Below are 144179 nucleotides of genomic sequence, written 5' to 3' on the forward strand. Positions count from 1 at the left end.
TCACCTAAAGAGCTAAATGCACTAGGGCATGTATCTTTGCATGCGATAGAAGATGTGAGGGCCTCATGCTAAGGACTTACCTACTAAATAGCTCCATGATCATAACTAAACTCCAGCTGCATGTCTACATATGATGTGAGAGTAAATGGAGTCGGATCCATGCATGCATGTGATGGCTGGACATCATTAGAATTAGTCTATGCTGATTTAAACAAGACTGCCTTGTGCTAAGGGCTTAGCATCAAATGTGCCTCATGCTGAGGGATTATCGAGAAATTGGCCTCATGGTGAGGGCTTATGGTCAAATGTGCATGATCAAAAACTATGGATTGATCCATGTCTGAAGCATCTATGTCCAATCACTCAAGACCAATGAGGCACGAGTCAATGTCTTAAATCGGTACATACCCTGTGGCAATGAATGATCAAAGTAGGTCCTCTTTCCACTTACAAATCTTGTTCATAGTCATGACTAGTGTATCATCAACTGCATGATGTGAGAAACTCCATGCTGGAGGCGGTTTGGTGCTCTGTGGAAGAGGCTTACCTATGTACCAATGAGAGTGTCTACCCATGAGAACACTATAAAAGGCTGCCACTAAGGGGCTTATACTTGAACTCCCGTTGGGGGCTTATGCTAAACAATTAAACCAAGTCATGTGAGAACTACAATGTGCCAAGGATCAAGCCTATAAAATGAAGATGACAACTGAGTGTCACGCATAGCCAAGAGTCTATACAAGGCTTATGTATGTGCATGCAAGAACCAATGCCAAAAATGGTCAACAACCATGACTATACATGGGTTGCATGTGTGTGCAATATGTGTGCAACATCTTGAATCCAAGAAAGATCTCTACCAAGTGTCACACTGATGTACAGAACTACCAAATGCCAAGAGAATTGAACTAGTGTCAGATGTGTGAATGTATACATTGATGATAGAACCAAATGGGACTAACGATAGTGGGAACTAATCGAGTAATGTGGAATGGCTTGCTTGGCTAGGTGGAGTTGGATCTCCTCTATGGTGGTGGTAGTCTGTAGCTAGACTACATGTTGAAGCATCAAATTAGCAAAAGGAGTTTTAGTTCGTTCATTTTATGTGTTGGATGCATTGCAATGGATGGGAAGGTTGCTCTAATGATCAATATTCAATGATACTAGCCTATGGAAAATTTAAAATGTAGATTTGTGGTGCTTAGTGCCGTGGAGCATGATTTGGCAATTATTTTTGCTTTTTGGATCACCGTGAAATTCCCCCTAGATCAAAATTTATGGCTCTCGAACAGATGGCCAATTTTTGATCCCAAGAGGGTGATCAAAATGATGATATGGATGCAGTGATGTGGTAGGTTGACATGGCAATGGTGGTCACATGCTGCATATAAGGTTGTGCCTATGTGGCACTTAGTGCTTAGGAGGCACTGTTGACTAAACTATAGTGACATGGCACTGGTGATTGCATTGATGATTAGGCTACTGATGACCTAGAATGACATGTGGCATAATGCTGACATGGCAACTGGTGGATGAGGTGATGTCGTGGATAGGAGGGACTACCACGTGTTGATTTTTGGACCAAGTCGTGACCCTTGAGGATAACGTGGTGAGCTGCAATGGTCACCAAAATCTATATGCTTATCTTCCCATTTGCTTGCCTTCTATTTCCAATATTGCACATTCTTATTTTCTCCCTATGCTCCACCTTGGCTGCTCTATGCCCAATCACATCCTTCCTTCTCTCTTCTTGAGTTGCATCCTTCTTGGTTTTAAATCTCTCTTGCAGCTCTTGCATCATCAGCATAGTGCATGCATTGCCCCTTCTTAGCTAAGCTATAGTATAGGAACTTAATAGAGCACATGCCTTGTGGTTTGAATGGATTTCTAGAAATAATGTTCACCTCAATGAGGTTCATACTAATCTAGAATTGTCCTTTGTATCTTGGTGGGAAGAAAGACTCAATGAAGCTGTCATGATCTCCAACATTTCTCTTGATCAACTTTAGTATGAATCTGAAGCTTTTACAATATTCAATGCATTTGCATCTTTTAGAACTTTTTGTAAAAACTTCCTTTTTTCCTATCTGAGCATCAAGTTGTTCTTTCATTTTTGCTAGATTGGCATCTGCTTGTTCTCATGTGTCCTAGTGTTTTCAAGTTATTGCTAGAGTTAATTGACTTGCCTCTCTGCATCTTGTCTTCTCCGCCTTTCCTTCTTGGCCATTTTCTAGCTCACTTGCTTGGACTTTAGGGGGTCTTGTTGTGCTTGCACTGCCTTCAATTCTACCTTGATCACCTGCAATCGTGTCATTGCTCATTTTAGCATAGATGATCACAAGTGTAGCATAGGTCCTCGAGCCATATACTAGTGAGACGTGTAGGCTAAAGTGTGGAAAGCAGTTCTAGTGTGCGCTCAAGTGAGAAAGAATGATTGGTCACAAGGATTGATGGAGGTTCTCATCTCCATGGGACTTCAAGGTTTTCAAAGGAGGATAGGGTTCAGAAAGCTAACTAGGGCTCTAAGGTTTAGAAGGAGTTTCAAGGTTTAGGAGCTCCAAGGTTTAGGAGTTGTAGGTTTGAGGAGTGGAGACCTAGTTTCCTTCACACATTCATGAGGTTTTGGTTTGAGGAGTGAACAAGGGGGAGAAAGAAGAAGGAGAAAGAGGAGGAGGAGGAGGGAGGGAGGAGGGGGAGGAAAAGGGAGGAGGAGGAGGAGGAGGAGGAGAAGAGAGGAGAAGGGAGGAGGAGGAGGAGAAGAGGGTGGAGGAGGAGGAGTAGGAGAAGGAGGATGAGGATGGGAGATTGCAAGGTTAGAGAATGCTATCACAATGAGGGAGCATGGACCCAAGGAGAACAAGCACATGAACACCAAAGTGAAATTGAACACTGAAACCGAAAGAGTCGGAGCTTCATTCCATTGGGAGACATTTATACATATGAGTCCCTTCACTTGTGAAGGTACCTTTTGGGGTCCCTTCACATTTGAAGGTACCTTTCTGGAGTCCCTTCACTTGTGAAGGTAGCTTTTAGGCCCCTTCACTTTTGAAGGTACTTTTTTGGAGTCCCTTCACTTGTGAAGGTACCTTTTGGGTCCCTTCACTTTTGAAGGTACCTTTTTGGAGTTCCTTCACTTGTGAAGGTGCCTTTTGGAATCCATTCACATGTGAAGGTACCTTTTAGAGTCCCTTCACTTGTGAAGGTACCTTTTGTGTCCCTTCATGAAGGTACCTCAAAAAGTGAAGGCCTTTACTCCTCTCTCTCTAGTTTTAGTATTTCTCTCTCTAGATCCTGATTTTGCAAGTATGACCGGATCTTTTCTAGAGAGGATTTTGGCTATTCTTATCCTACTAGATTCCTCAAACCATCTTTGAAGCTCGTGATATTACAAGCGGAGCTTTGTTGCTACTCCACACACACACTGACCTCATCTTTGTTGCTCTAGACTATATTTCTAGCCCTTGTTATTGCCACAGAGTGAACATTCCCCAGACTAATTTGATTACCTGTCGTCAAGTATCCGATGCTTTGAGTGGGGAGTTTTTGGATTGTGTTCATTGCATGGAGTTGTTTGGTTGTCAGGGTTGGTTTGATGTACATTACTTGATGTGATTTTGTCATTCAAGTAATCCTTGACTTGTTGTTGAGTGTGTGCAAAGTTCCCCTTCTCTTGTAGATTGCACAAAAAGAATTTGTAGGCTAGTGATGTGGTACAATGTTGGTACTTATGCTAAGGGCATTGAACACCATGTGTACCTAATTTTTCTTCTGAAAATGCTTGGAATTTCTCTTTTTTTGTCTTGTATGTGGTATGTAGATGCACATGTTGAGATTATTTGGCATCAAATTTGGCTCACAAAAACATACTCTTTTACAGAATGTAGTCTATTTGTATAGAGTTTGTATAGAATGTATGTCTCCTTGGATCTTCACATTTGAGTCATTGTTTTGCAAAGAGGAGTGCTCGTATGATAGAAAAGGATGAGGTTGTCAATGATGAGGATTTGGACTTGCATGTATGGTTCGAAGCCCATGGGCAAAACTTTTCTTGTTGACCATGTCAATAACTTTGAGTTGATGTACCTGTTTTTGTACTAATTTGCAGTAATTTGACATGTGGGGCTCATATCAACTTGATATTATCACCTAAGGATTGTGAAAGTGCAGTCTTGGAGTTTGTTGGGTATCTAATGCTGCCCAAAGCAGATATCCAATATGAACACCTGTTCACTTAAGGACATCTGAGGACTGTGCCTTAATTTTGAGTTTGAGTGCTTGACACGTTGGTTCCCTTCCTCTTCAATGGGGTTTTATTTATGCATCTATCGTGTCTAAAATCGTGTCTAAAGTGGAAAAACTTGTGCATGTGTATATGGACCTAACCTATGTGTCTAAGTGCAAATTTTGAAGAATCATATCTGCAAATTTTATTTGTTGGTGCCAGGGTTGAGAAATCATTTGTGGTTTGGTCCCCAACTAGATGTTTACCAAATGTCACTTCTTTATTTGTTTTTATCCTTATTTCTTTGAAAGACCAAGTGCATAATTGGGAACTTCTTGTCATGTTGGCCTCTAGATTTCGTTGAAGCTTTTCTAGTCTTGTACTTGAGTTGATTGACATGTTGGCAAGCTAGAGTACTATAGTCAGGTGACACTTGCGTTCATATCTAGGCATGCTTTTGGCAAAAGTGCAGCCTCTTTATTTTGTAAGATGGATGTTTGGAATGTGTTCCATCCTATGATGATGCATGACTCTACTAATTTGTATGTATTTGGTGATGCATGTAGATCTATATCTGCTCTACTCTATAGATCTATATTTGCCCTGCTTTTGATCCCTTGGGTTTCCTATATGTAGATCCATATCTACTTTGCTTTTGATACCTTGGGTTTTATTCTTTTCATGTGTTGAAAGCATTTTAGTTGTGGCTAGGATGGCTAAGAAACTTTTGTAACCAATGACTTCATGCTTAGTGTGTGACCTATTTTTGTTGTAATAGAGTCACTCGTTGCAAGCTCTACACATTACTATCGAGGTACCCATACTTCTTTTAGCACATTGCATGGTCTAGCGATGTTACAACATCATGGGCATCATCAATATTTTCTTGAGGGCATGCTAGTTGGTGTAAGAACAAAGCTCACTTAATCATAGTGCCACATCCTTCATGTTCCCCCTTGCCATGTCTAGATCCAAAGAAGTTCCACGTCATGTTTAGACTTGGTCAGGGATTTAAACCTTAAGTCAAAGTAGAGCCATAGGCTAGTTTAAACTAAGAGGAAGCACCATCTAGCCACACCCAATGTTGTTTTATATTTTCATGTACATGGGGATCATCATTTTTTAGCCATGTTCTCAATACAATAGAAAAGCATGTTGCACAAATAAGGTGTCGTGTTCCCTATCATCCAAAATGTAAAATGGTATATACGTTGCACTAACCTTAACTCTGATTAACACCAAGAAGATTGGCATTAGTTGTACAAGAAACAAGCAAATGAATACACATGATATGCACTAGATTTGATATCTACTTGTTGTAATACTGAACATTTGTCTCTGATCTTGTTCTCAAAATGAGTAATACTATCACTATTCATCTATGTAAGCCATGGTGTAGACTACATGGGGCTACATGTAGTTTTTTGTTGATTGAATAGCTTCCAATCCAGAATTCATAGAATCTCCTCATGCACAAATTGGGAAAAAGGCCCATGAGCCACTTCCAAAAAATCTCATTTTTTCTAAAAGTAAAGTTTTCCTTTCCCACTATAGTTAATACACTTAGGCTAAGCCTCTAATGTTCAAAATTTTAAATATGTATATGAGCATTTGAAATGTCAAAAAAGGTTCACTTAAGCGGAGCAAGGTTGAAGGCACACCTGCTAGCTTCTCCTTGCTTTCTCTTTTCCCACATTTATTTTTTTCCTCCATGCACTGTTTAGTTCTCTTTTCTTTACAGCTTCTCAATCCATTGTGCTCCAAACTACTTCTCAATCCTTCATGCTCTGACCTTTCTTCTTTTTTTATTTTGCTTGCAAGATCGTGAGTTGCTTGTACTAGATCCTCTATGTTCCAAAATGCTTCTCAATCCTTTATACTTCAATCTTCCTCCTGTTTGTTATTTGCATACATAGAATTTCTTTTTGGCTTGTAAGACCTTGACCTTCCCATGCTAGATTTGTTGTGCTCCAAACTACTTCTCAATCCTTTATGCTCCTACCTTCCTCTTATCCGTTGTTTAGACACAAAGAAGTGCTTTCTTGCTTGCAAGAGAGTGAGCTTCCCATGCTATGGACTGATGAATCCTTGTTCTTATACCGATACGATAGGAAACACTCACGACACCTACAAATCATTCAAACTGTAGCGACCTATGAAAAAATGCACATGAGCTTTGAAAACTCACAAAATGTAAATATGTACATGAGCATTTGAAACATCAAAGTTAGAGTCACTACTAGCTTCTCCTTGCTTTCTCTTTTTCCAAATTTCTTTATTCTTCCTCCATGCACCGCACACTTTTCTTTGCTTCATAGCTTCTCCATCCTTGGTGCTTTGAATTGCTTGTCAATCCTTTATACTCTGACCTTTCTCCTATCTATCATTTGCATATAGACAATCGCATTTTTGCTTGTAAGACCATGAGCTTCCCATGCTAGATCTTTTGTGCTCCAAGTTGCTTTTCAATCCTTTATGCTATGATCTTCCTCTTGTGTTTTGTTTTTTGTTTATGCACAAAGATTTGCTTTTTTGTTTCCAAGACCATGAGCTTCCCATGCTAGACCCTTTGTGCTCCAAATTTCTTCTCAATCCTTTATACTTTGGCTTTCCTCTTGTTTGTTATTTGTGCTTAGAGAATCAATTTTTTGATCATTGCAAGAGCATGAGCTTCCCATGCTATGGGACTAAAGAATCCTTGCTTTGATACTATTGCAATGGGAAACACCCGCAGAACCTGCAAAAGGTTGAACCCTAGCAAACACTATACAAAAATACTTTCGAAACTCACAAATAGAAGAGACTTGACAAGTGTACTAGGTACACTCTTTCCCCATAAGAGTGGTGCTCTCCTTCCACTTCTTCTAACTTTTTCATTGATTGAATAGCTTGTGTTCAAAATTCATACAAGATCTATGTGTTGGCATAGAAGTCACCACGTGTGCACCGGTTACGAGGGGTCCCAAACCCGACCCCTTAGCCATGCAATAAAGCCTCTCTCTCCTCCCAAAAAGTCTCGGGAGGGATTAGAGAGAGAGGAAAAACAAGTCTTTTTACATTCAAGCCCCTTGGGGGCACCAATGCATATGGGATTAGTCTCCCATCAAATTGCCATGTGTCGACAGGGCACTAGCTCCACACACAAAACATGCTCCATTTTAGCCAACCAAGGAATGAAGGCCACCACCTCCAACACCCCCTTGTGGACAAACCTCGAGGTAAACAAACCATGGAGCTTATCAAACCTGGTCATGGACAAACATAAGAGCAGACCACCAAAACAAAGGCCAGCTACCACCAAACTCCATGAGTAGCGTAGGTGCCAAAGTCTATAAGGAGGTACATGCATCAAGAGTCATGAAGAGCTATCACTACCACAGTGATCATGAAGTCACACTTCAAGCAGCCGCATGGATTGCAACAATCTGCCATTAAAGAGCCCATGACTACCACGTGTCACCCACACAGGGGCCGTCTCAAAATTTTGCACAGTCCACAGTTTGATTGACTGCTCTGATACCATGTTAACACAAAAGTCATCACATGTGCACCAAGTACGGGGGGTCCCAAACCCCACTGCCTAGCCATGCAATAGAGCTTCTGTCTCCTCCCAAAAAGTCCCGGGAGGGATTAGAGAGAGAGGAAAAACAAGTCTTTTTATATTCAAACCCCTTTGGGGGGCACCAATGCATATGGGATTAGTCTCCCATCAAATTGCCATGTGTCAACAGTGTGCTAGCTCCACACACAAACCATGCTCCACTTTAGCCAACCGAGGGGTGAAGGCCACCACCTCCAACACTATGCACATCTCCTATATGCAAGAATTGGTAAAAAGCACCACCAGCCTTCCAAAATAGCTTGGGTTTTCTAAAAATGAAGCTTGCTTTTCCCACAACAATTAATACACTTAGGCTAAGCCTCTAATATTCAAAAATTCAAATATGTACATGAGCGTTTGTAATGTAAATATTTATCGCTCAAGCGGATGTAGGTTGGATTCACAGTTGTTAGCTTCTCCTTGCTTTCTCTTTTCTCAAATTTCTTCTTTCCTCTGTGCTCCATGCAGTTCCCTTTGCTTCACAACGTCCCAATCCTAGGTGGTCTAAACTGCTTCTCAATCCTTTGTGCTTTGGCCTTCCTCTTGTCTAATATTTGCCCATAATGAATCGCTTTTTCACTTGCAAAACGTGAGCTTCCCATGCTAGACCCTTTGTGCTCCAAACTACTTCTCAATCCTTTTTGCTCTGACCTTCCTCATGTCTATTGCTTACGCACATAGAATTACTTTTTCACTTGTAAGACCATGAGATTTTTATGCTAGATCTTTTGTGCTCCAAATTGCTTCTCAATCCTTTAAGCTCTGACCTTCCTTCTATTTGTTATTTGCACACAAATAATCATTTTTTTGCATGCAAAACTATGAGCTTCCCATGCTAGATCCTTTGTGCTCTAAATTGCTTCTCAGTCCTTTATGCTCTGACCTTCCTCTTGTCTATTGTTTGCACATAGAGAATCATGTTTTTGCTTTAACATTGTGAGCTTTATTGACGCACAGAGAATCACTTTTTTGCTTGCAAGATTATGAGCTTCCCTTACTAGATCATTTGTGCTCCAAACTACTTCTCAATTTCTTATGCTCCAACCCTGCTCTCCTATTTGTTTTTTACAAATAGAGAAACACTTTTTTGCTTGCAAGGCCATGAGCTTCCCGTGCTAGATCATTTATGCTCCAAATTGCTTCTCAATCCTTTATGCTCCAACCTTCCACCTGTCTCTTGTGTGTGCACAAAGAATCGCTTTTTTACTTCCAAGACCATGAGGTTCTTGTGTTAGATCCTTTGTCCTCTGACTTGCTTCTCAATCCTTTATGCTATGATCTTTTTCTTGTCTATTGTTTGCACACAAAGATTTTCTTTTCACTTCCAAGATCGTGAGCTTCTTGTACTATGGACCGATGAATCCTTTCCCTAACACTGCTATGATGGGAAACGATCACAAAACTAGCAAATCATTGAAACCATAGCAAACATTATGCAAAAGTATGCAAGAGCTTTCAAAACACACAAATAGAAGAGACAAGCATACTGGGTGCAATCTCCCCCCATGAGAGTGGTTCTCTCCTTCCACCTCCTATATATTTGAATTTTTCATTAATTGAATTGAAAATTCATACAAGCTTCATGCACATCTTCTCTATGCACGAATTGGGAAATTTTTCCACAAGCCACTTCCAAAATAGCTTGCTTTTCCCACTATAGCTAATAAAGTTAGGATAAGCCTCTAATGTTCAAAAATTTAGATATGTATATGAGCATTAGTAATGTTAAGAATTACTACTTACGTGGAGCTAGGTTAGAGTCACAGCTTCTAGCTTCTCCTTGCTTTCTCTTTTCTCAAATTTCTTTTTTTTCCTCCATGTACCTTGTAGTTCCCTTTGCTTCACATCTTTTGAATCCTTTGTGCTCCAAACTACAATAGGAAACACTTACAAAACCTGTAAATCATTGAAACCATAGCAATCACTATACAAAAATATGCAAGAGCTTTCAAAACTTGCAAATAGTACTGGGTGCAATCTCCCCCCATAAGAGTGGTGCTCTTCTTCCACATCCTATGGATTTGAAATTCCATTAATTGGATAGGCTCCAATCAAAAATTCACAAAAGCCCATGTACATCTTCTCTATGCACAAATTGGGGAAAAGCCCCACACGCCACTTCCAAAATAGCTTGCACTTTCTAAAAATGAGGCTTGATTTTCCCACTACAGCTAATATGCCTCTAATGTTCAAAAATTTGAAGTATGTACATGAATGTCAAAAATTATTGCTCAGGTAGAACAAGGTCATAGTCATAGTTGTTAGTGTCTCCTTCTTTCTCTTGTCTCAAAAAAAAAAAATCCTCTGTGTGCTATATAGTTCCCTTTGCTTTGTAGCTTCTCAATCCTTCGTGCTTTGAACTACTTCTTAATCCTTTATTCTCCGACCCTCCTTCTATTTTTTGTATGCATAAAGAGAATTGATTTTTTGCTTGCAAGTCCCTGAGTTTTTTGTGCTAGATCCTTTGTGCTCTAAACTGCATCTCAAACCTTTATGCTCTGACATTCCTCTTGTCTATTGTTTGTGCATAGAAATTGCTTTTTGACTTGCAAGATCATGAGCTTCCCGACTTAGATAGACTTAGATCCTTTGTGCTCTAAAGTGCTTCTCAATCCTTTATGCTCCCACCTTCATCCTATTTGTTGTTTGCACATAGAGAATCATTTTTTTGCTCGCAAGACCATGACCTTCCCATGTAGATCAATCAATCCTTACTCTCATACCACAACAATGGGAAATGTTGTGGAACCTACAAATCATTAAAACCACAGCAAACACTATATGAAAATATGCTCGAGCTTTCCAAACTCACAAACAAAAGAGACTAGACAAGTGTATTGGGTGCAATCTCCTTCCACCTCCTATGTATTTGAATTTTTCATTGATTAAACAGCTTCCAATCAAAAATTCATTTGTGTACATCTCCTCAATTCCCAAATTGGGCAAAACCCCACAAGCCACCTCCAAAATAGCTTGCTTTTTCTAAAAATAAAGATTTATTTTCCCACTATAGTTAATACACTTAGGCTAAGCCTGTAATGTTCAAAAATTTAAATACATACATGGGCATTTGTAATATCATAAATTATCGCTTTGGAGAAGCTAGGTCAAAGTCGCAATGTTTAGCCTCTCCTTGCTTTCTCTTTTCCTAATATTTTCCCCTCTGTGCACCATGTGATTGCCTTTGCTTCACAGCTTCTCAATCCTTTGTACTCCACACTATTTGTCAATACTTTATACTCTAACATCATTGTAGTGGCAAGAACCATTCACGAAACCTACAAATCATTAAAACCACAACAAGCACTATACAAAACTATGCACGAGCTTTCAAAACTCACAAACATTGTAGACAAGTGTATTGGTGGGAATCTCTCCCCATAAGAGTGGTGGCGTGCTTCCACCTCCTATGTATTTGAATTTTTCATTGATTGAATAGCTTATGATAAAAAATTAATACAAGCTCCATGTACATCTCATCAATGCCCAAATCAGGAAGAAGCCCCATGAGCTTGTCCTAAAACTATAGAATGTTTTTCCCCCTATAGCTAATATGCTTAGGCTAAGCCTCTAATGTTCAAAAATTTAAATATTTACATGAGCATTTGTAAAGTGAAAAATTATCGCTTAGGTGTAGCTAGGTCAGAGTCACATCTTCTAACTTCTCCTTGCTTTCTCTTTTCCAGAATGTTTTTTCCTCCCCATGTTGTGTAATTCCCTTCGCTTCATAGCCTCTCAATCCTTTGTACTCTAAACTTCTACTAAATCCTTTATGCTCTAACACCACTACAACGAGAACCATGAGAAACCTACAATTCATTGAAACCATAGTAAGCACTATACAAAAATACAATGAGGTTTCAAAACTCACAAATAGAAAAGACTCGACAAGCATATTTTGGGGAATCTCCCCCCATAAGAGCGGTGCTCTCCTTCCACGTCCTATGTATTTGAACTTTTCATTTATTGAATAGCTTCTGATAAAAAATTCATACAAGCTCCATGTACATCTCCTCTATGCACGAATTGGGAAAGCCCCACGAGCCTCTTCCAAAATAATTGTTTTTTAAAATTAAAGCTTGCTTTTTCCGCTTGTAATGTTAAAAAATTATCGCTTAAGCAAAGCTAGATCAAAGTCATAGCTGCTAGCTTCCTCTTGCTTTCTCTTTCCTAAATTTTTTTTCTCTGTGCATCGTGCAGTTCCCTTTGCTTTGCAGCTTCTCAATCCTTTATACTCCGAAGTGCTTCCTGATCCTTTATGCTTTGACCTTCACCTGTTAGTTGTTTGTGTACAAAGAATCATTTTTTTGCTTCCAAGATCATGAGCTTCCCCTACTAGATCCTTTGTGCTCCAACCTGCTTCTCAATCCTTTATGCTTCAAACTTTTTTGTGTCTGTTCTTTGCGCATAGAGAAGCACTTTTTGCATGCAAGACCATGACCTTCCTGTGGTAGATCCTTTGTGATCCGAACTGGTTGTCAATCCTTTATGCTCTGACCTTCCGCATGTCTCTTCAAAGTATTGCTTTATCGCTTACAAGATCATGATCTTCCCTGATCTTCCCATGCTATGGATCAATCAATACTGCCCCTATAGCTAATATGCTTAGGCTAAGCCTCTAATGTTCAAAAATTTAAATATTTACATGAGCATTTGTAAAGTGAAAAATTATCGCTTAGGTGTAGCTAGGTCAGAGTCACATCTTCTAACTTCTTCTTGCTTTCTCTTTTCCAGAATGTTTTTTCCTCCCCATGTTGTGTAATTCCCTTCGCATCATAGCCTCTCAATCCTTTGTACTCTAAACTTCTACTAAATCCTTTATGCTCTAACACCACTACAACGGGAACCATGCGAAACCTACAATTCATTGAAACCATAGTAAGCACTATACAAAAATACAATGAGGTTTCAAAACTCACAAATAGAAAAGACTCGACAAGCATATTTTGGGGAATCTCCCCCCATAAGAGCGGTGCTCTCCTTCCACGTCCTATGTATTTGAACTTTTCATTTATTGAATAGCTTCTGATAAAAAATTCATACAAGCTCCATGTACATCTCCTCTATGCACAAATTGGGAAAGCCCCACGAGCCTCTTCCAAAATAATTGTTTTTTAAAATTAAAGCTTGCTTTTTCCACTTGTAATGTTAAAAAATTATCGCTTAGGCAAAGCTAGATCAAAGTCATAGTTGCTAGCTTCCTCTTGCTTTCTCTTTCCTAAATTTTTTTTCTCTATGCATCGTGCAGTTCCCTTTGCTTTGCAGCTTCTCAATCCTTTATACTCCGAAGTGCTATGCTTTGACCTTCACTTGTTAGTTGTTTGTGTACAAAGAATCATTTTTTTGCTTCCAAGATCATGAGCTTCCCCTACTAGATCCTTTGTGCTCCAACCTGCTTCTCAATCCTTTATGCTTCAAACTTTTTTGTGTCTGTTCTTTGCGCATAGAGAAGCACTTTTTGCATGCAAGACCATGACCTTCCCGTGGTAGATCCTTTGTGATCCGAACTGGTTGTCAATCCTTTATGCTCTGACCTTCCGCATGTCTCTTCAAAGTATTGCTTTATCGCTTACAAGATCATGATCTTCCCATGCTATGGATCAATGAATACTTGCTTTTATACCACTACAATGGAAAACACGTGTGGAACCTATAAATCATTGAAACCACAGGAAACACTATACCAAAATATGCATGATTTTTCAAAACCCACAAACAAAGAGACTTGACAAGCATACTGGGTGCAATCTCCCCCCATAAGATAAAGGCTCCATGTACATCTCCTCCTTGGATGAATTGGAAAAAAGCCCCACCATTCTCTTCCAAAATTGCTTGCTTTTTTTGAAAATAAAGCTTTTGTTTTCCCCTATATTTAATAAACTTAGGCTATGCCTCTGATGTTCAAAAATTCAAATATGAACATGAGCATTTGTAATGTCAAAACTATCCTTAAGCAGAGCTAGGTCGGAGTCATGGTTGCTAGATTCTCCTTTGATCTTGTATGTATTTGAATTTTTCATTGATTGAACCGCTTTCGATAAAAAATTCATACAAGTCTCCTCTATGCATGAATTGGGAGAAACCCCATGACCCACTTCCAAAATAGCTTACTTTTTCTAAAAGTAAAGCTTGCTTTTCCCACTATAGTGAATATGCTTAGGCTAAGCCTGTAATTTCAAAATTTTAGATGAATGGTGCAAACATGCGACACGGCCCATCAAATGGTGCACCTCATGCCACACATACATAAAGTTGCATGGATGATGCACACATGCCACACATACAATCATTGTGTAAGTGGTGCACACAATGCCATACACTAATAGGAGGTAGGAAGGCTCTTAAGTAGGATTATTATCATTAAAATAAAATAGTTTGCAAAGCAAGAGTGGAAGACTTACCTAGTTTGATGTAGATCAATCAATCTTATGTGTCCCTTGCTATAGGATAGATAAGATTGTGTCCCTTGCTACAAGATAGTGAATTGGTTTAGTACCATTGTCCTACCTGCTAGGCTAGATGAAGTGGTTTAGTACCATTCTCCTATCAGCTAGGTTCTTGGTATCCTCTCCATTTTGTCAAGTGTCTTTTTAATTCTTTCAAGGAACCATTCCCATCTATCCTTCATGGAGATATTGAACCCCATTGGGACACCAAGAAGCCTAAAAATGGTGTGGGTAGTGTTCTAAAGGGTTAAATTAGTGTCATCAACAAACTATTGGTTCACTAAATGTAGTCCTATAGGTAATATAATACCATTGATGCTACTAGTCTATAATTGCTTGTGCAAGAGCAATCTCAAGGAATCAATAGCTATGGAAAAAAGTAAGCAAACAAGAGGACACCCTTTTTAGATAGAACTTTTGTGGGTAAGGGGCTAGGACATCTCCCCACTCATATACACCTTTGTAAAGGCATTTGTGAGAATGATTTTGACATATGAATAGATACCAAGCCTAGTCCCATATCTTGTAAATATTGAACCAAGAAATCCCATTCAAGTTTGACATATGCCTTGTAAAAATTGACTTTAAGGAAATATATGTCCTTAACTGTGTCCTCTGCATACTTACACCCCTTCCATAAGTTGATAATGGTCTGAATAAAATGACTGCCTTTTATGACCCGTTTTTGCTCTTAAAGGATCCATGTGTTTATTATTCACTTCATCCTTAAAGCCGTGCCCTTAGCAACGATCTTGTAGCTTCAATTGAGCACAATGAGAGGTCTCTAGTACTTGTGGTCATCTCCGTACTTGAGGTTCATGCACAGTACTTGTGGAATAATGACCTCTCTTGCACTCTGCTAACTATTCATTTTGTGCAAGTTGCAAAATAAGATGTTGAGTAAACACAACATAGAGGTTTGTGCAATGTGGGCAAAACCATATGGAGATGGGTGATTGGGCATGTGTCATGGTACAAGTGTGCAAGAATCTAAAGGTAATAATTGAGAACAATTAAATATAGAACCACTCGGTTACAATAGTTGTAGCTACAAACTCAAAACACAGACAATCTCTCTCACACACCTCAGCTGAGGCTCCATACTCACTAGGAGGAGCTAGACTCAACTCATGCTAGCCTACCAAGTCAAAAAATATAAAACTAGAGAATCAAGCACACAAGTGAGTGAGTGAGTCCCTAAGTCGGCCTCAAGCTCTAAGTACCTATAGACTCAAGTGGTTGAGGTATGCAACCTTCCTATTGTAGACCTCAAAACTCATTGGACCGTTGCTACTACTGATTGGCTTCCCTATGTTGGCCTAAGTTGGCCTTCCCTAATACTCAAAGTTGCATCACTTCAACATTCAATGTTGGGTGCAATTCTACTTAGATGGTATCAATCCACGATTACCATACTAAGCCTACATGCGATCAAGCTAACTTAACCTGCATGCATGGTCTTGACCTAAGGTAGTCAAGATAACCCCAAGTCAACAATCATATTTACACCATTCTTAACATGCTGCTCCATTGGCCTTCAAGAAAAGCAAATAAGAAACATGGGTGAAGGTTTGGCTATTAATAAGTTTTGTACCCTCAATGGCAATGACATGCAAATGTGGATTCAAAGATATAAGGATTAGGCACGAATCTAAATTATGACACAGGACACAATCATACCCATAGGACCTTTCTCTTCTTCTAAAACATGTCATGTTGTTGGCCACAAGAGACTCTACATCAATCAAAAAGGCAATAGGGAGAAATAATGTGAGCAATATTAGGTGTTTGCAAGAGGACATGGTCCACATGTAAGCTTCTTACTTCTTAAGTTAACCCTTGCTTAAGGACCATGGCCACAAATCACTATAATGTATAGCCTCATTGCCTCAACGTTTTTCATTGTATAAGTATAGTGTTCATTATGGTGATATGAGTGACTTCCATGTGCATTGCAATGACTTGAAATGGTCAACCACATTAATTATAGGGTCATGGTGGCTAGCTTTGTATGAGATAGTCAAGTAAGCATATTATTTAGGAAAAGATATGGGAGACAAGTAGGGCTAATAGGAATGGAAAAAAATGGGAAAATATTAAAAAGTGGTAGAGGGTAGAGGAAAGGACTAAATAAATCCCAAAAGCAAGGGGTTTTCTTGATGTTTAGTAAAGGAGATTCGTACCTCATTTTCAAGTCCTATCTAAAATCCTTATTTCTTCACACTTTGAAATGTTGAATGTGTTATTATACAATGAGTTTATGTTCATTCTATGGAGAAATTTAGATCTTGGATCACAACCATCAAGAATGGTTTGGTCTTGGGTTGGTCAAGAAAATCTAGAACTCATAGGGTGAGAGCGTGAGTATGTGTCACAAAAAGCATTGTCGAGGACAAGTTGATTGAAGCACTTTGTATATCACTCTTTTAGAAATTTTAGGTTAAAATATGTAAACGTTTTTTTAATTAAATGGTTTCAAAATAGAACACTATGGGAATATGGGTGGATGAATTGGGCAATCATGAAAGTTGGACAAAGAGTGATGTGTTTCAATGTTATGCATGTATTAAGAACAATGTGGTTATTATGTACCCCATATGCACCAAATGTTCTATTTAGCTTTCCTATACTACAAGCATTAGAAGAAAACAAGTGGCGAGGGGCTTCCCATTGACTCTAATGATGATGACAATATACAGGTAAGTTTATCTATTGATGTTGATCAGGGAGATGTCAAGCATGTAAGTATCACATCACAATGAACTCTAAGGGATGTGTGAGAACACCTATTGGTCATGTAGGATAGCATGTCAGAGTCCTTCAACTTTACCTAAAATGGTGAAAAGATTGGTACATTTGTAGAGAAGTGCATGTATAGTGCCAATTTCATCCCTCCTAAAGCATTAAAGATTGTAAACAATGTGTTTGACTAGTGCTAGCATCAAATTATTTGACATTTGCAAGCTCTTGCTTCAAGAAATGGAGAACATTGAAAATGTGGTGTAATCTATTTTGATTTTTTTATTGTGTTGATTTAATAAGAGCTCTTATTTATGGTAGATGTATTCCCTTTAGGATTTGAGGAGTGGGAACCAATTGAGTCCCTCATAGGTAAGTTCACTACGATTCATGAGGATTTAGCTAAGCAAATGCATGCTATTGAGAAGTCTTCCTCTTTGCAAAATAGGAATGCATATTGTTATAATGCAACATACATCATTCCAAGAATAGGATCAAACTATGCCATCTACAAAGAATTGCACCACCACAACTCCAAGACATGGATTGCAACATGACTCAAGGACATTGCAACCATACAAGGACAAGTCCACACAAGATATGGACATGGCCATGAAGTTCACATTTGGAACCAAATGGGCGAGGCTATCTTGTTTTATGCCTCTACACACTTTTGTTTCTTATTTTCAAGATATACATAGGCATAGATAAAAAAGTATGTGATCCTACAAGCATGTAGATGAAAAATTCTTTTGAAGATTTACTTGGGATGAATTGGGGAATCATGAAAGTTGGACAAAGAGTGATGTGTTTTAATGTTATGTTGAGAGTTCACGCTCAACATCATGTGATCATGTGTGCATAGCACCATCATGTGATCATATGTGCATAGCACTAACCCAATAGAGTGCTATAAAGGAAAGGCTTAGATGCCCTAGCCCTAATCCTAAATGGGTTTGTATATATTCTACATTTTCAACTAAATCTAGTGTACAATTAGTCATTTGTGGTGTGCTCTCTAGCTGTGCCCTGTCTCCTCATCTCCACTCTTCTCCTCTCCCCTCTTCATATTTTTTCATGGTATCAGAGCATGGTTTTGCCTTCTGCTGAGGCGCGCCATCCTCCTTATGAGTGAGATAGTGATTGAGAGATTGAGATTGAGTTTTCTCTTCCGTGAGAAAAAATTTCCATTCATTTTGGACAAAATTCCATACACTTCCATTCATTGAGAGCCCATTCCTTTGAAAGATTTTCATTGCGAGAGTTTACGTGTGAGAAAGAGCAAGAGAGACTTCTTGAGGTGTGAGAGAGAGAGATTAGGTCCATTGAGAGATCTATTGTGAAAGCCCACGACCTGCTCCTCGGTTTTCCATAGCTCCTACTTCAAGCAAAGCCCACAATTTGATTCAACTTCACTCGCCAATTGTTGATCATATGTGAGCAGCTTCCCAATTTTAGGCGAGCTGCCTAAGCACCTTGGAGTCAAGAAGCCCAGACAACTAACGGCTACAACATTGACCAACCATAGCATCAATAGTTGCCTCCAGTGCCAAACTTCTACAAGCCATAGCGCCTCCAACTGAACAAGATTGCTCGGGCTGCTCCATACATAACTCCTTCACAGAGCTAGGCCATCTATGGCTCCATGCACGCAACTCCTAAGGGCCTTACAGCCTCTCAATGGACTCTCGGCCTCCTTAGACCCGCAACAACACAGCCTTGCAAACCAACCTATGGCAATAGGCTCCAACACTCTAAGCTCCATCAAGCTCTAGCAGCAATAGCTATGTCTCGCCAACAGCACACCTACAACAACGCACCTACAATAGCTCACAATGCGAAACAACCCACCTCCTCTACAAATGCAACTCAAAGCTCCAACTGGTGCCTATGATCTTCAATGCCAGCATCCAAGGCTCTTGCACCTCTAATCGCTACCATAGCGCCCTTGTTCGATGACCTCTACAATGAGCCCATGACCACTCCAATGGACCGCAAGCTTGCACCACATCGCCTACAGCTGCTTCTACAACACTTCCTGTCGACAGAGCTTGGAGTCCTTCATATAGCCTCCACATACTCTTAAGCTCCATGGCCACACAGCACCATAGCCCATAGCCTCCAACGTCTAGCAATCTACTCTCCCATAGCACAGCTAGCGACTCAACTCTCCTAGACAGGTCTTCTAGTGCAGCGCTCTAGCGCACACAACTCCTCCTTCTCTTGCTAACACAATAGCGATTTCTTGGAACACGACTTCCCAATGCCTCCACTACTGCCAGAAATGCTCATCCATCGAATAACTCTAAACATGGATTACTCCAACCATGTTGAAAGAGGCACAAACCAGTGCTCAGTCTATGCCTTCTGTAACACCAAAACTAGCTCCTTGCATGCAACAACTTGACCGATGGAATGGTTAAGGAGACAAAATCTTTAGATTCCTGACGGACTCTTTTAAGATTTTGGTGGCTATTGGCAAGCCCGTGTGCCATGTCATCTTATCTACCACATGGCAGATAAGGCTCTCAATCTTTTGACATGTGGCACGATTACCACATCAGCTTATCCGCATCCCACATCACCATTGACTACCACGTTAGTAGTCCAGTCAGTAAATGTCACATCACCACGATAGTGCCACATTACCACCAACAATGCCACATCACCTAATCTACCACGTCAACATCCACGGTGGTATGCCATGTCATCAGGCTGACCTCAACTACCACATCATTCATTGACCAAGTCAAAGTGCCATATCACCAAGGTTGACCAATCAATTGCCACATCACCTTATCCAATCAACAGTGCCACATCATCACTACCATGTGGCAATGACCCCTGCAAGCACCCCCACACTGTGCACACACTGCATGTGACCACACAGTTGCTACCTCAGCACATTGCTTCACAAGCACACCTCTTGCTCATCATCACACTGCAAGTGACCCACTGTAACACATCATCATTGAGCACATTTGCACTCCTTTTGCAACAATTGAGGGAATTTCCATGGTAGAGGAAATTATCGTGGTGGACATTCTAGTGACAATCATTTTGCAAATGAACATGGGAATATGTTTCTTGCAAACAAGGAAATGCAGCAAATTGATACACTATACCTAGACTCTGATTTCAATCCAAAAGAGGATTTCAACTATCAAGTCGACCAAGCAGAACATGATCCTTAGTATATCGATAGCGATGCATCATCTCACATGATAAATCATTAGGAATGGTTCACAGAGATGAAACCATTAGAAGGTCAAAAAAATGTCATCTACACAACAGATAATACACCGAATCCAATTCAAGGGATAGGTGTTATCCCTATGAACAATTTCACTGGTATGAAAGGATTGGTGAAAGATGTACTCTACATTTCGAAGCTCAGCAAAAGAACCTCTTGTCAATAGGTCAAATGACAAAACACAATTATCGAATCATCTTCGACAGAGATGAATGCACTATCAGAGATAAATCCATAAGATGTCAGCTAGGAGCAAAAGGTGTCAAGGAAGGACGCTTGTACAAAATGCTAGCTACAGTACCAGAGAAGCATGCCATGTTAGCTCAATCACAACAGATGCCACTATCTACAAAATGGCACAAGAGATATGGTCATGTCAATTTCAAGTACTTGTTAGATCTCAGGAATCAAAATATGGCAATCGAGGTTCCAAAGCTACAGCTTCTTGGAAAAGTTTATGAAGCATGCTACTTCGGCAAACAAGTGAACCAACTTTGGTAGAAGTACCTCTCGTGCATGAGGTATTCTTGATTTGATACATATAGATGTATGGGGTTATGCCCAGACCCGCAGCATCAATGGTTCACTTTACTACTTGACTTTCATCGATGACTACAGCAGATATTGTTGGGTCTACTTTCTAAAAGAGAAATTTGAAGTGTTTTCTAGATTTCAAGAATTCAAAGCCATGGTAGAAAACCAAACAGGCAAAAAGATCAAGGTCATGAGTTCAGATCGAGGAGGTGAACACATGTCTTCAGCATGCATGAGGACAACTTGATTTCAAGGACAAAATCTAACGCTTCAAACAAATACCAAGAAAGTGGGCATCACATTTTTCTCTCTGACATAAAGCGCTTTGTTTTTTTTTGTTTCTGGAAAATATATGTCTTTAAAATGACAACTCTAGAAAGGGATGGTAGGATTAGGGAGGCCGAGGAAAGGGCTAGAAAGGGAAAAGCAATAGTTGGAAAGGAAATACATGAGGAAGTACAAACTGAAATGCAAGAGAATAATGTGGAAATGGAGGATATTGATTACGGTGATTATGGAATTCCGTATGCGGAATTCACTAAACTTGAAACTCGAATGCAAAATATAGAAACACAGTTAGGGGTTATCAGTGAAACATTAAAAACCATAGCTGAAGCTATAACTAGGATAGCCAATTCTCAATCGGTATCTATTACTGAAAAATCACCGATTCCTCCTAATCAAGTTGAGAGGTCTACATCTCGACTTGGAGAAACCTTGAACATCCTTAAGGACTTAAAACTGCCAATTTTCAATGGGGAAGAAAAGGAGCATAATAAAGATGTGATTAACACGTTCTTACAAAAATGGCAAGACTTTCATCGACTCAGGAATACACCTCGTGAAAATCAAGTCGTGGAAGCAAGTCTTTCCCTTGGAAATAAAGCCTATAAATGGTGGATAAGCCTCAGGGAGAGTGATAAAATCCTAGATATTGGACTGAGTTTGAACAAGCCTTCCTAAAAGAGTTTTTACCGGAAAATGGATTAGAAAGAGCGTGGGAGGCTTGGGACAATTGCACTATGGGTAAAAACACTCTAGTTCAGTACATAGCGAATTATAGGGAGGCAGTCCTTAAGCTGAAGGGAATTGCTGAATTCCAAAAGATAAAGGGTTTCGTGAGAGGTCTCAAAGACAATTATAAGGTTGAGGTGAAAAGAAATTCACCAAAAACCTTTGAGGAAGCCATTAAGTATGCCCAAATATACGATGATACGATGGGAAAATTTAGAGTTGGAACTTCAGAGCAAACGAGTTTTGTTCCAAAGTTCAATAAATTCTCCAATTTGAAAAGGAAGGGGTGCTTTAAGAAGGAGGTTCCTCACGCACCACCTAAGAAACCTCAAACACTAAATTATCCTCTCTTGAAGAAAGAGGATTATGAAAGGGCCAGGCAAGAAAATCTTTGCTTCAAATGTCTGGGCAAAGACCATGCTGCTTGGAACTACCCAAAAAATAAACCAATGGGAGCTAAAGCCCCAAAAAGATCTCCATAAAAACAAGTGCATGCTCTGCAAGTGTTACCGCTCAATAATACTGAAAAGTACACTGAGATAGAGGTCTATCATGAGGATAACACCCATATGTGCTGTCTATCATTGGCAATGTGGCAACCCACCTTTGGTCCTCATGATTTGATGAGGATGCATGGAAAAATAGAGGGGCAAAGAGTAAGAGTGATGGTCGATGATAGTGCAACACATAATTTCTTAAACTACTCATTAGTTAAGAAATTAAAATTGCCTGAGAGTCCCAGTGCCCATAAATATGTGGTCTCTTTGGTGAAGGGCAGTGATAAAAAAGTTTGGGACACCATGATATATGGTGTAGAGATGGATATTCAAGGCTATCAGGATGCCTTGGATTTCCAAATCATGCATCTCGACCGAACAGATGTAGTGCTTGGTCGAGAATGGCTGTATAGTCTTGGGCATAGCTTATAGAGGAGTTATCTTAATAACTCCATCATGTTTGAAAAAGAGGGTAAAGTCTTCCAGATTCAAGGAGAACATGATGTGCCTAACTTTCCTCTTATTTGTTTGATGGAATTGGAATGACTACTACACGAAGAAGAATGCGAGGTATATCTTTCTGAACTTACTTTTATTGGTGATTTTATGTCTTCTACATCAAAGGAAGTAATGTTATTTTTGACAATGTTAAAAAGTATAAATATTTTTTCAATGATTTAATGTTTGAATTTAAAGATGTTTTTCCGCTTGATTTACCTGATGGTTTACCTCCTTAGAGAGAAGTAGATCATAAAATAGATTTAATTCCTGGATCTACCCCTGTTTGTAAACCCCCATATAGGCTTAGTCAAACGAAGGAACATAAGGTCGAAAGACAGTTAATAGAATATCTTAGGAAGGGACAAATCCAACCAAGTAGCTCACCTTGGTCTGCACCAATTTTACTGGTAAAGAAAAAAGATGGTACTATGCATTTATGCATAGATTATCGAGCACTAAATAAAATCACCATAAAAAATAAGTATCCCATGCCTCGCATTGATGAGCTCTTTGATCAATTGCAAGGGGCAAAATACTTTACTAAAATTGATTTAAGATCAGGATATCATCAAGTATGAATTAGGGAAGAAGATGTCCCTAAGACATCATTTCGTACTAGGTATGGGCATTATCAATTTAAAGTAATGCCATTTGGATTAACAAATGCTCCAGCAACTTTCATGACACTTATGAATAGTGTCTTAAGGCCATATCTAGGGAAATTTGATGTAGTATTTCTAGACGATATCCTTATTTATAGTAAAACCAGAAAAAAACATTTGGAACATTTGCAAAAAGTGTTCCAACTGCTTAGAGATAATTCACTCTTTGCAAAAGAATCCAAGTGTGAATTCTTTGCAAAAGAAGTGAAATACTTGGGACATATAATATCCCAAGAAGGGGTTCATATGAACCCTGACAAAGTAAGGGCCATATTGGAATGGCCACATCCTACAAATCTAGAAGAATTACAGATATTCTTAGGTTTATCAGGATTCTATAGGAGATTCATCCAAGATTATGCTAAGATTGTTGTTCCGAGCTTAAGGGGAAGGGAAGCACATTTATATGGGATGAACCTCAAAAGAGAAGTTTTGAAAAATTAAAGGTAGCTATAGCGACAGCTCCTGTCTTAAAAGTAGTGGATCCCAATGAACCATTCATGGTTGAGACAAATGCCAATGATTTTGTTGTTGGGGCAATACTTATACAAAAAGGCCGACCAGTAGCTTTTGAAAGCAAAAAGCTAGATCGTGCCCAATGGAATTACTCGGCATATGAGAAGGAACTATATGCTATAGTCTATGCTTTAAAGAAGTGGAGGCACTATTTATATTGTGCAAAATTTGAGATCATCTTTGATCAAGAAAGCATTAAATGGATTTGTAATCGACCAGAGCTTAAAGGTAGAAAAGCTAGATGGGCTGAGTTAATGCAAGAGTTTGATATACAATTGACATATAGGAAAGGAAAGTTTAATGTGGTAGTAGACTCTCTTAGCCGAATGCCAATTGTTAATGAATTGAGTTTTACTCAATTTCAAAATAATTTCCTAGAGTCCTTAAAAGGGAAATGTGAGTTTGATCCTCACTTCTTTGAAATATGGAAAGCAATTAAAAACAGGGATCCAACTAATCGAGAGGCTTCACTGAGGAGTCGCATGGAAATGGCGACACACCACAGGTTGGTGATAAAGGACTCAAGTGGAGAAAATATACTATTGAAGATGGCTACCTACTCTACAAGGGTAGAGTATGTGTCCTAGATGATAATGACATTAGGTGCCAAATCCTTTTTGAATGTCATAGTCCGAGTGTTGGACACCCGAGAATTCGAAAGACATATGTGCTTTTGAAAAGAGAATTCTTTTGGCCTGGAATAGGTAAGGACGTCCAAGATTATGTATTGAAGTGCCAAAAATGCCAGGTCAATAAGGCTAAACACCTTAAGGTAGGAGGTCTCCTACACCCATTGGAGATTCCTTTTGGCATATGGGAAAGTATCTCCATGGATTTCATTGTTGGACTACCTAGGACACAGAGGGGGCACAACTCTGTGTGGGTAATTGTGGATCAGTTGACCAAGATGGCTCATTTTATTCCTGTCAGTGACGATGTTAAAACTCCAGAATTAGCTAAGCTATTTGTGGAGCATATCTATAGACTGTATGTGCTACCCGCCGATATTGTTAGTGACCGGGATAGCAAATTTAATAGCCATTTTTGGAGGGTTGTGTTTAAGAGGTTGGAAACTTCATTGAATATGAGCACCGCGGATCATCCACAAAGTGATGGTCAAACTGAAAGGGTCAATCAAATCATTGAGGATATGCTTCGAGCATATGTAAGTAAACGGCAAACTAATTGGGAATAGTATTTGCCCATATTAGAATTTGCATATAATAGTGCCAAACATTCAACTATAGGTTTCAGTCCATTCATGATGATGTATGGATTTCAACCTAGAGCCCCAATGACAATGGGACTTGAAAAAGAGAAGGTTCAAGATGCCAAAGACTTTCGTGAGGATATGAATCAAATGCTTAAGCTAGCTAAAGATAGCATAAGAAGAGCTCAAGATAGAGCACGAAGTTATGCAAACCCCCACCATAGAAAGTTGGAGTTTGAAGTAAATGAGAAAGTCTACCTTAAGGTACCTAAATCTTTAGAATCTCTCTAAAAACAGGTAAATGTCCGAAGTTGTCTCCTAGGTATTGTGAACCATTCACAATGCTTAAGAGGATTGGAGAACTTGCTTACAAATTAGCCTTACCTAAAGGATGTGGAGTACATCCAGTTTTTCATGTTGGTAGGCTAAAAATAAAATTAGGAGATGATGATAATCTCATTGGAAATAAAGTCTTAGTTGTGAACTTATTGAACCCACATCTTTACCACATGAACCATAAAAAATTTTAGATACACAAGAAAAAAGAACGCGACATACTATATGGAAAGAATATCTGGTTAAGTGGAAAGATAGATCTGAAGAGAGTTCAACATGGGAAAAGGTAAGCAGTCTCCAGAGGAGGTTTCCCAATTTTGTTTTCGAGGACGTAAACAATTCTTAAGGGGGAGGGAATGTTACGTCAATTGTAATACTGTGACATCGATATAATGGGGAAACCATGAGGGCTTGACAATCCTTACCCATGTGGCTAATGAGGGCTAGAGTCTAGGGGGAAATCCTAGGCCTAGGCAATTAATGGAAGGGTGCATTAGTTGAACCTAAAGAGGGGTTTAATGGTAAGGTCCACTTGGACTCATGGCATCATGAGAGTTGGCCACTTGGGAGGTATTGGGCTATGTGGGAGGATCTAGATGACAAGTTGGCTAGAAGGGGGTGGAGAGGAAAAAAACCCACGTACTAATTTTGGGTGAGCTAGCAGCTGAAGGTCTGGACCGTGGCTGGGAGGAAAAGACCGAAAAAAGCCCTTGAGCACAAAAGGTCGTATCATTTTGGTCGTAGCACTACCGAATCGATACAGGGTATGACTCCTTATGAAGCATTCACTAGACATAAGCCACACATTGGGCATCTTCGCATATTTGGTTGCATAGCATATGCTGCACCAATGTCCAAGGATTCATTTTCACCTCACAAATAGCCTTGGAGGGGATGGACGGAATGCAGCTTAGCAATGGGAAGTTCTTCTTTTTTCATACTGCATCGTGTGAGTTCTTGTTTGTCGTATAAAATTTGAGGTTGATAGCTCATCATCAACACATAGATAATAAGGTCCTTTTACCATATAAATTTTAGAAGGAAACTTATATACGTATGCTTTGTGTGATTTTGTTTCTCTAATTATCTCATGTTGCTTGGCTATCTTCATTTGTTTTCACATAGCCTTCCACACTCCATGTCCATCTATAGCTCCTTTCATCGACCTTTTGTCTGGTGCTCCACGAGCTACCACTAGTGCTAGAGCTCTCTTCAATGCAGCCTTGGAGCTACTATACGAGTGTCAACTCCTCCTCTATAGCTCTCAAAGTTCTATATATTCTTGGCCTATTCATGGTCTTGCTCGCCTTCATGGATGGTTGGGGGCTCTTTGTTTGAGCCTCACAAGCTTGTTGTTGCTATTCGTGGTGCATTTGTCAAGTTTCTTAGCACATCCTTCTTCACACTCTATTGCTTGTCAGCAAAAGTCCAGCTTGCTCCTTTAGCTAGATGCCTCCTTGTAGTCATTTAGCTATCGGCAGCTTCTCCACAAAGCTCACAGCACCTTGGCAAGCTCTTCTTGGGGGTTGGCCCTTTTGCTCTCTCTTAGAGCTCTTGACTATGCTACAATCATCACTCCAAGCACTTAGGCATGGTATAGCTGCCTTTTTTAGGGTTTAGCAATTGCTTCCTTTTCTTTGAGCTCTCTTTGAAGCTTTTGTGCTGGGTTCTTTTCGAGCTTTCTTCCTTGTGTAGTTTTTCTACAATGCAATTCCTTTCCATGCATTCTCTCAAAAGCTCAAAACTCCACAATGCACCTTTCAAAGCAACCCTCTGCAAAAACCACATAGCAAAACTCTCAAACCTCTTAGCAATCCTATTGCAAAACGCTCCTTCAACACTTTCTCATTTATAAAGAAACCTTGCATATTGGATACTCAATTTTTGGATCAATGCGATAATTTTGAATTGTGTATGGGCTTCCATATAATCATGAAATATGGAAGGCAAGTAGTGAGATTTGATGGTGGCAATAAGCTGGGTCACATGAACCACTCAAGCTAGTTCACTTTAGTATCTATGGGAGATGATGCCCATAAGATCTCATTGGAGGGAGGTAGTTCCTCATTCTCATTGATGAATTTAATTGGTTGACATGAAAGAATTCTCAAGTCCTTGACAAATTCAAGAAATGTAGAACATAAGACTAGAATTGAGACTAGCAAGATGCTAAAGATATGGACATATGGGGCAAAATCACATTGATCAAATTGACAAGTACTATAACTAGATTAGGATTAAGGAGAAACTAGCAATGATGAATGGGATGGCAAAATAAAAGAATTAGGTTAGCTCCTTTGAAAAGATAAAGGACAATCCATATTGGCAATCCATATTGGAAACTGAGATGGAATCCATTGAGAGGAATTGGATTGGTATCTAGTTTTAAGACTATCCAAGTGCAAGTTCATGAGGAGCAAGTCGAAATACAAGTTACTTGACAAGTAGAAGGTGCAGTTAGTGGATAAGGGGTTTGCATAGATGGACGTTCTTGGCTATGATGAGACATTTAACTTTAGTCGAAGGAGAAATGGAGGAGAGGAAGGCTTTGTGGTTGTAATTAATAATGAAGAAGAATGTTGAATTACCTTTATACAACCACCTTAACTATTTTGGCAATTATGGCCACCCTTGTAAATACAACCTCCTATTTGAGACAATGATTCATGATGTTGGAAGGGAAAATGGTATTTGAATGTCAAGTTGTCAAGACCATTAAGATATTTTCTAGCATTTGACACAATTCTAAGGGAAATGATTTTTCCCCCAAATGTGCAAACATCAGTATTAATGTCAATATTTCCACATCAGTATAGGACCATTGGTATAGACGTCAATTATTGATGCTATATTTGTAACATAAAAAAGAAGGAAAATATTAGATTAACATACAAAAGACATTTATCCATTAAAAAGATGAATGACAAGATTTTTTAAAAATAGACATTTGTATTGCAAAGTGTATTACAAAGAGGCCTCATAGCATGTCTCTCTTCTTAGCTAATTCTAGTACATCCAAAACAGGGACCTTTGAATCCCTTAGTAGATTCCTACATGTAAACCTCATAGTAGCAACACTAGGATTATTCTATCCTATCGCCAAGGACATAACAGTGGACAAAATGTCCTTGTCAACATTTTGAGTGATGTTGGAATACCTAATAGTGCATGACAACGCTTGGTAATTTAGTAGCTTTGTAGGTCCTTGAGGTAAAGATTTATGGAAGACCATGATGTGTCATCCAACTTAACTGAGGTAATGGGCCAAAGGGTGATCTTGTCCAATTGCATTGCAAACATTGCCCCGTCAAGATAAGAACTCATCAACCTCAGATGCCTCCTACAACTCAATAGACCTTAGATTAGACGACCTAAGAAAACACGCTATAGTAAAACCAATCAAAGCATTGTTCAAACTAGCCATTATAGCATTGTTCCTTCCTATGTTCTAATGTTGATAGATCTCTAAGCTGTATCCTATTCCATCTGAGAGGTGGAAGCTTGGCCTTGTTCAGTCTGAGAAGTGGAAGCTTCTACATTGGGGCTGCACATCATACATTGACTTGTATGTGTCTTCAACGTAGTTAGCATCATCAACAGAGTTTCTTCATTCGTATGGTCATCTGATCCCAAAGTTCTAAGATCTTGGACACTTGTGTGAAGATCAAACCCACATAGCACCACTAGTGCCTCATCCTTTTGCAATCCAAAAAGCACCTCTTTGTCAGAGAGGAAAATGCATTCTTTTTCATCAATAAGAACTGGGGTCAATGACCATATGTCTGATGTTGGGTCATCGGTCTCTGATACAGATGCATGCAGGAGGTTGTTGGAGTATGCCCAATGCTTCAGCTACTTCCACCCCCTCCCTTTCTTAGTCAATAGTCTCTTCCATGTACAAGTCAAAGTTTGATATGGGATAAGGATACCAATAGATCTGATAGAAGGCATGCTTCAAGGGAAGGCTTCTTCCTTTGAATTTCCTTCCTAGAGATGGAAAACAAAGGTCACCTTCTAGGAAAGGAACCCACTGCTTGTGTGCCGCATGATCACCAATTTAGGAGATCATCGGTCTCTGCATCCCTAAATCCATCCTTCGTAAGATTATTAAAAAAATGGGCCAAACGCTTTGCAAACTTGGCTTCCTCCATAAAAAGATATTGAATGTAATCTATTAGAACCCATGTTTTGCAGACTCATCAAGTTAATATGCAAAAGCACTGAAGTTGTCATGCATGTAGTCAATGAGATCTTTGAAGACATCCTTGGCCCTCCTATATTTGCCTAGGACATCTAAGGTCTTGCCAAACACCTTAAAAAGCTATTTCTCCTTATCTATAAATGGAGTTTATAAGATGAAATTTTGGAACGCAACTCTTGCTAAATCCATGGCACATGCAATTAAATAGCGATTGATGGAGTGATATAATTTTAAGAGTGGGAGTTTATATGGCTCTTTAAAAATGAAGGTGATAAGTGAATGTGAATTGTCTATTACCTCTATATATAATCAAACCCTAAATCTTAAAATCCCAAATATTGTTTGAAAATTTTTGCATGAAACCACAATAAAAATATCAAATAGATTACACCACATTTTCAATGTTCTCCATTTCTTAAAGCAAGAGCTTGCAAATGTCAAATAATTTGATGCTTGCACTAGTCAAACACATTGTTTACCATCTTTAATGTTTCAGGAGGGATGAAATTGGCACTATACATGCACTTTTGTACAAATGTACCAATCTTTTCACCATTTTAGGTAAAATTGAAGGACTCTGACATGCTATCCTACATGACCAATAGGTATTCTCACACATCCCTTAGAGTTCATTGTGATGTGATAGTTTCATGCTTGACATCTCCCTGATCAACATCAATAGGTAAACTTACCTGTATATTGTCATCATCATTAGAGTCAATGGGAAGCCCCTGTCCACTTGTTTTCTTGTTTTCTTTCAATGCTTGTAGTATAGGAAAGCTAAATAGAACATTTGGTGCATATGGGGTACATAATAACCACATTGTCCTTAATACATGCATAACATGACAAAATATGAAGAGGGGAGAGGAGAAGAGTGGAGATGAGGAGAGAGGACATAGCTAGAGAGCACACCACAAATGACTAATTGTACACTAGATTTAGTTGAAAATGTAGAATATATATAAACCCATTTAGGGTTAGGGTCAGGGCATCTAACCCTTTCCTTTATAGCACTCTATTGGGTTAGTGCTATGCACATATGATCACATGATGGTGCTATGCACACATGATCACATGATGTTGAGTGTGAACTTTCAACACCTTCCCTCAAGATCAACATCATGAAGTAGGCCTTCCCTCAAGATGATGATTCTGGGGAATCGAAGAAGGACTGAGCATTACATTCCATTACACCCCTTTAATGGGAATGTCCTTCCTCTACGTCAAACCAAGCGCTAGTTGGTGTTTCTCGAAAAGCTCTTTATCGAGTGGTTTGGTAAAGATATCTGTAACATTCTCTTTGCTATCATAATGCTGCAGTGTGATGTCACCAAGTAACACTCTTTCTCTGATGAAGTGCTCTATGACATCAATGTGCTTTGTCCTGGAGTGATATACTAGATTCTTGGCCAATGCTTGAGCCGATTGATTATCACATTATATTGTTGTTGGTTTTGACTCATCAAAGTAATCTGTTTCTGACAATAGTCTTCTGAGCCATATAGCCTCACATGCACCTATAGTGAGTGCCCTATATTCTGCTTCAATCGAAGACAAATAAACAATTGGTTGTTTGTTTGACAACCATGATATAGCACCTTGACCAAGGAAAAATGCATATCCCTCTGTCGATCTCCTGGTCTCATGATCTTCGGCATAGTCACTATCCCAGTATCCATGTAACTGTGGATGACTTCCTCTGTATTCTATCCCAAATTGTCTTGTACCTCTGATGTATCTTGACTCTTTTGGCTGCATTCCAGTTAGATTGTTTTGGATTTGCCATAAACTGTGCTAGTGAGCTTACTGCATAACAAAAATCTAGCCGAGTGATAGTTAGATATATAAGAGATCCGATGAGCTGCATGTAGTACTTGTCATTGACTGTAGGCTTTTTTGAATCTTTAGTAAGTTTCAAACTTTGTTCCATGGGAGTGGTTGCAATCTTACAATTTGCCATATGAAACTTCTTCAGAAGACTATCAACATACTTAAGTTGACTCATGAATGTGCTATCTGAATCTCTCCAGAACTCAATTCCAAGACAATAGTGCATAAGTCCAAGATCTTTCATGTTGAACTCTGCAAATAAGTCTTGTTTTAGTTTTCTGATGAAGCTATCCTTGTTTTCGGTCACAAGCAGATCATCTACGTACAAAAGTGCAATAGTAATGTCTTCCCCTTGAACTTTGTAGTAGAGTGTATCATCTGCATCGGACTTAATGTATCCTAGATCAGCAAAATACTTGTCGATTTTGTTGTACCAACTTATGGGTGCTTGCTTTAATCCGTAGAGTCTTTTCTTGAGATGGCAAACCTTATTCTCCTTTCCTGGTTCAACATAACCTGCTGGTTGTTGCATGTAGACTTCCTTGTCTAGGTAACCATTGAGAAATGCATTCTTGACATCGAGATGGTACACATTCCATCTGCTGAGCGTCGCTAGTGATATCAAGAATCGTATGGAATCCATCTTTACTATTTGAGCATAAGTCTCATCATAATCCAGACCATATTGCTGTGCAAATTCTTTTGCAACTAGTCTGGCTTTGTATCTTTGAATATTCCATTTGGATTGTACTTCACTTTGTATATCCATTTGTTTGCTATGGCCTTCTTTCCTGGTGGAAGGTCACATAATTCTCAAGTATTATTCTTATATAAAGCATCCATTTCTTCATTCATAGCAGTTTGCCATTTTGGCTTATCTACTGCATCTTTGAGTTACACTGGCTCTTCTGTAGCCATGATGGTAGTCATAAGAGCATAGCTGGCCGTTTCAACCTAAATTGCTTTGCCTTTCTGAGCATATGTCAATCTGGCTGGTGGTCTGCTGTCCTTAGTAGATCGTCTGAGCTGCTGTGGCTCTACTTGGGGTGTTACTATGGCAATTCTTGCTCTTCTTTCATCAACCCGTTCTGGAGATGACTGTGAAGTCGATGCTTCTATCTCCTGTGTGTTTGAGGTTTTCCATTCTGATTCCTCATCAAAGATTACTTCTCTAGAGATAATGACCTTGCAGTTGATGGGATCATACAACTTGTATGGAGTTCAAGGAAATGGGTTTGCTAGCCCAAGTATAGAATTCTTCATACTACCCAATGGAAAGCTAAGAGACTCATTTGCAACCTTGCTACAGGTTGCCCCAAGGTGGTGGTTACCCACACACGACAACATACAATTCTTATGCGAGCAACGCCTTCCCTTGGCACTCCATCGTTAAACTTTTAGCCCTGATAGCAATGCGGGGACCTCTGGTGAAGAATCTTGGCAAGGTGATGATGACCACAAAAAGCATGAGAACCTCTTTTTCATCACCCCACACACATACGATCAATTATGAGGGGCATCACCCGTGGTCTTATGCCGAGAGGCACTCTGGAGGGAATGGAACGTGGGCAAGTAGTAGTTGTCCCTGCATAAGTTGGGATAGTTCCCATGCGATCGCTGTGGAGCCAACCACTTGAAATTCTCAACCAGTTTAGGGGGTGTGGCTAAGGGCACCCCCTGGCAACCCGCATTTCCCACTCTGAAGTTCTTGTGCCCAAAATGGCATTTCATTCAATGCCTCAGTGATGACCTCCTAGTTGCCTTCTCATCGGTCTTAGATTGGCTACTTACTACTGCCCGTGCATGTCCAAGAAGGGGCGTGGGATTGCATGGTCTCCACTTGCGATAAAACAATTGGTAGCGCATTTTGAGGACTGCCCATGAGCATGGGTAGCCAACCCCCCTTGCCTAATCCCCGCGCAGCCTAGACACCTTCGTTCCCTACCAATGAAATTCATTGTTCATGCTGAGAATTTATCAGTTTGCAGCTTTTTGAGAGTCCCTGTGTGCCTGTGCATCTTTCTTCTCACATGGGCGAATGAATTGGCAGTGTCTTCTTCTCGCGTGGGTAGGCGATCGGTGCGACGGTGCGTAACCGCCTGCAAGTGTCTTCACCTCTAGTTGGAGCCGGTCCTACATGAATTTCGGGTCGCCATGGGGCGCGCACCACTATTGTATGGACGTGGCGGAAGTCTGGCGACACGTAAATGGGAGCCCCTTGGAGGGCTTTTTGATCGTTTCTTCCCTCCGGCCTTCTCACTTGTCATGGTAGCTCCCATGGCAGGATGAAGCTCGCCTTCGTACGTTGAAGCAAAACTTCAATCGGATGACGAGCACTTTCAAGAGATTTTCGTGCGGAGCCACAGAAGGTGGAAGGTGCCCACATCAGTGGTCGCAGAAATCGGAATCGGACTCTGAGTCCCAAGGCAAGACAGCCCATATATGTTCTGAATGGGAGTCACAATTCGAAAGTCACGCGAGCTCCCTTCAGCAATACAGCTTCAGTTTCGTTTGAAATCTATTTCCAGTTCGTGAGGCGGGTCGTGAATCTTTTGGTGCAACCAAGATCACTGAAGCGTCACTGTGTGCAGGTTCAAGTCGAAACAATGTCAGACTTGAACGCTGTATTTTACTCCAATATTTACCATCCCATCCAGGCGGGCAGTATCGATGGAACCGACACAGCTCCGCATGACAATGGGGTGTATCGAGCTCTGCTTGCGACTTCTACGGGACTTTGTACGTCTCTCTCTCTCTCTCTCTCTCTCTCTATCTATGGCTGAGCAACTTATATCCCCCACCAAGGGCCTCTGTGAGTACGGGTGCAAATGTTGGCCTTTTCATGCATGGTAGGGTTGATTTGCTTCCAGTACTTAAGTTAGGTGAGTCATGCTTCCTTCCTTGATTCTTTTAAAGGTTTGGAAAACTTCTTAATGCGCCACATCCATTCCGATAATCAACCGGCCATCCCAATGAAATCAAAGCTGAGCCAGCCTAGAATGGCCTTCATTTTGATATTGTGCTGCTATTCCCGACGAAATTGGGAAATACTCTTCAATGTAATGGACTGTTCCTTTGTTACACTTTGTAAGCAGCTACCTTGCGATGATTGCCAGAACTTTTTAGGTGGGTGGAGGTATTCCCACTAGACAATCCTTGACTACCTTTGTGCTGTCTTTCGGAAAATATTCAGGCATGAATTTAAGATTCAATCCATCTGGACAACTGAGGCGTCTCAAAGCTGTTGAAATTGGTTGTCTTGCTGCAAACATTATTGACCGAAGACTTCAGCCATTACAGTTCAATCACAGCCATTGTATTGATTTGTTAAAAAAATACCTTCCATGCGGCAGTTCTAGTACCATGCAACATGAATGGAGTCATGCATGTTGTAATGTGTAGCACACAAGTATTTTATGGGTTGGAAAGATAAAAATCGTGCCATTCATTCAAAAGGAAAGAATGGAAGGGGAAGGGACATATGAACTTATTCCTTTTCCTCCATTACCCCAAGGAGAGAGAGAAAGAACACCTTCACGCCCTCTTGAAGAGGAGGGATTAGGTGAGAGTTATACACATCTTGAGTATTATAACCCACAAATAGATTTACAGCAGTCTCTCCTTCAAGAACCTCTTGATAGGGAGTTCTCCTTTCGTAATGAAAGAAGAAATGAGACCAGCCAAGAACAAGGTGATGAGTTCACGCCTTCAACTCAAAGTACACATGGATTATAATCCAAGTGCAAGAGGAAGAGAGGAGACTCCTGTTGATAAGATGATTTTCCAGCTTAGCAATATGATTGAGCAGTCCATTATGACAAGATTAGGAACTAAGAGGACTTTAAACTTCGGGGATGAAGAGTTGAGTACTCTTTCTAAGAGGTCCAAATTCCAATTGCGAGAGAGAATTGAGTCCCCCAAATATGATGGGGCAAGGGAGGCTGACAAAATCCTCAATTGGATTCGTCATTTTGAGCTATACTTTGCCCATCAAGACAAGACTGAGCAAGAGAAGCTTGATCTTGCCACATTGCATTTGCAGAAGGATGCTCTAATGTGGTGGTCCTTGTCACAAATAGGAAAAGAGCCTATTCATGAATTGGCTAAGTTCGTGGAGCAACTGAAAGCCACTTTCATGCCACCGAGGCATGAAGAGAACCTAACCTTTTGTTGGGAGAGGTTTAGGCAGTTCGATAATGAGAGTAATGCAGATTTTACAGCCAGATTTTGGAAACTCTCTCTAGAGTTACCTGAAAAGAGTGAGGAAGATAGGAGAAAGAGGTATTTAGCAGCGTTAAGCCCAAAAGTAAGGTATGAGGTTGAAATGTTTAACCCGATCATGCTTAAGGACCTCACTAAGCTGGCTGAAATAGCCGAGAGGAAATTGAATCCGCGTAAACCCTTCAACAAAGGAAATGAGAAAGCTATTATACAAAATGTTAACAGCCAATCACGTCTTGGATGGATACCATTTCCTTCCATGACTGACGATGCGAAGAAAAAGCTAATTAAGGAGGGAAAATGTTTCGGATGTAAGAAAAATAAGCGAGGGCATCCATGGCAAAAATGTCCTACTCTATTAGCCAAAATTGTCAAAACCAATTCTGTAAAAGGGAAAGGCAAAGCATCCAAGCAGGAGGGTGAGGCTTCTACCTCCTTATCCCAAGACTCTACGATGAACATAGAACCAATAGTAAATGCTATCCATTCAGCCAACACTAGTGTATGGATGTGTGAACTGAATAGAGAGTAGGCATATTCATTGTAGAGTATGGACAGAGAATAAATATTTTTCTTCTCCGTGTAGAGCGTCTGATAAGATAAATAGGGCTGAAATAGAAGAGTTGGAAAAAGAGATTGAAGGTCTATAGTTTCTATGGACTAAGTAACTCTCCATCGCAAAATCATCCATAGCCAAGGTCTACCTAGTTCAATGAAAACATTGGGGTGAGAGAATCGTTTTAATACTGACCAATTTGTTGAGAATGTGTGTTTAAGCTTATTGAGCAGGAGATTTCAGCAGCTAAGTATTCATAAGAGGATTCTGAGCATGAAGAGATACTGAAGAGGCACTGCAGTGGTACTTCTGCATTTTGAATATTCAGCATCAAGAGGAACCAGAACTTGAAGATGAGATTTAAGTTCGGATTCAGAAGAGATTGTGTACTACCAGGAGAAGATTATTTCCAGATTATGAAGAGGAGATGCAAATGCAGAAGTAAAAGAGAAGCGTACGTAAGAGAAAGAGACAAGAGAGGTTCCAGAAGAGGACTTCTGCCCATTCAAGTAGGAGGGAGTGTCATGACAAGAGAAATCACTAATCTGTGATTAGTAGACATTAAAACGTTATACGCCAATGGTGTAACATGTATTTGTATTTATGATGGACACCGATCGATTTGTTATGGCGGTGGATCATTTGAGTAGATAGGACTAGTCGAGCTGGAGCCATTGCTTCAGACGGCATCGAATTTGGACATGTGATACTTATTTTATTAATAAAAATGTGCACACACGTGTCTAGGTCCTAGGGGCAATAGGAAGGGAAGGGTGCATTAAGGTGCATTGAATGGTAGATGCATGGGTCATAGGCTAAGGGTAGGTGTAAATGGGAAGATGGAACTTGAGTGATCTCAAGGGACATTAATGAAAGGGTATCACCCTTTCATTGTAAATCTCACATGGCATTCTCCCTACCACATTGCATTCATCCGTCATCTCTCTCCCACCTTGCATGTAGGTTGAAATAGAAACAAGTACTCTCACGAGGGCGCCCTTTCCCATTGGAGGGCCAATTGGCATTCAAATTCTGCATGCATTGCACACATTTGCATTCTCGTAAAGTGTGGATTTTCACAGCCGACCAATTGCCAATGCCTGCTTTAAAGTGGCACCAAAAGTCGTGTACAGCAGCATCAAAGGTGCGTCAAAGAACACAGCCTGATTGGCGATGGAACAAAAAATTCATACCCCAAACCAATTGGTAGTAAAGAAGCTATTTTATGGCCTCAGTTCTCTCACCAGCCACCTCTTTTAAAGTGGTGTAATGCATTTCGAGCCTCTGTTTATGAGTGGTGTAACATGCTGGCCTGTGGTATACACCAGTCTAAATTCCCCTATGACTGGAACATCAAAGAATCAGCAATCGGTCTTAAGGAACTTATAATATTTTTTTGAAAAACTGTACAATTCCTCATCAACTGGATATTCCAGATAGTGGTAGCACAATGAAGATGCCAAAAGGGATGACCACAACTGTCACCCAAGCAGTATATGTTTCCAATCGAGCGTGCCGATGATTTAAAACAATACAAAATTAAAATAAACAGGGAACTGTATTAGCTATGGAAACTGTGGAATTTACAAGAGAAGTTACTACTGTTCACCTACATACGCTATGTAATGAAGGGGGAAAAAGGGCTTATTTAGAGGCCTTTTAGGTGGGAATCCCCATCCACCCCTCGTTGTACACTTTGTTGGAACTATCGGAGTCCTAGTGTGTGTGGTCCTAGAGTCGTAGGAGTGTCCTATAGTTGTGTGTGTGAAGAGTCTTGAGGCCACTTGTGCCACCTCATGTGGTAGGTGTGATTCCTCCCCTAGATTATAGGATCTAGATTCTCTTGTGTGTGACCTCATCTATGAGGTGTTAGTGTGGGAAGATAAGGCTTGCCCAGCCTATAAATGAGGCCATGTACTTGCTATGATAACACAATCTATCAACATCAGCTCGTGCCTCAGCTCTTGTCTCTAACCTGTGATTGAGTGTCTCTCACCCTCTCCCCATTTTCAACAGTTGGTATCAGAGCCACCTTGAAGCTCCTGCTTGATGGCATTCCTCTTCGATTGAGCAGCTCTATGTTGTTCATTGAGTTGATGTTGTTTGTTGTGCCATCAGCCTCAAGAATGCCGAAGTCGCGGCAGTAATCCTACCCGCTACCTCTCTCCTCCGCTGGGCCACTCTTCCGCCATCTCCACGTTGCTGTCCAGATGGCCGATTCAGTTCTGCCCATTGCTGCTGCCGCCTCTCAGCTCTCCTCCTTCCGCTCCTGATTTGCGCAATCTCTAGCAGCAACATTCTGCCCCAATGACCTGCGACAGCTCCTGCGAAGGTGTCATTGCGATGATTTGGCGGCGTCTCGCATGTACCGGCGACTGACGACCTTGTGAGGGCCGTGGCCATCGACTCGCACGTCAATGCAGCTCTTCTGCAAACAGTTCCGCCTTTGCTCAGCTTGACTGCCCGGTCCATTTCCCTGCTGTGAACTCGGAGGTATGCTGCACTATCTTGCTGCCTCGGAGTCGTCTTTCAACTGCCCGTGTCAAAATCGTCGCCACATTTAGAGGGGATTCAGACCGACCTTGAAGCCCAGCATTTCTGCTCCATGACGACATGAAGAGCGGCTTGTTCCAGCCCATTTCTGAGCCCAAAATCCTAAATTGCGATTTTCAAGAATTTTGCCTCATTTTGGGTGAATTTGTTGGGGCTTTTATGATCTGAAGCTTCCCTAGTATTGCTAGAACACTATGCTCTAGGAAATTTTGAAAAGCCCCAATTTTCTGCAAACCCTAATTTTGCAGCAACCCTAACCCTAAAATTTAGGGTTTTTCTGTCCTGTGTCTTCCTTTGGCATAATTGAAGCTTCTACTATGTAAATCTTTTGGGGATTTTGCCAAATTCGTGTAATTTCATCACCATTTGGTACATTCATTTGGGAATTTTGCCCCCCCCCTTGGGCCTAATTGCTCAAACTTGAGATTCTTCTCCGACATTTGGTGACTCTCACTTTGTCACTTTGAGAGTCATGGGCTGATTGTCCCATGTAGCTGCTCCCATGGCTGACATTGACATATCTTCCGGGCATTCCTGTCATGCGCTTCATCGACACTTCATCGATACGAGGGAATGTGCACACTCTTGAGCAAGCAGCTACTTCGGGCTTATACGGGTTCTCTGCCCTTCCTATGCATAAAATGAATATATATTTTCTATATTCCTCATGTGTGTAAGGTACTCTGCCTTGGGTAGTCCCCCTAAAATGATGTAATAATTTGTCATTTTTTGTGCCTTGTCCTATAAAAGGCTCCACTTATTTCCATGTACCCAGTTAGGAGACAGGGGGGTTGTTATGTCTTTCCTTTATCAGGCTTGGCCGAGTTCCAGGATGTTGGTGTACTCCCTAGACCTCACCTACCACATGAGGTGGCACAAGTGGCCTCAAGACTCTTCACACTCAACACAGCTGTAGGACACTCCTAGAACTCTAGGACCACACACACTAGGACCACACACACTAGGACTCCGATTCCAACAAACCCCCCTTCGGAGCTAGGGTGAGAAACTATGACATCTTCCAGACTGTGCATCCCAGGCAATTTCAGAGGCTAACAGCTAAGCATAATTCAGAGGTTGAACCAAGCACTCTCATGGCTTAGGTGTCAACGTGATCAGAGAATCAAATTTGAGCATGGATGCATGACCAACTCATAGGTCTAGGGAGAACACCAACATCCTGGAACTCGGCCAGGCCTGATAAAGGAAAGACATAACAACCCCCCTGTCTCCTAACTGGGTACATGGAAATAAGTGGAGCCTTTTATAGGACAAGGCACACAAAATGACAAATTATTACATCATTTTAGGGGGACTACCTAAGGTAGAGTACCTAACACACATGACTCTAGAAAGCCCACTCTTCATTTATCACCTCATGGAGGGATAGACCAGATACAGCAGCAGTGCAGGCTTGTTTCTCAGGTCCAGAAGGTGTAGCTTCATCATCTTCGTCCTCGCTCTGCTCCGCAACCAGAGTGGCATGTTCTTTGGCTTGTATCTTTGCCATCTTCTTGAAGCAACGATCCTCTGGATGGCCAAGTTTCTGATAGTAATTACATTTAAGAGGTTTTCCTTTCTTCTTGGGCTTATTCTTGAGAAAGAATGCTTTGCCAGATTCGAAGGAAGATTTTGCTTTCTCTGTAAGCCTACGGTCCTCATCAATGAGATGAGCTACCATATCCTTAAAGCTCATATTGCGGCTGACTCTTAGGACAGCAAGGATCTCATTGCACTAAATGTCTTCAATACTTGAGAGAAGTACAACAACTTGATCATCATCTTCAACAATGGCTCGGATGGCAGATAATTGTTGGAGAATTGACCCAAGATTGCTGAAGTGTTCATTGAGGGTTTCAGTTTCCTTCATCTTGAGCTTGAAGAGTTTTTGTTTGAGAAATACTTTGGAATTATTGATCTTATTTCCAAACAAATTCTCTAATTTTTCCCAAACGTCATTTGCAGTCTTATCAAAATCCACATGGTGAATAAGGTTGTTAGCTAAAGCTAGGCCAATGATAGCAATTGCTTTATCATTTTGGTTCTCCCACCAACTGATTCTAGCATCATCACTTACTTTGGGGTTTTGGCTCCTTGCCATTGGTGATATTCCATATCCCTTCTCGCATAAGAAGAAGCCGGAGTTTCGTCTGCCAAGTTGGGAAATTGCTCCCTGAGAATTTCTCGATGATCGAGGAGTTTTTTATGCTATCCTTTGGTGGGAAGGTCTTAGCTGTTATCACAGCCAGTGTCTAAATCCCTTACAATGTTTACTCAAATTTCAAAAAAGTCTCAAATTTTACATGGTAGAAGCTTCAATTATGCCAAAGGAAGACACAGGACAGAAAAGCCCTAAATTTTGGGGTTAGGGTTGCTGCAAAATTAGGGTTTGCAGAAAATTGGGGCTTTTCAAAATTTCCTAGAGCATAGTGTTCTAGCAATACTAGGGAAGCTTTAGACCATAAAAGCCCCAACAAATTCACCGAAAATGAGGCAAAATTCTTGAAAAGCGCAATTTAGGGTTTTGGGCTCAGATATGCAGCAGGAAAAGTGTGAGCATGAGAGTAGGCAGAATATCTCAGACGGACTGTTTGCAGAAGATAGTGCACATTTCAAGGCCGGCTGTACGGACAGTACTGCAAAAGCGTATGGACAGCAGGCCTGTTTGTATGGCGCAACAGTCCGTACAGTCCGTACGGTTGTACGGCCTGTTTGCTGGTCAATGGAGAGGCATAGGTCCGGGCTGATACGGGCTCTTGTACACTGTTGCTGAGGCTAAAGAGCAGTCGATGATGAGGCTTGGGTAGGAGCTCATGTGGAGAGGCAAACGAAGAAGAGGGAGTGCTTCGAGGAAGGAGAGGAGAACTAGAGTGGCCCAGCGGAGGAGAGAGGTAGCGAGTAGGATTACGAGGGATGCGTGAGCAGATTGCAAGGGAGGTGTCCAAGAAAATCAACAGCGTAGCTCCAAATAGAGAAAGAGGAACGTCATTAGATTAGAATCTAGACTCCAGCTTGCAAATTAGGTAATCACGAACTGGCTAGTTTGCAGAGGAAAGCGTGGGAAGAATGCAAACGCAAAGCAGCCATGTAGAAAACCTTTGCCTACCTCGCTACCTGTACTCAGGAGATCAGGCCAAGAGATACGCCATGAATAGTTGTAGATAAGCGATGCAACTTCAAAGGATATGTCGGGCAGTAACTAGAGATAATGGTGCGCAACATCTTCAGCAAGATAATGGGCAGCACATCCAGCGTGAGTATCAGTAGCACATGTCGATGTAGATCAGCTCCTTCATGGAGCAGTTGTGACAGTATGGCCCATCAGTACGAACGGCAGGCAAGCAGGACAAAACGTACGGTAGACAAGCCGTATTGGCTATACGGCTGATTTGCAATGGGTTGTACGATCTTCTTGTAGGTCGATGAAGAGGCTTCGGAGCTGACTAAAGGATTGGCTGTTGGTGAGGCAAGGCTCAGTCAGGGAAAACCTGGCTCTGATACCAACTGTTGAAAATGGGGAGAGGGTGAGAGACACATGATTGGAGACAAGAGCTGAGGCACGAGCTGATGTTGATAGATTGTGTTACCATAGCGAGTACATGGCCTCATTTATAGGCTGGGCAAGCCTTATCTTCCCACACTGACACCTCATAGATGAGCTCACACACAAGAGAATCTAGATCCTATAATCTAGGGGAGGAATCACACCTACCACATGAGGTGGCACAAGTGGCCTCAAGACTCTTCACACACACAACTGTAGGACACTCCTAGGACTCTAGGACCACACACACTAGGACCACACACACTAGGACTCCGATAGTTGGAACTATCGGAGTCCTAGTGTGTGTGGTCCTAGAGTCCTAGGAGTGTCCTACAGTTGTGTGTGTGAAGAGTCTTGAGGCCACTTGTGCCACCTCATGTGGTAGGTGTGATTCCTCCCCTAGATTATAGGATCTAGATTCTCTTGTGTGTGAGCTCATCTATGAGGTGTCAGTGTGGGAAGATAAGGCTTGCCCAGCCTATAAATGAGGCCATGTACTCGCTATGGTAACACAATCTATCAACATCAGTTCGTGCCTCAGCTCTTGTCTCTAACCTGTGATTGAGTGTCTCTCACCCTCTCCCCATTTTCAACACACTTTTGATGTGACATCTAATCCTATCTGCTCCCACCTCCTTCTCTCTCCCAATCCCTCTCTATCTTTCTCTTCCCCTCACCCTTTCTCTCTCTTCCTCACCCTCTACCCCTTCCCCTCCTATCTCTCTCTCTCTCCTCCTTCCTCTCCCCTACCCTCTTCCCCCCTTTTTCTGCCATCTTTGGCCCTTCACCAAATCTGCCGCTTCCCCTTCCTTACATTGGTATCGGAGCACGTTCCTTGGGCCTTGTACCCTTTGCCCCTTCATTGCAGTGAACGAAGGAAGCCTATGAGTCGTGTTGTACCATCATGTCAATGTGCAAGCAAGTAGGCTACGACCAAGACCGTGACCAGACGGTGCTGACAGGGAATCAATCATCTCATCTTCCTGAAATCTGGTTGTCCAAAAGCCACGAGCGTTGAAGACTAGCTGTGGGCATTTGCATATGCTTGGAGGAGTGCTTGGGGATAGGACACCTCACCGGCCGAAGGACTAGGATGGCACATCCCTCTGCGAACCTTTACTAGCAGCTAACGTGGACGAACAAAACCTATAGTGGACTGCAAGATTAAGCGGACGACGTTCAGCTCAGCCGGGCCTACAATGAACCGATCAGATCATCAATGACAAGTTCCTTGATTTCCATTTGCCCCAAATAGATAACGATCGGCTGAACCTCACAGTCTCATTAGATTTCCATCGGGCCCTGCTATTGTTTCCCCACCGTGGTTTTGCTCCTCTCCCATTGTCGTAATACTCCACCATCTCCCGCGACGCCGTGAAGCCTTGAGCCACCCATCTACCGCTTGTCGCTGTCACCATGCCCTTGTGTCAAGGTCCCCATAGCCACGCCCTTGCGCCACCGTATCACCGCGCTGCGCCACGTCGGCCGTCATGGGCTGCCAGCAAGGTCTTAGGAGTCTTTAACTAGGTTAGGTTAGCTAGTGGTTGGTTAGGTTAGTAGTTAGGGTGTGGTTTAGGTTTGGTTAGGTCCAGTTAGGGGTTAGGTTAACCTAACTAGGGTTCAGCTAGTAGGTTAGGTTGGGTTAGACTTAGTCAGTGTCCTAACTGTCCTAGAGGTCTTAGGTTAGTGCTGTCCTAATAGTCCTAGATGACATAGGGAACCCCCTTCCCAAACAAAAAAAAAGGGGGGTAAAAAGTCAAAATTTCAGCCTCTTTTTAGGGGCCTTTCACAACCCCGTTTGGAGTCATTTCGGCTCCATTTTGAAGCCTCTTCATCGATCTTTCTCCCGAGCTTCGCCATCAGCCCTTTTCATGGTTCTACACACTATATCAAATGCTCATTACAGCAGGGTTAGACTAAGTAACTGTCCTAGAGGTCTTAGGTTAGTGCTCTCCTAACAGTCCTAGGTGACATAGGGACCCCCCCCCCTCCCAAACGAAAAAAAAGGGGATAAAAAGTCAAAATTTCAGTCTCTTTTTAGGGGCCTTTCACAGCCCTGTTTGGAGTCATTTCGGCTCCATTTTGAAGCCTCTTCATCGATCTTTATCCATCGGCCTTTTTCATGGTTTCTACACACTATATTAGGTTCTCATTACAGCAGGGTTTTGCTGTCTACTTCTCTGAGTCACTTCATTTCCTTGCCTGCATTCGAGCTGCTCTCTCCCGTGACAATCACCATGGCACCGAAGCGTGCCCCTCGTGATAGATTTGCATGACAGTGATGAGACTGCTCAGCATGAGCAATTGCCTTCCACAGTGAGTGCAGCCACTGGTGGTACAAAGATCCCTTCAACTCAAGCCTCTCTCTCCTACACTTTGAGAAGCACAGGCACAGTTTTTGGATGCCCTTGCTTCTGTGCTCCAGGGTGCTTTCTGCCAGATTGGATAGGGGTTCAGTCAACAACTTACCATGGCCATGGCTATGCAGGATACGGCTCTGGCCCAGATGGGATAACAAATTGGTTAGCAACTCAGATTTGCCATTGCTATGCAGATTAAAGGGTAAGCAACGGTCAACCCGACCCCCAGCATGGGGATCAGTCAGATAGCCATGATGAGTTTTGGGCCCATGCAGAGGGTTTATGGATGATGCAGGCCATGCCTATCAGCACCCGTTGTCTTGATCCTTGCATGCACCCCAGCATGGGGATTATATTGATTTGGGTGATTCCTTTTTTGTGCCGCAGAGCACTTCCTTGATGGATTGCCAGGCTACCTTTTGACTCACAGTTTTCTGCTTCTACGCATGCTAAGCCATCTATACTAGGCTGACCTACGGGTATGCATCCGTTTAGTACTGTACCAATGAGTATGCCTGGATTTGGTTTTGGGTTGCAGGCAGCTGGGAGCGAGGTGGATTCTCTTCTCAGGCTTTTACTGCGCCCTCTTTTCAGAGGGATGCCTTTTGGGAGGCAGACTCAGCCAGGCCTGCATGCCTCTATGGCTTCGACAGTGAACACTTTTAGCTAGACGCAGCCTGTTCATCAGGCAATTGGGGTTACTACGCAACAGAATGCTGGAAATGGGCAGCAATCGATCACGGATGATATGCATTCAGATGCCTTATGCTCTTACAGGGATTTGCCTGAGGATGTGCGTGATGAGATGCCTGTTAGAAATGACCCAACAGAGGGTACACACAATGGAAGACTGATAGAATAGCCTAGGAGCTCACACAATGTGGTGTGGGGAGTGGAATCAAAGCTATGAACACAATACAAAAGAGATAGATCAAGAGTCCCACCAATGGTGTGGTCCTTTGATCTTACCACAAGGTACTTCTCCTATCTGTCGGCTATCTCTAGACTCGAGCCCGTGTGCTCCACCTTGAGCGTAAGTAGACTTTCCATCCAGAACGATCCTCTCCACCTTGCTGTCTCGAAACCAGCCTATGTGGGCTGCCACTCAAGCTCAGTCTGCAGCTCCTTCAGGGTCACTTTCACCCCGTGGATAGGCCCAAGGCTTGCCTTCTTGCTGCTCCTATCTGCTGTTAGAGGGCTGCTCCAGATGATATGAAATGAGGCCTGAGGCCTCTCCTTTTATAGGGGCTGAGCCCCTTGTCAATTTGACCGACCAGCCAGCCCTAAATGGGCCGATTGGCTGGTTGGTTTGCAGCCCTAACCAACCGACTGGTTGGCTGCTTTCCAAGCCCTATATAAGGGCCTCTGTCAGGCCCTTTTGGGCTGCTGTCAGGCCCCAAGTGCAGCCCCCCATTGGGCACATCTATAGCCAGGTGGCTGGTACCATAGCCTCCACCTCTACCCCTTCTGTCCTGCTGGTCCTGCCCTTGCTCAGGCCTGTTCCAGGCCTTAGAACCTGCTCCAACAGCTCCGTTATGCTGTCGTACTGCAGCCGTACCTTTGCTGATGTCACCCGCCATGTGTAGCCATGTTCAGCGCCTGTTTGCAGGCTATGACCCTGCCACTATCCTCTCCACTTGGCCCACCATGCAGGTGCCTCCAGTTGCGCCATCTGTCGCTTCTACCAGGTCCTTCTTCAGTGCCTGGATCCCATGCTTGTATGCTGCCCACATGGCAACTCATGTGCTGCCCCTGTGGCAGCCCCATTCTCTGTCCATGTGGCAGACTGTCCATGCCTAGGTCTACCTCCCCCATGCTCTCCTCATATGGGGGCTTACAGATGGGGAGGTGACCTTTCCAACAATTCCTTTTACTCAGTATGTGAGCCTTAAGTGTGAGGATGCCCGATATTTTGGTGGGCACAACAAGAACTATGCAACCAAGGGTGTCATCCTGCTTCAACATGTATCCACTTGCTTGGTACTATTTCTTTTTGTTTTTCAATAGTATGCTTATTAAGAAATGAAATGTTTTCCTACTGTTCAGTTACGGACAATGGGGACTAGGTCTAGCATTTGAGGGTGGACCCCCTTGCTTGGGGTTATGGGCATTAGTGACCCACAAGAGTGATGGCCTCTCTTTGAGAGGGACATCTAGAAACCACACCCCACCTGAGTACCCAAACATGCGACCAATCAAATGCACAGATTGCATACCGACCTAGGAACCATTCAAGAGAATGTTCCCTGAGCTTTGGGTGTGGGCCTGGCAGCATGCCAAGAGTAATGGAGATACAAGATAAGACGACAAACAAATGAGCTCAGTATGGCTCAATTATGACCTTAGAGTACGTCAATAGATAGTCTAAGCTGCTAGGAACCCGTGGGTGCGATCAGAATTAAATTCTGACAACTTTGAAATTTTAGGGTTTTTGGGAGTGACGTGGCAGCTGACACGTGGCAGACTGCCACATGGAATCTGAGCTGGCAGGTCAGTCCACCTGTCCCACACATGTGGCAGCATGCATGGCAAATGGCAGGGCATGCAGGCCAAGTGTTTGGCCCCAAATTTGGTAGATTTGGGGCAGGTTGTGGGCTGTCCTCTTTGGGACTGCAGCCCACCAAAAAAATCTGGGACAAGTGTCCACCTTCCACTCTAGGCCAAGGGGGGGGGCTGAGCCTATAAAAGAAGGCCTCTCCCCTTCATTCCACACATGATAATTTCGTCACTTTTCTTCTCCCTCCTTTTGGGTGATGCAGCAGAACCTCTCCAGCTCCTTGGGTGCAGCCAGCTTCTCCCCAGGCCATTCTCTCACCTCAGCAGCACTTTCTCTCTCTACAACAGCACATTCTCTCTCTACAGTTCCAGCCCCTCCTCTCCAGAAATCTGCCCCCTCTCAGCTCTTCTGGAATAGCAGCAGCATCCTCTCTCCTTCACCTAGCCTGGAGCAGCCACAGCCCCTTTCTCTCTCTTGCTGCAGTCTTTCTCTCTCTACTGCAGAATTTCTCTCTCTACTGTTCCAGCCCATTTCCCTTGCAGAAATCTGCCTTTCTGTGCACCTCTGGAACAGCAGTAGCTCCTCTCTTACATCCCCTCCCTTGCGATCAGCATTGGCACTCTCTCTCTACAGCTATCACTCCATAAAATCTTTCTCTCTCTAGCCTACAGGCTGTTTTTCTAAGCTGTTCTCATTCCAGTCCCATTTCCACACTCTCCTCACCCAAGGTAGCTTCAGAGGCATCAAGGACTTCATTTACAAAAGGGTCAAGTCACGAAGGGAGCTTGTATTGTTAAGTTTATCTCATTTACAGCACTATTTCATGTTGTTTCTACTATCTTTCTAGAAACTAGTGCTTGTCTCTAATGTTGGATGTAAGTGGTGATTGTTGCAGGCTTCTTCCTTGTGGATTGGGCAAGCCAAGAGTTGAAACCTGAGCTTGGAGTCCTCCTTTTTGTTGTCTACCTTGTACATATGCTCTTGAGTCTTGTATCTAGGTCCTAGGTTTTCACTGAGTTCATCAAATTGGAAGGTGCATTGCACCTTGGTCTTGTATCTCCATTTTCAAGAATAAAGTGAGCCTGGATAAGGGGGGGGGGGCCGTCTTGGCCCCTCAATCATATTGCATTTTCCAATGATGTCACTTTGTGTTTAAGCTGTATAAGTCTTATTTCCAGCTTAATTGCAAACTCTTAAGTTCAAGTATATGTGTTTGGCAACTCGCAATCATCTCATTCAAATGCCTCTGCAAAATCCGTTGTCTAAATTGATAGAAAGCACCGAGTAGTTTAGAAAGGGTGTGAAGAATAAGCTCTTAGTCCATAAGTTTAAAGGGGACACTCGCACTCCTAATGAGTTGAACGAGTGGGTTATGAAGTTGGAAGACTATTTTCGCTTCTACCCCAAGATTGATGAGGAGCGCATCATCTTTGTGTTGGGATAAAGGCACATTGCCACCCCTTTATTAAAGATATGACACCTATGACTGTCTTAAGACAGTCATAGGGTGAAAAACCTAATCCTAATAAAACCTATGAGTTTGTGGTGTGGCTCATCACTTCACACCTGCATCTTTAGTGTTACTTCTCTCTCTCACTCTCTCTCGGTTGTTCTTCTCCCTCTTCCCTTTCCCCCTTCAACTGGTATCAGAGCCAGCCTCACTCCCTCCCCTCGGGCTTCGTGCCCTCAGCATTGCGCAGGCAGCGCGGGCCAGCGGGACAGCAAGGGCAGCAGCCAGGGCGTAGCGTGGGCAGCTGCAGCGGCAGTGCAGCGCGGGCCAGCAAGACAGCGCAGGCAGGAGCGCAGGGCGCATCGCGGGCTGCAGCAGGGCGGCGCCGAGCAGCGCCAGCAGCTGCACAACAGCAGCTAGTTGCTACTAGCTGCTACAGCCTTCGGGCTTCGTACAGGGCGGCGCGCAAGCGCGCGCGTGTACAGCCGTACGGCCGTACGTACCGTCGTACGAACTCCGTACAGGCGTCCGTATTGTACGGACGCCGCCGTACGTACATGGAGCAACGTCAGGAACTTCTTCGACAGGGAGCTGCATTAGGGAAGAGCATTTCGGAAAATTTTTTTTCTTCCTTTCTCTCTCTGTTCTGGGATTTCGTACCCTGTACAAGTACACAGGTACAGCAGGTACCGTGCTGCCAGTACACAGGTACAGCAAGTACATCATTTTTCTTTGGGGAAAGAAGGCAAAGAGAGAGCATTCCCGGCTGTTCAGTCCTTCAAACTGTGTTTTTTTTTTAGGTACAGCAAGTACACTCTTGTCCCTCGTGCTTGAGGTGACTAGTACCACAGTGTGTGGTGGTTGCACAGTTATCTTGTTTCGGGAAGGTAATGCCTTGATTTTGCAGAGGATTTTTATGCTTTTGCTGAGTGCAAATCTCAGCTTTTGGGTGACATTTTCAAAGGGCTTTTGCCTGGAAGCTTATGCAGTGTATGCCTTGAGGCAGTGTGGAGCCAGGGAGCCCACATTGGTCTTGTTTCCTCAGTGTATTCAGTGACATTTCTACAGGTCACATTTTGCGTACGACACCTTGGAAAATCTCAGTTGAGCCACGTTTGGCCAGGGCTCATCGAGTTTACTCGGTCCCTAACTGTCCATCGTTGACAGTGCTCAAAAGATTTTCTCTTCAGTGTTTGTACGTTGGGATCTGTGTTGTTATTGTGTACACAGGGCTGTTTATGCATTGCATTGTCAGGTGAAAGTGCCAGGAGAGCGCTGTATTTTCTTTGCTACCTCAGTGTTGAGGTGTTTTTCACTTGGTACAGGTGTTAAATCAAGGGGCTTTTGCCCAGATTTTGCTTGAGAGCACTTGGGTTACTGTCAGAGATCTTCAGATGCCTTTTATCCCCTTGGCAGAAGGGTGATTGCTTGGGATTTATCCCATTTTCTGTTGCAGGTTTGTGACAGGCTGAAGTGTCTGGAGCCTCTTTTTCAGTGAACAAAACAGTGTATGCCAAGTGGTTTATGCATATTAAATCAGTGCAATACCTCATCTGAGGTGGGAGAAGTGATCAGGACAGCAGTGTTTTGTGCTTTGTCAGCTGATGATGCACTGTTAAAGCACTTGTGGAGCAGCTGCAGCATTCTGAAATTACTGTTTTTATGCCTATTTGAGCACGGTATAGTGTGTCAGAGGTATAGTAACTGGAGGGAATTTTCTGTTTTGCTGCAGATTTTCTGACAGTAAAAAACAGCACTATTGTGAGTGCTCCTGGCTCTTGATAGAGCAGGTTTTTTCTGAGAAATCAGAATTTTATTCAGTCCTTTTTTTTTAAAACTTACAAGGAGTCAGGTACTTTCCTTATTTGATATGGCATCAGGGGGAAGTGAATCATCAATTCTGAACATAAAGAAATTGGAAGGGGCACACAATTATGCATTATGGGCAGAACAGTGTTTGAATGTACTTCTGCTTAAGAAGATTTCTAAGCCCATAAGGGTGAAGGGTGTCAAGCCATCTGGGATGTCAGATGATGAATGGGAGGAGCTAGATTTGTCCGCGAGGGCTGCTATCATGCTTACTCTCAGTGATTCTCTTGTGTACAATGTTCATGCTGAAAAGACCTCTTATGGTGTATGGCAGAGGCTAGCAGAGTTGTATGCCCAAAAGAGTTCAGCCAGTAAGGTGTATTGGTTGAAGAAGCTGGTTGATCTTCGCATGAAGGAAGGTACAGCTATGACCTCACACTTGAGTGAGTTCAATGCCATCTTTACACAGCTGATTGCACAGGGGTTGAACCTTGATGAGGAGTTCAAGGCTACTTTCTTGTTGTGTACCCATCTTGAGAGTTGGGACACTTTCAAGACCACCTTGTCTAATTCAAATGTCACTCTTATATATGCTGATGTAGAGAGCTCTCTCCTCATGGAGGAGATGAGCAGGAAAAATAATGCGGGCAGCAAGTCTTCAAATGCTTTGCAGGTACAGGAAAGAGGCAGAACTCAGCAGAAGGGGAGATCTGCTAGTAAGTCCAAATCCCGCAGTCAGCCCCGTGGTAAAAAGGATATTGAATGCTTTTATTGTGGCAAGAAGGGACATGTGAAGTCTAAGTGCTTCAAGTTTATACGGGATCAGAAAGCCAAGAAGGCTGAAGCAAAGGATGCAGGCAGTGGAAGCAAAGGCAAAGGCAAGGCCAAGGTAGATGACTTGGATGCAGTGAATGTTGCAGCAGAGGACAGTGACAGTGACAGACATGATGTTTTATGCTCTTCTACTGTAATTGCACATACTTTGGTTATTGATGGCCATGACATGCACACCTGGCTCTTGGATTCAGGTGCTTCTTTTCATGTTACTCCTCATAGGGAGTGGTTTACTTCCTACACAGGTACTCATGGAGTTGTTCACCTTGGGAACAACTATGCATGTCAGATTGCAGGGATTGGTAGTATACAGATAGTATTCCTTGATGGACGCACATTTATGCTTGATGGTGTTCGCCATGTGCCGCAAATCAAGAAAAATCTGATTAGCACTGGCTTATTGGATGACAGTGGTTACCACACCACATTTGGGGATTCCAAATGGGTGATTACTGATGGCCAGGTTGTAGTGGCTGAGGGTTTTAAGAGTGATACCTTGTACCCTCTTTATGTTTCCAGTGTAGGTAATCATGTTGTTGCCATAACCGAGCTGCCAAAGATTTCATTGTGGCATAGCCGGTTGGGACATATGTCCGTTAAAGGAATGCAAGAACTGTCACGTTTGGGTTATCTTCCGTCTCTTTCATTTTCAGATTTGCCTACTTGTGATCATTGCATATTTGGCAAGCATTCTATGACTCCTCATAAGAGGAGAACTCCCCAAAATAGAGCACCGCTTGATCTAGTGCACACTGATTTGTGTGAAATGCCAGAGTTATCACTAGGGGGTGCAAAGTATTTCATTACTTTTATTGATGATGCCACACGCAAAGTGTGGGTCTATTTCTTGAAGCATAAAAGCGATGCCTTAGATGCTTTCAAGAAGTTTTGCGCTCAGGTTGAAAATCGGACAGGTCGTAGGCTGAAATGCCTCAGATCCGATAATGGGGGTGAGTATGTGTCACATGCTTTTGTGCAGTTTTGCGAAGCTAAGGGCATTAAACAGGAACTCACAGCCCCTCATAATGCATCTCAAAATGGTGTAAGTGAGCGGATGAATCGAACTATTCAGGAGAAAGTTCGATGTATGTTGTCTTATGCTGCATTGCCCCATGGCTTTTGGGCAGAAGCCGTGCAAACAGCAGTTCACATTATTAACAGGTCGCCAAACAAGGCTTTGGAGTTGAAAGTGCCAGAGGAGGTGTGGTTTGGCAAGCCACCCTCATATAAGCACTTACGTGTGTTTGGCTGCGAGTGCTTTGCTCATGTACGCAAAGAACTGCGCACCAAACTGGAGCCAAAGTCTTTCAGATGCATCTTAATGGGTTATGGTGACGAAGGTGAAATGGGGTACAGGTTATGGGATCCCGTCAAACGGAAGATTATACGCAGCAATGATGTCATCTTTAAAGAGGATAGTGTACACAAAGAACCCGTGCAACCTATGGAATACAGGAGGGTTATTTATGATGATGTCGGACAGCAAAGAATGCCCATTAATATGCAGCAGCAGGCTGCTGCAGATAACCCTGTTCAAGAGGGTATACAGGCTGAAAATCAGCCAGATAATTTTGCCAATGATGCACCACAGCATATGCCAGCAAATGGGGTTGTAGAACAGCCAAATATGGTGGTACAGCCACCCGTCATGCATGACGAACAGGCTGGACAGCAGCCTAATACGGAACATTTTGTTAGGAGGAGCACCCGTGTACAACGGCCTCCTGACAGGTTTGTCCCAGGAGCCAATAATGTGGCTGATTTTATTATGCTGACAGATTGTGGTGAGCCTTCCAGCTTCAAGGAAGCTATGGGAAGAACAGAGAAAAGGAAGTGGGAGAAAGCCATGCAGTCATAAATGGACTCCCTACTTCAAAATGATACATGGGACTTGGTGCAGCTACCTGCAGGCAGAAAGGTTTTGCCATGCAAGTGGGTTTACAAAGTCAAAGTGGATTCAAATGCTTTACCGAGGTATAAGGCCAGATTGGTTGCCAAGGGATTTAAGCAGGAGAAGGGCATTGACTTTGATGAGATCTTTTCCCCTGTAGTCAAGATGACTACTTTGAGAGCAGTGTTAGCTCTTGTTGCTCATGAGGACATGGATTTATGTCAGATGGATGTGAAGACTGCTTTTCTTCATGGAGATCTCCATGATGAGATCTATATGAGTCAGCCAGAGGGATATGCTGTTAAAGGGAAAGAGCAGCTTGTGTGTAAGCTCAAAAGGAGCTTGTATGGACTCAAGCAGGCACCAAGAGAATGGTACAAGAAGTTTGATGCCTTCATGCAGTCCCAAGGGTATCATAGGTGTGAGACCGATCACTGCTTGTACACCAAACGGGCAAAGGATGGCAGTTTGATGCTACTCATGCTCTATGTGGATGACATGTTAATTGCCAGTAAATCTCAGCATGAGATTAGTGCTTTGAAGAAACAACTGCATAAGTCTTTTGACATGAAAGACTTGGGTGATGCAAACCATATTCTTGGCATGCGGATTACTCGTGACAGGTCCAAGGGACTTTTGTTTATGTCACAGAAGGAGTACATTGACAAAGTACTGCAGAGGTTTAAAATGGAGGGGGGGAAGTCTATTAGTACCCCGTTGTCTCCACATTTAAAACTCAGCAGTAAGGACAGCCCCAGATCAGATGATGATAAGGCTGAAATGGCCAAGGTTCCGTATGCATCTGCAGTTGGTTCTTTGATGTATGCCATGGTTGCCACTCGTCCGGATATTGCTTTTGCGGTGGGAGTCATCAACAGGTATATGGCAAATCCAGGCAAGCGGCACTGGGAAGCAGTGAAAGGTGTCTTGAGGTATCTCAAGGGTACCAAAGATTTGTGCATATGCTATGGTAGGCAGGATGCATTGGTGCATGGTTTTACAGATTCAGACTATGCAGGGAATGCAGATAACCGGAAGTCTACTACCGGTTATATTTTTACATTTGCAGGAGGTGCTATCTCATGGGTGTCTCGGTTGCAGAAATGCGTTGCACTATCAACTACTGAAGCTGAATATGTTGCAGCCACTGAGGCTTGCAAGGAAGCAATATGGCTTACTCGGCTGGTGGGAGATTTGGGCATTACAGGAGATATGCCAGTTTTGCATTGTGATAGTCAGAGTGCTATCATGTTGGCAAAGAATCCGGTCTTTCATCAAAAGACAAAGCACATTGATGTGAAATACCATTTCATCAGGGAGGTACTGGAAGACAAGCGACTTGAGCTTGTGAAGGTACATACTGATGATAATCCTGCAGATTTGCTCACTAAGAGCTTGCTTACAGAGCGGTTTGCACATTGCCGCCACATCATGGGATTAGGATGAGACCATTCTTATTTTATGGTCTTGTATACAGTAACTGTATATTGCTGTAATTTTTATTCTTTTCTCCCTTTAGGCACATTGGCCTTTAGGTGGGAGGTTGTTGGGGTAAAGGCACATTGCCACCCCTTTATTAAAGATATGACACCTATGACTGTCTTAAGACAGTCATAGGGTGAAAAACCTAATCCTAATAAAACCTATGAGTTTGTGGTGTGGCTCATCACTTCACACCCGCATCTTTAGTGTTACTTCTCTCTCTCACTCTCTCTCGGTTGTTCTTCTCCCTCTTCCCTTTCCCCCTTCACTTTGTAGGTATGCATATGCAGGACTATGCTCACACGTGGTGCGGAATATGAGGGATTCACCTCAAAGGCCAACCACATGGAGGGATTTTAAAGAATTGATGGTTACTACCTTCGTATCTCCACTCATTTGGGATCAGTACTTGGCTGAATTCTATGCATTGTCACAGACTGATACAGTCTAGACTCTAAGAGTACTTGCAATGCACTTTCCTTGTTTGTACAGGACGTATATGAGATGCTATCTTGGTTATATTGTGAGCAGGGATGGAATTCGGGTGGATCCAGCCAAGTTCAAATGCATAAGGGAGTGGCCACAGCCTTAGAATCCCACTCAACTCATAGGCTTTTGGGGTCTTGCTTATTTTTACAAGAGATTTATTGAACATTTTGCCAAGAGGGCAGCCCCTCTCACTGACTTGTTGAAAAATGATGCTTTCAAATGGTCAGAAGAAGCACAACTCAGTTTTGAGGACCTCAAAGATGCCTAGAGTAATGCACCTGTACTTGTATGCCCGAATTTCTTACGGCCCTTCATTGTAGAGATAGATGCAAGTGGCAAAGGCCTGGGGACTGTTTTGAGACAAGAGCATGGAGTTATAGCTTTCGAGAGCAGAAAATTTGAGGCCAAGGAATTGAATTATCATGTTTATTATCAGGAAATGTTGGCTATCCTACATGCTTTCGAGAAATGGCACCATTACCTGTACGGTGGCAAGATGAAGGTTAAGACGCATCATAGGACACTCAAGTACTTTCTTACGCAGGGCAATTTATCCATGAAGTAGAAGAGGTGGTTGGCTGCAGTTCAGTCCTACGATTTTGACATTGAGTACAGGAAGTGGAAATAAAATGTGGTTGCCGATGCCAAAATGTGGGCTTGTAGTTTATTTGCGATTTCCACCATCTATTAGGAGTGGATTCATGAGATTCAGGAAATATATGCAGAATTCAAAGACAGTTCCCATATTCTTGGAGTTACAGGAGCCTTCAAGCCAACACTATGCTAAATTTAAGTTGCATAATGGGCTGCTGTACTGCAAGGACATAATTTATCTTGTGCCAGGCTCCAAGTATAGACTGCTGGTTTTGCACGAAATGTACTTATCTCCTATGGCAAGACATGCGGGTATCATCAAGACATATGAAAAGATAAAAAAGAGCTTCACTTGGGATGGCATGTGGCGGGTATGTGGTTAAATATGTCATTGAAAGCTTGCCTTGCGAACAGAATAAGGTGGACAGCCAGCTACCCACAGGTCTTTTAGACACATTACTTATTCCAGAAGGCAAATGGACTCACATAGCTATGGATTTCATCACAGTGTTGCCTTCTACAGAGAGGGGATGGGATAGCATTTATGTGGTGGTGGATAGAATGACAAAAATGACAAAACAAGCTAACTTCATACCCAATAAGACCTGGTATGCAACATCACAAGTTGCTTGGCAATTTTATTGAGCATGTCTTTAAGCATCATGGCTTCCCTCAAGGAAATTGTCAGTGTGACGGAGATGCAAAAATTTATGGGTACTCTTCTCACACCTAGCACTGCGTACCACCCTGAGACGGATGGATGGTCAGAAAGGGTGAACAAATGAGTGGAGGAATACTTGAGACATGATACACAAAGGCCCTAGAATAAGTGGTTGGCTCTTGCTGAATTTTGTTACAATAGTACCAAGCACCTTTCTATTGGCATGAGCCCTTTTGAAGCAATGTATGGATGCAAGGTTGGGATGCCACCTATTATTCCAGACACGGCTGTGAAAAATCAGCATGCAAGAAGTGACTTGGAAAGAATGGATGCCCTTCTACAATTGGCTAAGAAGAATATGCAGGATGCCCAAGCCAAGTAGAAGAAGTATGCGGATGAACGCAGGGGGTATCTGTCTTATGAAGAAGGAGATTATGTACATTTATGCCTCCATAAGAACCGTTATGCCTGGCTGAAAGGTACTACTAACACGAAGCTTGCTCATAGGTCTTACGGTCCCTACAAGATCATCCGCAAAGTTGGAGAGGTGGCATATGAGTTGGAGCTACGCAGTACCTCCAAGATTCATAATGTTTTCCGTGTGTCCTTGCTGAAGCGGCATGTAGGACAGCATGTCCAAGCTCTTCTTCAACTACCACCTATGGATGAGGAGGGTCACATCCTCTATGTCCCGGAGCGAATCATGCGTTTCAAAGACCATGTACTTAGAGTATCTTATCAAGTGGCGGGGACTCTCTGAGGATGAGAATTTATGACAGCCAGAAAGCATTGTCTAGGACCACCCCTATCTCCTAGTTGCTGTTTGCTGCACTTTTTTTTCTTTGGACAGCCAGGATGTAAAATTTTGAGGGCAAAATTCTATGGGAAGGGATGGCTGTAATGAAGGGGGAAAAGGGGCTAATTTAGAGGCCTCTTCGTGGGGAATGTGGAGGGACTATATAAGTCCCCATCCACCCCTCATTGTACACTTTTGATGTGACATCTAATTGTATCTACTCCCACCTCATTCCTCCTATGTGCTGTCTTCACTCTCTCTTCCAATCTCTCTATCTTTCTCTTCCCCACCCTTTTCTCTCTCCTCCTCACCCTCTACCCCTTTTCCTCCTATCTCTCTCTCTCCTCCCTCTTCCTCTCCCCTACCCTCTTCCATCTTTTTTAGCCATCTTTGGCCCTTCACCAAATTTGCCCCTTTCCGTGCCTTACACACTAGACCATCTGGGCAGAAATCATGTTCACCATCATACAAACAAAATGCTGCTTTTGAGTCCAGACTTCATATCATTCTGTCACAAGGGTGTGGTTTTTGTCGCATGCATGTTGGCCTGCATGCTGACAGGACCGTGGGAAAACTAAGAGCGTGCTCAAGGGTTGCTTAGTGTTCTAGAACCCCTAGAAATTGTGCCTTGGGAGTGACTTCTGTGGTTTGGACCAGAAAGGGGGCAAAATACCCTTAGGTTTTGAAGTTGGTCCTTGGTGGGCTTTTAAAAAGGCCCCACCAGAGGGGGCCTAGGGGCAAATGAGACCCTTGGGGGCAACCCAAGGCATGGGTTGCCATGTGGCAAGTCCATGCAGGCCTTCTTTGGAAAGGAAGGCCTTAGAAGGCCTTGGGAAGAAAAATGGCGACGGGCGCACGTAATGGGGGGAGCAGAGGAAAGAGGGAGAGACGGTGCACACGGGAGCACATGGCGGGCTGGCTGGTCATTACGTGGGCTGACGGGCCTGAAGGTTGGGTGGGCTGATGAGCAGTAATGGGCTGGATCACACACGGGAGCGAAGGGCAAGTTGGTTGTGTGTATGGACGGGGGTGAAGTTGGTGTACTAGAGTGTGTATGACAGAATGGCCGCACGGGACTCAGCATGTGGGCTTACGGTTGTGTGTACGGATTGTGTTGGAAGCTGGTACAGCTACCAGACGTACGTATTGGTACAAGCACTTTATCTATTGTACGGATTGCTTACAAGCTGAGTACGGCCTGAGTATGGATTGTGGATGCATGTATGAACAGTTGTATGCCTATGCACGGGCTGTTGCGTTACATGTATGGTCAGCTTTGGGGAAACGTCTTACGGACAGCAGCTTGTATGCTAACATTCAAGTGACAGCTCGTTTCACGAAGGCTTGGGCTCATGGAAGGGCTCACTCTTTCTTCTCTTGGGCTGGATAAGATTGCCCGGTTCCTTCTCTAGGAGTTGCTCCTAGTTGTGAGCCAAAATGGGGAGCCATTGCAGGCAGGAAGATACATGGTGGATACCTTCTGTGAGAGATGCTGACTCTCAAGTTTGCAGGCTGGTCATGTAAGCTGTTTTTCATTTCTTTGAGGCACATTAGTGGTCCAGAGGAGGTTGGCAGGAGAGTTGTGTGATCCCGCTTGGGATTGCTAGTAACAATTTCTAGACTTCTTGCTAGCTCTCGGGACAGATTTGGATGCATATTAGAAGGATGATGAGAACAAAGCCCAGCAGGGGAGTTGCTTGAGGCATTGATGCCTACTGAGAGTGTAAAGAGCATTGAATGCTAGTGAGAATGAATTCATTGTGTATCATATTTGTTGGCTTTGGCAAGTAACATGTTCCGTGTGGGAACATGTTTTTGGTTTCTCTAGGAAATGGGTCACATGTAGGCAACGGTTGCTAGGCAGACGGCACATTTTTGGTACAGCCTCGCTCTTTGCTGAGCAAGGGTCGGGAATCCATGCTTGGAATGGGAAGTATCCGTGGAATCCCGAGAGGGATGGTACAGGTGTGACTGCCATAGTGTGTGCTGTGTTGTGATGCCATTTCTCTTATGGGAAACAATTTGTTATATCAGGATATGTGCGACCCAATAGGGTAAGAGACTATTGGTCATGGCAGTCCTGGTCAGAGGAGAAAGCTTGTGTATGCTTTCCCTTTCTAGCAGATGGATGACTAGTTGGGCACTAGTGGCAGCTGTGGGGAACTGAGTGGCTGAGTGGGCTGCTAGTAACAGTTCTGGGCTGTGTGCAAGCTTCCTAGAGTAGGGATGGAGACCTACTGCCAGGAGTGGGGTATGTGGATGCCCATTGGGATGTGGAATGCCCCCAGGTGTAAGGAGTGTATCCTTTATGTAGCCTGGATTTCAGGGCCTCTCACTTAATTAAAGAAATACTGAAAGGGGCGCCAAGGTTTGGGGCCAATCTGTGCCTTTGTCTTTTGGTGCAGGGGCACTTAGCTCCCAATCTGCTGGTAATACTTTTGCTGAATTGTTAATGTAACAGTGTTGACTGGTTATGTGTTAGTTTTACTGCCCTTTGATGTATTGAAGGCCGGTTTCATATTCTGTAGGGCTTCAGATAGCTGGGATTACAGAAATCTGCAAGTGCTTTTGGCCATCCACTTGACTACTAAGTTTCTGCTGGCTCCAGGTTTCCCAAAGGCTAGGGTACTTCTTACATGAGGTGTGGTAGCAGGCCAGAAGGTAGACCCCATGGAGGAGAATCCAGAGGTGTCTCCTAGCAGACAATGTCTCCATGTTAGGTGACCCCATATCCCGCTCCATGAATCCAACCCTTTACTTCTGACGTTTGGGCATTGCCCAGCACATGCATATCAGTTCCCCTTGCTGTCCACATATCCGGAAGTTTTTTCATTTTTGAAGCACCTTCCCTAACATGGGAGGCAATATAGCCTCCCAGACATTTGCAACCGTCTGTGCTGTGGTATATAAAGGCTGGCTGTTGCTAGGGCTTCAAGGGGCTGTCATAACAGCCCTAGGTGGCGACGTTCCCTCCATGTCGGCATGTCCCCTACCTTTAGCCAAGATTTACAGATCTGATGTACTTGTCATATATTTGTGAGACATTCCTATTCTAACACTGTTTATATGGTTTCCATTTGAAATATTGTTAGATAACTGTTATGTGATGGGTTTGAGGTTAGATGTTGGAAAGAGATTTGGAATAAACACATGCAAACTTTGAGTTTCAATTAAGATAATGGAAGGCTAAGTTTAATTCAGTAGTTTTACTCGGATGCATATATATGGTCATTGAGTTGAGTTTTACGCAGTTTAAGTGGTTGAGTATCATGGGAAACCATGATGGTTATAGGCTTACGTCTAACAGCCTAACCCTTGCAGCAGGAGACTTTTCAAAGTCACAGTTTGTTTACAAGCATGCAGACAGCCAAAAACACCATGTAAATTTATTGGTCTAAGTGGACAAATCTGATATAAAAGATTACCCCCACTGGGCCAACCAGTCTGCAGGCCGACATGCTTACTTACTGTGCCACCTACCCCTCTAGGGCCCTGGCTGACCTGCTGCTTCAGGGTGACCTGACCTGGGCCTTACATATCCCCTCCAACCCCTTTGTTGGGGCTTGCTTCAGCCCCAAACTTGGGCTCTGCCCAGCCTTTGCATCTGCCCTTCCAGCTCACCATGCTGGGCCTTTCATGCAGCCCTACCCCAGTTCACATGACTGGACAAGTCATGCTGCCCATGTGGCAGCCTGTTTGCTTCCCGTGTGGGCTGTGGGGGCCCCACAAACCCCCATCTCTCATAGATCCGCCTATGTGGCAACTATGAAATGTGCCCACATGGCAGTTCTAATGTAGGTGTGCTGCTCCCTCGTATTCCTCGTTGGGTGCGGCAGTGACCCGACTATTGCAACACCCCCTATCAGTGACCACTGGGAGCCTACACCCACCCTAAAAGGAACTCTGGAAGCATGTTTCCAGAAATCTATTTAATTAACATTCGATTAATATACTGAAACTGTATAACTACAATTACTCCCATCACCCACACTTGGTGTAAAAAATAAAGTAAAGAAAGGTCAGAGCACAGATATGGCGACACTTGTGGGTGAGAACAAGAATGCCTCCCATCAAGAGCTAAGCGCTTGGTATTCCAATAATACCTGGATTTTGAATATAGTGGTATCCAGAATTCATGATGGAAACAATAGAAAACAATGAGAGAATCAAGAATACTTTCTTCTCCTTTAACAAATAGGAATTACAATGAGAGATGACAATTAACTGTGCCATAATGTCTTTGGGAGGCCAAGAAGTAGGTAGAACCACAGATCACCGCTGAAAGATGCCAAACCTCAGACAGAGAACTTAAGAACCGAACCAATCTTCCACGAGGGCACTGCCACAGGCACTATCCACGTTTAGTATCCAATCCCAAAGTCAAGAACTAGCATCAAATCACGGTACTGACATCAATCCTCCATCAAAGATAGGCATAAGTTTCCAGCAGATGCCCAAACAGTCCAGAACTGTGGAATTGTCAAGGGAAAGTGCCAAGAAGTGCCAATGTTGCCAAAACAAGGTCCCAGATTTTATCACAATTTATCAATGTGCTTCTTTAGCAAATCACAATCACTCTGGGCAATCACCAGGTCCAAGAAAGTGCCAGATGCCACATTCAGTGCAAAAAGCACTCTTTCTCTATCAGTGCTGGTAGAAACCGAGCATGCAACAAGTAGACATCGGTAAAACAAGGTGTGGATAAGCTTGAACAGTGTGCAGGGAGCTTGAGAGTTGTGAAAGTACAAAACCTCAAGCAGCAAGAGGCTAGGGGCAAATCACAATCAGCTCTAGGTGTGTGCGTAGCAAGAGGTGCTTGGAGGCTGCTCTTGAAGGTGGGGATGGAGATGAGGTGCCAAAAGTGCAGCAGGAAATGCCCTAGAAAAACTGCAGTTGCTATGGGAGCAGCAGGGTGCACTTGGGTTGCACAAGCAATGGTGGAAGAGAGAGGGGGCTTGCTGGTTTTAGAAGAACAAGCCTCAAATCACACATAGAATCATGCAAGGATGAATTAGAACAGGTATACTTCCCCAAATCTCAACAACAGAAATAAGATTAAGCTAAAAAAGGTATGAAAATCAATTGAAAAGCTAAAAACCAGCTTTTAAGATGAATTAATTTTTTGTTTATTCAAAGAAATATTTCTAACCTAATAATTAGGATAATTTAATCAAGTGATATATCTACCCTTCTTTTAACTTTTCTGCCCTATGCCCCCCTTACCCATGCACACAATCAATTACACGTTTAGCTTTCAACATTTAATGTATCTTGGCTTGCTAGGGACATAACTCAAGCTAGACTCCTCAGAATTAACCTTAACCAAAACTGAAGGCAATTACGGTTCATTGTATTCTACTTAATGTGCATATGAGTGGTCGGGTTAAATATGAATTATCTTATAAGATTGTTGGTTCTAGAGATTACGTCCATCTCTTATTTTTAATCTATGTAATTGCATTTTGTGCTTGTAAACCAAGCATTAATACCTAGCTCACCAATGTTGATACTCAAGGCCTAGTTTGAAGGTGTATAGATCCTTCGGGTGGATATGAAAACCCTGTGAATTCCCACTCTCATGTGGCGTGCTGATAGGTAGGGTGATCATACTAAGCCCTTCAACCTTGCAGGTTGTGAAATAACTCTACAATAGTAGGATGGTCTAGTCTCATGGTGTATGAACCACAGAAATATATATCTTTGAAGTTAAAAGTGAGCACCAAGTTGTATTTGATGTAGATAACCTGCTGGTTGTGTGAAGTCTTGTACATAGAACACACACACTCACATATGTGATCAGTAAACATGTGCATAAAAAGTATAAATAATAAATCAGCTTGAAATGAAATAAATGTCCATGGAAAAACCGAAGGCAATGTGATCAGTAAACATGTGCATAAATTGTATAATAAATAAATCAGCTTAAATGATATAAGTGTCCGTGGAAAAACTGAAGGCATGTTACAATGAACTTTGAACAATTCGGAGGCATCCTCAAACGTGGGTTCAAACTTGCACCTCTAGGTCCCGCCCTAGGTTGTACTCGAATAACCAAAACCGATTTGGATCATAGGTAGAAATACAACGCATGCTTGTGGCATTACCAATCCAAGTCACAACCCCATAAGAATTTTCAAGGTACCTAGGCTGCCACTATTAGGTCCATCCATAGAATCACCATCTCATGCATTCCATAGGTGAGTAAGCCATACTCAAATTGACAATAACCATGCAGCTTTCGCCACCTAGAACGAGGAACAACAAATATCCTACTAAGAACATAGCATCCTAGGTTTGTTTCAATATCCAACACCATCCACAACCTCAAATTGCGAAACACGTGCAGTGAGATGTGTGTGACTGCTCCATGTAGATCGTCACTAAGAAATTTCCTTCTCAAAATCCTAGAGTTACTCGTAGCAACTCTTGCAGAGCTCTTGGCCGACCAAGGTACTCTGTGTTCTTGTGGCATCATGGTCTTTGACACAAAGTCTTCAATTAGGTTTTGATGCTACTCTCTCGCCATATGCGATTGGCCCCCTATGGAAAATCCTTCAAATTAGTTGCATCTGTCGACAACATCTTTGTGGAGTTGTGATACCAACTTCTTTAACCACCAAGCATAACGTTTCAAATGCATTTTGCCACGAGAACACTTCCTTTGTTTGTCTAGGAGGTCTTAAACTCCACTTGAACAAACGCTTAGCCCACAGAATGTAACTAAAATCAACAAAATGCACAAAAGAAAACATAACTTGGTTGATCTTCATCTTGTTGCTTGCTATTGTATTCATTAGATCAACATTCCTTTATACCTGTGAGCTCAAGCTTCAGTTGATGTCGCCAAGTGCCTCTCTTAGAGTGGCCATCTTCTTCCTTGTTTCTTATGGTGTAGACCCGCGTTGTCCTTGGCACAATTTGAGAAACCTTTTTTGTCCTCTAGCTTCATAGAGGAATTCCGACTTGTGGACCACTACTCAACATTAGACATGAGCATTGTCACTCCTTGGTATACTTATCCCATCTTAGGGCTATTGGGTGTAACCACTAAAGGAAAGATTTTCTTTCACAAAGTTTGCCATCTTCCTTTTTGTACAAGTCCTCTTTTTTTGGGGCTGCTTTTTCTTCCTCCAATCTTGCACCAAGTGTCTGGGCTGATCACAGTAGTAGCCCTACTTTTTCTTCTTACCACCACCTTTTGAAGCATCCCATTCTTGAAAAAGTCCTTCTTATCCTTGGTTTACCTTGCCTAGGCTTGCCCTTTCCATTACCCTTCCCTTTACTCCAAGAAATAAATGCCTTATCATTGCTAGCTCCTCAAACAACTTCTGTGGAGCGGCAAGTCTCCTCTTGGAGCAACAATGGACCAAGCTCCTCCAACATGCTTGTCTTCGATCTTTCTCTAGTTATTTGGGTTGTCACCAACCCATTGTAGCCCCTGGTAAGTTTGTTGACCATGGCATGGCCAAGTGATTTTTGTCCTTTTCTAATCAATAGTTGTGAGTTGATCTCTTAGAACCTTCGGCTTCAACAAGTGATTGTTGACATGTTTCCCCTCATCGAGCTTTAGTGTGAACATTTGATTTTGTAGAGTAACAATGCGTTTTGTTGTTATTGGTCTCAAAAAGATCCCTTAGAATTGTCTAGGCCTCAATTGGTGTCACTACCAATTTAGATGTGAGGAAGCACTAAATTCGTAGTCATTTGGATGATCAAAGTTAGTGCCGTGGCATCCTTGAGCATCTAGCCTCCAAGGTCTGCAGCCTTCACAACCTTTTCTCTTGGCATCCATTGATCTTGGAGCTTGGTCTCTAATTCTTCGGTAAAACTCCCTTCTTCCCTTTGTTCTTTTTCTTTTTCTATAAAAAAGTTAATTGTAAGATTAGATATATTGTAGTCTTATGAAGGTATATAATATACCTCACGCAATTGGATGCTTTGAATCTTTGTTAGAAGCATGCATTTGCGGGGCAAGAAGCCGATGGGGATGGAGGTGGAGAGACGAGGAAGACCTTAGGCACGGGTGAAGAGCAGCTTGGGAAAGCAATGAGGAGAGCTTGGGGGAGGTATATGCACATGGGAGGGTGAGGAAATGGCCTTGGAGGGGATGGGTGGAATGCAGCCTAGCAACGGGAAGTTATTCTCTTTTCATACTGCATCGTGTGAGTTCTTGTTTGTCATATAAAATTTGAGATTGATAGCTCGCCATCAATACATAGATAATAAAGGTCCTTTTACCATATAAGTTTAGAAGCAAACTTGTATACATATGCTTTGTGTGACTTCGTTTCTCCAACTATCTCCTTTGAACTTCTTGGCATTGATGACGACATAAGTATTATTTTGCTTGCTAGTATGTCTACTTTTTTTTTTTCCTTTTTTTTTTTGCTAGCTCATTTTTGTCTCTTCCGTTTTCTCTTTTATTTTCATTTTAGAATTTTGGACTTTAGAACAAAAATCTGAATTTGTACAATTGGATATATTCTAGATTTACAAAGGTATATATATACTAATGTGTCGTTTCTCAAACTAAAAATATTCGATGGCATATGTTACTTTGTTATGTTTGTAGATGATCCAATGGGTGATCCTAAAGCTGAAGGAAACCCTTATTGCATTGCTTTTGTTGGGCGTTTGTCAAGAGACACAACAGAAGTGACACTTGAAGCGGTGGGTGTCTCATGCATATCAAATTTTGAAACTTCAAAATTTACCAAGTTATTTATCAATCATTACCTATGTATATTGCATGTTGTGATAAGTTCAATATTTTGAAAATAGGAACAAAAGCTTTATAAATTGGTTGTGGCTGATGGAAAAGTAAGAACCACTTGGGTGTAGCAGTAGCCTAGTATAGTTTCCTCTTTTGATGTTAGCTTTCTCGTGGTTGAAATTTGAGTCTTCCCTTCAAATGCCAATGATTGGTTTGTTGCTTGTAAACATGAATTTCAATGCATTTCTAAAAGTCCAGTGTCACTTGCTGCTTGTCATTCTTTAGAATTGATTGTCAAAAGTGGGATCCATGGGGTTATCAAATTTTAAGGGTGGGAGTGATTTTTATCTTAGGTTAGGAATGCCATCGCATTCCCTAAGAGCTATAGTTTTAGAAATGTGACGAAGAATGGTCGCTTTGCTTTGTAGCAAATTTCAGCCTATTTAGGATCATAAAATACAAGGTTAAAAAACAAAGAAGACAACTTCAAGGTCTAGTTTCAAAATTTGTGTCTTGTTTTGCTTTTTAGGTGGAATTCTAGGTACACGATTGCAGCATCTTTGGGAGAAATAGGGCTTATATCACTAGAAGGTGAGGCAATTGCCACTCCGTAACTAAGTAAGAAACATAGAGCTCTCATCTTTCAATAGACGAGATAAAAGCATTAGTGGAAATTAGGTGGTGCTTGCAAGAATACAATGCCTGAAAAACGATCACTAAAACATAAGAGCTTCATGAAGACAATGCTACGGTTATTGGTAGAGGGGTAAATTTTGTGTGTCCTACAGAGAAGATCAAAGGCTACGAAAAGTAACACGAGATTTGCATTTATGGCCTTGTGGATTGTGTGTCTTGCTGGTGGTGCTATGAGACAATCTGTTGTTACGTAGACTAGTATTGTGGGATAGGGTAGACTCAACCTAGAATTTTCCGTGAAAGAAAGAAAGAAAGTTTATTAAAGTCTTCGGAAGACCGATGGGTCTATGAGACTGTGAAAATCTTGATACAACAAGTTGTGGTAGTGGAGCTACTAAACGAGCGTCCATACCAATGCAAAATGCAAAAAGTACAGAATGGCAGTACTAAGTCCTAAGTACAACATAGTCATGTCGATGGTTGACTATATATCAATCTTAGCATTGTCATCAATATCATCATCATCATCGGTAGCAGCAAGATATCAGAATGGATGAGGCAGTGGAGGCATGAAGTCGGCAATAGAGTGCTGTCGGCCACTCAGAGGTGCGGTTCTGGCACGTCTCCTGGTTGTAGCTCTACGTCTGACCAGGGTTACTGTGACCCCCGTCAATCGGGCTCCGACTCTAAACAAGGAGGGGATGTCCCCAAGTGTGATCTGTGTGTCGACAGGTCACAGGCTCTGGGTCACGGTCATGTCGAGGCCTCGTCTCGTGGGGGTCCATCTGATCTAGTTGAAAGAATTCCGTGATAGAGCTCTGAGAGGGATCAGCCGAGGAAGAAGTCTGCTCCTATCTCCGTGCTGGGAGTATCCTCTCGCGGTGTCTAAGTGCCTCATGAATGAAACCTGCCAAACACCGCTGGTCTAGGTAGGAGAGGAAACACGCCAAAATTCCATAACTATGCCTGAAGAGGCAGTGGAAACACCGTCCTCATAGTACACATGACACTTGAAGATGAAATGCTCCTCTGTCGGGTCACAGGCTCCGGGTTACGGTCATGTTGAGGCCTTGTCTCGTGGGGATCCATGTGATCTAGCTGAAAGAACTCCGTGATAGAGCTCTGAGAGGGATCAGCCGAGGAAGAAGTCTGCTCTTGTCTCCGTGCTCGAAGTATCCTCTGCGGTGTCTAAGTGCCTCGTGAATGAAACCTGCCAAACACCGTTGGTCTGGGTAGGAGAGAAAACATGCCAAAATCCCGTAACTATCCCTGAAGAGGCAGTGGAAACACCCTCGGATCTCATAGTACACAGGACACTTGAAGATGAAATGCTCCTGTCTCAACCTCCTGCATGTCACATAGTGTGCATATGCACCTCTCCTTGGGTAGTCGCTCTGCTTTGCCGCTCTCGATGCAAAGTCTGTGTGAAGAGACTCGGAACTGCCCAAGAGAGATCCTCAGCGAGTGGGGTAGGTGAATCTGTGTGTATTGTGGTGGGTCAATGAAACCCTCCGCTGTGATATGTAAGAAGTGATCTCTGTAGAAGCTAAGCTTCACTGGGAGTTCACTCGATCTCATAGTAGATCCTTACGGATAACCTGGTTGACCTCGTGTGATAAGAGGGGAGAAAACGGAGCATCCATGCTATATTGGAAGGGAGGTAGTCTATCCATGTGGAACCCCAATCGCTCAAACCATCTCTTTGTACGTGCATACCAGCACCTGTGGTCTCCTCCTGCTGCAAGTGCCATAGAGGAGGATAGAGCTATCCATGGTAGGCTGCTACGCCCCCCCATATTCCCTAACTCAGTACAGATACGTGAGCAATCGAAGTTGTGAATGGGCCAGGTAGGGTCTTGTTGGAGTCATGATGTTTTTGAAGCATGTCAAAATTGTGGGGGTAAAGGCACTAATGCCACCCTGGTACAGTTAGTACACTTAAGTACAGTTAGTACATTTGTTTGCTAGGTACACTAAGTACAGTGTACTTAGTGGTTGTAACCTTATCCATTAATATAAAAGGTCTACCGTGTGCTTGGGGAGGTACACACATTACTCATTGCTTATCCCCTAACTTGTGTGTCACTGTGCTCTCCTCCTCTCTCACTCAAACTCTCAACTGGTATCAGAGCGAGGAACACAATCTCTCCCTCTCCGGGTTGCCCATCCCCCTTCTCCCTCCGAGTTCTTCTAGCTCTTCTCTCCGTCTATCTCATTTTTCAGCTCGTCCTTGTTTCTTCGAAGGAGTAGCTCTCCAGGAGCCATCGAGGCGGCTGCATTGCGCACGAGTCTATCTACCTCATTGCGCGTTTTGAAGCTAGGCGTGCAGCTTGCTGTCACATCAGGTCGTGCGAGGGATTGAGCAGGGGTCGGCTGCATAACAGCCGTCTGCTGTGGCAAGGGCAAACAGCAGCCGGCAGCTAAGCTGCGGCTGGACATCTGCAAGAGCAGCCGAAGGCCACTAGTCTTGGCCTAAGGCAAGGTCAGAAGCAGCACGCGGGCGCAAGGACTGCCAGCAGGAGGTGTGGAGGAGCAGATAAGCGCGCAAGCGAAGCGCGCTGTCGCGCGCATCTACTGCAGGCAAGCGCGCAATACAGGCGTGCTGTCGCGCGCATCTCTGTCGGCCAGGAGCAAGGCCGACAGGGCCGACCTCTAACAGGTCGACAGTCGACCTACAGCTGACTGCCGACTGTCGGCTGTGGGCCGACAGCCATCTGCCTCCGACTAGCCTTCCCTCTTCAATCCTCGTCTTGCGCACCTCCTCTGGTATAGAGGCTTTTTCCCTTTCATAGCGCACCTGACGAAGAAAAAGAAAATGAAAATCAGATTCTTTGTCTGAAAAATCAGAAATACAGCAAGGTACATCTTTGTTCTTTGCGGATAAGAATGTGATTTGAGAGAACAAGTGACAGGATAGAAGCAGAAGTTTTTTTTGCATTGGGATGCGTGCAAGCAGGTACAGACAGTAGTACAGTTGTACAGCAGGTACAAAATTGTCCTTGCAGGTGCAGGAACAGCCACAGGGTCCTGTGAGCTCTAACTGAGCATCTTTAGTGTCAGATGCAAATACAGTGAGCTTGTATGCCACTGTGTGAGGAAATCCTCAATTTCCTTTGCAGAGTCAAGGGGGTTTTTGTAGCCAGAGCCTACATTGGGCTTGTGTACGCAGGAATTGCGTCTCTGACTCCACATTGGAGATTGAATTTTGCAGATTTAAATGCATTTGTGACCAATGGTACACAGGAAGTGAATGCAGACTTCAGCACGGAATGTGCTAGTCAAACAAGGGGCTTTTGCAAAGGGAATGTTTTTTTTTGCCAGAGACTTATGCATATGCCTTATAAATGTCAGGAGAGCAGTAATGCAGTGAAATTGTGATTTTTTTTTTTTACCTCCAGTCAAGGGGCTTTTGCCCAATTTCTGTCCTAAACTGTTAAATACAGTTTTAGGAGTGTCAAGGAGGTTGAAATTCATGACATTGAACTGTTAAACAGTGAAAATCTGTTGCTGTACTTTCTGGTACAGTCAAGGACAGCTAAAAGTCAACAGGTTTGACTGAATTCAGTCAGCGTACAGCGGTACAAAAAGCTTTTATTATTGCTATTTTTTACTGATTTTACAAGGGCAAATGCTTCTGATTTTTCAGAGATAAGCTGGTTGTACAAAAGTGCATTAAATGATGCAAACAGAGTTGCTGTACTGAAACTGCAGCAAGCAGTAAACAGTGATACATCTCTGTTTAAGTGGGAGATATTGTGTGCATTTCAGTTCCTATTTATTCCGCTGCGGGAATTAAATATTTGAGCACAGTTCAAGTGCAAGTGTGCACTTGGTTTGCAGTGAGTCAGGCACCCAAACTTGGGTTGAATTGTTTATTTGCTGATTATAATGGCTTCATCATCGGAGTCTTCACTTCTTAACATCAAGAAGTTGCAGGGTGCTGCTAACTACCCTATGTGGAAAAAGATGGTCCTGAATGTTCTTATTCTCAGGCAGTTTCATGCTCCAATAGTGCACAAAGGTGTAAAGCCCACGGGCATGACAGATGATGCTTGGGCACTGGCTGATTTGTCAGCAAAATCCATCATTGAATTGTCACTCCATGAGAGTGTTGTTTGGAATGTTGATGGTGAGAATACTGCCTGGGGTGTGTGGAAAAAGTTACAGGACACATATGAGCAGCAAAGTGCAGCAACAAAAATATATTGGTTGAAGAAGTTCTTCAACCTGAAGATGAAGGAAGGCACTTCCATTGATGCACATCTGAATGAGTTCAATTCTATCATAACTCAGCTTGCAAATCAGAAGTATGTGGTGGACGAGGAAACCAAGGGTATGGCACTCTTGATATCCCTTCCTGAGAGTTGGGATACGTTCGTCACGGCTGTTACAAATGCAAATGCTTCTATAAGTTTTGCAGATATTACAGGGCTGATTATGCAGGAAGAGCAAAAGCTGAAAGCTCAGAATGTGTCAAAGCCTAACAATGCCTTGAATGCAAGGGGAAGAAATCAGCAAAGGGGTAAATCCCAGGAAAAGGGAAAGAGTAGGAGCAAGTCCCGCTCCAACAAAGATATTGAGTGCCACTACTGTGGCAAGAAGGGACATACAAAGAAGCAATGCTATAAGCTGAAGAATGATAAGAGAGACAAGGCCAAGGAATCTGATGCAGATGCAAAGGCAATAGTACCAGTAAGCAAGGGCAAGAGTACAGTGAAGATTGAAGAAATTCATTCTACACATGGTGATGACAGTGAGGGAGAGGTTCTCTTTCTCTCTACTTTGGATGCTCATTCTCTTCATGCAGGCAGTCTTGCAGATATGCACTCTTGGATTATTGACTCAGGTGCCTCATTCCATGTTACACCTTACAGAGAGTTGTTTGTCAGGTACACAGGAGGCAGTAATGGAGTCGTGTTTCTGGGAGATAATCATGCATGCAATATTGTTGGCATTGGAGATGTGAGGCTTGTATTTGCCGATGGTACTCAGCTTATGCTACACAATGTCAGGCATGTTCCTGAAGTCAAGAAAAATCTGATTTCTACTGGTATGTTGGATGATGAAGGTTTTGTGACCAGCTTTGGTCATGGTTTATGGAAGGTCACCAAAGGTGCCTTGGTTATTGCCAAAGGTCCCAAGGTTGACACTATGTATTCTCTTCATGCCAATGTATGTAATCATGCTGATATTTATGCAACCGAGCTGCCGAATATTTCTATGTGGCATAGCCGGTTGGGACATATGAGCATAAGTGGAATGGAGCAGTTGGCTCGTCTTGGCTACTTACCGTCTCTCAAATTTTCTGATCTTAAATTTTGTGAGCATTGCATTTATGGCAGACAATTACAGTGCCCTCATAAAAGGAAAATAGGACATAAGGATGCTCAGCTTGAGCTTGTACACACAGATGTGTGTGAGATGCCTAGTCCTTCACTTGGAGGTGCACGGTATTTTGTTTCTTTCATTGATGACTCCACACGGAAGGTGTGGGTGTATCCTCTTCGGCTGAAGAGTGAGGTCTTTACAGTGTTTCAGAAATGGCTTGCCATGGTTGAGAACCAGACAGGCAAAACACTGAAGGTTTTGCGTTCAGACAATGGAGGGGAGTATTTATCTAAAGCATTCAGTGATTTCTGTGATGCTAGAGGTATTCAAAGGGAACTCCCTGTTCCTTACAGTCCACCGCAAAATGGTACAGCAGAGCACATGAATAGAACTATACAGGAAAAGGTCCGCTCTATGATGTCACATGCTGCTTTATCTTATGGATTTTGGGCTGAGGCTGTGAAGACAGCAGTACATCTCATAAATAGGTCGCCTAATAAGAGGCTAGCAGGCGAAGTGCCTGAACAGCTTTGGACAGGGAAATCTCCGTCCTATAAGCACTTAAGGGTCTTTGGTTGCACTGCGTACGTGCACATACGCAGAGAAGAGCGCAACAAGCTAGATCCTAAGTCTCTTAAATGCATATTTCTTGGATATGGTGACAAGGGTGAGATGGGGTACCGCCTATGGGATCCAGTCAGTAGAAGAATTGTACGCAGCAATGATGTCTTATTTGATGAATCATGCATGTTTAAAGCTGTAAAACAGCCCTCACATGTGTCAGATATTGACATTGATGATTTGGGACATTCTGTAGAGTTCAGGCAAGCTGTAAATCAGCCACAACAGGCTGCAGCAGGTCCAAATGGACAGCCCGCTATGGCGGAAGACATCTTAAATGATGTACCACATGTGGAAGATGTTCCAGACATTGTTTTGCCACAGAATTTGATGGAACAGCCACCTGTTTTAGGTGAAAACCAGGCTGGACAGCAAGACCAATGGGTCAGAAGGTCCACTCGGAGGACAAGGCAGCCACAAAGGTTTGTTCCAGGGGCAGACTTTATAATGCTTACTGATTGTGGGGAGCCTTCCTGTTACAAGGAAGCTGTGCAAATGCATGATAAAAGGCTATGGGAACTAGCCATGAAGTCCGAGATGGACAGTCTCCATAAAAATGGTACTTGGGAATTGGTGCATCTGCCAAAGGGTATGAAAGTACTACCATGCAAGTGGGTATACAGATTGAAAGTCACACCTGATGCTAAGCCAAGGTATAAAGCCAGGTTGGTAGTCAAAGGATTTAAGCAGGAATATGGTGTAGATTTTGATGAGATCTTCTCTCCAGTGGTCAAGATGACTACACTCAGGACTGTACTTGCTTTGGTTGCATGTGAGGATTTGGAATTATGCCAAATGGATGTGAAGACAGCTTTTCTTCAGGGAGATCTTCAAGAGGAGATTTATATGCAGCAACCAGAGGGATTTGCAGTCAAGGACAAGGAGTCACTTGTATGTAAGTTAAAGAAGAGTCTTTATGGGCTCAAACAGGCACCAAGGGAGTGGTATAAAAAGTTTGATACCTTCATGAGGTCCCAAGGTTTCAAGAGAAGTGATATTGATCACTGCCTTTATACTAAAAGGGCTGCAAATGGCAGCTTACTCATCCTTATCTTGTATGTGGATGACATGCTTATTGCAGGTAAAGCTCGTAAAGAGCTTGATGATCTTAAAAGGAGATTGCATGAGGCCTTTGATATGAAGGACCTTGGTGATGCAAATCACATACTGGGCATGCGGATACGGAGAGACAGGAAACAGCGGTTGTTGTACTTGTCTCAGTCAGAATATATTGGCAAGGTTTTGCAAAGGTTTCACATGGAGAAGGGGAAGACTCTTAGTTCTCCATTGCCTCCATATGTGAAACTCAGTGCAATGGACAGCCCACAGTCAGATGTTGACAGGGCTGAGATGGCCAAAATTCCGTATGCTTCAGCTTGTGGCAGTCTCATGTATGCCATGGTTGCTACCAGACCTGATATTGCTTTTGCAGTGGGAATGGTTAGCAGGTATATGGCAAACCCTGGTAAGAAGCATTGGGAGGCAGTGAAAGGTATTATGAGATACCTGAAGGGCACACAAGGGTTGTGCATATGCTTTGGCAAGCAGGATGCAAAGGTGCATGGTTTTGTTGATTCAGATTATGCTGGTCATCCCGATAACCGAAAGTCTACTACCGGTTATGTATATACATTCACAGGAGGTGCAGTGTCGTGGGTATCAAGGATACAGCAGTGCATAGCTTTGTCCACCACTGAAGCTGAATATATTGCAGCTACAGAGGCATGCAAGGAAGCCTTATGGCTATCTCGGCTAGTGGGAGATTTGGGCATTACAGGTGATATTCCATTGTTGCATTGTGACAGCCAGAGTGCTATTCAGTTGGCACATAACCCTGTCTTCCATGCAAAGACAAAGCACATTGATGTGAAGTATCACTTCATCAGAAAGGTGATAGATGATAAGCTGATTCAGCTTGTCAAGGTTCATACGGATGACAATCCAGCAGATCTGTTGACAAAAGGTTTGCCTGCAGAGCGGTTAGCACACTGTCGACACTTGATGGGTATAGGATGAGCCCAACTGGGCTATGTACTCCATTGTGTATATGCTGTTTTTTTTTATTTACTTAAGGGCACTTTGCCTTTAAGTGGGAGGTTGTGGGGGTAAAGGCACTAATGCCACCCTGGTACAGTTAGTACACTTAAGTACAGTTAGTACATTTGTTTGCTAGGTACACTAAGTACAGTGTACTTAGTGGTTGTAACCTTATCCATTAATATAAAAGGTCTACCGTGTGCTTGGGGAGGTACACACATTACTCATTGCTTATCCCCTAACTTGTGTGTCACTGTGCTCTCCTCCTCTCTCACTCAAACTACACATTACTCATTGCTTATCCCCTAACTTGTGTGTCACTGTGCTCTCCTCCTCTCTCACTCAAACTCTCAAAAATTTTATCTTTGTCATCTTCTTACTTGCTCGATCGATCTCACTTCCAAGGGTGTTGTGAGGAGGGTGCCTCAATTTGGACGTTTGCTTGTTAGCCTTGTATTTGTTGTTGTACTAGTCTAGTGCTCTATACCTATATACATACCTAGATGAATCCGAGAACATTCCCAAACTCATCCTTTAAAAACACAACATAGTGCAGTTTCAATCTCATGATAGTCACTCACCATAAACTCCATCATGCATAGCAGGGACTAGCTACTATGACATCCTCACTGACGTCATCAGCGCCCAACAGTGGGTGTAGACCATAGTATAAAAATATGCTCTCACACATACAAATCCACACACCCACACACCCACACATATTTGAGCATCCATTTATACAAAGTCTTCGTACTGAGTTTCTGTCAGCACTCCGGAGGTGAAGGGCAGATTCAGCCATGACAAAGGCTAGCACTAAAGGAGAAGGCTAATCAAAAGGTAGTCCAAAATCTCTTCAATAAAGCTACAACTGCTTGTGAAGTCTACGACAATGGCCATTGAGTGAAGTTGATTATTAGTTTGAGGATGCATCCACGACAATGGCCATTGAGTGTAGTCTCCTCTCTTGTTTGGACTTTGCAATACATGGCTGTTTGTGCTCTTGGCCTAGTGTTGGTTGGATTTGCATCTAAACCATATGACCTCTTACACAGAAAGAGCAGCACATTGCTGGCCTGGATGATCAATAACTCAGTTCATATCGTGAGGTTTTCCTTACCAAGTCATTCTTGTTTGTTTTTATTTTTTACTCTTAATCTTATTTGGTGTCTCTTATGCGCAAGTCCTATCCTCCTAAACTAGTTGGGCCGTTTCTAGCCCATTGGGGGATAAAAGGTGAGCTGGATCATCTCTCCATCACTTCTTATCCATATCTTCTCCATCCATGGGAAATTGGAGCCTATGACATTAAGTAGGATAGGATGGCTTCATCTAGAGTTGTAGGCCACATGGTATGTGGCAGTCGATGAGTTCGCAAGTCGTGTTCCCTTTAAAGCAATCGGGCCATTTCCAGCCCACGAGGCTAGAAAAAGGTGAGAGTTGCACTCTTCTCGCAATCACTTCTGATCCATCTCTTCTCTATCCATGAGAAGGAGCTTTGGAGCCTATGGTTGTGGAGGTTCTTTGGCTGCATCAGTGTGAAACTATCAATTGTTCATCGTCGTCATCTTCATGAGTGTGAGCTAATTATGAGTTTATTGCTTCCACTTGTGCATATGCGCATGGTGACTCTTACACTCTCAACATCCGTGTAAGAGAAATGAGTGTGCAAATGGAAAATCTCCTTGTACTTAGAACAGGCTTTCTTAATAATGGCTCTTTCTACCATGCTGCACGTGCCTGTTGCATTTTGCATGTTCTCTTGTCTCTTCATAAGGTTGGGTTTCTATTGCATCAATCATTGTGCTCATCAAGGCACAATCTATTAAAGTTGGTCATCTCCTGTTTGTACATTAGGGTGTGAGGGCCTTTATGTGGGTGACGGTGACAAAAATTTGCCACTTTTGGACCAGACCTTTGTTGATTGTTGCTGGAATGAAATAATTCAAGAAAGACATTGCACGATGTAGTGCTTTGCTGTGAGGATAAATTACGTGCTACCACCTATACAATGAGTTGTCCATATTTGAAGATAGTTTTGAAAAAGATTTCCAAATTTAGGTATGTCGATGTACTACAATCATCTTTAAGTGAGTTTTTCTTTACCTGTCTTCATATTTATTGTTTGATTCGATTCACATTTTCATGTGTGAATAACTTAATTTTAAAGTTTTCCCGGTCTCATTGTTTGGTTGAATCCAAATATGGAACACTTCTTGTTTGTTGAGCCATTCTTTTACCACCATTTGCTTATATGTACTGATGAGAACATAAGCGTAGCTTTGCTTATTAAATTCTTTTTCTTCTTTTTTATTTTTCTCATTTACTCATAATTTTGTCTAAAGTCGCTTACAAACGTCCTTTTTCCCTAGAGGGAAGGCCTTAGTGACGATTCGGTCTTCAAAGGGGAAAAATCCTTTTTTTAAGGTTTTTTGGGTTTTTCAAAATTCCCATTAGCTGCCCAATCTTGGCAGAGAGTATTGATGATCCTTTTATGACTTTTGGGCCATTCGCATTTACTCCTCTCTGCACACCTCTAATCTTCATCATCCCTTCCTGAATTTGGGGCCTTCAATTTAACACTCGCTCTGCGCACTTCACTGAGGCAGGGGCAGGCCTGATGAATGATTGATAGATATATCATTCACCTTGTTTCCTTTGTTCTTTTGCTTGTTTTATAAAAATTTTAATTTGTAAGATTGGATATATTCTAGCTTGATGAAGGTATGTATATATGTGAGCTGGCTGATTATGTTAATGTTGGTTGTGTTTTCTCGCATCGTCATTAAAAAAATATATGCTATAAGACTTCTCTTAGTTAACAACCACTACATCCTCATTATTATTTAAGGTAATGCCTTTGCTTTATCACCTGCTTTGATTTGAGGAGTCACTTTGTTAACTTTTTAAAATCAAAATTTACAACAAATAAGGGGGTTTGATGTTGGTATTACACATGCTTCCTCTTTGTGTGCTCGGGTTTTGAGTAATTACATAAATTCTCTCTAGTTGTGATTTCTCTTGGTGATGTTGCATATTGGCAAGCAGGTTATGAGCAGATATGGGAGAGTGAGGAATTTGCGGCTCGTTCGAGACATTGGTGAGTTGAGCAATGCTTGTTTCTAGCCTGTCTTCCTTCATATGTCACTCATGATTCCGAGTAAAGAAGAACGTTAGGTGGCACATTTTGTAGCCAACATTGGTGCTATCTATGCGAACTTCGGTTCTTAAAGAACTTAGTGAAAGCCATGGGTGTGTTCATTTTTTATCATTCTTTTTGCAGCTTCCATGTCTAAATGACAAAATGAATGCAGCTTATTTACTTAATCTTGTGGTAGTTACTGGAGCATCTCAAGGGTATGCTTTTGTAGAGTTCGAAACAGAAAAGGAAATGAGACGTGCATATGAGGTGAGCACAACATTATTGTAACTTTGATCCTTGTTCCTTATGGTTGTTTGTGGCTCTCTTTTGACATATACATGCATAAACAGGAAGCTCACCATATCACTATAGATGGCGTTCAAATTTTGGTAGATTACAATCGACAATTACTGATGCCAGGGTGGATTCCACGCAGATTGGGTGAGTAAGAACGTGGCTTCATTTTAAACTCAAGTTTTTAGATTTGAGAAAAAGCTGCGGGAGTTTTAAAGGAGAATTTTGTTGTGTTAGGCTGCCTTTAGGGTGGAAAAGTACTGGCCAATCAACATAGTTGAAGCCAAGGAAATAATATGGTCTCTGTCCGATACCATATCTTGCTGTTCTCAAATATTACGTGTTCTTTGTTATTCATCAAGCTCTAATAAATCCATATAAAATCCTGAACTGCTGTGTCTATACTTCTCATGTTTGGCCTATAGCAGGCTGCCTTATCAACATTGATGACTTTGAAATGTCAAGATGCCCACACATCCTTGGTTGTAAAAACTTAATTTTTGTTGTAGCTATGCAGAGAGTTTTTTAGGTTGCAAGATGGAATGCTCGGAAGATTTTGGGTTGCCTGATGCAGTGGGGCCACAGGGTCCCCCGGCAGCCATCCTAGTAGCCATATGGCAAGACATGATCTACACCCTGCGCTCCATTTGGGAGTGTGGGACGTTAGGATCTCAGACGACCGTTGAGAGACATGGCTATCTTTGAAAGGCTTGGCATGTTTCTGCGAGGCATTCGTTGGATGTATAGTCCTCCAACTTGGGTACTCAAAGATTCCCTAGGCTTGAGGTGGGATTCTCTAAAAACAAGCTGGTTAGACAGTCAGTTTTTTTTCTAGCATTTCTTCCACGATCAGCATTCCATGTTTGACTGATTTTTATGGTTGGTTTTTTTCAAGCATTAATGAAAGTCCCTTCCTCTTGGAAAAAACACATGGGTGCAAGATGGATGATTTCAACTTGAAGGTTGTGCCATGTAGCAAAGAGTCTCTTGTTGTTTTCTTACGTGTAGTAATCATCAGAGGGCTTAGATAAGCTCTCTTGAAGTATGGTTGGGGTTATTACAACTAGGGTTAGCCTTTAGGGATTCTTCAAATGAACATTGTGAGGACTCTTCTTCTTTCTTCCTCCCCAAAAGAATCACCACCTACATTATGCTATCGAAACAATTTAAAAAACAGCTATCCTCAAAGGTGCCGCGAGGAACTTTGCCTTTTGTGATATGCTTCTCATGGTAACTCTAGAGCAAATATGCTAACAACTAGTTGAGAGAGTCTCTGGATCCAGTGTGCTGCTTGACACCCTCTCACAGTATGCTGTATGGTCTCCTGCAAAGTGCAATGACAGCAATAACATGTGTCATCCGTCCCCATCTGCTTTAGCCAAGGACCTTCAACTATAGGCAGCAAAGTGCAAGGACAGCAATAACACGAGTCATCCTCCCCATCTGCTTTAGTGAATCATAGGCAGGCCTTCATGGTACATCACCAAAAGAAATAGGATAGTTTCCCTCGCTTATGACTGGACCACAATGCTAGCTCTGTTTCCAATGCTCGTGATGGGCGGCGTCACTTCAACTGTACCTTCCTAATTGTGTGTCCCTCGTAGAGTCAGGGAACTCTATATCCATCTCCCAACAATTTGTGAATTTGGTGTAGTATTTTACTACCATCATTGGTGGCATGAAGGGTCAAAGCTTTTATTATTGATTTGGTTGGATGCCCTTGTTAAATTGCACCCTTGAAGCCTCAGACTAATTTTATTATGGTTTCCACGGTGGTGGTAAGTATGCACATTTCACATTTGTTTTAGTATGGAGAGAAACTTTAAGTGATAGACTCTCCCCTTTCCTCTCACACCGTCTCCAATTACATTAGGTGTGATCATTATAGGTGAGCATGTCTTTGATTAGCAAATTAAGATCATCTCGGGTCTTTGAGGGACATGATGACAATTCTAGCGGAGATAGTGAGGCGAATCTTACCTTCGATAGTTCTCTCTTGAGATGTGAGAGAGAGAAGGAAAGAAAGAAAGATGTATTAATGTCCGTGGGAGGCCTCGCGAGCCTATGGGACAAAAGTGCGGAAACAAAGAAAACTCATACAAGCCACAGTGGGCTGGAGCTAAGGGCTCGCTAAGCCTCGCTGAGTACTAGAAAACACATAAACTGAAATACTAATGTAGTACATCATATCAAGTCAGGCCAGAGAAGCCAAATAGTGTGTAACATGAGTGAGGCATGTCAAGCGCTCAGGGCTAATGCTCCAAGAACATGATCTGGCAGAGAGAGAGAGAGAGAGAGAGAGAGAGAGAGAGAGAGAGAGAGAGAGACGTCCACGGGAGGCCTCACAGGGCTATGGGACAAAGCACACAGAAAAACGAACTCATACAAGCCTCAGTGGGCTGAAGAAAAGGGCACGCTAGGACCCTTGCTGAGTACTAATCTATGCTAATAGAATCATAATCATAGAAAAAGTCAACTATAAGTGCATAGTGGGCCATATCAATCAATCTATCCAGGCGTTGGGACGAAACCGAAGCTTGGTACAGTGATGGCTCTCTGGTGGGCTGCGAAGATGTCTCGTATCTGCGTCTGTCGAGTTGTCTCACACTGCGGTGGGGTACGTGGTCTCCTCGCTCTCTGGAGACTCTGGGCTATGTCGAGAGACCCCTCGTCTTTGTCAGTCTCCCTTGAGGAAAGCTGTGATAGGTTGGACCTCAATGGACTGTTGGGGGCTCTTTGTAGCACATGTGGCCTCTGTGCCTCTCTCTCGGTGGTATTGTGACGGCTGCACATCCAGACTGCTCTCATATCGGCTAGCTCCTCCTCCTCCTCCACTCCACTGTGTACGGGGGCTGACTCAAATGTATAGAAGTCTATGACGTGTCGCTGTGCCCGGTCATCCTCTATGTCCTGTAGTGGTCTGACCATCCCCTATTGCTCTCTGATCTATCGCAGAAGTGTCTCCGTGTGTTGTCGCATCTCCACCAAATAAAGCCCGATACAAACCTGGTCATGGAAATGGATCATTCGTGACAAAGGACCGAAGCCACTCCCCTCTAGGTAGAGACAGTGGCACTGTCTGAAAGATGGCATGACACCTGGAGAGGTGTCATGGCGAACTCTGCTTGTACTATCTCATGTGGAACTGAGGGCTTACATCAGATCATCCTAGATTCCATTGTCACCTATCGCCGCTCGAAGCTCCTTCAGTCTATCCTCGGAAGATCGCACCCCCAGAAGGGTAGTGCATACATGACAGTCGGTCGCATTAGTGTGTCGAAAAGCCAGCCCTTTGTCGGTGGATCCTGGAAGTGCGCCAGGAAACACTGTCGCTCTAGTCTAGCCAAAGCACTACGCTCTCCTGTGAGCCATGCTTGGGCTGCATGTTTCATTGTGAAGATGGGTCTTGTGAAGACTGACCCTAAATATGTGTATGACTGCACTATCTCCACTGGCTCACCACGATAGGTGAAACTAAGTCGGTGAGTCACTGCTCGTGAGGTGTTGAAGATCATAACCTTAGTTTTCCCAAGGTTGATTGTCAGATCTCTCTCTCTGTAAAACACCTCTAATGCCTCTAGATCTCTCTGCAGCCCTCCGTCGAAGAGGATATAAGGACTATATCATCAGCATATAACAATTTCTGTATGAGGAGATCTTCTAGTAATGAGCCCTCGCCACCTAGGCGATCAATGAAAGATGTGATCTCACTCAACCCAATCCGATAGACCGCTTGGAGCACGGACCTTGCCTCTGATTGACTCATGTAAGCTCATCACAGAGAGAGAGATGTATTAACGTCTGCGGGAGGCCTCGCGGGCCTATGAGACAAATGTAGAGCCAAAATGTAACTCATACAAGCCACTAAGGGCTGAAGCAAAGGGCTCACTGAGGCCCTTGCTGAAAGCTAAAGTGCTAAGCTAGTGAACAAAGTAGTAGAAGTAGCAAAATATTAGGAGAGTGTTAGGTGCTTAGAGCTAATGCTCTTAGTACATGCCCAGGCTCCATATATCCTGGTAACCTAGTGGCTCTCTGATGAGATATGAGAAGCTCTTGTATCTGTGTCTGTCGAGCTGTCTCTCGATGCGGTGAAGGGCATGGTCTCCTCGATCTCTGTATTCGAAGGGCTACATCAAGAATGACTCCTCGTCTCTGGCAGTCACCTTTGAGGAGGGTGGAGATGGACTGGACCTCGATCGTACGTGACCCTCTTTAGGTCGCATGTGGAGCGCGTCTCTCGTCTAGTAGCATCATGGTGGAGACTCCCACTGCTAGTCCATGATGCTCTCATCTCATGAAGCTCCTCTCCCTCAGCCTCTCCGGCAACTGACTCAGATGCATAGAAATCTGTAACAAGTGTCTGTGCTCTGTCGATCTGTGTGACCTATGGCCTTAATCTCTGTTGCTCTCTGGTTTCTCGCATCAGTATATCTATGTGTCGTCGTATCTCAATCAGATAGAGCCCAACATAGACCTGATTGGGAAAATGGATCAACCGTGTAAGTGGACAAAAGCCTTGTACTCTCCTGGAAGAGGCAGTGTTATTGTCCTTGGATCTATAATAGACTGGGCAGACACATAGAAAGTGCTTCTTTGTCTATCCATGCAGATGAAATATATGTTTAATAAACAAATCCGCCAATTGCGAGGCACTAACGGACTCCCTAGTCGGAATGAAGTGAGCCATCTTGGTAAGATGATCAATTACGACAAGGATCCACCTTGGGTCGTAGGCAGCATACCAACTATAAACTCCATGGAAATGCTCAAGGGCTGTAAAAGTCCGGGTGTCTTCACCCGCTATGCCTTACTTGACACGAAAAACAACCTGTCACATACTCACGAATATGTTTTTCCATTTTTTGCCAAAAGAAATCTCGTTTCACGAGATCATACGTCTTCTCGACTCCTGGATGTTCTGCACACATGCTATCATGGCATTGTTGAATGACTCTCTGCCTGAGATCATTTTGATTAGGTACTACTACCTTGCCATTTCTTTCCAGCATACCATCCCCTATGGTATATCTCACATAAGTTTGGCCTTTTTTGGATGCTAGGTCATCCTTTCGAAGGCACATGGTGGAGAAGGGAGAGAGAAAGGGTAGGCTAGGGAGAGAGAGAGTGATACTCAAAGAGAGACATAATGAATTGGAAACGAAATGACTAAGCAATGAACAAAATAAGAGTTCTCACATGTAGACCAAAGAGCTTGTACCTTGATACTTGATTGTTTTGACACTAGACAAGTACAACTCTTATATAAGAGCGCACACACGTATGAACACCTATGCATATGGGATAACTCCCAATGTGACACGTGGCATCCATAGGACACACTAGACTAGAACTCATACTAGAACACACTAGAACACTCCAAACTGACTCAACTTGGCTTCATATTCTAACACCCCCCCATGAAGGCAAGGTGAGAGACTATTGGAATGGAACCAAGGACAGAACATGACAGTGACAGGATTACTAAACTGTGCAATGTCTGAACTAGACATGGCTTCCATGCCAACTCAGAGGCTGAAGTCTGAGCATAGTTTAGAGGTCGGACTGAGCACTCTCATGGCTTTATGTCCCAACATAACTCAGAGATTCATGTCTCAGCATGGATACATGAACAATTTAAAGGTCTAGAAGACCAATGCACCAACATCTTGGAACTCATATGCTAGGTCTGATAACAAGACCCTATCGAAGCCAATACATGGCTCCTACAGTACATCCCCCTCTTGACTCTAGGGACTAACTAGAAACATGGAGTAACACACTATAAAAGAAATACATCATTTTAGGAGGACAATCCAAGGCAGAGGACCTTTATTGACTCAACACACATTATTTATTGCATTCATTTTGGGAAATATCTCCGGATAGAGTACCCATATTTTATTAACCATTATCTATCACTTTAGATAGATCATGTAAAACAATAGATATAGCTCGTCGGTTAGGTCCAGTAGATGTAGTGTGAAGCTTCTTAAACTTGGCTTTGATCTCCGTGGTGGAAGCAGTGAGGTCAAATTGATGGAGTAATTTGTTGTCCAACCTGACACCGATATGGACAAGTGCTTTCTCCCGAGGTGAAGTGACTTCTCTAGGAGGACGAGGTTCCATGGTATTAACACTTGGAGAGGCAATGAGTAAGAGCAATTGTAAATGATGCGGCAGAGATAGCAGAGAATGCAAGTGGGTTTAGACACACATTTCGAGGTAGGAAAGTACGGGCAAATCAGAGGGCTGGTCGTACAATTGTACGACAGATCCGTACGGCAGATTGTCAGGTTGTACGGTAGATCGTTAGGTTGTACAGCCGATCATACGGTAGTTGCACGGGCAGATGATCAGAACAGAGTAGCGGTTGGTATGGGCATGTACGACGGATCAACAGGCTAGTATAGTGTGTACAGTCTGTACGACTGTTCGGCTGATCAACTGATAAAGGAGCAGCCAACGGCGAGGCAAAGATCTGGGCTGCAGAATAGCTTCACGATTGTAGAAGGTTTACCTGAGCCCTGGTGATACGCGGTGATCGGAGCATACCAGGGATTCCGTTAATATCTCATATCCAAGCAGGTCATGCCGTCTGCAAGGGTGCAATGTGTGCACTTGTTTATGTCTAGTGCCAGATCACATGAGCTGAAGCTGCTCCTCCGATGGGGCAAGCAATGGTGGATCTACTCCAGGAGTTACACGACACTATGCTCTGGGATGATTTGCCACCCCAGCTACCTCCACACAGACCAGAAGACCATCGCATCAATTTGATTATAGACTCCACACCTCCAAGTAAGTTTCCTTTCCGACTTTCCAAGTCTATGGAGGGGGAGTTAGAGTAGCAGTCTCAGTTACTGCCCGCAGGGTTTATAAGACCGTCATGTTCGCCATTCGCTATGCCTATTCTTTTTGTGGCAAAGAAGGATAAGTCCGCACATTTATGTGTGGACTATCGAGCACTCAACAAACTTATAGAGAAGATTCAAGCTATCACTAGTTGGGCTGTTCCTACGACGGCTCAGGAGATCAGGTCCTTTGTGGGTTTATGTCAAGCCTACAGCTCGCATATGGATGGATTCTCAACATACGTAGCCCCTCTTACAAAATTTACACAAGGAGGTAAAGACATGCAGATAAAAGATTCGAGTTATTGGCAAAGCTTGTTAGAATTATTGCTATAATTTAGCAGTGACCAATGTAATGTAATAAGTAGGTTAGGGGCACTTTTCCCTCACTTAGAGGTTTTTCCCCCTAACCACAGTTAGTTCACTAATTATGGTTAGTGAAGTGATAAGGTTTTGTCACTTAGACAAAACCCATCACTCTATTCAGTTGTATCACACTCATCTATTTGCAACTAAGCTTTCAGCTCTTACGCTCTTGCTCTTGTTCTCTCATTTGCTCTATCTCCCATTCTCACATTTGGTATCAGAGCGGGTTCTCTTGCTCTTGCTCCTGCTGCACATTCGCCTCCAGCTCGAGCCCAACAGCTCCCTGCTCCAATCGCTCGTCGTCCGTACAGATCGTCCATACAATCTGTACGGACTGATTCTGTACAGTCCCACACTGTACCTGCGCTGCCTTCCGTACTGTCCCGTACAGCTCACACGTGCGCCGTTACAGCTCCCAGCTCGTCGACAGCGCCGTACAGATCCTGGACTGTATGTACAAACCGCCGTACAGCTCCATACACAGGCACCGTACATCCAGCATCCCCGTACGTACGTGCGCCGTACTATTTGTTCCGTTGGTGGTATCTTTGCCGTACAGTTCCGTACCCGTACCAGCTTGTCGACAGCCCCGTACAGATCTGTACTATCACCCTGCATCAGCCGTACATTTCGTTGTTGTCGCCAGCCGTACATCGTCGACTGTACGGCACGTGTGGCGCTGTACACCTGCAGTTAGCTTCAAGCATCTTCCGTACACTTCCGTACAAACTGCCGTACAGTTTGAAGGTGGGCTTGGAAATTCGCATTTATGCAGGACTTTTGAGCAGGGTTCTACTTGCAAGGTTCATTTGCAGGCGCATTCTTTGCATATAGTCATTGTTTGGCTCAGTTTTGTGGGAGCACAGTTGGATTTTTTGGGCAAACATTGCAGTAAATCTGCAAGTGTTGAAGAAATTTGGGGCTTTTGTAAAAATTTTGGCACACATTGCAAGCAAATTGCAAGGATTGGCCAAGAAATTGGGGCTTTCGCAGGAGATTAACTATTTGGGTGAAATTTGGCTCAATTTCAACTCCAAATTTGGGGCTTTTGTTCAGAAATTGCAAATTTGGGGCTTTTAGTAAATTTGCCCCTTTTTGGTTGCAATTTCAAGCCACAAATTGGGGCTTTGTGTTGGGAGAGCAATTTGACAGATTTCAGTTCACACTGCCTTTTTTGTGAGTGCTTTGAAGTGCTTTTGGCAGGTTTTGGGAGAGATTGGATGCTTTGGCAGATTTCTGACAGAGACATTACAGAGATTTGAGTTGCATTTTTAGCCAGTGTTTGGCTGTGTTTTTTGGGATTTGTGCACTCCATTCCTAGCAAGGGAATTCAGATTTGCATTTGCTCTATTTTCTTTCTCAGACATGGCCCGGCAAAATTAGAATGATTTCGGTTTCAGTGGTCTCTCCCAAGAGGACAAGCTGGATGGTACCAACTACTCCCTCTGGAGTTTTATGGTACACAATATTCTGATTTCTCGTAATTTATGGGACTATGTAAGTGGGGATGAGTTCCGGCCAGCAAATGTGGCACCTAATACCCCTCCCCAACAAGGAGGATGCAAAGTTCGTGCACAGGGTACAGCTGTAGCACAAGTTATTGGTGCAGTTATACCTACCACTCCAGAGCAGAAGAGATGGGATTCATGTGATGCTTTAGCTTTGTCGTGTATTTCTCTTTGAGTGAAAAGATTCATCATTCCGCATATCGGGTCGTGTAAGACCTCAAAGGCAGCATGGGATATTTTGGAGAGCATGTATGCAGCTCGGAATGATGCCAAGGTGTCTTTTTTGAAAAGAGAATTGTCTCATACACATATGGAAGAGGGTGACTCATGTCAGTGCACCTCACAAAGCTACAGGGTTTACGAGAGCAGTTGCTGAATATTGATGAGATCATTCCTGATTCAGAGATGATTACCACTACTCTGAATTCTCTTCTTGAGTCTTATCTCAGCTTTCATACCTCGCTGAATTTGTCGTTGAGGGGGGGTGCAAATCCTCACTTTTCACGAGTTGATAGGACTTCTGTTGCAGGAAGAGCAGACCAGGAAAAACATGGTTTCACGAGCAGGTGAACATGCCATGCTCTCAAAATTCAAGCCTAAAGCAAAGGGACAGGCAAAGATGTTACGCTCTAGCCATGGTAGCATGACCTTGGAAGAATCAGTCGACATTTTCCTTAAGGATCTATGTTTGTAATATATTTGTTTGCGCTTCATGTAAATGATCGAGAGGGAATTAATGTCAAGGTCCTAGGTGAGGGCTGATAGCACCAGACTAGGTGGATCTAAGGCTAAGGGCCTAATGCAAGAAATGTGCCCAGGGGCAAAGGATATTAAAGTATCCCAAGAGAGGGGAAAAAAAAAGATGCATTAGGAAAGGCCCTATGATGATGACATGTGGCATCTAGATCCATCTAGGGAAATGGGGCTTGTTGGAGTTAGTGAGAGATGGAGAATGGACTTTTCACGTGATTGGATTTCGATTTCTTTGTGAGCTCTCACGCTTCAGCAAGGTTGGCTGGGAGGATATTCTGTGGTGCTACTCCCGTGATTTGCTGTAGTAATTAGGAAATGAACATTTCAGTTGGTATTAGAGCCTACAGGTTGGACGAGGGGATTGCGTAGGAGGAGAGCGAGCTGGTAGAAAGAAGGATTTTAGTCAGTGATCGGCTTTTTGTAATGCAGACAACGATTTGAATTTACTGTGCATGCTGGACCTGACCGAATTGAGTACGACGAATGAAGGCGAACGATGGGTCTGTTAGGTGGCCCTGTTCGTGAGGCTGAGCCGTTGATGGATTGCTGTGTATCCTTGGTGAAAGAAGACTTTGAAGAACGTAATGTTTGGTATCGGACAGCAGACTTGAGCGTAGGCATGGGATGCGTGACTGTTCGTGGGCTTAACGGAGAGGTTTGATCGGCGTTGGCCTACGCAAATAGCGTGGAATCAAAAGATCTATGAAATTGAGGCTATACGTGGCGATGGGCGACGCACGGGGTTTGTGACAATAGTGGGAGTTTCGAATTTGTTTCATCTACGAAACTTCATCGACGAAGGAACGTCCGTCTTGCTTTTGGGAACCCTGCTCCGATTTTGGATGACTCAGCCACTCCATGACTAATAGCATCGGGTGGCAGGAGCGAATAGACCAAGGGGCTTTCGACATCATTTGCTCCTGTTTTCGTCATTTTGTTTTTTTTCCCCTGAACATTAGCTTGTGTGGAATATTTAGCTTGCATGAAGGGATAGCCAGCCCGTATGTAGGCTTGTGGTTCAAAGCAGGGTCAGATTATACTTGTGCATATGCCTTTGTGATAAAGTTAGTTTGATGCAGGAATTTCCCTAGTACAGGGAGAGTGGCTTGGGGTATATTGTGATATATGCTTCTGTCAAATGCCTAGTTAGTGTGAATCTGGGATTGCATGTATTCCCTAGTATAGGGAATTGTGTCAGAATGTCAGTATACTGAATTTTGTCAGTTTGTAAGTGCAGTGTTTTATTAAAAAAAAAAAAGAAGCAAAACACCCATTGACCTGAATGGAAGCAGAAGAAGGAGCTTCCAGGAGGGACCCTGGTGAGTCAGGAGTCTGGCCAACCCAGCAGGTGTCGCGCCCAGTAGCTCACACCTTATCTGGTAGGATTGCATTACTTGAGGATGCCTTGTAGCAGTTATTAGCGCAACAGTTACGGGCAAATGCAGGGCAGTATGAATTTAAAAGAGTGATACACAGTATGTCTGCCAGACCTTCTCGAGATGAGAAACGAAAGGCTCCAATGGAACCGGGGTCTAGTGTCCATACGGTCAAGCCTAGAAAGACTAAAGTACCTAATATTGCCAATTACAGGCGGGAAAAGTATTCTGGTCAGATGAATGACCGTAGTTTTGATGTCATTGAGACCTGGTTACACAAATGGGACGAGGCGTTCGCCATTTGTGAAATCAGAAATGATATCAAGAAGATCCGCGAGGCCACCCACATGTTTAGTGAGGCAGCGGATCGGTGGTGGATTAAACAACATATGATGGTATTGCATCCACTACCTGGGAGGGGTTTAAAAGGAAATTTAGGAAACACTTCTTACCTCTTGACGAAGCATCCCGAGCTTAGGATCAGTATAGAAACCTTCATCAGAGAAATTTGTTAGTGGCAGAATACACTGATAAGTTTCGAGAGAGCGTAATGAAGGTTGATGAACCCCTATCTCAATCAATCCAAGTGAAAGATTTCATATTTGGATTGAATGATCGGATTAAAATGAAAGTTCAGGCTAAGTATGTGAACACGTTGGATGATGCAATAGCCATAGCCCTGAACTATGAAGATGCCAAGGGCAGCAGGCCAAATGGTTTGCGCAGGTCGGAACCCAGTATGAGTATCAGAAGGACTCTGGGTTTAAGAAAAAGTGGATTAGTAAAGGGAGTGGTTCTCAGCCGAGTGGTCAAGCCAAGCAAGCGAAACCTGGTCACAGGACCAGTGTTAAAAATAGTTGATTTCGAGAAACCGTCGTTCCTGAAAACGGATGCAAGTGGCATTGTGGTAGGAAGAGGGAAGGCTAGTAGCCTTTGAAAGTAAGAAGCTTTCTCCCTCTCAAAAGAATTGGCCAACTCATGAATTGGAGTTGTATGATGTTATCCATGCTATGAAAACATGGAGGCATTATTTGTATGGTTCATAGTTTTATGTGGATGTGGATCATGATACTCTGAAACATGTTTGTAAACAGCCTGACTTGAGGGGCCGCCAAGCTAGGTTGGCAGAACTCATGCATGAGTTTAGTTTGACGATTCGGTACGAAGAGGGAAGGATAATAAGGTTGCTGATGCGTTGTCTCGCATTATGCACAATATGAGTTTTACGGTATTAGAGAGTGCTCTAATGACCAAGATTAAAGAAACTAAAAAGGTGGACGAGTTTGTCTAGAGCTTATGGCCGAAAGCTCATGTGTTTAGACTCGGGAAAGAAAAGGATGACCTGGCATCCAGAAAAGGCCAAACATATGCAAGATATACCATAAGAGATGGTATGCTGAAAAGAAATGGCAAGGTTGTAGTACCTAGTCAGAATGATCTCAGGCAGAGAGTCATTCGACAGTGCCATGATAGCCCATGTGCGGGACATCCAGGAGTCGAAAAGACATATGATCTCGTGAAGCGAGATTTCTTTTGGCCAAAGATGAAAAAGCATATTCATGAAAATGTGACACGGTGTTTTTCGTGTCAGGTAAGCAAGGCCGAGCGGATGAAGCCACTTGGACTTTTACAGCCCTTGGAGATACCACTAAGTAAGTGGGAGAGCATTTCCGTGGACTTTATTGTAGGGCTGCCTACGACACAAGGTGGATATGATTCTATCCTTGTGGTGGTTAATCGTCTAACCAAGATGGCTCACTTCATTCCGACTAGAGAGTCTGTTAGTGCCCCGCAAGTGGCGGATTTGTTTATTAGACATATATTTCATCTGCATGGATTGCCTAGATCCATAGTGTCAGACAGAGATGTCAGATTTACCGGTCATTGTTGGACAGCGGTATTTGAGACACTAAGGACTGAGTTGGGAATGAGTAGTGGGGATCATCCTGAAACGGATGGTCAGATGGAGAGAGTCAATCATATTTTAGAGGATATGCTGAGGGCGTATGTATCATTGAGGCAACATACATGGGACAAGTGGTTGCCATTGTTGGAGTTTGCCTACAATGATAGAAAACATTCCTCTACAGGGTTCAGTCCGTTTGAACTGAACTATGGCTGTAGACCAGCAAATCCAACTACAGTTGGAATACCTCAGAGAGTGCCTAGTGCCACGAACTTTGTGGTTCAGATGCGGGAGATGCTAGCACTTGCGAGAGCTGATATCCGCCAGGCTATGGATAGAGCCAAGGCGTATGCGGATGAAAACCTGTCTATAAGAGAATTTAAGGAAGGAGAAAAAGTTTTTCTCAGAGTTCCTTCGCACTCAAAGTCGTTAACTTCAAGAGAGTGTGCTAAGTTATCACCTCGATACTGTGTGCCGTGGTTAATTCTAAAGAGAATAGGCAAGGAGATAGAGGATAATGCAAGGCGCAAACCAACAAGAATCCTAGACCGAGGGACAATGCAAGTGCGCAATCGGAAGATACCCACAGTGTTGGTTGCATGGCATGGCCTGCCTCTATCAGAAGCTACCTGGGAATCCGTATACTAGTTGCGGAGGGTGTTCCCAGACTTTATCATCGAGGACGTTGATGTCTGAAGAGGGAAGGAATGTTATGCTCTAGCCGAGGTAGCATGACCTCGGAAGAATCAGTCGACATTTCCCTTAAGGATCTATGTTTGTAATATATTTGTTTGTGCTTCATGTAAATGATCGAGAGGGAATTAATGTCAAGGTCCTAGGTGAGGGCTGATAACACCAGACTAGGTGGATCTAAGGCTAAGGGCCTAATGCAAGAAATGTGCCTAGGGGCAAAGGAAATTAAAGTATCCCAAGAGAGGGGCAAAAAAAAGATGCATTAGAAAAGGCCCTATGATGATGACATGTGGCATCTAGATCCATCTAGGGAGATGGGGCTTGTTGGAGTTAGTGAGAGATGGAGAATGGACTTTTCACGTGATTGGATTTTGATTTCTTTGTGAGCTCTCACGCTTCAGCAAGGTTGGCTGGGAGGATATTCTGTAGTGCTACTCCCGTGATCTGCTGTAGTAATTAGGAAATGAACGTTTCAAAAGACTTCAGCAAATCAGCCTTCCAGTGGTTGAGGACAGCCTTCTCAAAAGGCTAAAGGTGATGCAGGTAAACCCAAGAAGAAGGGAATATGTCATTATTGCAAAAAGCCAGGTCACTACATTGGAGAATGCAAGAAAAGGCTTGCAAAAGAAAAGAAAAACGGCTCCAGTATCGCTGTCTCAGATTCAGCTCCCCATGCATCTGACAATGAGCAAGCTACAGCCAACTTTGTGGAGCATGACTATGCCTTCTTGTCTTGTATTTCAGACTCTCAGTTGGCTGCTCAGGATAGTACAGCCACTTGTAATGATGACACTTGCTTTTCTGACATGCAGTTATGATTCTTCCAAGGATGCATCAGCTTTCAGTGTCAATGAGACACATAATACATGGTATATTGACAGCGGTGCCTCAAAGCAGTCCCCGGCAAAAATAACCCTGAAAGGTTCAATCCAGACCATTGAGCAGGCCACTATGCTTGAAATCGAGGCAAAGGATCTTGATAGTACGAAGTCATAGTACGTGGATTTAGCAGAGTTTGACACCCAGCTCAAGGCCATTTACTCATCAGAGGATGGTTGGCTTTTCTATAAGAAAAGATTATGTGTACTCAAAGACAAATAGTAGTTGCTTCTCCATGATGCCCACGATGCCCTTAGTGGTGGTCATAGAGGTATCAATGGTACTTTGGAGAAGTTAGAGCGCTACTTCTATTGGCTAAGATGTGGAAGGACGTATATGGCTGTGTTTAGAATTGTCAGATATGCCAAAAGGTCAAGGCTTTCCACAAGAAGGCGAATGGCTTACTTATGCCATTGTCAATACCGGTTGGTCCTTTCCAAGACATAAGTATGACTCCGTGGAACACTTCCAGCATCCACAAGTACACGTAACACTCAATGTCTTACTATTTTTTATCGCTTTAGTAAATATTGTATGCTTATTCCCCGCAAGCAGACGGCTAATGCTGAAGACGTAGCTCATTTGTTCATAAACTGTTGGTATCCCATTGGAGGGTTGCCAAGGACCATCACACTCGACAGGGATTCTAAATTCACATCTCATTTTTAGAGGGCCTTGTTTGATGATTTTGGTACTAAGCTGCTGATGTCCAGCGCGTTCTATCCACAATTGAATGGAGGGATGGAAAAGTATAATGGAATGGCGTTTGATATTTTAAAATCATATTGTCATGGTGTTCAGGGTGGAAGGTGGTTTACATCACTTCTCACCTGAATGGTATCTCCATCTCTTGAACCTTGCATACCGTTGGACAGCACAAGTCTCTTCCTTGCCTTGCAGACGTGCCCTACATCGTTAATGTGGACATCATCAAGGTCTCGGTATTGGTTGGATTTGCCTCTTAGGTCATTGGGTCTGCAATACGTGTGCACATGGCACTCTTTAAAAGTGCATTTTTGTGCTCTCTCGAAGAGTGTTTATTGTATCTTTCAGCTCTTTAAGTATTAAAGTAAATTCTACCCTAATTGGGGGAGGGGGCCCTAAGTGGGTACAGGGACCCAATCGGTTGTCGTCTCTAGTCTCTCTCTACGCTCATCGCCTTTCTCTCTCTATGACACATAACTCTAATTTCTTGCTAAAGGTTTAAAGAAGGTCGTGCTGTGATTACACGATTAGATTACCGTTGCATATATTTTGGATCTGCTTTATGCACTGAAGAGGAGCTGCCACTTGCACTTCCACGACTCTCTAGTACTCAGATGTAGTAGTTATCTTTTTTAGTTGTACTTTGTCTCATATGATACAAAGATCACAGAGACTATGTCCCCTGCCACAGCCAGAGATGACTTGATAGATACAGATACACATATGAGATATCTTCGCATCCCATCGGAGAGCCACCACGGCACCTGGTTCTGTATTTTGAGTATTTTGGCACTCAACAACGGCCCTAGCGAGCTCTTTATCTTAGCCCACACTGCAAAGAGGCTTGTACGAGCTACTCTTTTTTATTGGACTTATCTCATAGGCTTGTGAGGCCTCCCAAAGATGTTAATACATCTCTCTCTCTCTCTATATGTGTGTGTGTGTGTGTGCACGCACGCATGCGCGTGTGTGCGCGTGCGCATGCACACCTTTGCGTGGCGGGATTCTATGGAGCATCTCTTTTGGCATTGCATAGAATCTCATGATTTCTTGCTTTTACTTCAGCAGCGGCTTCAAGCTCGTTTTCCAAGTGCTTGCTTAGGCAAGCATTTTGGTTGTTCGGTTTTCATCCTGTAAGGCAAGGACATGATCGCTATCAGGAGTTATGGAACCTATGGAAGGACGACAATCATCGGGTTTTTGGTGATTCCTCCTTGGCTAAGTATCAGGACTTTTGGGCATCGCTACGGCATTTTATGATTGTCTACATGTGCAGGATCTTGATTATCCTACCTTCTTGTCGTATAATTATGTCTATTGAAGTTTTAGTTGGTTGTCCCCTTTTTTGGGACTGCTTTTTGTAGTATAATCTCAATTGGATTTCACCAAAAAGAGAGAGAGAGAGAGAGAGAGAGAGAGAGAGAGAGAGAGAGAGAGAGAGTCTGTATATATACATACATACATACGTATGTATGTATGTGTATGGATGTATGGAGCTCTTATACTATTGGGGCTCTTGTCATGTATATGTATATAAATGTGTGTGTGTATGTGTACATATACATATACATGTACATGTGTGTGTACATATACAAATACATATATATAAAATTGCCATGACTCATCTAGCATTATCCCCTAATATGTATTGATCCCTATGTAACCCTTAGCATAGGATATATGCACACACACAACATATCAGTAAATAGTTGCGTTGTTGGTTTGGCTTTCACATGGTGGTTTTGTAGGTGTCCCTCCATCTAGGTGTATGATTAATTGAGTTTATTGTTGATTTTCTCAAGCTCTTTTTTGATTTACTTCTTTAAGCCAATGCGTTTTTATATAGGTGGTGGTTTAGGAGGGCATAAGGAATCGGGCCAATTGCGATTCGGTGGTCGTGATCGCCCCTTTCGAAAACCTTTGTATGTTTCTCCTTCTAAGTTTGATTTTTGTAAAGGTGGTTGTTTATAAGCAAATTATTATTATTTTTTTTGGTGAGAGAGAGAGAGAGAGAGAGAGAGAGAGAGAGAGAGAGAGAGATGTACTAATGTTTGCAGGAGGCCTCACAGGCCTATGAAACAAAGAGCAAAACCAGAAGGTAACTAGATTTGCGATAGGGAGTCTTTCCATCATGGAACAAGTAACTGCTAACTCGAAATTGAAGCTGAATCCTACTATTTTTCAATTGTTTACGGAAAAAAGAGAATGAGTAAAATAGTGGACATGAGACGCGACACAGGGTCTGTTTGGACCCGATCCTCCCTGCAATTGTCAGGGGTGGTGATTTATTATTAATTTTGTGATGTCCATATTTTGAAAGCTGAAGTCCAACAAATACATGAATAAGGCGATATAATAACTGATCCTCGTTGCAGTTTATACAATATTATCAGATTGACTATAACCATATGAATAAAGGTATAGTCATCCTTCAATCTTACATCCACCTTGGATTTCCTTGCTCCCTCGCATCGATAACATGCATTAAACGAGAGGAATGTTCTAAGAATTCAGATTAAAAACAAGAAATTTTGAACGGATGAGTAATTGAAAATCGTTATATTATAATATTTAATATATAATTATTATAACACACAGTGTGTGGGCGGGGTGGCGACGCGCTTCCTTCCCCAAAGAGTTATAATCCAAGAGAACGGGCCCTTCCCTAGGTGCCGTGATAATGCCAAGAGTATTAGCGCTAAGGATAATTTCAGAGAATGTATAAGAAACTGGCATATCACGTGTATGATCTTGCATCCACCTTGGATTTCCTTGGTCCCCTGTAGCTAACATGATGTGTGGAGTGATAGACAGATAGATAGATCGATCAGCATAGAACTCTAATCATTCAATTGTCTCACAACCTTATATCTATAAACAAAAAATACCGAACGCACATCGATTAGGAGAGAATCTTACCTCGGAACCTTGGTTGAAGACAGTGCAAGCAACTAGACCTCTCCACTGTTGCTTGAAGACATAGACAATGCTGACAATCATGTGCTTGCTACGGATTATATAGATTTATGACAGAAGCAATTCTATGCTTTTCTCCCATCCTTTTGATAAAAAGGTTAACTATGCTTTTGCACCTTGCTTTTCACATCGTTGGATTTTATTGAAATCAATGCCCACGATTGTGACAAATGACTCAAGGAAAGCTCAAAAAACTCAAACCCTAGGATGCTTGCCGTAACTAGTACAAGCTGAAGCAAAGGGCTCACTAGGGCCTTTGCTGAAAGCTAAAGTGCTAAGCTAGTGAACAAAATAGTAGAGTAGCAAAATATTAGAAGAGTATTAGGTGTTTAGAGTTAACGCTCCTAGTATACATACCCAGGTTCCATATACCCAAGTAACTTGGTGGCTCTTTGATGAGATTTGAGGAGCTCTCGTATTTGTCTGTGGAGCTGCCTCTCGATGCGGTGGAGGGCGTGGCCTCCTCAATCTTTGTATCCGATGGGCTACGTCAAGGGTGATGCCTTGTCTCCGGCGATCACCTCTGAGGAGGTCTGAAATAGACCGATCGTGTGTGCTCTGGTCCCTCTCCGTGTTGCATGTGGAGTGCGTATCTCTCGTCTTCTAGCATCATCGGGGACTCCCACTTCTAATCCATGATGCTCTCATCTCATCAAGCTCCTCTCCCTTAGCCTCACCAGCATTTGACTCAGATGCATAGAAATCTGTAACAAGTGTTTGTGCTCTATCGATCTTGGTGACCTGTGGCATCAATCCCTACTGGTTTTTGGTCTATCACATCAGTTTCTCTCTCTTGTGTCGCATCTCAATCAGATAGAGCCTAACACAAACCTGATCGGGAAAATGGATCAGCTGTGTAAGTGGACCAAAGCCATGCCTTTCTTGAAGGAGGTAGTGATATCGCCCTTGCTTCTCGTAGTAGATTGGATAGACTTATAGAAGTGCTTCTCTATCTCGATCTCTGCCATTCGGCATAGTGTGCAGATCCTCTTTTAGAGGATCGTGTTGCCCTTGTGACCCGCTTACTACACAAGGCTGCCATTCATGCTTTCCCCCACACCACCCGCTCCACCCACCTACCACCCCCTGAAACCGTACCCTGTAATAGTTGGTACGATGATGAGTGTAAGGCTTTACGCCGTCAACTCAGATTCGAAACCAAAAATAATCTTCCGAGTGTATCAGAGACGCTACGTGAATACCGTAGACTGGTATGGAGGAAGAAACTAGACTTCGTTCGTCGGAACGAGGAGGAGCTACTGAACATTTTGTTTAGTAACAACTTTAAGGACTTCCGGCAGAGATTTCTAGAAGGACGGTCCCCTCCGCCACTCACTGACACTCAGATCTGGCTTGATTATGCACACACACTTTATGACATCCCAAATCAGCCAGTCCCTAACCTCTCACACATGCCTCGTCCCACATCCTGCACCCTCTTTACTAGAGGAGAGGTAAAGGATGCCGTAATGAAACTTCATAATGGCTGAGCAAAGGATCATGAGGGGCTATGCACTGAGTTCATTGCATATGGGATTAACCTCCTAGTCCCGCTGATCTTAGTAAAGCTTTTTAATGAAGCGGTTTGTTTGGGATTTCCACACACTTGGACCATTAACACTATCTCACCCATCCACAAGGCAGGGGATCCCATGAGCGCGGAGAACTACAGGACCATTATGATTGGACATGTCATGTCCAAGATTTACCCCTTCACTAGAGGAGGGGTAAAGGATGCCGTAATGAAACTTCATAATGGTTGAGTGAAGGATCATGAGGGGCTATGCACTGAGTTCATTGCATATGGGATTAAACTCCTAGGCCCGATCTTAGTAAAGCTTTTTAATGAAGCGGTTTGTTTGGGATTTCCACACACTTGGACCATTAATACTATCTCACCCACCCATCCACAAGGCAGGGGATCCCATGAGCCCAGAGAACTACAAGACCATTATGATTGGACATGTCATGTCTAAGATTTATGCATCAGTACTTGACTCCGAGGTTAGCAGACTTGCAGAGTGTCGAGGACTTAGAGCAGTAGGACAGACCGGATTCCGGCGTGATCATGGAACCATGGACCACATTCTCCATTTATAAAGTACAGCTCTAAGGTCATTTTCACATTTTCAGTTCCCCACTCTTGAGTAACCTTGCATTCCATAGCCTCCTCTTTCATCTTCCCGAGCATCCTCCTACACTCACGGCTTCCCCTAGAGAGGCTTTTGACTTGTGGATTTCATCCATTGATTCCCATGACTCTGTAGATCAGGTTTATCCCATCTTCTGCAAAGCATTCCATCTTGAGTCACACTTGAGAGCTCTCCTTCCTGCGGATAATCCCTCTCTTCAATTTTTTGATAGACTTATCTATGGGCAATCTGTCGTGATTGCTAACTCCCCTCACCAATGGGTTTCATTGGATATTTTGAGCTCTTTTGACCAGAGTGCTAACTTCAAGAAGACACTAGGTAGGGCCATGGATAATGTCTCTCTCTCTCTCCTGAGTATGCTATTCCCATCGGGGATGATTCATCTTCCCCAATTCATTTGATCGAGAGAGATGCAGCCCTTACCGTTCTCCTTGCGACTAGCAAGTTTGATGAGGATGTTGGCGAGCAGCCCGAGGGTCCTGCAGCCACAAGTGGTGGAGCAAGTCCATCAACAAGTGGTGGAGCAAGTCCATCAACAAGTGGTGGAAGAGATGACCTAAACCTAGACTTGGAGCCTGAGGAGCATACTTCAGATGTATCATCGAGGAGGCGAGGTCACGGAAGCAAAGGGTTTATTGTTGCTTTGTGGATTTCCGCAAGGTGTTTGGCACGGTCCCGAGAGCCTGCCTCATATGGCGCCTACAGGACTTCGGTTATGACAAGGAGATCATTTGGGTTGTCATGGCACTTTACGAGAGAGTTTCTGGCAGGATCCGGGTGGACAGACGAGATCATGAGCACCATCGGGGTCAAACAAGGGTGTCCTTTGTCGCCTACCTTGTTTGGCCTCTACATTGATGAGCTTGAGATAGTGATGCAAACACAGGGGGGTGTAGGTTGCTCTCTTGTGGACACGCTGATCCATATTTTTCTCTATGCAGATGACGTGGCTCTCTTGTCTTTCTCAGCAGAGGGGCTTCAGAGACACGTAGACGCACTACGGTCGTTTTGTGAGTCTCATGATTTGAAGGTCAACCTGGATAAAACCAAGGTCATGATCTTTAATACATCTCGAGCCATCATGCGTCAGGAGCAATTCACATTTGCGGGGTCATCTGTTGAGATAGTTTCATCATACACTTATCTTGGGGTTATCTTCTCCGGACCCAGCTTTACTATGAGACCCGCGATGCAGGCACACTTGAGTAGAGGGTATGCTTCATTGGCCAGACTAGAGAGGCAGTGCTTCCCCTCGCACTTTCAGGATACACGCATCAAGGGGTTGCTTTTTGACTCCTTGGCTCGCCCAGCGGGGATGTACGACAGCCCTTATTAGGGGCCTGACTTGTCAGATACATAGTGGGCTCGTGTGGAGCGGCTACAGGTTCTCATGTTATCACGGATGATTCGTGGTAAGACATCCGTTCCTCACGAGATCATTCAGGCTGAGTTTGGGTCACCCCCTTTACAGCTAGATGTTGCATTTCAGGTCATCACATATCTGTACCGAGTTAGGGAATATGGGGATTATACCCTGGGGCGTAGCAGGCTACCATGGATAGCTCTATCCTCCTCTATGGCACTTGCATCAGGAGGAGACCAGAGGTGCTGGTATGCACGTACAGAGAGATGGTTTGAGCGATTGGGGCTCCACATGGATAGACTACCTCCCTTCCAGTACAGCATGGATGCTCCGTTTTCTCCCCTCTTATCACACGAGGTCAACCAGGTTATCCGTGAGGATCTACTACAACTACACACATTTCGGACCTGGTTGGGACCGAGTGAACTCCCAGTGAAGCTTAGCTTCTACAGAGATCACTTCTTACGTATCACAACGGAGGGGTTCATTGACCCACCAGGATACACACAGATTCACCTACCCCACTCGCTGAGGATCTCTCTTGGGCAGTTCCGGGTCTCTTCACACAGACTTCGCATCAAGAGCGGCAAAGCAGAGCTACCCAGGGAGAGGCGCATATGCACTCTGTGTGACATTCAGGAGGTTGAGAGAGAGGAGCATTTCATCTTCAGGTGTCCTGTGTACTATGAGATCCGAGGGCGTTTCCACTGCCTCTTCAGGGATAGTTAATTTTGTAAATATTCAAATGAATGGACATCAGCTTGTTTATGGAGACCTAGAGAGGGGCATACTAATACACATATCAAGAAGAGATGTACACATCCGGAGGTGTTCGTGGCTCAAGAGTTATGTCTATGCTATTTTGCAATCACCTACTTCCATACATCATAGTGGCATAGGGACACAGGCATGTATGCCACATGCATTTGTACGAGGAGCAGCTCGTCGCTTCCTTCCCAACGGGAGTGTACTCAAATATATAGGGCTCTCTAGGCAAGGAAAGATTTGCATTGGTGGGGGACTTTTATGTCCACATTGGGCATGCAAGCAATGATACATATGTTGCCCATATAGTGAGACAAACTTCAGCCATACAGCAACAAATTCACATGTGGAGGCGGCTATAACATGGTTATTAGTAAGGGAAATACTTATTAGATATGTGCATCGCCTATAGGCGGATACTATACAATGGCTTGCATAATGGTCTTAGGATGCACACGTGTGCCAACCCTATAGTGGAGGCGACATCATTTAATAGGTCTCGGGTCTCTTGCTTTCATTGCACAGATCGCAAACTTTTATCTTCTTATGCTAAGAGCTGATCACTCGTCTCTCCAATTAGAAACCTATCTTCGCTTTGGGAAGGCATTCACGGTTTAATCCTTTGATCCCACAAATACTTGATCAAGTGCCTTCTTTTGAGGTCTATTCGCAAACAAATTAATGATTGTCTCGACTCTCAATGTATTTGTTCAAGCATGAAACACATGATTCTTGGACAAACTGATACAACTCTTGTTGTTATAGGAAACTATTTAGGCCTCACTTATGGTAGATCTAGGTCTTCCAACCTAGTAACAAGAAATGTGCTTGATTGCATGCTATTCTAATTTTATGGGTGGCAGGAATAGTCTGCTTTTTTTTTCAGCACCAAGCAATCTCTGATGTGACCAAAGAGAAACAAGAACCTGCAGTTTACACTCAGTCATCTATATTAGTGGACCATGCATCTAACATTCAACCCCTTGGTTTATTTCAACCCCTACCAAATTGTGCCTTTGGTGTACTGCAATATTCTCTTAGCAGCTTTTCAATATGATCCCTTGGGTTCTGCATAAATTGATTTAGTTATCCAACTGGATGTGTAATATCAGACGAGTATGTATCAAGTAAATCAGATTTTCCATGGTTACCTACAGCGATATGCATCCACGTTCTGTGAATGTCACCATAGGAGTTTCCATGGACTCACGGTTAGCAAATTTGAGTGTTTTCAAAAGTTTTATTGCATTTGTGCTTTGTGATAATAGTTGCGATAAGAGAATGCTTTAAAGTCTGTCTATCTATGTCGACAATTAGGTAGTGTGTGTCTTTTATGAAACGCCTGAAATGGAGTGAGATGTGTTGAGTGTCTTGAAGCATGATGGCCATAGATCTTGTAGAGGTCTGGAACACTAAAGGTCGAACTTCACCAAAGGTGAAATTAATGAAATATTATCATTGGTGGGAAAGTCTCTCTCTTAATTGTAGCTTGTGAACGTTGAGGTCAATCTAGGACATTGCACTTATCTAGAGACATGCGACACATGAAGATAGTTGAACAAAGCTACCTTAATGGTAATGTCAAGGGCACTGACATGAATGCTACCAGCTTTTCCCCTGGGGTTGAATGTTTCCAAGGTAAAATTGGGACTGCATTGGAAGACTTCTTGAGGACTTCATGTGTTTGCATTTCTAGTTGCAATATGTTTTGATTTCTGAGGCAGCTCAGCTATAGCTTTAGAAATTTCTAACAATCCGAACCATACTCAAATGAGAGAGAGAGAGAGAGAGAGGCTGCCAACATTTACTGGTTTTCAGGCGGCCAATTCCACAAGAAGAACTTAAAAAGCTTGGGATTCCTCTGCCACCAGAAGGTCACTATATGCCTCGGTTTGTGGTACTTCTCTTCTATGAGTTAGTACTCTTCGAATCTATATTCTTGTGCCATATTTGGCAGTGCTTCTCTTTTCTCTCTGTGATCACCATTTTGAATTAATGTTCTTGTGGTCTTATGTTGATTGGCCAAGTGGTGACAACAGTGGGTTTCTTGCAGATTCCTCCCTTACCCAAAAAGAGATCAGATGTCTCTATAAGGGTTTCTGGTTACAACAAAAGCAGGCCTTATGACAAGATTATTCAACAAGAGAGTGTAAGTATGTTGTTTTGTGCTGATGGGAAGTTTGATTCTGAGCATGCTAAGAGTTCTAAGAAAGATCAGGAGATGATATATGGGGGATTGCTTGATGTTCTTCAGTCTCGTAGGTCCCCAGAAGTTGAATGTCTCATGGAAAAGGAGACTCTCAAGGAAGAAGGCAGCTCTCATGAAAGTGATGAGCAGAGGAGGTCTCATCAGAGGCAGGAAAGGAAAAAGGATCATAGGCAGTCACGAAAGTCTGTGGAGGTTGAGAAAATGACAGAAAAGATGATGCCCAAGGAAGAAAGGAGATTTCATGAAGATGATAGGAGGCAGCATCGTCATAGGCATGAAAGGAGAAAGGATCATCGGCACGATGTTCTTCCATCACACAAATCCCCAGAGGTCAAGGGAACTACAGAAATGGTGATACGAATGGAAGAAAACAGATCAAATGAAGATAATGGCAAAAGGCGGTATCATCATAACAATGACAAGGAAATGGATCTGAGGCTTGAGGCTCAGCAGTCAGATGTTGAAAGGACAACAGAAAAGATGCTTCCCAAGGAAGATGGCAGATTTGAGGAAGAGGATGATAGGAGACAGTGTCATCACAGGCATGGCAGGAGAGCTGATCATATAGATACTAATGATAATGAAAGGAGCAACCCAATCCTCAACAAAAGTAGAACCTCAGGAGAAGAGCGTGACCGAAAACGGCATAAAAGCAGGCGGTCTTTTCAAGCTGAGAGGACGCCGTCAGGAAATGAATGTTCAGAAATAGATAATCGAAGGTACCAGATGAGTGAGCAAAAGGCGGAAAGGAAGGAACAAAACACAATTGATAATGACCCTGGTGATGATGATGATGAGAAGACTTCTAGAAAACGGCATCGTCAACAACACAATTCTCCCTCTAGATCAGTGAAGGATGGGGATGAGCCTAGTGGTGGGACCAGGTGCAGCATGAAGTAAACAATTCCCAGTACTATTAACTCCAGTTCCAATCATCTTTTGACAGCTGAGACTTTTGCAGCAGTTTGTAAGAGAGCATTCATTGGTTAAAGGTATGGAGATGTTATGCTGTTGTTTATAGGAGGTGGTTTTTTGACGAGTTTTTCTGTAGCGAGTTTGAGAGTTTTTTTGCCTTCTTAGAGTCAAAGATCATTGGTGATGGCAATTGCAACCATCAAATTGACAATCCATGTAGTCTATTGGAATGACATATTTACAAAAAGTTAAGGGACCTCTCTTGAGTGCGGTTGAAATGCAATGCTCCAACAAAGTCCATGCTCTTTCACTAGCATCAATTTCTTTGATCCATAAATGTAACCATTTTGATGACTAGAAGGTTTCGATAGATACAATGCAGAAACTATGTCCTATTAAAGGCTAAAAATATCTCAAAATTATTAAACTTATAATCCATGTAGTCTATGTGAGAGCCATGCCTAATAATATACCTTGCTTCTTCTCTCAGCCTTGCATATAGCCCAAAAGAATCACCTATATCTTCTTCATGTACGTATTGGTTGCATTCGACTCACTTAGAGAAAGGTGGAGGCCTCTCTTAAGTGTTAGAGCATTCTACCTTTGCAAAAGATGTTGTAGGTCGTCTTCTAGGAGGCACCACCAACTCATAGTCATGTTAATGACTACCATGAATCCCTATCCTTCACTCACCCCTTAGATATGTAGGGTCCTTACCAACACTTGCAACAAGTGTAGAATTAAATTCAACAACCTATTTTGGGCTAATATAACTTGACTCGGTCTAACCAATCCAATGCAAAAGAGGGACCTAGCTCAGTTTGCATTTCTCTTTCATGATGCCACGATGCTCACACCGTGCAATTTGCAACAACGTAGTACTCAAATCCCCAACAAAAGCATCATACGATGATACTTGTCATATGTAACCCTCCCGATGCCAACCAACATTCATGTTTAGATTCTGACAAGTTTGTCTTTGGAGTGTTGGCAAGTTTGTCAAAGATCCATCACCTACAAGAAGCCAACATCAAATGAATTGCAATCTAAAAGAAAACAAATCTCACACCCAAATATATATACTAATTTAAACCACAAAGTTAACCCAGTGAGATATCACATCCTTGAAGTCCCACCAAGCCATCCATTGGTCCAAAAATGGAAAATCACCTTATTGGGTATTGTTGTTTCTCCACCATTTTCTCACAATGCATGGCCTTCCTTGTTTTTGCATTCCTCATGATCTAGAGTGTTCGAAGTGTGTGTATGCTTGTGACTCTTTCTAATCCTTGCTCCCAATGAAAAACACCTAATCAGTCTTTTCCTTTAATGACATTGTCTAGCCCTCCACTATCCTCACTACTAGCCAATTGGCTTGGGCACGAATCCAAGATTGTTTTTTCAAAATTTTTTTCTTGGCGGTGCAGGATCTTGGATTGCCTCCCAAAGACTCATCACGAAGTCATTTTTTCCCTCGTGCTCTCATGCCTTCTCTCGCGTTGCATCCACACTACTCTCGAGTTGCCCCTTCCCTTGCCCCCCTCCCTCGTGCTTGCTTTGCGGTTCTCTTTCCATCCCAAGTAATTCCCACATTCACCAACCACTTGTAGCCCTAAAGCTCTTCAGGCCATCGTTCAAATAGGCTGTACGGGAGGTCATTCAAAAAATGATCTACATCCCACTTCCTGTAGCACCATTCATGGGGTGGCTACCTTGTAGTTGTCTCTGTCCCACTCGCTAACAAGTTGACACTTCATAAGCATCTCCTTGTTGGAAGCTCATGATTCCCACATGAAGATGGGGATAAAGCTTGGCATTACTCCCGTCTCTGTATACACTAACGAAAATTATGACTTTAGCTTAGACGTGAAAGTGGTCGGTGCGGGATCTTCGATTGTGTGCGGCATCGCACATAGTAGAAGGGGGTTCCCCTCTAGATTGAATTACACTCAAACCTCATGAAAAGCGAGGAGCTTATATAGAGTACAGTTTGTCACACAAGCTGCAAGCACATGTTCAGCTGCTCTTGACAACCCTTGGACAACCCAAATCGGAATTCTAATGTGTAATGAAGGGAGTTATAAAACTAGGAGTAGAGGACCCAGGTGCTTAAACAGGCCCCCCTTCAATTGAAGTTGGATCTAACGTCTCGATCACAAGCTTTTTGCTCGGACAAGCTCTTTGTGTTTGGAACCCGTGACTCAAAGACAACCAAGATGCCAAGGCTCAATCGATTGGTAGCATATCTCACATCGATTAAACTCTCTATGGACAGACATTGCTTGAAATTCTCAATAGTAATTGGTAGCAATGGGAGACCACAAATTCCACAACCCTCTGAAATGGGAGACTACAAATTCCAAAGGTGGTAAATGGGAGACTACAAATTCCAAAGCACCACCTTTGGCTTTGTGCAGTGCTGCACACATTGGTTGGAGGACCTCCTTTGAATGTGAGTTTCCTTTAGACCTTGGGAATGTGAGGCAGATCCACTACCCTGTAGTTGAGAGTGCTATCCATCGACCTGAACTTGTATTTGCACCGTCCAGTCATGCCATACGCTAAAGATAGGTCTTGCGCAATGGCTTATCAGAAATTAGATGCCTTCCCTCTCGTAGGTAGTGGCAACCTCGTCCAATTGTGGTTTATGCCACTTAGACGCAATAATTGAAATGGAGACACTATTGGTAACAATACTAATCTATCCATGAACATGCTACGCGGTTACCTTCTCCTTCGTTCCACCCCTTGATGGAAACTCTCCTCCGGGCAGCTATTTAATCTGAAACTGTTGTGTACCACACATATTCGGAGATCCACACAATCGTAGCATCTTATCTTATCTTCTTATCTTATATCTTATCTTATCTTATATATATATATCTATATCTTATCTTATTTTTAAAACGCGTGAGCCACGTGGCATTCGTATGGTCCTTCTCCTCTATGTGCCACGTGGTAATGTTCTCCTCAATTTTCTCCAACCGCCTTCTGACCGTGCCGCGCCTCTCCTTCCTTCCCTTTAACCGTTCCCCTCTCCACCGCTCCTTCGATGATGATTGGTACCTCCATCTGCAGTCCCCGCCGTAGCATTGGCTGCAGTAGCAATTCCTCCTCCATCACCAGCATGGAAAACCAAGGCGACAGACGAAGGAGTGCTCACAGAGAGCTATAGAAAAAGGACGAAACCGTGCACTCAAGCAAAGAGAAAACAATGATGGAAAACACCAAAGAGAACAAAACAGGTGAGAATAAGCCTGCTAGAAGCAACAGCAAAACATGGTTATCGTTGAAATCTGGCCAATAAGCACACAGGATCTCCAAGAAGGGTGGAGGAGGCTGAAGAGGCAAGGTAGCACGTGTCGAAGGGGGCGACGACAGGAGTTGCGGTGAGGTTGCGCGAGGCAGCTTTGGAGGCGAAGCTTCTGGCAATAGAGGGCTTTCCCGTGCTCGGAGGCTCTGCTCTTTGAATCTAGCAAGGAATGGAGGACGCCCTTTGGCCCGAGCAAATGCTCCTGGTCGAGTATTTTAGTAATGAAGATCGGCCGCATCCGTTTCACCAGCAATGCCAAGTATTTTTCTTTGATCCCAACTGCAATGGGCGAGTGAGTAAACTGCAATCTCATATTCGTTGTATCAGACTCATCTCGACGGCTCGATGGAGGAAAAGGAGGAGGAGGAGGAGAGAAGGCAGCCCCTTTTGAAGGTGGCTTTTATCTGCACCCAAGCATTCTATCCCGACCATTCTATCTACCTTCAGAGTTACGTGCAACAGTTCTTCATGCATGGTCTTATTGCTGCACACAGTTGAAGCGGGTCCACATTCTCCACAATTTTTATATATAACCGTTTTGAAGACTCCTTTTGAAGTAGAGTTTGTGTCAATGACTCTTCAATTTTTCTCTCTCTCAAATCATTTTTAAAGGTGTGTTCCAATTCTTTCATGATGCTCAAGTTGTGAGGTTTTTTGCAGGATTGTGATCTATTTCATGGCACTTGAGTGTTCCATAGGATTTATATCCAGTTAAACTTCAAGCTTCCAACAATATACAACAAATTATGAAGTTTGTGTTGAGGGGAGAGCCCATCCTTCTCAAGTACACTAGGGGTCATCTGAGTGCCTCTGACTCCCTTTAATTATGTGTGGTGCCACACATAGTTGAAGTAAGTGTTGTGGCACTTGGGTCTCTACAGGTATGAGACATCTTCAACATTTATAATTTCACTATCACCCGCCTTACGAAAATGCGAAGAGCCTCACCAAGGATTGCATCAACGTTGCTCTCCTTCAACCACATCTGTCTCTATTTGATTGAAAGATTTGTTCAACTTCCTTGGGTCTGTTATAGAATCTAGATCAAAGTTAGCTTCAACGTTATAGATGTTTGTCAAATGGATAGCATTGTTAGATTCAATACTATAGTTTCAATCTTGTGTTCGATTGAACTTGGTCCTTGCTAACCAAATCATTAGCTGAGTTGTGTGGGCCTTATGCACCTCCCTCTAAGGACAAACATCCACCACCCTGACAAGTTCATTAAAGACAAACACCACAATGACAATAGAATTTATTGGAACTACCAAGCTTATTTTGCGTTCAAAAAATAAAGATGATGATGATGATGATGATGATGTAGCACTTCCAATATAGTTTTCACAAGAGATTTTGCAGAGCTTTTTGAGTGGTGAGAAATAGTCCTTCTCCTAAGATTCTAATATGTAGAATCATTATTCAGAATCCTTAAATTAGAACCATTGGAAAGTAATCAAGGGATATTGGATTCACTTTGAGGAGAGATGGATATATTGAGGAGAAAGGGAGTTCAATGTGGCTATGAGTACAATGTAGGGCAGATCAATACTATAGTGACAATTGAGGAGAAGCCTTCATGGGATCCCATTTTGGAGGGAAATTAATTATGAATTTGAGAATGAACTAGAGAACAATGAGGAGTGGAATGATATGTCTAAAACAATATTCAAATGTTGGGATGAAAACTATGGAGTAGTGGTTGCAGAAAAAGAGATTGATGAGAACATTTCTTCTATCAAGAGCATGCATAATTGGAAAGAAATTCCTTCATTGCACCAACTAGAGATGACGAGGCTACCCTAATTGGAGATATGAATTGGATTAATGACTAAGTTCTTAAAATATGCTTGTTTCTTTGTAAAAACATGATGACATGCCACATTAATTTGTTTGGAAGGGGTGTTATTTGATGTTTTTGAAATTTCTATTACCTATAGCCATAATTGGGATATGGAGGTTGAATGATAATAACAAAAACATGGCTAGGTCTATGGAGGTGGTGCTACATCCTTATGAGGATGGAATGCTTGTACAATATGTTGGAAGTGAATCAGGTGGAGAGAATCTAGAAGCAATGGCAAATTCAGATGAACTCGATGATGAGTAGTGTGGTATCTACTTGGTTTGAATTTTAAATTCTACTGGTATTTCGGTTCGAGGTTTAAGGGATATCCTCTTGTCAATATTGATGCATGCACACTTTAGTATTTAGTATATTGCCGATCTGTGTGGAGGAACAAGCTTCTATGTAGTGTATTGCCAATTTGTGTGGAGGAACAAGATTGTCCTTTTATGTCACAAGGGGATTTCAACTCCCCTAGAAAGAGGCACATCTCTCCAACTCAAGTTAGCACGTCTTGGTCTAAGCCAAGTCTCATTGACCAAAGTTAACACTCTTTGACCGAAGTGAGCTATGTGGTTCTTTGGTTAACTATAGTTAATCCTCTTAGCGTGAGCCAAGTCTCCCTAACCAAGGTTAGGCTTATCTAATCGAGGTTAAGTATCTTTGACAGAAGTCAATACTTTGACCAATGAAAAATAACTCTTTGACCATAATTAAATAAATGGAGTACTCTATAATTAAGATTAAAAAAGTGGTCAACTAAAACTTTGACTTGGATTATTTACAACTTGGTGACATCCCCTTGGCTTCTGTTCAGTTGATCTCAACTGAAAAGCTTCCTTGTAAATATCCACAAGTTGTGGATGATCAGACAACATGTCCTCATCCATTCAATTGGCATCCAATGTCAAATAGTACCTGAATTTTACAAGGTACTTGTAAAATTCCTTGCCTTTAGGGTTTTGCTTACACTATGGTTAACAATCCGCTTTGGTTGAAGGACCTTCTCCAACTCTCATCCACTTCCAGTGGATCTTTTATTACTAACTTTGTAGGGCTCTGGTCCTTGATATTTCTTTAGAAAACTCACATGAAAGGCAATGTGAATCCTCCAATGCTTTGGGAGTGCCAATCTGTATGTAACTTCATTAATCTCATCTGTAACTCTAAAAGGACCATAATACCTAGGAGATAACTTTGCGTACACTTTTTCTTTACCTTTAAGCTTGCAAAGCTTGAATTTTTTGAACTTCAAAAGTACCCAATCCCCTCGCTTGAGATCTAGCTGTCTCCTGTGCTTATTTGTAGCCTTCTTATGCTTTTCTTGAGACCTTTTTATTATTGTTAGAAACTGGCTGAAAGATGTCTAGAGGTTCAGATATATTGATCAGTGCTGCTGTTGTTTGCTACAAATATCTCATCTGTGGTCCTCAAGATAGGTGGCAGAATCATCTTTTTATAAATGACCTCATATGGGAATTTCCCTCTAGAGCTGTGAATAGTATCAATATTATTATATGCAAACTCCACAGTGGAAGGTACTTTTCCCAATTTGACTTTTGGTCAACCACGTAGCATTTTAATAGATCTAACACTGTTGAATTTGCTACTTCACTTTGACCATCTATCTAGGGATGGAAAGAAGAAGAAAAATTCAAATTTGTCCCCTGATATTATCAAATAAGGCTCTCCTGAATAGGCTGATTATTTAGGGGTCTTGATCACTGACAATGGACTTTGGCATTCCATGATCCTTAAAGATATGCGCCATAAAAACCTTGGTCATATGATCTGGCTTTATAGTTTTGAGTATGAGCCTACTTGCTGAATCTATCAAAGTCCAATTCCCATCCTTCCATTATTTTGATCTTGGCAAATAAAAAATGACGTCCATTGTAATAGTTTCCCATGGTGCCTGAGCCACGGGAAGAGGCATGAGTAGGCTAGTGCCTTTCACCTGTCATATTTGACCTTCTGACAAAACTAAGGCATTCTGTAACAAACTGGTGTATATCTTTTCGTATAGCTGGCCAATAAAAATACCTCTCTAAAGCTTGAGTGGTAGTTGCAATTCCTTTATGCCTCATATCTCGAGTGATGCATAAGCAATCATCCTTCATTAAATACCTGTCTTTCATGGAATACTGAATTGAAGACTGCCCCTCGTGCATTTGCTGCAATATTTCACCAAAGTCTGTATCTGTGGCATAATTCTCTCATGTCTTCAAGATCCCTATGATAAGAAATTATCATATTATTGACCTGGGTTCTTCGAGACAAGGCATCAACCACTCTATTCTATGGTCCCGAAATATGGGCAATCTGAAAAATGATATATTGACAGCATCCCATTTCATTTGCTTCTCTGAAAGCTTAGTGTGAATCAAGAAGTATCTCAGACTTTGGTGGTTAGTCTTTATAGTAAAGTCTGTACCTAGAGAAACTGTTTCCGTATATGAATTGCATGATTCACACTAGCAATGCTTTTTCATAGATCCCCAAGTATCTCTCAGCTTCTTGTAGTCTTTGGCTTTCATAAGCCACTGCATGGCCATTCTAGTGCAATGCAGCCCCAGAATACTCTCCACAAGCATCACAATCTAAATCAAAATGCTGATATAGATAAGGTACTATCAAAATTGGCTCTATAGTCAGCTTCTTTTTGAGTATAGTGAATGTTTTTTTATGTGGAATAGCCCATTTGAAAGCTATATTTTCCTTGGTCAAATCATGAAGTGGAGCAGCAATATCAGCAAAATGCCTGATAAATATTTTGTAGTTTGAAGAGAGGCCTAGGAAACTATGGACTTCATGCACAGTTTTCAGCTCTGGCCATTACTGATGGCTTGTTAGATCCATGCGTATTCCATCCTTGAAAATTATGTGCCCTAAGTAGTGGACCTCTTCGGGCTTTGACCACAGTCAAGGCACCTTAATTATGGCCAAGTAGTTGGCGCATTTCTCCAACCGAAGTTGGCAAAGCGTGGCTTAAGCCAAGTCTCATTGACCAAAGTCAACACTCTCTGACCAAAGGCAACTCTGTGGTTCTTTGGTTAAGCATAGTTAACCCTCTTAGTGTGAGCCAAGTCTTCCTAAGCAAGGTTAGGCTTACCTAATTGAGGTTAAGTATCTTTGATCGAAGTTAATACTTTGACCAATGAAAAATAACTCTTTGACCATAATTAAATAAATGGAGTACTCTATAAATAAATGGTCAAATGGATTTGACTTGGTATATTTACAACATGGTGACATCCCCCACTGTGGATGCCAAAACCTTGTTCACCAAGATGGCGGTGAAACACATTTGTGGGGCAACTTAGAGGGTGGGCAAGGTTGATGCACCCAAGACCATTAGTGGTCATTCTGAGCAAAAATGACAGGTCTACTCTTATGAGCATGAGGGCAACATTGAAGGGAACCATAACTTTTTGGGATGATGATCTCAGCCTCCTACAACAAGAACATTGGAGGGAAAGAATGGTAAAAGTGATGGCAACAAGGGAAATGGGCTGCATATAGAGATGGTAAAGTGATCATCCGAGAGTGAACCGAAAGTGGAGAGGATAGAAAGGGAGGAAGGTGAAATGGAGAGCACATACCATTGTTGGGCCTAGAGATGAGAGCACAAAACAGATTACAAATGGCTATGTGGAATTTTGCCCACATATACTGAGACAGATGTGATTTAATACACTTAGACCCACCAGGGCCCAAAGATGGGACTACCCAAAGTGTGACAGGATACACGTGGGAGTCAGCTTATAGGATGAAGATGCGGAGAGATAGTGGTATATGAGGCTATGGAGGAGTCGTTATTCTTTTTAAATCACACTTGAGACCTTATATAGCTGTGATGCAAAAGGAGGACCATGCACACCACATGTGGATGTGAATACATCTGTCTGATGCAGTATGCTACGTTCCTCTGGACACATCATCATACACACATGAGGTCACCACAGAGGGCCACAGCCCATATGAGATGATATTTGATGATATCTCGGAGCAAGGAGAGATCCTCCTCCTGGGTGATTTCAATGCATGTATAGCGAGCAGGAAAGTGGGCCTACTTGACTTTGAGGTTGACCCTCTTAGAGTACCAAAGATAATTTCAACAGAGCTTGGGATAACGAGGCACTTAGAGGATGCACCACATATCACGGGATATGACCGACACCTACTTGACATTGGAGCAGATCAGGATCTGATTATATACAACGGTCTTCTCATATGGCCATTATTGGAGGTGCTCACTTGCTTCCCACATGGAGGGGGGACAAGTACACTGGATGACCTGTTGGGATCCCTAGCTTTTGTGTCACATATATATGATCTCACTATCTCTCCCTCCCCCCCTCCCAACTAGGCGTTGAAGACTCCTGGCTGATTTTTCGCATCTCAATCTCCACGTAGTCACATGATGTGATCCACCAGCACCCACTGGGGTCTAGGTACACTGTGACCATGCCCTTTTTATAGTGTACATGAGCCATCTGTCCTGTGAGCTACCAGCCTTCTTTGGAGATAGTGCAGACCTTGCCCATGCCTCAGACACTTTGGTATCAATAGTTTAGGATGCTGCGGTCAGCAGGTCCTTCCCCACGACTCTATCTATATTATGCTCCCTAGCTAGCAAGATGCCCCAAAACCCATGGTTCGATGATGAGTGTCAAGAGATGAGATCCCACCTCCCATGTGAGTAGGATTTGGGGCATCTTATGAGGACACCACTTGACTTGTCAAAAGAGACAAGCATATGATGGATTAGGTAATCATATCTTTTTGATGAGGGGATCCCACTTTTGCATGGGGGCTCCTCTCTAAGGATAAGTCACCCATCCCCATCACTAACCTAGGCGTCTGGCACTCATATGCGACATTGCTCTATGACATCCCGACATAGGTACCACCAGATATGTCTTCCTTGCTGAGGCCCATCACATCCATTTTGTTCACTAGAGAGAACGTGCAGGTTGCACTATGCCGGCTCTACAATCGGAAACCACGGACCATGAGGGGTTCAAAATGGAGTAATTTGCACATGAGTAGGAGGTCTTGGCCTTGGCTTAGCACATATGTTTAATCAGGTTTGCAATTAAAATGGCTTATGATTATTTGGATGACAACCTCCTCGTATTTTGATTAATTAAAGCAGTGGTTTAAAATGGCTCATGATTATTTGGATGGCACACCTCCTTCCCTCCGGGCTTCCAATCACTCTGCGGTGGCTCGAACTTTGATTAATATAAGGTCTGTGGCATTTGGCATTTTGCTACTTTGCTCTCACCCACCCCTACTCTGCTACTTTGCTCCATGCACCCTCCTCCAACTCTCTTCTGCCCCTGTTCTAATTTGCTCCACACTCCCTCCAACTCTCCTCCCACTCATCTGCTCCCCTGTACATCCGCTCAACTGCTCACCATGCACCCTCCTCCAACTCTCTTCTGCCCTTGCTCTAATTTGCTCCACACTCCCTCCTCCAACTCTCATCCCCATCTGCTCTGTTGCTCACCCACCACTCTTTTCACCATGCCTATTACTCCCTTGATGCAACGTGATCCCAAACTTGTCTGCCTTCCCGTATAACATCATTCTGTTGCAATCATTAGGACTAAAATTCTTACTCTTATGGATTCTCTTTGTTCCCTTGATCGATTCCCCCCACATCTGCATGTCACCACCTTGAATGGCATGCACACCTCTGGCCTCTATATGGTTGTGCTCTATGGATTCCCTAGAGATGTTGATGAAGGGCTAAGGATTTTCACAGTAGATTACTCTTGTCTTGTTGGGGGGGCCGTATTCTAAGTCCTGCATTTGTGCAATGTGCACGGCGCAGCCTCTCCATCATCTCCTCCATTGGCTCCCCAAAAAATTCAAATGCAGCAAGATGGGTTGGTGGCAATACTGAGTTGTACAAATATCCTCTTGCTCAATGATGCTCATAACCACTCAGTAATGGTGGCTAGATGTAATCTCTTAGCCTCTAAGGCTCTCACCGATCTTTTGGCTCGCTAGATGTAATCTTTTAGCCTCTAAGGCTCTCAACAAATGTTGAGTTCTAACAAATGTAATGATTAATCTCTTTTGCTCAATGTTGCTCCATGAGGATCTCAATATAATATGTTATTAATTTTTATATAAACCACTTAGCAATGGCCGAGTGGTTATCCTTGCTGGATGTAATCTTTTGGCCTCTAAGGCTCTTAGCAATTGCTGAGTTTTTATAAATGTAAGATCTTTTGTTCACGTTTTGCTCCATGAGGCTCTCAGTATAAATTATTATTGATTTTTATATAAACTATTATCAAATGTAGATGTAATCTCTTTTGCTCAATTTTTACTGGATGAATTGTAGTTGATAATCTAGATGACATCACCAGGCCTCCAGTCACTATCATGGTGGCTCAAATTTTGGCTTGAATAATTAATTATCTAGATGGCACCACTGGAACTCCAATCACCGCGGTGGCTCAGAATACTTTTTCCCTCATTTAGGATTTATTGCAACAAGGACCAAAATACCAGTAAAGTAGGACTACATTTTCCTTGGTTTAGGACCAAAATAGTGCTAAAATATCTCCAACAACCACCGCGGTGGTTGCAACATTTAGAAAAATACAATTAAACTTTTAGAAAATGCAATTGAGGATATGGCCCTTGAGGGGTTCCCTCTAGGGACAAGTGCCATATCGACATGCATTATACAATATTCAGGATGCCACTGGACAAATATGGCATGTCAATATGGCCCTTGCCCCTAAAGGGGACCCCTCAAGGGCCATATTGACAATTGAATTTTCCTTGGATGGACAAAGAAATACATTTTCCTTGGTGTACTAATATATAACTCCAAGAACCAATGTGGTAATTGTCATAGATCTCCTTTGTTTGCCAGTGCGGTGGTCATCATAGATCTCCTTCTATAATATGCTGCCTGGTGATAGGTGGCAAAGTTGGGCAAAAGGCTACACGATGACAAGTGGTCAGTAGGCTAGAGACTATGTTGCATGAAGCAGGATAGAGCTACCATGTGTCGAGCTATGATCTTTAGAATGATAGATTGTGTCTCATTATTACACCAGTGTAGCATCATGATGTTGAAACTTTTTTTGACAAGAGCGCAGATTTGTCACAAATTCAAAATCTCACCCAAGAGCATGTTGCGTTGGAGCCTCAAAATGGCCCCCAAAATAGTTCTGCGATTGGCTACACCCAAGCAAATGCTGACCCAAGTAGTCTCCATATGGCAGTCATAAGGCATAAGTACCACCTCCAGGCCGTATACCAATTAGACACAAATGAGTCAAGATATGACACATAGTCTTATTAGAGCTCTTAGCCAACAAGCCATTGGCTTGAGGGTGATAGGAACTAGATGTTTTATAAATCACTTGCAATTACTTGATGAGGTGAGCAATGACAACATTGTTTGACAAGGTCAGCAAAAAATGATGTCATTAAGAAAGTGGGTTCCTCAATCACTCATCAACTTGATACGATATCTAAACCTAGAGATTATCTAATCATATAAAAATGTGTCCGCAACCTGGGCTATGCATATCTTCACAGCCTTGGCCTCGACCCAATTGGTGCCATAGTCTATGGCACAACTAGGGCATACTTGTTCCGTTGTCATGTGGTAGGAGAGATGGGTCATCCAAAATCCAATCCCCACTGATAGAATGGTGGCATAGGGTATAATGGATTAAGGGGAAGGTACTTTAGTTAGGTAGGCTTGGGTCTAGCTCTTTGACATGAGTCACATCAGCACACATGAGCATAGCAATCTTGGAACAACTTTGGCCACCAGAATCGAGTGCACATTATCTTCCCATCAGTTGGCTTTCGGGGCCATATGACCGTCACCCATGCCATAGTTGCACATTATCTTCCTAGCAGTTGGCTTTTGGGGCCATATGATCATCCCCCATGCCATAGTAGGCCTCTTTAAGAATTTCATGACTATGGCCTCTTCAAGAATGTCTTGTGTTTCATGCAGGAGCATGCATCGCCTCAAGATGTGGTCTTTGCCCATGATGAAGGGGGATGATTAAATGGTTTGTTTATTCTTTTCTGGGTGGGTCAGCCCATGATGAAACTCACCCATGGACAATAAATGTACAATGGTTGCATACCATGGTGGGAAGACATCCATCATAAACAAGCATTCATCCCTTAGTAGGGTCATACCAAAAAGACAAGTATCAGATCGGGTTGAGGAAAAAGGATGGAGACTAAAGACAATGGTGACAGTGACAGAGGCCTTGAGGGTGATGCTAGATCCCTCCGTCCATACGCCTCCACACCCATCAATCCAGTTGATATCTCCTTCGACTTACCTCAGTGCCTTTTCGAGCCTAACTTCTCGAGTGACGTCGACACCCGCTTGCTTCAGCTTCCAGACCACCTCAATATAGTTGACGAAAGCCGTGCTCCTGCTCTTGTTTCCAATCAATTTTTGGAATGTGAAGTGCCACCCTTGTGGTATGGAGCTTCCTTGATTTCCCACAATGGAAGAGGAGGACGAGGAGGAGTTGTGGGCCCCTCTTATGCGCATGCAGATTAGAAGCCACGGGGTGGCTTCTTCAGCCTCCACCTAGGAACGTGTTCTACTGCTGGCTCTCCCAGTGCAGATGGGACCTTGGTGGCTAGAGACCTACACAGAGCCCACATCATGTAGTCTCTCCAACAAAGAGAAGCAGGCGACAACAATGAAGGAGGAGCTGCAGACATCGGTGCTAGCTCTGCCTCCAAACATCCACTCAATCAAAATAGTGAAGGTGGAACCTTGCGAAAGGTCAAACAAGAGACAATGGAGGTCGACCAAATGCAACAGGTGACAGAGTTCCCTCAACCAGTGGAGGTTCCTCTAGCAAAGACTCAAGAGGAGATAGAGTCGATCCTAGGTAGACTTCGGGAGACAAGAGGCCACCCTCAACCGGTGAGGAAGAAACTGAAGACCTCCCACCATCGGGCATCTCAGAACCCGACATGATAGACAACCAGATGAGGATGGAGCACAACATACTAATGGAGAGAATCCAACAGATGGAGAAGGTAAAACAGTAAAGGATTTCTTGGATGACAATTTACTTCAAGACTCTCTAGTCTAGCTTAGGACTCATGCTTTAGTAGGTTTTCAGCTTGGAGTAAGGGCCTCTCTCACTTTCATTGAGTCCTGGATGAACTGGATTAGGAAAGGTATGAATGTTTTGAATGTAATATTTCTCAAGAAAGGCTTTTTTGTCTTTCTGTTTAAGAAACCAGAAATGGCATCTAGAGACATGCAAAATGGTCTTTGGACTATTAGGAATCAGCCCTTGTATCTTGAGTGGTGGTCCAAAGAATGTTCCCCTGATTCTCCTAAGTCAACCAAGATTCTTGTGTGGGTGGAGCTCCTAGACCTACCTCTGTATTTATGTAACCAGCTTCCCTCCTTATGTAGTGGTTTGGGAGAAGTCCTTGGAGTAGAGCAAGAAAATTTTATCAACCCCAAAGGAAATCCTCAGATTTGCATCAAAATGGACATAGCAAATGAGATGCCTAGAACCCTTACCATTCTTAACAAAAATGGTAGTGTGTTTAGGGAACAACCTCTTTCTTATAAAAATCTCCCCCATTCTTGCCTTTTGTGTGGACTGTCCACACATGTGGTCAAGAACTGTCCTCTAAAGAGACCCAAAGCTAAGGAGCTAGAAGCCAATGCTACCAAACAACACCCTCCCACTGAAAAGTGGGTGCCTAAAACCCAGAACCCTCCTTTTAAGGGCTAGTCTACTGGCTAGATTTCCAATAAAAGGAGTGAAAAAGACAACAAATAGACAGAAACAGTCAATACAAATTTCTTTGATCCTCTCAAGGAACAAGAGGAGAGGTTGGAGAAGGGGATCAATGTCAACCAAGATGATAACATGGTCATAGAGGTTGGTTGGTCCAAAGAATTTGAGGAGGATGTTAATAGGGAAGATGCAATGGAAGAGGAAGAATCTAGTGAAGAAGACTTAGAGGATGATCCAGAAAAGGCCACTCAAGATATTATACCTTCTCAGGAAGACACTAGTCAAGGCAAGAAATTCACAATAGTTCAGCATAAGAGAAGACAATACAAAGTAGCCATAGTGCCAGTGAACATCCCTAACCCCAGTGCTAAAAAGGGACAGAAGAAGAATGTTAGATAAATCATTGACTTTCTTGACTCTCAATGTTAGAGGATTGATGGATCTTGGTAGGAGTGAAGAATTAGCTTTTTGGCTAAGAGCTAACTCACTCTCACCTCTCTTCTTAGCATTGCAAGAAGTCAAGGCAAGTAGGTCTACTCATGAAGATAGACTAAAAGTAGTAGATAGAAGAAGGATTTGGTTTTTCACTTCTCATGAGGATGGCAAAGGGGGTACAGCTTTAGGTATCATGTCTCACTATAAGGATTGTATTTCTCAAGTCATTATAGATGATCACAACAGATGGTTAATGCTGCAGTGTTGTGTGAAAAGAATTGATGTCTTTGTCATTTATATTTATGCCCCTAATTCAGCTGCAAAAAGGAGGGGTTTATGGCAATCTCTACAATACCCAGATGGCAATTGCATAATAATGGGTGAGTTCAATATGGTAGAGAGCAAAGCAGATAGATGGAAGGGGATGGGCATATGCATTAGAGGATCTGAATTACTTGGTTGAGAAGATTGTAAAGAGCACTGGTAGATGGTTGATGTCAGTAATAATAGAGACTTCACTTGGTGCAACAGTCAGATAGTGAAGCATAGAAGGGAGGCTAGACTTGGCAGATTCTATATTTCCCAAAGCCTCTTGAACAGACAGCATTCTTTAAGAGCTATAACATACTCTTCTTTAAGCTTGTGAGATCACAAGCCTATCTTCTTGAGATGTGATTTTGGCCCTGGGGAGAGGAGCCCCTCCTGGTTCAAATCTGACCCTAAACTTTTCCAGTTTAAGAGTGTATAGAAACTAATAAGGGTGGCCTAGCATAGAGCTTTGTCTAAGCACACATCAGCATCACTTGCATGGGAAATGGTTATCAAGGATACTTAGAATATCTTAAGAACAGCCAGGAAAAAAAGGGCAGTGAGATCAAGGCGCAAAGGATGGATTGCATTCAAGTTAATCTTAGCACTTAAGAGCAGAAAGCCAGAGAGGGTGATGAAGAGGCTCATGAAGACTTAAATAAGGCAAAAAGAGAGCTCAGAAAATAAGAAGAACTCAGACTAATGAGTTTGAAAATTTTTGAGAATCCTGCAACAGGTTGATGAGAGGAGAGAAGCGTGGAGTGTAAATGAATGATCTTTGAATGAAAGAGAGAATGAAGAATGTTCTACTTATAGTGAACCTAAAAGAACTAAAAAAACCTTAAAAACTAAAAAAGCTGACTTGATCTAAAAGCTATCCATTTCCTAAAACTCTACTTCTCCTCATTCTATCTCACAACTCTCTTATTCTCTCTCACAACTTTCCTGGAGCTCCACCACCTCTCCACTCAGGTACTCCCTCCCTCCCTCTTCTCCAACTTCCTCTCTCCCCTCCCCTCCCCCTCCCTTCCCCTCTCCTCCCGCTTCTCCCCTCCCTTCCCTTCCCTTCCCCCTTCCCCTCTCCTCCCTCCCCAAGGGCCCTTCCCCTCCTCTCCTTTCCCTCCCCGTCCCGCTGCCTTCCCCTCCCCCTTGCCCCGCTCCCTTCCCTCTGCCCGTCCCGCCCCCTCCCCCTTCCCCTCCCCCTTGCCCCCTGCCCCGCGCTGCCTTCCCCTCCCCCTTGTCTGCCCCCGCCCCCTTCCCTCCTCCCGCCCCCTTCCCTTTCCCCTTGCCCCCTGCGCCCACCCCCTGCCGCTGCCCCTTCCCCTTCCCCCCTCCCCGTCGTCGGTCCCCCTCCCCTTCACCCCCCCCTTCCCTTCCCCCTTGCCCCCCCCCGCGCCTGCCCCCTGCCCCTTCCGTCGATCGACGGAAGGGGCAGGGGGCGGGCGCAGGGGCAGGGAGCAGGCGCGGGGGGGGGCAAGGGGGAAGGGAAGGGGGGGGCGTGGGGAGGGCAAGGGGGCGGGCGGAGGGAAGGGGGGGCGTGGGGAGGGCAAGGGGGGCGGGAAGGGCAAGGGGGCGGGCGAGGGGCAGGGAAGGGGACGTGGGGAGGGCAAGGGGGCGGGCGAGGGGCGGGGAGGGGGGCATCGCCCCCCTCACCTGTTGCGTGCGCAACAGGAGGCAAGGGGAGGGGCAAGGGGGAAGGGAAGGGGAGGGCGTGGGGAGAGCAAGGGGGCGGGCAGAGGGAAGGGGGGGGCATGGGGAGGGCAAGGGGGCGGGCGAGGGGCGGGTGAGGGGCGGGGAGGGCAAGGGGGCGGGCGAGGGGCGGGAAGGGGGGCATCGCCCCCCTCACCTGTTGTGTGCGCAACAGGTGGGGGGATCCCCCCACCTGTTGCGCACACAACAGGGGGCAAGGGGAGGGGCAAGGGGAAGGGAAGGGGGGGCATGGGGAGGGTAAGGGGGCGGGCGGAGGGAAGGGGGGGGGCGTGGGGAGGGCAAGGGGGTGGGCGAGGGGCGGGCGAGGGCAAGGGGGCGGGCGAGGGGCGGGGAGGGGGGCATCGCCCCCCCACCTGTTGCATGCGCAACAGGTGGGGCCCCCTTGCCCTCCCCACGCCCCCCCCTTCCCTTCCCCCTTGCCCCACCCCCCACCTGTTGCATTCGCAATAGGTGGGGGAAGGGGGGGCGTGGGGAGGGGAAGGGGGCGGGCGAGGGGGCGTGGGGAGGGAAGGGGACAGGCGAGGGGCGGGGAGGGGGGCATCGCCCCCCTCACCTGTTACGTGCGCAACAGTAGGGGGGATCCCCCACCTGTTGCGCACGCAACAGGTGCGGGGCGGGGGCAAGGGGAGGGGCAAGGGGGAAGGGAAGGGGGGGCGTGGGGAGGAGAAGGGGGCGGGCGGAGGGAAGGGGGGGGCGTGGGGAGGGCAAGGGGGCGAGCGCGGGGCGGGGAGGGCAAGGGGGCGGGCGAGGGCAAGAAAGGGGGCATGGGGAGGGCAAGGGGGCAGGCAATAGGTGCAGGGCGGGGGCAAGGGGAGGGGTGCGGGCAAGGGGAGGGGCGGGCAAGGGGAAGGGGGCACGGGCGAGGAGGGGGGCATCACCCTCCAGGGCAAAGGGAGAGGTGGGGCGGTGCAGTGCGGGCAAGGGGAGGGGCGGGGCGAGGCGGGTGCGGGGGGGCAAGGGGGAAGGGAAGGGGGCGGGTGCAGGGAGGGCAAGGGGGAGGGGGCGTGGGGCGTGGGGCAAGGGGGAGGGGATGCGGGCGGGGAAGGGGAGGGGCTCACCTGTTGCGGAGGTGACGATGCCCCCTCCGCCTTCCCCTCCCCGCCCGCGCTCCCTCCGCCTTCCCCTTGCCCCACGCCCCCTTCCCCCTCCCCGTCCCCGCCCGTTGCCCCCTCCCCGCCCCCTCCCGCCCCGTCCCCTCCCGCTCCCCCTTCCCCGCGCCTTCCCTGCGCCCTGTCCCGTCAAAATTAAAAAAGTTAAAATAAATAAAAGTTAAAAAAAATCAAAAAATAAAATTAAATTTTAAATATAAAAATAAACTAATTAATTAAAATAAAATAATTAAAAAGGAAAAAAATATTTTATTTTAAAAATTAAAAATAAATAAAACTTGAAAGAATATTTAATTAAAAATTTATTTAATATTTTGAGTTTGAAAATCATTGTATTTCTCATTTTTTATTTTTGATTGTTTTTCAGAAAACTATGGCTTCCATGGCTTCCAGTTTTGGTTCCAAGGTGTCTTTCAAATACCTTGAACATGCTTGGTATTTTATGGAGCGCAAATCAAAGTATTTTTTGGTGATCACTTCAGAGAACATATCAAGCCTGAAATATTCTGCAGAGGCAGTAAGAAATGGTGGCATGGTATCAAACATCAACATTAAAGAAAATAATTTGATAGAAATTGTGTGCCAAGGAAAGAATGACGAGGTGGTTTACAAGTTACGAGTTACTCCGAAGCACTTCTTAAAGCCATTACCAGATTCAATTGAGGGATCCCAAGAATCACTTAATGCCTTAGAAGCATTGAAGAAAATGTGGGATGCATTTCCAAGTGGTGGTGTTGAACCTTCAGCAGCACTAAGTATGCCATCTATAACATATAACCCTCAAGTACCGTCAATATCTATGGCGGTAACTCCGGTAACTCCAGCAGGTGTAACTACAGTATCTCCAACTATACCTACACCATCGACTGCTGCAACTACAGGAACAAGAAGGAGTGATCGTGGAGCAAACTCAAGTGCTATAGCTATTCCCAGAAAGAGAGCAAAAATAACTCCTACTCCATGTGCAGATCGCTCGAGTGCAGGCTATTTAAAACCAGGTGAAAAATTGGATAGCGATGAAGAGGAAGATCAGCAAGAAGAAGATACAAGTCTCGAAGACTTTTCTATAAGTGTGGCAGACTTAACATCCTCCAGAGGATGAGGGATACATTTGGGGATTTTCACAATTGAGCGTGGCCACAATGCTTATTGATTGAGCTTCATTGTTCACAAATCAAAGAAAGCTCGATAACATATTTGCACGCAAATTGTATGAAGATACAAGGAAAACAAGAACTCCAGTTGCCACTAATATCACTCTTCGTCCTATGGCATTTAAGAGACTTCAAGAAGATGATCCTACATTGCCTGATGTCACATTTTAAAAGCGCGTGGACTTTCTTGATGCTTTTGAGAACTTTAGAAGGAGTGACTTTGTTCGTGGAGAGGCTTTGTACCAAAGCCGATATGGGAGTGACATCGAGAAGAGATACATGCTGGCAAAAAATAGATTCTTGGAAAGATGCAGGTTTGAGCCCATTGATGGGCAACACTTTTGTGAAGCTTGCAGGATCGCCCTTGATGAGGGAAGAAAAGGAAACTTGCCACAGATTGAGTGGATGGAAAAGTTTCAACGGGTCATTTGTCATGTATACATATTTAATGATGACTCGAAGTACATTCTAGAATCAGAGAGGCTGAATTCTGCTCCATTTAGGTTGAAAAAAAGCTCTTCTCTTTCTGAGATCTTGATAAAGACAAGGGAGTTATGGATGGGCTATGGAAAGCCACAAATAGTGAAGGGCAAGAGACCTACATCGGAGTACATGGCAAAGAGGACTCGGTTCTATAGATGCTTAAAAGGTGTTGTAAGCAATACGCAAGGCATACCAGGTAATAAGGTTGAGGCAAAGGATTTGAACACCGCCGTTGCAAGATACAGGGATGTTACCTGCATTGTCTTCCGCGAGGACTCAGTGTTTCAGAGCATCGTGGATGTTTGCCAAGCATATGAAATAGGGAAGATATCCTTCGAGGCACCAGAGCACATTGCAACTCAGAGAAAAGAAATAAAGAAACTGATGTCTATTGTTTGGTGGAGAGCTTTAAGGTTTGTTCCAGATGCAATAACAGAAGAAGTATGCAAGAAGATCCTAAGTGGTGATTACTTCTTTGGAAAGAAGAGCAAGCATAGCAACTTAGATGAAGTGGTCACCCGAATGATTCAAAGTGAGGCTGCTCTCTCGGCACTATTATTTTTATTAAAATCTAATGATGAGTTAGCTGGCAAGTCAATTGATGTGGATAAGAAGAAAGCACTTAGTCTAGGTCAACTCCTTGATAAGACATGGGCTAGAAAGTGGTTGGTTTCAATGGATGCAGATGCCACACCAACAAAGGATCTAAGAGCTAAAATGCCAAAGGTTGTTGAGACAGAATATATGGACATCAAGAAAAAGGCCTTGCAGTCCACTACCCAAGGTAGAGCAATTGGTGGTTTAGATGATGGTTCTCCATTCAGCTTCTCTTATGATATCCTGCTATCAGAGAATGATACAAAATTTGCACACATCAATGGCATTGATACAGAGCATTTCATAACAATGAGTGGTCATGCTTGGGAGAAGCCATGCATATTTTTCATAGATGAATTGCAAGACCTTGCAGTGTCACAGATAGTTGAACTTGTGCGGTTTATCGTAGAAGGTCCTATGGCAGATAAGAAAAGATCAATGTTGGTCCTGTTCGTGACAGAATCACAAAGGGATGCCCTATATGTGAGTTTGACATCTTCATTTGGGTATTTACTTTCAAAAGTATACCATGGTATAGTCCTGCATAATCATACGACTGTCTTGGAAGGCACTACCATTCAAGTCTTGCAGCCTTTCTTGATGTCCTTCTTATCGAGGGGTGGTGGTAATCTAATCCAAACTCCTTTAAGGACTCTCGAGCTTCATTACTTTGAGGACAATAAGGTTAAGCTTGATGCAGCAATGGTGGATTACAGAAAGTCGATGGATCCTGATGTGATACTAGAGATGACAAAGAATTTATTGAATGATGGGTGGGAAGTAGCATTGTATCGAATGGGTTTTGCTGCTGAGAAATTGGTACACCAAGGTAGAAATGTAAATGTCATTGATACCCCCCATCAAATTGAGTTCTTTGACACATATTATAGTTGCACTACTTTCTTTGAGGAGGAAAATGTCAAAGAAGAGGGTAGTGAGTCTGAGGGTGATGATTCTAGCTCAGGTGATGATGAGGATGAAAGCTCTGCATCCGATGACTTACGGCAAGAAGAAATCCGCACAAAGAATAAGGGTGATCAATTGTCAACTAGAGTCAAGGAGGTTCCACTCATCATATGAGAAGGTTCGCAGCAGCAAGAAGTTACAGTAGTACAGCACGTCACAGGTAAAGGTAAGGCTAAAGAGGTGGAAGCACTTTCCTTAAAAGTAAAAGTGAGGAAGGCACCCTTGATCTTGGATGAAGGACAGGCAAGTGGATTGATCTTGGGTGAAGGACAGGCAAGTGGATCAAGCAAGGAAGCCTTACTCAAAGAAGGTATGGACGAGGCAAAGCATGCCCAAGAGGAGTTACCAGGAGGCATAGATGGTTCTTCAACCATGACCTTACAGACTCCGGAGCAGCCTACTAGTCAGGAACCTAGTAGCCAGGTCCCTACTTACCAAGAACTTGGTCATGAGACTCTAGAGCAGCCTACTAGTCAGGTGCTTGGAACTGAAGAGCAAACTACTAAGGACCTTGCTACTGAGACTCCAGTCTTAGAGCAGCCTATTAGTCAGGACCCTAGTAGTCAAGGGCTGGCATTGAGGACATTGGTACTGAGTAACATGATGGCTAACGGCTTTGTAATCACAAGTTTTGAACTTCTATGTAAAGCTAATATCTAATAAAAAGTTTACTACTTTTTTGATTTCTTTGCTCTCATTATTGTGTATAAAGATTGTTTATGAGGGCCATTTTATACTTAACGGTGTTTTTTAATACCAAGTGTGGTGTATATGTACACTACTTACACATAAAAGGATTTATCTACACTACCTTTCTAAGGGCTTTATGTACACCACCTTTCTAAAAGAAATGGTCATAAAGGTGTGTGTACACCACTTATACATAAAGGTGTTTATTTACACCACCTTTCTAAGAGAATTGGTCATCTATTGATGTTCTTAGGTGATTATGAAGATGTTTATTTAGACCACTTTGTAAGAGAATTGGTCATCTATTGATGTTCTTAGGTGATAGTTGCTCAATTCACAAGAAGTTATGAAGATGTTTATGTAGACCACTTTGTAAGAGATTTTTGTGAAGTTATGAAGATGTTTATGTAGACCACCTTTGTAAGAGATTTGGTTATGCATTGATGTTCTTAGTACTTAATCATTAAATCTTTTGTTTTGAGTTGGCAAATCTAGCTCAAAATCATTAAATCTTTTGTTTTGAGTTGGCAAATCTAGTTCAAAAAACAACATTACTAGTATATTCAAAATTTTTGGACTGTTTTTTAGTCCATTTCTCAAATTGGACTTTACACAAGTCCAAAAATTTTGAATAGTGTGTTTCCAAGTGTCCATGCTTCCTTGCACTCCACGTCCAAATGCATGTCCTAACCTTGCAACTCCTCCTCCCCTCTCCTCCAACCTTGTAATCCATTCTCTCCCTCTTCTCCTCCCTCCTTCTCCTCCTCCTCCTCCCTCTTTGTCCTCCCTTCTCCACCCTTTCCTCCTCCCTTCTGCTCTTGCACCTTCTTTCTCCCCCACTCCTATGCTCCCCCTGAACCCTTAGTCCCTCAACCCTTGACCTCCATGATCTACAAGGGAGACGAGTTCTCCGCCATGTATAGTACCATGAATGTTGGATCCTCCTTGTAAACCTTGAACCTCTTCTAAACCCTGGAACCTCCTTCTAAACCTTGGAGCCTTTTTCTAATTCATGAACCTCCCTCTAGCCCTTAAACGCCTCCTAAACCCTTCAACCCCTAATGAAGGCAAGAGCCTTCATTACCCCAATCATGATGTTGTACATTCCTTTCACACATGCTTGCACTATGTTTGCTTACCACACTTAAGTCTATGTCTCTCATTGGAATACGACCCGAGGTCTTAAGCTACACTTATACTACGAACAACAACACCGATATATCTGTAGGTGATCAAAAGCCTTGGAACCCTGCATACTGAGAATACATCATGGGAAAGAGCCAAAATTTGGTGCCATTGCTAACCCAAGCTTCACTAACTTGTGATGCTGATGAAGGTTGGTAGGGAAGTTGTCTAGGGTCCATCCACCTCGAGTTTCCATATCATCATATTTTCTCCAAAAATCCTTGATGGGATTACTGGGAAGTGGTATCACATGTTGGCTCTTTCCCACGACTTCTGCAGGAAGAGCAGGGTATGTAGGGTTCCAAGGATTTTTGTCACCTATAGATATATCGGTGTTGTTGTTGTTTGTAGTATAAGTATAGCAGCTTAGGACCTTGGGTTGTATGCTTGTGACAGACCTAGGCTTAAGTGTGGTAAGCAAACATAGTGCAAGCATGTGTGAAAGAAACATGCAACATCATTGGGGTAATGAAGGATTTCGTCTTCATTGGGGGTTGAAGGGTTTAGGAGGAGTTATTGGGCTAGAGGGTGCTTCAGGGTTCGAAAGGAGGTTTCAAGGTTTAGAAGGAGGTTCCATGGTTTGGCAGAAGGAGGATCGAAGGTCCATGGTAGAGTACATGGTGGAGAACTTTTCTCCCTCGTAGATCATGGAGGTCAAGGGTTGAGGGACTAAAGAGTGTAGGAGTGGGAGAGGAAGAAGATGTAAGAGTAGAAGGGAGGAGGAGAGGGTAGAGAAGGGAGGAGGAAAGGGTGGAGAAGGGTGGAGGAGGAGGGAGGATAAGGGAGGAGGAGAGGGTGGAGAAGGGAGGAGGAGGAGGGAGGGGAAGGGAGGAGGAGAGGTTGGAGAAGAGAGGAGGAGAAGGGAGGAGGAGGAGGAGGAGGAGGAGGAGGAGGAAGGAGGAGAGGGAGAGGATGGGTTGCAAGGTTGGAGGAGAGGGGAGGAGGAGTTGCAAGGTTAGGATATGCTTTTGGATGTGGAGTGCAAGCAAGCATGGACACTTGGAGACAATTGCTTGGAATACCAAAATAGAACTCAATACAATGCCCCCAAAGAGTGTGGGCTTCATTCCATTATGGGATATTTATACAAGATGAAGAGCTTCTCTCTCTACATGTAGGAATTGTAAGACAATCTCTCTAAATGTAGAACTTGCATCTAGAAGTTGCATGTTGCATATAGGAGTTGCATATAGAACTCACATGTAGAACATGTATGTATGAGTTGCATGTTGCATGTAGGAGTTTCATGTTGCATGTAGGAGTTGCATGTAAGAGTTGCATGTTGCATGTAGGAGTTTCATGTTGCATGTAGGAGTTGCACGTAACAGTTGCATGTTGCATGTAGGAGTTGCATGTAGAACATGCATGTAGGAGTTGCATGTAGAAACAACATGTAGGAATTGTATATAGAACATGCAAGTTGGATTCCTGAGAGGGATTATTCCTAGCCTTATGCAAGTCCAAGTGGAGCTTTGCTACTACTCGACACACACATTCAATGCTTCCTAAGTCCATGTTGGCACAGACACAACATACATGGTATACAAAAGGATGAGAATAGAATGGGATATTTATTATAGATCACCTTTTAAATGTAAATACAAAATTATACTCCTTCAATAAAGGATAAGATGAGATGTATTGAAAGAATCCCTTTAAGGGAATAAAAAATGATAGTCTCATCCTAAAAAGAGGATGTAAACAAATATAGATGTGATATATTATATTATAAACTCCTAGTCTTAGAGGATCCCTTGACTACACTCTCCCCTTGCAAAATTTATGACAGAGACAATAGTGTCATGGGGAAAATTTGCAAGGCTCTTCCTGTACTTCTTATCTTGCCAAGCTGGCCATGAAATTGTGAAGCACGTATTTTGGGACAGATTGAGCTAAGTGGTCTACAAGCTCCCTCGGCTGAGTGCTCTTATATGACAGTAGCCATCTCTTTTTCTCCGGTCCTTCAACATTTAACATGTCAAATCTCCTCCATTTTAAATAATTTCAACCATTGGGATGGTTTAACAAAGTCACATAACTGGTGTCTCACCTCTATAGATCGGTGTAGGACAATCGTGCACTACTATTTAAACTAATAAAGCTACTAGAAAACAAAAATAATTAAACAAAAAAATGACAATCACATTAACCAGCTAAGTCCTATATTGCTGTTCCAACCTCCGTGCTAGTTTTGGATGATCATAGTCCAAGCATGACCTGAACCAGCCCAAAAATTAAGCTAATGTTATTTAACTATTAGTAAAATAAACTAATTTAACTACTAGGAAACACATCAATTTCAACCACCTAATTGGTCATCAATTACTTTGGTTGCGATATATATATATTATATATATATCAACAATGCTAGTTCAGGACAATCATATAACTCTTGTTTGATTTGAAACATCTCGATGATGTATTGCATGATGTTCAAACCATCGAGCTAATTTAGGACAATTACATAAGTCCAAGCCAACCCGGCTTGGAAAATGACAAGTATATGACCTAAACCAACCTAAAATAAAACTTAAATAATTTAACTACTAGGAAACATAGCAATTTCAACCAACCACCAGGCTAGTCATCAATTATTTCTATTTGTGTAATATATTTCTATTTCAACCACGCTGGTTTAGGACAATCACATATCTCTTGTTTGACCAACTCGGTGATATTTGCATGATGTTCAAACCACCAAGCTAGTTTAGGATAATCACATTAAGTCCAAGCTAGTAGCCTAGTTTAGAAATTAATTGGTATATGACACAAACTAGCCCAAAAATTAAAATTAACTAATATTTTACTAGAAAATACAACAATTTCAAACACCATGCTAGTCATCAGTCAAACAATAAGACTATATTGTTGTTTCTTTTTGTTATGAAATATATTGCTATTCTTGGTTTAGGACAATCACATTAAGTCCAAGGCAGCATAGTTTAGAAATTAAACAATTAAACTATTCCAAAGCTCAATCATAGACAACCACCGAGTTAGTGAAATATATTGATGTTCAACCATGCTGATTTAGGACAATCATATAGCTGGTGTTTGACCTAAACCAGAATAGTGATGACCACTGGACTAGTTTAGGACAATCACATTAAGTCCAAGCTAGCCCAGTTTAGAAACTAAACGATTAAACTATTCCAAAGATCATTCACAGACATCCACTGGGTTGGTGAAATATATTGCTATTCAACCATGCTAGTTTGAAACAGTCATATAGCTGGTGTTTGACCTGTACTAGCATGGTGATATATTGCATAATGTTCCAACCACTAGGATGGTTTAGGAAAATCACATTAAGTCTAAGCCAGCCCATTTTAGAAATTAAGTTAAAGAATTAAACTATTCCAAAACTCATTCACAGACAGCCATCGGGCTAGTTTTGACAACCATTGACTTGCATTATATCAAGCATGTGTAGGATGTGCTTGTCCCACTGCTTGCATTGTGTCCAATTTTTGCAAATGTCCTTATTTGGAGAAACTCTCGTATTCTCATGCCAATTGATCAATAACTTCTGCACTTACACAGACTCTCCTTTTCTTGCATTCTATTGAAGCCCACCTTTCACTTTCTACAGGCCATTTGTCAGGTTAGAGAGCATCGTCTCATGGGCATGCATCTCTCTAGGTGTTGAAAGGGTTGTCAGTCTATGAATTTTAGGGTGTAGGATAAAGCTTGTGAAGACTCAAGACTAGTATTCATGTGAATGGCCCGATGTTGTTGCCTTGAATGCTGCCACCAAATGTGATACCATATCTTGTGTTCTTCACTCCAATGGCAATGATCGAGTGCATGCATCTGCAACTGCTTCCTACTATTGCTCTACAAGGAGTCTTGTATCTTCTCGTTGTTTCTCCTTCCTCAAATATTGCAAAAGTTCCTTCCATTGCCAGTTTTTGATAACGATCCATTTCTTTCCTCACCCGGTAATCTACTCCTTGTGACTTGAGACCAAGCTTTTAGCTTTCCTATCTCATAGCCTCACAAGACATGACGAGGTGCATCTTGCCATTGATGCTATGGAGACAATTACTGAACTACCACCAGAATAGAGACTAGCTAGCTTGTTAGGAGAGCAAAGAATAAAAGAAAACTTGCTCGAGTAAAGACAATAATGCCAAACCAAAAGAACAAGATCACATCGAGCTGACTCTGCATGGGGTTGTAGGAGGAGAATGTACTTTGCAAGGCGGAAGGAGGAGGATGCATTTTAATATTCGAAGATTTGTAGGGCAAGAGGTAAAAAAATTTAAAAGTGCGTGGAGATAATGAAATTTTCAGCCGCTACAATTTTCCCCCTCCGATGATACACGTCAGCAAAGTTGGATGTACCGGTTGCCCTTAAGCAAGTGCAATGTGGCCCAAATTGCTTCATAATATAGATAGGCCAAAGGGCATGCTATGAGATTTGATGCTATATATTATGACATGCAAGGACCTTTGGCATTCTTATGAGCCATATATCAAGCAAGTGCAGGGAAAAAGAACCAATACAAAATTGTAAATAGTGTTTTGTCGGATTTCATCGAGCAATGCATAAGTTATGGTTAGGCAATATACCTATTTACAAAAAATGACTTGAAACTCACCAAAAATGGCTACAACCAAGCAAACATTGATCCTCTTGGATAGATATTGTTTATAAAAGTTTCCAATCTTTGATATAGAAAGCTCTAGATGTTTGTGTTTAGCAAGCAATTAGTGTTATGTATTGCCATCAAATTGTTTTGAAATTCTGGCAAGAATAAGTGTTAGGTATTGTCATCGAATGTTTTGTAAATTGAAGTAACACTACAAGACACGAGCCTCTTTTTGATAGTCTACTAATGCTTCACAAGCACGTGCAAAAAAAACTATGAGCTTGCCTCTTCATCTTGAATTTGTAGGCAATATGGTTGGGCAAACACGAGTGTCTCAGCCTTGATGAGGTTGGGGCAAATCATGTTTGGATCCTTGTTCTTAGTATCTAATTGTTTTAATCAGTATCTCATTCTTAAAGTTGCTTGGATATGCAAATTGCAATAGGTTGCTCCAGATGATGTTGCCTGCCCCAAATACCATGCCCAATTCTAGAGAGGAAGCAAAGAAGATGTTGACGATGGTTGGGATGGGACTATGGCACCATCCACGCTTGCCCTAATGATTGTATTTTGTTTCGGCATCATGAGTATGGCGATTGGGTTAATTGTGTGGAGTGTGGAGCATAGCACTATAAACATGACTTGCTGGGAGATAATCCCAGTGAAGGTCTTTAGACATTTTTCCATCCTCACCAAAACACAGATCATGTTCAGATGTCATGTTCAGATGCAAGTCCATTGTGCAATTGATGATGTAGCATGCTGCACATCGGTCCTCCAATGACCCTTTGAGAATGTCTATAGATTGTGCTGCTTAGAAGCACATAGACAACATGTGGTCAGACTTTGCAAGAGAGCCACACAATTTACATCTCGAGCTCGCAATGGATGGCGTGAACTTTTTTGGGTTACGTCGACATCTTAGTCATGGCCCATAGTATTGGTTAACTACAATATCCCGCTATGGTGAACAATAATGGACGTGTCATACTGGCCCTACTTGTGTCAGGGAAGTACAAGGCCAAAAATATGGACGTGTACATGGCACCCTTGATAAAGGAGCTACATACTTTATGGAGGGGCATATATGTCTGATATTTCTAGAGCCTTGACTTGGGCCACATACATTTTCATCAAGGGAATTTTGATGTGGACCATGCATGGCTATCCAATATATGGAGAGTGCATAGGTATGTGCTTGTGCATGCCTATTGATACCTTTATGCTTTATTGTGGTGTCATATATGCATGCTAATGACCTATTTGTGCATGCATATATGTAGGACTTAAAACACAAGGGGCCATGCTTGTCCTATTTGTGGCCCTAGTTTAAATGCAAGGCACTCCAAACATATGAGGAAGATAGTTTGTGAAGATCATGCTCAATACCTTATAAATGATCATCCTACATGTGAAGGTTAACTTGATCCACCACCGGTCCATAGGAAGGTAAGTGACTACATTCAAGATTGGAGAGCTAACAGTGAAGATCCTCCTCCTGGGATGGAATGGCTATCTATCTTTCATAAGCATCCATATTGGGGTGAGTTACAAATCAATGATCTCTTGGATCCCATGCATATCTTCAAGAATCTAGGGGCTTCTATTTGGGCACACTTGGTTGGTGACAAAGACACAAGGGGAATTTGAGAAGACTTGCATGAGATGGGTATCACTCATGGCCCCAAGAGTGTGTACGTAGAACCCGAGAGTGTGGTTCTACAACTCAAGAGGGTGGTTCAAGAACCCAAAAGTGACCTCCTAGAATTGTTCTCTCGAAGGCACCATGGATCCTTTCCAAGGTAGAGGAGGCAAGGGTGAAGGTGGACATTGCATCTTTTCAGACACCCAGAGGACACATGCATTGCCTTAGGGAGAGTTTACAAAGGACAACAAGCTTAGTGGCTTCAAGTCCCATGATTGGCACAAGGTCTTAAAGGTATTCTGCATGTTGGCTTGAATGCATAGAACTAAGATTGTGATGCTTTTGTGTCTCATATGATTGTGTTACATTGTTATAACTCCTTTGTTGCTTGGGTAGTTTATCCTCCCAATTACAGTGAGAGGATGCTTATCGAAAGATTTTAGAAAAGCTATCTACAAGATCAGTGGCATTGTTAGGTATGCTTACATCATATCACCTTCATTATATTCATACAATTTTAAATGATTGGTAGAAAATATTGAATCTTACGGGTGCATGTGAAATAGATGGATCTCATAAAAAGAGATCTCTATATTGAGCATCAAGAGGGCTAAGGTGGGCTCCATTGAAGCTGTATGCTTGCTTTAGAAGCACTTTTCCTCAAGCATTATGATGACTTGAGTGCACTTGCTTGTACACGTAGTTGATGAGGTCACCATTGCAAGAACTGTTCATAGTTGTTGGATGTTTTTCCTTGAACGGTTTATGAAAACTTTGAAGGGATTTGTAAGGCAAAGATCTAGACCCAAAGCAAGCATGGCAGAGGGATGGCTTATGCAAGAGTCATTAGTATACATCATAGAGTTTCTTGCATCCATGGATCCTGATATGCCACATGCTTGGAATATCAAGGATGTTGATGTGTCATTGTGGAGGTTCCCCAAGGTAAAGGGGTCGAAAGAAAGATGATGAAAGAGAAAAGAGAGAAATTGTATCCTCAATAATCCCAAGATGCAAAGATGGGTGGAAAGATAATTTAGAGTCATGTGCAGGAGGCAAAGGGTGCCATACCCACCGCACCTTGCTCTTCTCCCCAGACACATATCACATGATTGGCTACAAAAAGCTCTTCATGAATCCAAAGATGATGGAGAGGATGTAACTAATTGAGAGTGGGAGCTTGCAATTAGATATATGCCACATATAAGTTTCTTACTTTTCTACTTAATTTGGGTATTTATGATCACAATCACTAAAAAATGCATCCTCATTGTTTTAATCATGTCTTTTGTAGTATAAAAAGTACAATGCATTATGGTCACATGGATGACATTTTCATGTGGAATGCATCGATTCATGGAGAGTAACATGTGATTGACAAGTCATGGCTAACTTTGTACAAGATAGCCGAGCAAGTGCCTTTGATACCAATCTTCTCTCCTCGTAGTCAGATTTTTGTGGGACCATACATGACATTTATGAATTTTATTTTAGACAATTTAGTATTTTCATTCTTGATGTCAAATGGTTTAGAACTATGTACAATGGTACCCATTTGTTTGCTAGGGCCTTCTTTCTTGGTGGAAGGTCGCATAATTCCCAAGTATTATTCTTGTACAAAGCTTGCATTTCTTCATTCATAGTAGTTTGCCATTCTAGTTCGTCAACTGCATCTTTGAAGTACACTAGCTCTTCTATAGCTAGCCATAATGGTAGTCATAAGAGCATTACTAGTGGTTTCAACCTAAATTGCTTTGCCTTTCTGAGCATATGTCAATCTGGATGAAGGTTTGCTTTCCCTAGTAGACCGTTTGAGTTGTTGTGACTCTTTGTGGGGTGGTTTTGGCAATTCTTGCTCTTCTTTATCAACCTTTCTTGTAGATGACTGAGTAATAGATGCGTCTATCTTTGTCATCCTCACACCATCATACAAGCATGTTGATGCCAAATCTCACATAATGGTCTCATGCTTAGACATCTTGCTTGCATTTCCTGTGGTGCCTCCAAAAATAGAATCCATCATGTCTGCCATACCCTTGTCCTCATTTAGAGGATCATCTGGCTTCTGCTCCCTCACCGCTCTGCTCATCCTGTAAGGTTAACGTTAGTGTGTGCAATACGCACGCAATATAAATATCCATGAATCACTCAAATATCATTGGTTTACAGATGATGCACTAGCATGATGACCAATATCCTCTTTTGGTGGCACCTCTCCATAGATTTGCAAGTGGCGCATGATAATACGATGCTAATGACAAACCCCTTATGTGTAATGCTTGTAAGGACAATCTCTCACGAAGCCACTCCACACTCTCGAGAGGTGGCCCCCCATCCAATGAGCTATCAAAACTCATTCTCTCTACCTGAACACATCCAAAACCATCCCTCCAGTCAAGTTAAACACCCAAAATCCCCTCGAAACCCCTTCTTCGCCCCGGTACCCAAAACCCTTAAATCTCATGAAACACCCTTAAATCCCCTTTAACGCCCAACACTCCCGAACCCCCTTTAACCCCCCCCTAAATTCCCTCAAACCCCCCTAAACCCCTTAAACCCGTCCAGATTCCATAAACCCCCCCAAACCCTAAATCTTCCCAAACCCTAAATCCTTAAACCTGTCCAAATTCCCTAAAGCCCCCAAACCCTAAATCCCTTTAAACCCCAAACACCACGGGGCAAATCCCCCCTAAATCTCCTCAAACACTCTCAAAATCCTCAAAATCTCCCAAGCCGCCCACCCCTCCCAAAAATCCAAAACCCAAAACCCCTAGAACCCCAAATCATTATTTTGTTGGTATAGGCGTTGATATATATCGATGCCCATATCGACTCTCATACCGACATCTTTGCTATATATACCGGCACTAATACCGATGGTCATACCGACAATGTCAGGAACAAAACCCATGCCTTTCCTTCTCGCCATGATGCATTCTGCATTTTCGTTTCTTGCATTCTCCTTCCTGGCTTTCAGCTCACGATCACCCTCAATCCTTGCCTCCTCACTCCTCCCCCTCCCACCTCTCTATCCTCTCCTACATTCTCCCTCTCCACCTACAAGACTTGCAAGAGCTCCTTCTCTACCTCAAGGTAAGAATTTCTCTCATTTACTTCTATTTCAAGTTTTTTTGGTTTCTTTGTCTTTCTTTCTCCCTCTCCTTTAGTTTCCCGCCCTTTCTCTAAAGTTTCTCTCCTCCTTTCCTTTTCTTTCTCGTAAGGAAAAAATAATATGTGAAAAACAATCATGAAAGAGAGGAGTATAAAAGCTCTACCTCTTGTTTCGTGCTTTTTCCTTGGCTTCTCTTTGTCTCCTCTCTCCGTTTCTTTGGTATGTTGCTTCTCCAAACTCCTCCTTTCACTAATTACTTTCTTTCTTCTCTAATTTCCCTCTTCTTTCTCTCCTTTTCTCATACTCTTCTTTCTCTTCTCTCTTCTTTTTTTCTCTCTTTCTCTCTTACTCTTCTTTCTCTCCTCTCTTTTCCTCTCTTTTCTCTCCTCTCTTATTTTCTTTTCTCTCCTCTCTTTTCCTCTCTTTCTCTCTTTTTCTCTCCTCTCTTCCTTGCTCTCTCTTTTCCCTCTTTTCCTCTCTTTCTTTCTTCTTTTCTTTCTTTCTCTTTTCATATCCATCCTTAGATATGATGGTGGTCTCTTTTCAAAAACATAGAGTAAAATGTGTTCTGCTTCTTATTCAAATTTGTATTTGTGTTTGTTTTATTTTTTTTGTTAAGCTTTTCCAATCCCGTTAAATTAGACATGTCATCACGTCGCTTGGTCGGAGAGCGGACTCTTGGTGATCATGGGACTCCTTGTAGGAGGAGATCTCATGGGCTCCACTCAGCCAACTCCTTAGGGGACTACTCGTAAGGGGACTTGTGAGAGACCAACTCCTCAGGGGGACTACCCCTTGGGGGACTCTTTTTCTAGTAGCCCATGGCTTCGTCAGGAGTCTTAATAGGCATGAGTGACGTGGAGGCTGCAAGATTATTTTGTCTTTTGTCCCTAAGGACCTCCATTGTTCCCTCTCTTGCACCCATTGGGGATAGATCGGGGACACCAACGACTTTTCCTACTTGACAACCATCCCCTCTTGCCCCTTGTGAGGGATCATCACTTGGCATCACCATCGTAGGTCTAGAAAGAGTAGTAAGGGTCAAGGCTATTGTGGTGACACGAAAGATGTAGACGAGTCTGCACACTCCTAGCGCTCCAAGTCTCCCCTTGTTCATGAGACACATTTCCAGTCTAGACCCTTGCCCTCCTCTCTCACAGGCCATAGCACCCCCCAACCACTTGCTTCTCTACTCCTTGCTCCTTAAGCGCTCACTCCACCCCTTGCTCTACCTCTGCTACTCCCACTCTACGCTCTAGCTCCGCTACTCCATCCACTGTGCATCCTATAGACTATGTTTTGCATGAGGACCTCACTTACTTCGTGAACATCATTGGGAAAGTTATAGAGAATGAGGATGGGAGGTAGATCATAAGCTACACGAGGAGGTTGATGAGCACCCACTTCCCCAAGGATATATTCAAACCTTGGAATATGAAGGACAGTAAAGCCAAGGAAACTGTCATAGAGGCCATAAAGAGAAAATTTCCCAACCCTAAAGGGTGTGAGTTTAATCGCATGGGGGAGCTCCTAAAGTCTTGTAGATACGACTTAAGGAAGGCTGTTAGGTTAGGTAAGCCCAAGCCAAGGTGGGCAGACCTGAAAGATTGGAAGAAAGGTTAGGTAAGCCCAAGCTAAGGTGGGCGGACTACAAGGAGAATGCAGATGCATTCACGACTCAGTAGAGGGTGATGAGGATGTTGGGATATGTGTGATCAAGGGCTTGCTAGGAGCATGTGTGCATCCACTAGCACTCATATGGTTGTGTGTGTAGAAGAGGCACACATAGTGCCATAGGCCATGACACACATGATGATGTAATGCAAAGGCCCCCACATGGGGTGGGGCCTATGATTTAGGAGTTACCTCCATTGATGTAGAAGAGGTGCCATTGATTTAGGCCACCCTCTCTCCATTTCTATAAAAGAGGGAATTCCCTGTGACAATGAATAGAATGCCCATTGCTACATCTTTTGTGTTCTCACTCCTCTTTCCACAATGCATCTATTCTTCCCCACGTTCCAACATTTGGTATCATAGCCATGATCCCCCTTGAGCTTTTAGACTCCAAGGCTACCACCTCATCATCTTCTTCAACCTTCTTCCATATCTCTCCCATTTTTCCCAATTCTGCCCGAATCTTGCAGCATCAATTTCTCTAGATCCAACTGTTAACTTTCAAGATGATTTTGGCTCCAGCTTTCCCATGTTAGGGCTCACCTGTTCATTGTTGGGATTGATGAAATTTTACTTTGAGCGGCTGTGCCGCTTCGTTCTTTGCTCGCCAATCTAGCTCAAAATTCTACCTGTTGGGAGATAATTTTGCAAAACCCTCTTAGTCATAGTTGGACGACCTATGAGCTAGTTGCTATTGAAATTTGAGTGCCTTTAGTCCACAAACAAAGGAGAAATCAGAGAAAAACTGGTAAAAAATGGCCCTATTCTCACCGACGATCTAGCGCAACATTGCGTGATTTCTTTCTGGAGAACCTACTTTGGTATTAGTTCTTTCATTCCACAAAAAGAGCCCCATCAATAGATATTTCAATTGTTTGAATTGCACCCTCCGACTTCAAACTGTTCAATTTGGGGGTAACAGTGATATCTGCTTCTAATATGAACCATTGAATATGGTTGTGCTAGAAAGTTTCATTATTACCACAGTTATCTTTGGGCTTTTGGATGTTTGACCATTGGAAGTGATCTGAGGCATTTTTCAGTCTTATCTTTGGAGCACCGTCCTGCAGTTTGATAGCTTTGGTAAATGCTCATGATGCATTTATGATATATTATGTTTGAATGCTATTTTGTGAAGGAATAGACACTTCCTTGTAAGAGGTAAGACCTTCCTAATGGCTAACATGAGTAGTTGCCTCCAAGCTAACTCCAAGCATAGTAATGTATCTCTCACATAAGGACTTTTAAAATTCCTCTAGGAGAAAAAATATATTTATATTATGGGATTTATGAAATGTGCAAAATTTTACAGAGGGGGTGTAAGAAAATGCTAAAAATAGGTTACATAGCGATTTAGAAAAGAAGCCTTGAATGTAGATGATATAGACATATTACACTAAGTGACCCCCTCGAGGGTTCAAAGGCACTTTGCATGCGAGTAATTTAACTATAGGAGAGGGGCAGCCTACATGATATGAGTGAGTACATGAGAGGGGGAATCCATGAGAGAAGTGACTGCATGAGAGGGTGCAAAAGTCAAAGTCACCTTACGCTTGCACTTGTATGAACTTGAATGTTTGATCATTAAACATTTCAACTTTCTATTATAATATAATATTCACATGCATTTCTTATTTTCAATTAATAAGCCGAAATACCTTTGAAAGGTGCTTTAATTTCTATGCTTTGAATCAAATAAATCATGACACCTAACCATCCCTTCACCTCACAAAGAGTGAACTTTTATAGGAATTAATGGAACACTTTTGTGCATAGAGTCCTTTGTTCTTTATGAATTATTTTGTTAAGTCTCTTCTTGGATGGTTACCTATATGTTTAGCAAATTATGGGAAAGAACCAAACCATGACCTTGACAATTTTGAGGATAATTCCTAATATATGAAAATATTCATTAGAGAAATGAGCAATTATTGTGAAGACAAACTTGTGTTGGAAGTCACAAAGTTTAGAAGCCATATCTAATAACAATTATTGGATCTTTTTATATGCATTCATTTGATAGAAAAAAGATATAGTCATTCTAGAAAAACAATAGGGATAACGTTATCAATACCTAAATTAAATGATCTTGGATTGAAAAGTGAATGGGGAGAGAGAGAGAGAGAGAGAGAGAGAGACAGAGCATAATACATGGCTTTATTTCTAGCATTGTTGTTAATGCATGCTTTCATAGAAACTAGGTTTTGGTTAGGACAAGGACAATTTAAATCCATTAAACTTACATAAGGCATGTGGCTAAATTTCATATACTTTGATTAAGTCAATCCAATTAGGATATCCATCTCGCATTTTTAAAAGGTTATAAATTATCTTTAATCCTTGAGCATCTTTTCCAAACTATATCCCTCTTAAGCTCGTGTTTAAAAATATATGATAATTGCAAACATGTTTCAAGGTAACATCATCATGTGGACAAAATTCATTTCTCTTTGTTTAGTAAAAAGAAAAGTATAGGAAAAACATGGCCAACATTAGAAGTACCTAAATTTTCAACATTGCTAGATGTTATGACCTTGAACACTATATAATCATACATAAATATAAGTCAATTTATTTTCTCAATGATGTTTTTGGCAAATTTTCACCCTATACATTTACGAATTTCATAAAATGGACCTGAATTTTGTTATACACTAGAGGTATTATCGACCTAGAGGTATTGAATTATATGGGTCCTTTTGTGATAGGCTTTGGATAGCCTAATAGATTGTCAATTATTGCTACTCATCCTTTCAATGAAATCTCCGAGGGAAAAGTACTAACCTTTGGGCCAAACACAAGAGACTTATAAGGTGATGATGTAAGACTTGGTGCATCACACTCATGGAAACCAAATGATGAAAGCTTCCCATGAATAGGAAATTCCAAGGTTATGGATGACAAAAAGGGCACTTTGCATGTGGACAAATTGGAATGTCCAAAGGCATGTTTTGAGTGAAGGCGCCAACAATTGTGCGTTGGAAGTATGCTTTTGAGGACAATTATGTGATGTACTTCTTAGAGAATCTTTTGAGCTTTCAAAACCAACTTCCCATAATTAATTTCTTTTCATAGTGGCAATATGATAGTGATTCATTAATGCTCCCTTTGCATGTCAAAAATGGCACGAGACATTGGGCTTCTCAAAGTTGAGCAATATGATGGTGATTTAAGTGATATGTTAGCATAGGAGAACATGGCACGAGAGATTACAAGACTGAATGCGCATGTGATATAGGCATCAGCTCAATAGGAAATTTTTAATGGATGTGACTCTTGTGGATTTGTGTCGGGTTGAGATGAACTCCAAAGGGTTTAGAAAGGTGTTTGTTAATAGATTGAGAGGCATAAGTGAATGGTGAAAGTGGAGGTGAGAAGTTGTAGCATGTGAGTAAATAATTTGTGAATCGAGCAATTGAAAGCCAGATGTCACTCAGGCGAGAGTGCCACTTTTCGCCAATGTTTCGGCCCACTTTGAAAGCTCCTTGGAGATGGGAATATAGAGTAACAGAAATTACTTTCTTTACACTCATTTCCAAATTGTAGACAGGTCCCATATCGTGCATGGGGGGGTACTTTTGAAAATGCTTCAAATGATCCTCCACGAGCAATGCATGGAAAATTTACTAAGTTTGTTCCTAATGCCGGTGTGTGATGCAATCCCAATGCAAGCAAAGATCCAAGGACGATTAGGAGGGGAGCGTGGAATTCAGAAAGGGAATCAAAACGTGAAGACAAAAAGGCCGGTAAGCAGCAAAAGTTAAGAAACAGAGATGCCGAAGGGGACGTGGAGAAGGTGCTGCCACTTCCGTAGCTGGTGGTGAGACCAGCCGCTTAGGACAAAGTCTTACGCGCTCAATCGGCAAAGCCAGAACTAAAAGTATTCATAAAACTCTTGACCTTTTGCGATCCCGCCCTTGGTCGCACCACCTTTGCTTTTGGCTCCCTCCCCGCAGCCCGGCAACCTTGTCCTCAATGCTTCCCCTGGCCTTCCCTTCCCTACTGTTTCTCCGCGCCATATCGCCTGCCTCGACAGCCTTGGGGCCTCCCTTCCTCTCCTTCTCGTTCTGATCGTCCCCCTTCTGGATAATGCTCGAATATCTTCGCCCTCGCACGGCCTCCCCCCTTCTTAAAACTCCCAGTCATCACCTATCCCCCCATCATTGGGACTTTCTGCAAACCTCTTACCGCGCTTTCGGTTTGCCGCTGCTTCATTGTAGGCTTAAAAATTCCTGACGGTTAGTAAGCAGATGGGTTTTTGCATGCATGCAGTTTGGTGCAAGTGCTGAGTGAGTAGAACACCCTTTGTAGGAGACGCTGCATCATTATACTCCAGCTTTCTGACATCAACTCCTGGTCTTCTGCCAAGATGATTCTCAGATCACATACGCGCCTCCGCTTGCGTAACAAATGAGAGTTTGGTTACACCATTGCAATTTTCGGTCCCTAAAACACTTTCTTTGGGAAGAGTAGCAGCTTCACGACATGGAAACACTGATGACGCGTTCAGCTGCAGCTCAACTTGAAGCCCTGCATCCCAGCGTGCCAACTGCCACCAGATTTTGTATCATTGGTGGAGGCCCTAGTGGCCTGGCTGCTGCGTACGCCCTGACAAGGCTGGGCTACCAGAATGTCACGGTATTGGAAAAATATCACAGCGTCGCAGGCATGTGTGAAACGGTGGAAATCGAAGGTGACTGATTCCTTCTAATCCGCAATTTCCTGCATTTATATCCGCGACTCCTCTAACATAAGCCATTGCTTGATCAGGTTTTACTTATGATCTGGGAGGACAAGTCGTGGCTAAAGACAGCGCACCGACTATCATGGCACTTGCTGACGAGATGAAGGTAGAGATGGAGGATATGAGCGACCACAAGCTGGCGCTGATCGATTGCAATAACAAGAGCTATGAGGATCTGAATGTCGGAAAAGATTACATCTCGGTTATGTCCCTGACACTCAGGCTCCAGGTACAAGCCCTAGAATATAGTATTCCGTGAAGCTAGTGATGAACGATCAGTATTGTGTGTCTACCAATTGCCACCACTGCGGAATTGAACTATTTAAATGATGTTTAACAACCGTGGGATTGTAGGCTCAGGCAAAAGAATCAGGAAAGATCGGCTTGCAGGCCGTCAGCTCCCTTGCATATGACTTGAGCGAGGTATATATAGAGAAAGCAGGTTTGACAAACGGTATTCCCCGCTCAGTATCGACTGGCTACACGGCATCTGGTTATGGGTTTGCACAGGACATGCCTTACGCATATCTACACGAGTTCACCCGTACCTCAATGCTGGGAAAGATCCGGAGAGTGAAGACGGGTTACACGAGCCTTTGGCGAAGGTTAGCAGAAAGGTTGCCGTGCGTGCGATGCAATTCAGAAGTTATTAGAATCAACAGAGATTGCAGTGGTCTGATCAAGGTCTCGGTTAAAGTCAAGCCGGAATCGGGTTCAGTGCAAGAGGAAGAGCTAGAATTCGATAAATTGATCATATCTGGGGCGTTGCCCTACGTGGGTAGAAGCAGGACATATAGGTCTCCTTCAAGCGCGCTGGCTTTCGGTAAACTCCCAGACTCTTCCTCCTTCGAACGCTAATCTTTTTTGGTTCCGTGCCACGTTCAGGCGTGGAAAATTTTCTTATACTGATTGGTCCTGCTGCTACGCTGACATGTCGATAAAATGGCTGGGCAGCTCACAAACACAAGGAATTGATGGACTTCAGCGCCGAAGAGGAGGATCTGTTCTCGAAAGTGAGAACGATCGAGTATTACACCACGGTCCTAAAAATTAGCGGCTTTAATCTTCCCCAAGGTTTTTATTACTGCAAGAGATACGTCGACGATCCGTCCACCATCGGGCATCCTGTGGCAATTCAACGCTTCTACTCTGAAACGGATGTTTACCTGTTCTGGTCCTACGGGAATTCCGAAGTGGATCAGGCTAAGATGACCGAGATGCTGTACGAGGATGTGAGGAATATGGGAGGCAAGGTGGAGAAGTTCGTTCTACAGCGGAAATGGGATTACTTCCCTCATGTCGGCAGCGAAGGTATTCATCCCTCATCAGTATGTAAAGT

At 43.0% G+C, this 144179-nt stretch overlaps 2 protein-coding genes across 5 annotated transcripts in view; both read left to right on the forward strand.

The window, feature by feature from the left end:
* Positions 1–33778: 33778 nt before the first annotated feature.
* LOC147899924 (RNA-binding (RRM/RBD/RNP motifs) family protein) lies at positions 33779–103757 on the forward strand. 4 transcript variants are annotated; one of them, XM_087377554.1, is made up of 10 exons: positions 33779–33991; positions 34157–34304; positions 65875–65972; positions 77683–77734; positions 77973–78043; positions 78127–78217; positions 94954–95029; positions 102183–102261; positions 102418–102513; positions 102619–103757. In XM_087377554.1, exons 2-10 carry the CDS (start codon positions 34172–34174, stop codon positions 103471–103473), a joined length of 1551 nt encoding a protein of 516 aa, XP_087233680.1. In that variant the 5' UTR covers positions 33779–33991; positions 34157–34171; the 3' UTR covers positions 103474–103757. The 4 variants fall into 4 exon arrangements, with proteins under 4 accessions (XP_087233680.1, XP_087233679.1, XP_087233682.1 ...); XM_087377553.1 differs by having other exon boundaries at positions 33779–34304; XM_087377556.1 differs by lacking the exon at positions 65875–65972.
* Positions 103758–142581: 38824 nt separating this feature from the next.
* Positions 142582–144179, forward strand: part of LOC147899925 (uncharacterized) — an 8846-nt gene continuing 7248 nt past the window's right edge. Inside the window, exons 1-4 of the mRNA XM_087377137.1 lie at positions 142582–142789; positions 142867–143069; positions 143195–143663; positions 143795–144151. Coding sequence (XP_087233263.1) covers positions 142582–142789; positions 142867–143069; positions 143195–143663; positions 143795–144151 — 1237 coding nt within the window. The remainder of the gene's footprint in view (positions 142790–142866; positions 143070–143194; positions 143664–143794; positions 144152–144179) is intronic.

This window comes from Dipteris shenzhenensis, chromosome 7, assembly GCF_047967505.1.
Source record: "Dipteris shenzhenensis isolate YYH24624 ecotype China chromosome 7, Dip_SZ_1.0, whole genome shotgun sequence".
NCBI lineage: Eukaryota > Viridiplantae > Streptophyta > Polypodiopsida > Gleicheniales > Dipteridaceae > Dipteris > Dipteris shenzhenensis.

Coding starts and splice junctions, on each gene's coding strand:
- LOC147899924 (XM_087377553.1), top strand. CDS start 34,172: ATGTCAGACTTGAACGCTGTATTTTACTCCAATATTTACCATCCCATC. Junction 65,973..77,682: donor CAGAAGTGACACTTGAAGCG/GTGGGTGTCTCA, acceptor ATTGGCAAGCAG/GTTATGAGCAGATATGGGAG. Junction 78,044..78,126: donor AAATGAGACGTGCATATGAG/GTGAGCACAACA, acceptor ATGCATAAACAG/GAAGCTCACCATATCACTAT.